Below are 144,179 nucleotides of genomic sequence, written 5' to 3'. Positions count from 1 at the left end.
TGCACTGCAGTGTCCTTCAAACTTGTACCAATCTATATAAACTTATTCCATGACCAATCTAATTCTTCCGTCCTACACAGCCCAAAACCCTCCATTTTTCTTACATCCATGCGCCTATCGAGAAGTATCTTAAATATCCCTTGTATCATCCTCTACCACCGCCCCGGTAGTGCTCCAGGCATCTACCACCCTCTGTGCAAAAATACCACCTCTGACATCTCCCCTAAACTTTCCTCCACTCCCTTAAACAGATGCCCTCTCAAAAAAGGTCGTTAGCTCTCCATGATATCTGTGCCTCTCATAATCTTATACATCTTTATCAAGTTGCCTCTCACCTTCCTTCACTCCAAAGAGAGAAGCCCAAGCTTGCTCAGCTTTTTCTCATAAGACATCTTCTTTAATCCAGTCAGCATCCTGGTAAGACTTCTCTGCAACCTCTAAAACTTCAACATCCGCCCTATAATGAGGTGGCAAGAAGAAAGCACAGTACTCTTAAGTGTGGTCTAATTAGGGTTTTATAGAGCTGCAACATTACCTCATAGCTCTTGAACTCAATCACCTGACTAATGAATTCCAACACACCACATGCTCTCTTAACCACCCTACCAACTTGCACGGCAACTTTGAGGGATCTTTGGACTTGGACCCAAGATCCCTATGTTCCTCACACTATTAAAAATCCTATGATTGACCTTGTAATCTGCCTTCAAGTTTGACCTTCCAAAGTGAATCACTTCACACATTCCACTCCATCAGTCACTTTTCGACCCAGCTCTGCATCCTGTCTATATCCTGCTGCAAATTAGGACAACGTCCTACACTATTAGCAACATACCAACCGTTGCGTCATCTGAAAACTTACTAACACTCTGTTGCACTTTCTCATCCAAGTTATTTATAGAAATCACAAAAAGCAGGGATTAAGATCAGATCCCTGTGGAACACCATTAGTCACTGACCGCCAGGCAAGATATGCTTCAACTCCTACCACCCACTGCCTTTTGTAGGCAAACCAACTCTGAACCCATACAGCCAAGTTTCTATGGATCCTATGCCTCAAGACTTTTTGGATGAACCTATCATGGGAAATGTTGTCAAACAGCTTCCTGAAATCTGTATTCACCACATCCACTGCAGTCCTCGAAAAAGTCATTCAGGTTCATGAGTAAATACCTGCCCCTCACAAAGCCATACTGAAAATCCCTAATAAAACTATGCTTCCCCAAACGCTTGAAAATCCTGTCTCCAAAAGCCTTTCTATTGATTTGCCCACCACTGATGTAAGAGTCACTGGTCTGTAGTTCCCTGGATTGTCCCTACTACCTTTTTTGAACATCTTCTAATCCTCTGGTACCTTTGGCCAGGGAGGATGCAAAGATAGGTGTGGTGAGGAAGGAGGACTCCCAAAGGTTTAGAGGGAGTGACAATAATGTCCTCAGGGACCAGGTATGTATGGGACCCTGCAGGTTTGCAGCTGAACATTCTTGGCAGCAGGTTGCCAGGAAGGTCCCTGTACGGACATGAACGCAAGTCGGGAGTGGCTGCACTTTGCGAAACTCGAAATGCAGATAAATGCTTATGGCTCTTCCGCCTGCCTGTTCCCGTGGGCTGGAGGATAGATAGGTGAAGTGTCTACTTCTCATATTAGACAAAAGTAAACAAACTCAAATAGTTTAATGCAGCTCTCTGGGTTTCAAAGTTAAAGATCTTGGGTATGTCAGTACCAGCTGGAAAAATTGACTTGTGTTTTTGGTGAAATTTAGGTAACTTTCCAATGCAGCTGTGAGATGTGACGGAGACTGGGATAGTCCTGAGGTCAATCTGGCTTCTGTGAGTAATAACATTCATTATTTTTCAGACCAGTGAGGCTGAGATTTTCAGTAGTGCTGAATTTTCCCGAATACCCTACTTTCACGTCGTTTTTTTAAATTTATTTACTCAGATACAGCACAAAAACGGCCCTCCTGGCCCTTGGAGCCTCACTGCCCAGCAACCCCCAACTTAACTCTAGCCTAATCACGGGACAATTTACAGTGACCAATCAACCTGCCAACCAGTATGCCTTTGAAACGGCGGAGCTCATGATAAAATGGCGGAGCAGACTCGATGGGCCGAATGGCCCACTTCTGCTCCTTTGTCTTATGGTCTTATGGAAATGTGGGAGAAAATCAGAACACACTGAGAAAACCCAGGTGGGAACGGGGAGAGCATACAAATTTCTTACAGACAGCGGCAGGAATTGAACCCAGTTCACTGGCACTGTGAAGCGTTCTGCTCACCACAACCCTACCCTTCTGCCCTATCATGTGGGCAAGTTTTACACAAAAGAACAGATCCTGGGCAAACATAAACTTCACCAAAAAATTATGAGTAGGATTTCCCAAAGGGTCCTTTCACCCAGAAAATTAGGCAAAATTGTTTATTCAGTTCTGCCATGCAAATAGATTTCTTGGCCACTGTGTGGTACGTTGTTATGGTATGTTATCTTCTACCTGATAAATCCACCACCAGCTGGCTTTTTCTGTCTGCTGTCACTACGCCAAGGACTGGAATAGCCCAATGATAGGGTTTCAGTTATGGATGTATCAGCAAGTTGTTTAAAATTTCCACCAATATTAACCACATCAGACATAAGCTACTACCATGGTTAAATTAGTGGGCCAGGAGCCAGGATCCTGCACTATTGATTCAGAGTTCAGACAAGTTTAGTTCCCTATGAGTAGTTAGACTATTTAAATTCAAGAATTGAACAAATCTGGAATTTACAATAAAAATCTGAAATTTCAGGATCGTTTCAAAACCCTTCTGGTCCACCAGTTTTCTTCAAGGAAGAAACTATGCCTTCCTCTTATCTGATCTGGCTTAGGTTGCCTCTAGACTGATCAAAGTGATTCACACAAAATGCTGGAGGAAGTCAGCAGGTCAGACAGCATCTATGGAAATTAATAAATAGTTGACGTTTCTGGCCGAGATCCTTTCTCGTGTTTACAACCAAAGTGATTGATCCTTTACTGCCTCCTTAGGGGCTCTGAATGCTGTCACCACGGGCAACAGCCACAAACTATGAATGAATACAGTTCAAGAGGAAATATTATGTTTTCCCCAAGACTCCAAACTTGTGTGGGCAAATGGTTTAAAAAAAGTTGTGAGGACAACTGTGTTAAGAGGAGAGAATTGTAACCTTTATCAAAAACTTAAGTTTCAGCACTTGCTACAGCACATTTTAAACTTATTCCGTGCAGATATAATCTCAAATGCTATGTCTTTAAAACATCAGTTCCTCTCTCCAGTTCGTAACTTGGGACTTCTCATAAACATGAGAAATTCTGCAGATACTGGAAATTCAAAGCCAATATATTCAATGTACTAGAGGAACTCAGCAGGTCAGGCAGCAGCTATGGAAATGAATGAACAGTCGACCTTTTGGGCTAAGTCCTTTCTTCAGGACGGAAAGGAAGGGTGAAGATACCAGAGCAAAAAGGGTGGGGAGAGGGGAAGGAGGATAGTTAGAAGGTGATAGGTGATGCCAGGAGAGTGGAAGAGGTAAAGGACTGGAGAGGAAGGAATCAGAATCTGATATTAAACCTATTTCTGATTCTGAGAGAAGAGTGGACTATAGGAAAAAAGGAAGGAGGAGGGGGTCCAGGGGAAGGTGATAGGCAAGTGGGAAGAGCTAAAAGGCCAGAGTGGGGAATAGAAGAAGAGGGAAAGGAGAGGAAAAGATTTTTTTTTACCAGAAGGGGAAATCATGTTGGAGGCATCCCAGACGGAATATAAGGTGTTGCTCCTCCACCCTGAGGGTGGCTTCATCGTGGGTCAAGAGGAGGCCACGGACCGACATGTCAGCTTCTGCCTTTCTGCCCGGTGTCAGTGTATATCTTAAAGGACACATACCCAGCGCAGATCCAGAAACGGTGATGCATGCCAAAAGATACGATTCAGTAAGCATTAGCCAGTTGCTGGACTTACAATTTATTACTACGTCCTTACAACAGGCAGCTAGAAAAGTTCACAGCTGCTTTGGAATGGCCAATGTAATCAAAAAATCTGCAAGGCAGCAGCTGAAAGCAGTGTGTGTGTTTTGCTTTACACTGCTTTTATTGGAAATTGCTCTGTCCTCAATGTTTCTTTGAGGGAAACGACATCATTCTTGGCTGAACCATCTGAACCTGACTGATCCATCCAAGTTGAGGTTAGCCCTAAATCCTGGCTTTGCTCACTGCATTCGGAGCCAAGGCATGTTGATTTATATGGATATACCGGAATGAACTTCTGCATATCAAGAACAAATTCCTTTACTAAGAAAAACAAATCAGTAAAAACACAGACTTTCTGCAGAGTTATTCTTGCTCTTGCTGTTAGTTTAGGCTCTCCATGACCATAGTTCTTTCACTTTTTAATGGACCAAAGATGAACCGATTAACTCAAATCTTAATGTTGATGAAATCTTTTTTCTATCAACTTTATACTGAAAGGGAAAAAAACCTACCAAGTGCACATTTTAAAATTTTCTGCTGGCAGTTCGGGCATAGTAACATTGCGTTTAAACAGAGACTTGAAAAGATTATGCTTGCCCCTGATGGCTGTTGAAAAGTCTGTGGTAAAGTTTGTCAAGGCTGAGAGGCTTTCCTGCATCCAGTGCTCTTAATGTCAAGAGAAGTGTCTGGTAGCTCTGGGGATCATAGAACTATTCTGAGTCAATCAGCCATTATGAGTGATTGACTGAAAGTAATGCGAACCTTTTAACTTTGTAATTTTTAACACATCTCCAACATACTTGTCATATACAATTGGAGGCCTTTCAGCCCATCTGGTTACACTTACAAAGACAGATGTGTAAAAAGGGCCCGAAGAATCACTGGGGACCCGAGTCACCCCAACCATAAACTGTTCCAGCTGCTACCATCCAGGAAACGGTACCGCAGCATAAAAGCCAGGACCAAAAGGCTCCGGGACAGCTTCTTCCACCAGGCCATCAGACTGATTAATTCACGCTGACACAACTGTATTTCTATGTTGTATTGACTATCCTGTTGTACATAATATTTATTATAAATTACTATAAATTGCACATTGCACATTTGACAGAGATGTAAAGATTTGTACTCCTCTTGTATATGAAGGGTTTAAAGTCAATTCAATTCAATTCAATGCAGAGCAATCCCATCAGTCCCAATCACCCTCATCAAATTTTTCCCCTGGTCACCCTGCAACGTCTTCTGTGCCTCACACCCATTAATTCCCCTTTGGTTATTTTTCCACTTACCTATACTGGGTTAACTTATGTTGGCCCATTAACCTTTGGGACAGGAGAGCAAACCATAGTGCTTGAAGGAAATCCATATGGCCACAGGGAAGGCGTACAAACTCCACAGAGACAGTAGCTAAGGCCTGGCTCAAGTTTGGATCCATGGAATTATAGGCCTCTTGCATCCAGGGAGTGGGGAACCAATCATTACTGAGAACAAGGATATTTTCCTTGTAAATTCTTTTTGTTAGATACCTTGTGATCTACCGCTGCTCTCCACTGGATCTGTAAAAATGGCAGAACTTTAATTTATGTGAGTGTTTAAGGACTGCTTAGCTCTGAATATAGTCAGCATTTTAAAATATATTTCAGAAGCATACTTTACTCATAATAGATACATATAAAATTAAACAGTACATGTTTTTCTCTGGCACAAAACAATCTGCTGGAGGAACTCAGCGATTTGAGGTGTAATCAGTGGGAGGAAAGGAACTGTCGACACTGAGTCAAAATGCTGCATCAAGACTGGGAGAAGAAAGGGAAGATAACAAGTGTAAAGAGGAGGGGGGCAGAAATCACACAGTGTCAGTAGGTGATAGGTGGATCAAGGAGGAGTGAGAGATGATGGTCAGAAGGAGGCAGGTGGAGGAGGGGAGGACTGAGACGACTGAAGCAGGTGGGTGACAGGTAGAAACAGACAAGGGGAAATAGGCTGAGGGGAGGGCAGGATGAAGGCTGGAGATGGGTAACTGAGGATACAAAGGCTACAAATTGTCCCGCCTCCACCTCGCAAAGAGTCAAAGTTCAAAGATTCAGCCTCAAAACAAAGAAAAACATGGAACCTATTCAAAGAAAAACATCAACCCCCCCCCCAACATGCAAAAAGAAACAAATTATACAATTGGCAAAAAGAAAAACACAGAATATAAAAACACAAAATTGAAAGACTCCAGGCATATTCAGGTCAACTCAGTTCAGTTCAGTCTAGCGCTGTGTCATTGGTTATTGCAGGCTGCTCTGATCAAAATTGCCCAAAATAGTGACAAAAAAAGAGTGACCTCAAACTAGAAACATATCATAGCATGTATCCCAGAGTCCAATCCACAAACCACATCGATTAAACCTTGCCCAAAGCCCTGGACGCCAGCACAATCCTCTGGCAGCGTCGATTGTGAGGGAGAGAGAGAGAGATCGATCGAGAGATCGAGAGGGAGAGAGAGAGAGATCGATCGAGAGAGAGAGAGAGAGAGATCGATCGAGAGGGAGAGAGAGAGAGATCGATCGAGAGGGAGAGAGAGACCATTCGAATGCAGGGACCTACTTCCAGGAACAGCGAGCAAAAGGGAGAGAGGGACCTTCTCCCAGGAGCAGAGCAAGAGGGAGAGAGAGTCCATCACGTGCAGACACCTTGTTTCGGCAGTAGGATGTGAGAAGATGGTAGACGATGCTGAACACCTGCTCGACTTCTGCTCTCATTTCAATGATTTCAGACCTCCTTGACCCTTTTACTCAGCGAGATAGGTGAGAAATAAAGTCGATCAAGAGCTTGCGGCCTGTATCCAGGCTTCATGACCTCAAGGCCGCACACCTCACTTGAAACCTCACCGAACCCCCTAGCAGACATCAAAACACAAGGTCACTCAATCGGCCCAAAAACACAGGCTCCAACAGTAGCAGAAAAACGTTTGAAAGAAGAAGAAGACATAAAAGAAGTGAAAGAAACAGCTTCGTGAACCGTCTGAAAGATGTTGCTCTTGGTCGTGTTGTTTGCTGGTGCCATCTTCTTCCTCTTTACACCGGCTATCTTCCCTTTCCACTCTCAACCCTGACTGAGGGTTTCGACCCAAAACACCAATAATTCCTTTCCTCAACAGATGCTGATCAACCCACTAAGGTCCTTTGGCTGTTTCCTTTTTGCCTGAGGCTTCATTATCTGCAGACTCTTGTGTCTCTGCATTTCTCTGTTTCATCAGTTCGGTACATTGACTTACAATGTATTAAAGACACTATGTTTCCTCCTTAACATAAACTTAACATATTCAATTGTAACGCGCTGTAAGGTTTCACTGCCACTGTAATGGCTTCTTTGTCATGTTCACTGCTGAGGTAACGGTTTCCCTGTAGCAGCAATGTTTGGGTTATGGCTGGCGATAACAGGATGCATGTTAGCCAATAAGAGATTGTTGCTGTGTCTTGTAAGTCTGGAAAGATGTTTTCTCGCGGTGTTTCGCCGAGGAGAGATGAGAGGGAAGACGTGTGTGGAGAGAGCTAGTAGACACCGGATGGAGTGGACTGGGATCTGAGAGTCCGAAGGTCGGCGACACTCGGAGGAGATCGATGGTGGGAGAATGATTACTGAGTGAGCTCCAATGTGACTTTGACTTGACTTTGGGCCCTTTTTTTTGTTTATTTTCGTTACTAACCCTATATTCAGATTAAGATCAATCATTTAATTGCATATGGTGTACGGTCTGATATTTGCGTTTTGGGTTTGTAACTGGGGGATACAATGCATAGCATCCACACAGAGGTGATTACCCAGTTTGGCGGGGCCGACAGCTGTTTCCCCTGGACGAACACGAGCTGGGTGTGCCTGAGGGTCACACAATGTTTTCCACTCAGCTTGAAAATGAATCTCTTTAGTAGCTCTGCTTTTGGTTGACACCTAGGCCAAGCCTTGTAAGTCATTCTATTCATCACACAAAACATGAATTACTATTTACTGCCCGTTACGCTGCTGGTGTTCAGGGCAACAATGAAGATCCCCCATCTCTGGCGGTGTTTACGGCTTCCTTCATCGTGTCAGTAGCTTCCTCTCGGTTTTCACTACTGTCAGTCATGCACATCCTGGGTGGAGACTCAGGAATACTGTCGCACTCAGGTGTAGAAGGATTCTTCATTGCTGTTTCCACAACAATTTTGTTCTACCAGTCAGGGTTGTAACCCCTGAGCTGACACCCAAGCCTGGAGGACTGGTGGACCACTCTTAAGGCTGGTTTGTACTTCTGCGTCAACTCAACGCTGTAGGTACGGCATCGCTGCGAACCCTACGCGGATCCCTACGCCATAGCCTCTCCCAAAATGTAACTGCGCGTCGCAGCAACGCAGACCACAACAACTGTGATTGGTCCGCTTGGTAGCATCACATTTCCTCCTACACTGCAATAGCTTCCCATTGGGCGACTGAAGGGCAGGGAAGGAACTCTGGCTGCAATGCTTTCCATAACGCTTTCCAGACCTCCAAAATTATGGAGGACACATCTCGCTTTTATGAAAAAAGACGCTCGCTTTAAACTTCTTAACCCCGAGAAAGACTACCATGACCATGAAACCTTGCGCGGGCAGGTGAGTGCGCATGCATGATGTGCCCGAATTACAGAGCGATGCAGACACACCAACGCACAAGTATAAATGCTCACAACGCACATAGGCCACTTGCACAGGTTACAGCGTCGAGTTGACGCACAAGTATATATCAGCCTTTCGTCTGCCCTCGACCTGTTTAGCATAGTTGACCCGACCAAGAGCCAAAGCATAAAGCCCAGTCTCCAGAGTTCTCCAGGTCATTGAGGTATGCAGGCTTCCAAACCATGGAAAGGTTGTGGGCCTCTTAGAGGAAAACAAGGATGAACCTAAGTACTTCATAGATGCTCAACTTTGAGATCTGGATCTCCCCCAGATCTGCCTCATTTGCTGACCAGATTTCGTTCATTACACTTCGGTTGTTCAGAGTTTCAAGTATTCAATGTGAAGGAATGCTGATCTGACATCCGAGGTGGATGTATGAGCAGTGTTCATCAAAGAGGCAGAAAAAAGTAGAGTGGAGCCTCTGCTTTGGATTGAAGTGCTATATGTGACTCAAATTGACAATGGAAACCGATGCTTTCTGCATGCATTACCTCAAAAACCCGGTCTGGTAAGTTTGGTAATAATTTCTGTCATCGCTTGAAGCCAGCTGAGTGATTACAGGGAATGTGACAGCCAGTCTGAAAGGGACGGGCAATAGGAAAGCAAACTGGTGACTGAGAAGAAAGGGAGAAGGAACATTTTAAGGTTAAGGGGGCCAATGTGAAGAAGACTGGGAATGGTTTCATGCTTTCCTTCACCCGGCCTTCAAAACTCTTCAGATTACAACTCCTTCAAAACACCACTGTCTCCTTTCTCACTCATATCATATCCCACGGTCATATTTGTAGCAGCCATGCATCCGTTCTCTATCTGCATTGTGTTCTGTGTTGTGTGTTTATTAAGCGCATTACGGTAACCAGTCACGTGAGTGGGGGTGCAGTAAGAGTGAAGGGAATAAGTATTCGTGCTTCGTTCTGTGCAGTTTGGAGCAGGGGACCGATGGACATCATATCTTTTGTTGTCTACTTAATTACACCTACTTACAGTTAATTTACACTTAATATGGTTTAATTACATTTGAAATCACTTAACTCTACTTAACTTCGATTAAGCCCGTTTATGTACATTTAATATCACTAGACTTCGTTTCGTAAGTTTCATTTCTTCAAGATTGTTTGTTTTGCTAGTTGCTAATAAAGGATCGAATACAGTTCTTCAACTTTTGGAACATTATTATTGGATTGACCGGATGGCCTGTCATACAAGGATAACAATCCGTGGGGGGTCGAGAGCAGCAGCATTGGTTTGTTAGAGTTGGCCACTGCAATATTAGTACTGGTCTTTCATGGCAGCCCCTGCCCTTGTGAATTAGCTTAAAAATACATTCAATGCCCTGCATGGACTTACCTCTCTATAAAAACAGTCTCCCACTCTGTTTCTCTCTTCCCTTTCTTTCCAGCTCCTTGACCAGCTCCATATCCTTTGCTAGCTCCCTTCTTGTTTCTGAAGATATCCTTCCATTCAATCTTTCTCTGCTTTACCAAGAGTTGCTTCATGATACAGCACAGCGGAGTCCCTTTCAGCCACTCGAGCTACGCTGCTCCAGAAACTCTCAACAAACCAGGCTCATCACAGTCATCATTAAGCCTTGCCGTATGACCTAGTCTATCCAGGACCATGATTGTCCTCAGCAAATTCTATGGAAGAGGCTTGCCATTGCATTCTTCTGGGCCGTGTCTTTACAAGTCGGGTGACCACCAGCCATTATCAATACTCTTCAGAGATGATCTGTCTGGCGTCAGTAGTCGCGTAACCAGGACTTGCAATATGAACCAGTTGCTCGATCAACCATCCACCACCTGCTCCCTTGGTTTCACGTGACCCTGGTCGGGGGGCTAAGCAGGTGCTACATCTTGCCCAAGGGTGATCTGCAGGCTAGGGGAGGGAAAGAGAGCTTTACACCTCCTTTGGTAGAGACCCCACCACCCAAAAGCAGATTAACCCTAATCTAATCACAGGGCAATTTATAATGACCAATTAACCCACCCAGTACACCTTTGGGCTGGGGGAGGAAACCAGAGGACTGGGAGAGAACCTAGACATTTCGGGGGAGGACGCACAGAGACTCCTTAAAGGACAGTGCTGCAATTGAACTCTGAACTCTGGAATGCCACGAGCCGTAAAAGTGTCGCGTTAACCACTAGGTTACCATGGTGCTCAATATTAAAGCAGGAAGTTCCACTCAGCAAGTTAGGCAGTATCTGTAGAAAAGGGATTCCTATCCTAGGGTTCACGGACTCCTCGGTTAACAGTAGGGGTCCATGGTTCAAAGAAGGTTGGGAACCCCTGCTGTGGAAAGAGAAACTGAGTTAACATTTCAGGTGGAAGATACCATTCAGATTTTTTTTTCTCATTTAACTTTTTTCGCCCTCCAAGATTTGAACCAGTGCTTTGTGCAAAAGAGGGTTTGAGGTAACACTCATCAAAAATCCCAAGTTAACACCAAGAGGACTTGACATTTTCAGTGTCAGTATTAAAGTACATTTAATCAATTATTATTAATACTGTCAATCAGACTGTTTGTAACAGGCCAGTGCTTGTTCTGCTATTTTATGTTTCCACAGAGGAACTGCAAGATCAAGTCATCAAAGGATTATATCAAAGTTCAAAATTATTGCCAGAAATCAGTCCATCATCATTTATGAAATGATTACCTCAAGTGATAAGAATCGTGATTTGAATTAAATTCTTGAACTTTGATTTAATTCTGTTTAGTAGCAATGAATGACACAGCCTCTATCTCTTGCACATGAAATTAATTGCTCAGGAAATAAAAGAAACGCTTCACCAAGTAGAACAGCCCTGCTAACCTTTCCTGGCCTGCGAGCTCTTGCTCAGCACTCTCTCATTTTCTGCTCTGTTGTTTGTCTTCATTGTGCTCTTCCTCGTGCATTCATCTTCCCAGTATATCAGGGAAGATGGGATACAAATAACAACCTTAAACTAGGAAAACTCCCAGGGTCTGGTTATTAATAAATTGTCAAATTTAAAATTGTGATTAAGGTTTGCATCGAAAACAAATGAAGTTTAGAAAGGACCAAATTCCTCTCTTTTATTATAAAAGGGAGCTGGAATGGTAATTTAAGAACACTTTGATCAGATGGAAGGTTAAATTTTTTAATAATTTTTTTATTACAGTGCAGAATAGGCCCTTCGAGATGTACTGCCCAGCAAACCTGGGTTTTAATCCTAGCCTAATCACAGGACAATTTACAATGACTAATTAACCTACCAACTGGTACATCTTTAGACTGTGGGAGGAAACTGGAGCATCTGGAGGAAACCCACATGGTCACGAGAAGAACGTACAAACGCCTTCCAGGTAGCTGTGGGAAATGAACCCGGATTGCTGGTACTGTAAAGTGTCGTGCTAACCTCTATGCTACCACACCTCCCAAAAGGTTAAAGAAATTTAAAATACCAACCAAAGTCATTACAACTCTATTCACAATGAAGGGTTCTGACAAAGGGTGTCAAACTTTTTTTCACTTTGCACAGTTATCGCTGAGCCTGTTGAATGTTTTCAGAATGTTCTGTTTCAATGTCAAGTTCATCCATTCTGGATCTAATTGAGATAGGTTGGTTAAGCCTCTCACCCCGACTGGGGCATAGCCAGCTGACAGCAGCTTGCCAAAGTCCTCTATCCTGGACCTGTCTCAAGTTGTCCCCATGTGTAGCCTATCTTCGGAGATCCTTCCTCTCCCAAGGATGAGGTCTTTGGAGATTCTGATGGCGTTTCTGGAGCTCTGAGTTTTTATGGGATGGAGATGCTAGCCCTATGGGAAACCCTCCTCCTTTCATAGACAGGCTTGGTACCATCCCAGGCAAGAGATAGGAAAGGGCGCAAGCACCAATCTGCCTTCAAGAAACAGGTCCTTCATTTAAATATTAGATTAGATTAGATTATGGGGACACTCAATCCTCGTTTATTGTCATTTAGAAAGGCATGCATTAAAAAATGATACAACGTTCCTCCAGAATGATATCACAAGAAAACACAGGACAAACCATGACTAAAACTGACAAAACCACATAATTATAACATATAGTTACAACAGTGCAAAGCAATACCATAATTTGATAAAGAGCAGACCATGGGCACGGTAAAAAAAAGTCTCAAAGTCCCGATAGCCTCATCATCTCACGCAGGCGGCAGAAGGGAGGAACTCTCTCTGCCATGAACCTCCAAGTGCCACAAACTTGCCGATGTAGCACCATTGGAAGCACCCGACCGCAGCGGACTCTGAGTCTGTCCAAAAACTTCGAGCCTCCGACCACCCCTCCGACTCAGCCTCTCCGAGCACCATCCTCTGCCGAGCACTTTGACCCTGCCCCGGCCGCCGAGCAACAAGCAAAGCCGAGGACTCGGGGCCTTCTCCTCCGGAGATTCTGGACCACACAGTAGCAGCAGCAGCGAAGCAGGCATTTCAGAAGTTTCACCAGATGTTCCTCGGTGCTCTCACACCCGTCTCCATCAAATCAGGATTGTGCACGGCACCCTACTTCACAAATAACAGACATCACCACCGGAGTGGCCGCTGTGTTAACAAAAACGCAGGCCGTGCTATCCCTGTTTTGGGTTTCGCGTGGCTAGCTATATGGAAAATCTATTAGACGAAGAGAAGCAAGATCAGGTACGAGGCAGCCTGGAATATAAATCCAGCTTAAATGTACCAAGGAATTACTGGCAGTAAATTCAAACACTTTGACAAGATATATGTTACTGCCTGCATTGCCCAAACATTTGACATTTAACGGTTGATGGAGGCCAATTGGCCCGATTTTGGAGATAAAATGTAATTCTGCATAATGAAGGGTTTCAATGTGGTCCAGCCCATTATGGAATGGCACATTAAAAACAGAAGCCAGAAAAGAAGCACCTAATCAAATGATTCAAAATGATACATAGGCCGGGGTGGAGGGTGAGTTCTCCTTCACAGGGGGCTATACTCAAGCCTTTACTGCTCATATTTATTACACTGATACTGAGGAGGCTTCATTATGGCATAATTTACATATTACTATTTAATTATTTATGGTGCAACTGTAACGAAAACCAATTTCCCCCGGGATCAATAAAGTATGACCATGGCTATGACTATGTACACTGCAGTATTCATTGAAAGCATTCCAAATGACTGAGACCAAATAGATGGTCTGATACACAGAGAGGAAAATGTAAATTTTGGTGAAGGTGACTCATTTTAGTAAAATAAACAGCTACCCAGTCTATGACTCTTAATAATAAGCAAAAGAAAAAGAAAACACTTTGCTTCTTCATCCATCATCGGATAAAAATATGGTTTTTGCTGAACCTGGTTCTAGCAAAACTAATTAAGGTCAGGAATGCGTCATGAGTGCAAATAATTACAAGGGCAGCATATTCATTTTATGAAGTTGCTTTGACAGGCTGTATACATGTTACTGAAAGGTTGTGGAGAACTCTGGATTTAGTGGAGATTTAAAGGACTGTGGTGGGGACTCAGCACTGCGATGACTGTGCAGGGAAGTGCAACTTCTAGACCGACCACGTGCAACACGACCTTGGTGCTTCGCAGCACCAGCTCTGGACTGTTAGTTAACTTGAGTCCGAGGGAGAGCTGGCAGGGTGTGGTGAATTCTTCGGTGGGTCTCAGCACATCTGGACAAGGAAAACCTAGGCAGGCGGCATATCACTGGCAGCTCATTCCGTGTGCACAGCACCCTCTGCATGTAGAAGTTGGCCCAAGTCCAAAGTCAGAGGACTACTGGAGACTGGAAGCCTGGATTCCTGTGTTGGAGTTGGAGGACTGTCTGTGTGTGCGTGGGTGCGTTGAGGGAGGGTTTGATGAGAGGGAGGGAAGGACTTGTTTTGCTTGTTCTCTCCTACCATCTTATTCCAGCTTCCTCCCCCTTCCACTCCAGTCCTGATGAAGGGTCCCAGTCCAAAACGTCAACTCTTAATTCCTCTCCATAAATACTGCCTGAGACTGCTGAGTTCCTCCAGCATTGTGAGTGAGTTGCTGTGGACTTCCAGCGACTGCAGATTTATCCTGTTCTTGCTCTTGTTGTTTTGTTGCTTGCCGTGTTCTGTGCTGTTCTGCTGAGCATTGCGGGTATGCAATGTAGGTACCAGAGTGTGAGGTGATATTTGCAGGCTGCCCCCAACTCATCCATAGGTTAACACAAGTGACACATTTCGCTGTAGTTCCCCCTGTATGTATGATGAATAAATCTGAATCTATTAGGGGCATGAACATCATCAATGAATGCTCAGCCTTTTTTATTCCAGGGAACAACTTCCTCTGGCATCTTACTCCATGTGCACACAGTATCCTCCCTTGAAGAAGTTGCCTCCAAGTTGCTTTTAAATCTTTCCCTACTCACCTTAAAACTATGTCATCTAGTTTTTTTTGATTCTGGAGGAAGTGTTTGAGGCAGGTACAATAACAATATTTAAAAGACATTTGGCCAGCCATATGCACAGGAAATATTTCGAGGGAAATGTGGGGCCAAATGTGGACTATTTTTTGATGGTCATCTCGGTTGGCATGGACACGTTGATCTAAAAGGCCTTCTTCTGTGCTCTGTAACTCTGTGATATTCTTGTTTCTTGATCCATTTGAAAATTGGTCACCAAGGAGACTGGAGGTAGTGTACATCATCAAGGAAGAGTTAATGACTTCCAAAGAAAGAGTGAAAATAATAATTGGCAAACAATTATATGCAGCAGACAAAAATAACTACCCCAATATTATTTCTAACATCCATTGCTCTAGTACAAGTCTCACAGAGACACTTTATCCTACGACTACTATATAGAGCAGCCCTTTCCATATGGAGTGACATCATCAATTTCAATTGCATTAATTTGACCATATATGCACATTTCTTCAATTCAAGTGTTTTTCTACCCATGGGCGTATCTTCTATAATCAAAACACAAGCACAAAATACTTTATGCCAGAGACTAACGGCATGTTCCTTCTAAATACAGCAGTAAAGTTAACAGTATACCATTATCTGAGTCTGACCAAACATTTAAAATTAATTTAATAGTTTTAAAATAGTTATACCACTAGTACTTAGCTATTATTAGCAGGCCAAGCATGAAATTACATAATCTCTGAGTTGAAAGGTTTCAACAAAATGCAGGTATACACTCAGTTGCCACTTTATTAGGTACACCTATACACCTCCTCATTAATGAAATTATCTGATCAGTCAATCATGTGGCAGCAACTCAAGCCATAAAAGCATACAGACATGGTCAAGAGGTTCAGTTGTTGTTCAGACCTAGCATCAGAATGAGGAAGAAATGTGATCTAAGTGACTTTGACCGAGGAATGTTTGTTGGTGTCAGATGGGGTGGATTGAGTACGTCTGGAAATAATTTTGTCTTGCTCAGTGAAATTATATGACAGAACTGTCTCAACAGCCCCGACGAACATGGTACAGCTGGTAGTACTGCTGCCTCAAACTCGCAGCGAACCTCCTTCAATCTTGACTTCTAGTGCTGTCTATGAGGAGTTTGCACGTCCTCCCTATGACTGTATGGCTTTCCACTGGAGGTTGCAATTTCCTCCCACGTTCCAAAGATGTACAGATTGGCAGGCTTATTACCCTTGGCATTTAGGTGATAATAGAACGGGGGGAGGTGAGATATGGGAAATATAATACTGGGATTAGTATAAATAGGTGCTGGAAAGTCAGCACAGACAGGTAAGGCCATGGGATGGGGGGTGGAGGGGGGGCCTCTATTTCCACACTGTACAACTCTTTGACTCCAAAATCACCTTGTATTCGAGAGGACTGGAATATGAAAGCAAGAATGTAATTCTAAGGCTTTATAGAGCCCTGGTGAGGCCTCACATGGAGTATTGTGAGCAGTTTTGGGCCCCTTATTTAAGAAAGGATGTGCTGACATTGGAGAGGGTTCAGTGGATGTTCATGAGAATGATTCCAGGAATGAAAGGCTTATTGTATAAGGAGCGGTTGATGGCTCTGGGCCTTTACGCGCTGGAATTTAGAAGAATGAGGGAAGATCTCACTGAAGCATGTTGAGTGTCGTGGAGAGGATGTTTCCTATGGCTGGGGAGTCTGAGACCAGAGAACACAGCCTCAGAATAGAGGGGAATCCATTTAGAACAGAGGTGAGAAGGAATTTCTTTAGCAAAAGTGTTGTGAGTCTGTGGAATTTATTGCCACAGGTGACTGTGAAGGCCAGGTCATTTGGTATGTTTAAGGCCACAAAACTCAGGGAGCTTCTTGATTAGTCAGGTTGGGAAAGGTTACGGGGGGAAGGCAGGAGAATGGGGCTGAGAGGAAAATTGGATCAGCTATGATGAAACGTCGGAGCAGACTCGATGGGCCAAATGGCCTAATTCTGCTCCTATATCTTATGGTCTTATATCAAGTTGCTGCTTTCTGTAACCTAGGGAAGTACCTGATAATTCAAGTATTCCAGAACTCTCTGCTTTAACTAACTTCTTTCCCACTGAACCTTCGTTGGTATGTTTGTTGTAGTTTACAAGAGTTCCGATCTGCAGTTATCTCTTTTTTTTCTTCCAAGACAATTCCTGAAGTTCAAGTGCCATATCTGCAGACATGTCTTTCCCTGCATTAACCTAACGTTCCCTTTCCTGAGCTGCTTTGTGAGTACTACACACCTTCTCCATGGATTGTCACCTTGTCACGGTGGAGAAGCCTGTGTGGTCCTGTGATCCCGAGAGCGATGCCGTCTGGAGCTATGCTCCTGGTAGGGTCACCCATGGTGGTAAGGTCGAGGGTGAGGTCCCTGACAAAGAACAATCCAACCAAGACCTCAACGGTGGAACAGGCGGACGAAGTTACTTCAAACTCAACAGCTGCGAAGGCGGATTAAGGCTGCAACAAATCCATCAGCTCCAATCGTCGTGGTTTCCGTGCCATTGGAATCAATTGGTTGATTTGTGAAGTATCGTGTGCTTCTTGGAGTGCAACATCAAATACACGTTAAACAAATACACGCACAGGCGTCTTCACTCTGTGGGCTACTTCTTCAGAACGAAGACCATCATCCTCGACCTTGAGGGATAGCCACGACAACTACACATGAAGAAAATCGATCTTCTTGAATTTTTTCCAAGTGTCACTTCGATTTTCTGGGAAAATTATGGAATAAAGCAGGAGTGATAAGCCCATAATCTAACTGCAAAAGTGAGGGATAGTTATGCTTTTGAGACTGGAGTCTTTTAGATATAACGATTCATTAAATATAATTTCCAACTATCATTAATTGAAGAAGAGCCAAGTTCAAAGTGAACTTATCATCAAAGTACATGCTGTATATGTCACTATATATTACCTTGGGATTCATTTGCTTGCAAGCATTCACAATGGAAATACAATGGAATTAATGAAAAACTACACACAAAGTCTGACAAACACCCAATGTGTGAAAGAAGACAAACTGTGCAATAAAAAGAATAAGTAAATAGATAAAAGCGCAGAATCAAATATCGCTATGATGATTGTACCTTCTAGTATCAATAGTTTGGCGACAATAAAGTATAATATTAAGGAGTCCTTGAAAGTGAGCGCATAAGTTGTGGAATCAGTTCAGATTTGAAGTGAGCTGAGTTATCTGCGCTGGTTCAGGAGCCTAATGATTGAAGGGTAATAACTGTTCCTGAACCTGGTTGTGTGGGACCTGGGATTCTTGTCGCCCTTTCCCATTGGCAGCAGTGAGAAGGGAGCATAGCCAGGATGGTGGTGGTCCTTGATGGATGCTAAGGCAGGTTTGACCAACATCTGCCCCTCAGCAACCTGCCAATCAGATCAGTTATTTCACTGATGTCGGCTGGATTTGCTGTGCATAAAATAACTCCAGCATTTCTTACATTACAGCATCGAGTCATGGAGTCGTACAACACAGGATCAGGCTGTTCAACCCATCAAATCTATGCTGACCCAGATCTATCTATGCAGACTCAGATCTATCCAGTTATACTATTGTATGCTGATCCCATTTTGTTCTTCCTATATTTCCATTAGTTCTCCCCTGAAGCTACCACCCACCTTACGGTGACCAATTGTCTGTCTTTGGACAGTGGGAGGAAACCGGAGCACCCGGAAGAAACCCACACGGCCACGGCGTGAGCATGCAAACTCCCTTCAGGCAGCAGCGGGAATTGAACCCAGGAGACCCGTACTGCAAAGCGCTGTGCTGACCACTACGCCACCATCCTGTCCCACTACTACTAGGGGCATCGCAGGTTGTGGGGAGAAGGCTGGAGAACGGAGTTGAGTGGGACAATAAAGCAGCCATGATTAAATGGCAGAGCAGACTCGATGGGCTGAATGGCCTAATTCTGCTCCTATGTCTTATGTCTTAGTTAGACGTAGGGGCACATATCTTCAGGATGTGGAAGGCCACATGGTCACAGGGAGAATGGATGAAGTCCATAGCCGAGGCCAGACTGAATCTATGGTGATCTGTATCAATAAGGAGCCCTACTATAGATCAGTAGCTCTGTTAATATGTGCTTGGAGAAGTTTGAGCAGTTGATTGCCTAACACTGTTCTTCTGCTTCTAACCAAGCCAATATCCTTTTAAACTGAGAGCAACAGCTGCATGTATTTTTTTTGTTTACTTAACTGTTCCAATCCATCAATTTAAGGGTTGCTTACTGCAGATTTCTTTCTCAGGAGTGCAGGCTTGGTTTCCTTCTAACACGACTTCTGCTGCAGGATGGCAACTTAGGTGTCTGAACAAGTCCGAAAGCAGCTGACAGTGCCAGAACAGGTGAAGCAATGGGGCCTTTCCATCATCACATCCAGTATCATATTATAACTTGTAATGAATCATAAAAACTACAGTTTACACTTACTGATGGGATCTGGGACTTCTCATACCGCTGTCAAATGTTAACTTGCCGTCTGACTGAAATGATTGAGTAGCATTTATAAACACCGCTGAACTCCCTGCTGCTCAACTTTGACTGCATTTTGGAAGAGCACATTTGTTTTACTTATCAAGCAGTAGCACCACCATCTTTTGCTTCTGGATTGAAGACTGACTGGAGAGCGGGAGCCAAATCAAAATTCAATACGGAATTGTACAGTTGTCGAGAATGGGCACTTAAGACCAAATCTCCTTCAAATCACATTGTAAGTGGTTTTATTTTACTTTAGCAATCAGTGTGGGGTAGACCTTTCTGGTCCTTTGACCGACGCTGCCCCAGCAACCCCCAACAAACCCCATTAACCCTAACCTAATCACAGGACGGTTTTACAATGACCATTTAACCTATCCAGTACATCTTTTGACTGTGGGAGGAAACCGGAGCTCATGGGGAAACCCCATGCATTTAAGGGGCAGGACTCCTTCACAGAACAGCAGCAGAATTGAACTCCAAACTTCCGAATCCCCTGAGCTGTAATAGCATCGCACTAACCTCTAACCACTTCAAATGGAATATTCTCCCATCCCCACACACCTCTCTTACATCTACTGATCAGAGTGCAATGTACCATGAACATTTTTGATCCATCTGAACCCACCTTCATTTCTGTTTACTTTTGCATGGCTCCGCAGGTCTCCTGTCAATCAACTACCTTTGATAAGTATTTCATCTACACCACTGCCTCAGATCCTCTGTCAGGTGGTGCTGTTGATCTGAGAGCCACTGGGTAATTGCTTCTCTTTTTGCCTTTGGTCCTACGTTCAAAGGAATTTTGGTTGGAGGGGAAGTATCTGCTTTTGACTCATTTAGGGTTCAGTAGCAGTTCACAGTCTGGCTCCTCCATGTTGCACACAGAAGAACTTCTATAACCAACTTATAACCACAAACTCAGGGAAAAACATTACTGCAATGTACTTCTGAGGAATGATTGTCTTTCATGTTATTGATTTCTCTCCATTTTCTCCTCTTTCATTCTCTTCCCTTTTAGAGTGAGTGATTCCACCTCTGCGAACGATTTAAGTGGCCAGTCCTCGCTGATGTGGGATGGACCGCTCAACTTTAATGGGCATTGCATTTGGGTTGAAAATGGCCTCTGTTGTCATCCGTACACAAAACAAATATATTCCATTTGAGACCACCAGCTAGTGGTTATGATGCTCTCTAACCCAGGAAGGTTAAATGGTTTTTTTAAACTATACCATTTAGGATAGAGACTGAGAACTATACCTGTTACGAGATGCTTCCAACCACACCAGCTTTCAAGATTTAAGCACTCTCACTCTCTGGAGTATGGATAGCTGACACAGCCTCTCTCAGGGCTTAGATCGTTCCCGTTAATTGATAATCATGCTTTGGGCACCAAGAATTGAGTACTTGGGGAACACCTAGAAATTAATTCACTGCTCAACTGTAAGCCTACCAGTGATCTCATTTAGGGTTTGTTTTGTGCTCAGTTTCTCGATCCTAGCCTTGGAGACTCCAGCATCTGGGTGCAAGTCATCCTCATCAAGGACTCTCATTGCAATACCTGGAATATTCGGGTAAAATTCCCAAAGGTTTGGTATGGGAAGGAAGGTTGCGGGTATTGCACTGAATACAATGAGAATGATGAGAAGCAAACTAATCGTATTCAACCCTTTCTATTGTTACAATCCATTCTGATGTGTGTCAGCTCTTGGTCATACTCCAACCTCTGAGTCAAGGGGGTTGTGAGTTCAAGTCCCATTCTTGAGACTTGAGCACAAAAAACTCAGTTGAACCTCCAGTGCAAAACCCTCCACGTTACTGTCCTAGAAATCTATCCCCTGTAATTACCAGCAAATATATAGCATCAGTCTGTTGAACTCTGTGAAATTTGCTCTTCTGAAGTAAATTTAGCATAGGAGATAGACTACAATGTTCTCATAAACACAAGATGTTGGAAATCCAGAGTCACACATACAAAATGCCAGATGAACTCAGCAGGCTAAGCAGCATCTATGGAAGGGAATTAACAGTCAATAAACATCAGGACCCGATGAAAGGTCTTGGCCCAAAACATCGATTGCTTATTCCTTTCCATAAATGCTGCCTGTCCTGCTGAATTCCTCTGACATTCTGTATGTTTATAATGCTCTTATGCTCTGCTCAGCATTGCCAAGAGATGATGCTTTATAAGTGATTGCTTTTTGAATTGAGGTGCTTGCAGATTAATGCAATACATCACATAGCACTACTATAAATATATGATGGGAGGAATCCAAAATTCAAAGTACATTTATTTTTGAGGTATGTATACATTACACAACCTTGAGATTCGTCTCCTAACTGGCAGCCACAAAACAAAGAAACCTCCAAAAAAATCTCATATAAAAAGATCACAAACAAGAGAAAATGTGTAGATGCTGGAAATCCGAGCCACACACACAAAATGCTGGAGGAACTCAGCAGGCCAGGCAGCATCTATGGAAAACAGCACAGTCGACGTTTCGGGCCGAAACCCTAAAAAGAGGTCGTCAAACATCCAGAGCAAAAGAAAACAAATCATGCAAACAATAAACACAGGCAAATAGCGTTCTGAACTGAAGTCCACGAAGGGAGTCTGTCTATAGACTCAGAGCAGAGCAGTGAGCTGAACTGGCCCATTCCTCATCTTGGGCCCCTATTCCCTAACCTCCAATCTGGCTAAGTCGTCATCCAAACATCGGGTTCAGTCACTTCGATACATTCTGTGGCCTAGAACCCACCGCCTTGAATTGCCCTGGTATCTTTGCCAACAGTTATCCCTTAATCAGCAATAAAACAGATTAAAGCTTTTGCTAATCAAATTTCATCAGTCCAATGCATCAAGTGATTTAATAGCTGTAAAGTAGTCTGGGACATCCTAAAAGTAAAGTGTTATAGAATAGCAAGAGTTTTTTTTATTTTTCAATTTAAATATTCAGTTATAGGGAAACGTGAAGAAGCTTTTTGGCAGACCTACCCCTGTACTGTTAATAATTTGAGGAAGGACAGCGAAGAGTTCATCCATAGTGTGAACAAAACACTTTGTTACCATAGATGATAAGTGGGTGTAAGAATGCCTGCTTTGACATTTTCAAATAGAGAGCTTGTTTATCGCCGAACAATACACTGTCAAGTCACTGCTGAACCAGCAAGACATTTCTAGTTTATGAGAAAAACAAATCGGCAAGCATCATAAACACTCACATTCCTTCTGTGCTGATGAAGCCCAATTTATTCCCTCAAAGAATGGCCTTATCCACACAATAAGAAATACCAATGAGTGTATTCATGACAACAGCACAACTCCTAAAGTAGTTTCCCTTAAAATCACGGTTGAGAAGATCAGAGTTTAGTGCCTTTAATTTCCACGTTCCTGCTAGAGGACCACAACCTTGTCATGGTTTGGAGGCTCAGTGCCTCAACGACCTGGAGGGCTATGCTGGCTGGAGTCAGGGCTTTATGCTTTGGCTCTTGGTAGGGTCACCCATGCCTAACAGGTCAAAGGGTAGAGATCAGACTAAGAGAGGTCCACCGGTCCTCCAGCTCAGGGCTAACAACTCCGGCTGGTAAAACAAAATTGTCAGGGAAACAGCAGTGAAGAATCCTACTACATCTGAGTGTGATGACGTTTCTGAGTCTCTATCCGGGACTTGTATGACCGACAGTAGTGAAAACTGAGAGGAAGCTACTGAAAGGCTGAAGGAAGCCCTGAACACCACCAGAGACGGAGGACCTTCACTGCTGCCCGAAACACCAGTAGTGTTACAGGCAGTAGCAGTTTCCACATTGTCACCCCAACACCATCATAATAAAATTCTTAAAAACAGTTACTTCCCCCAAGTCATCAGGCTGATTAAAACCTCCACCCATTAACCTATCCCACCACTCCCCACCACCACTATATACACATCATCTAGGTCACTTTATATACAAGTTATCAGTTTATATATATATAACAATACTTCTGTAGGGCATTTTATAGGATTGCTTTTATATTTATATTTCTGTGTTATTTTGATTTTTATTGCGGTCTTTATACTTATGTTTTTTTTTAATGCTGCATTCGATCCAAAGTAACAATCATGTTGTTCTCCTTTACACTCGTACACTGAAGAATGATAACACAGAATCTTGAACTTTTCCTGTCCAATCCCACCCTACCACAACCCACTTTGGTAAAGCAGCTACCGTCTGAATCCATACGAAGCAATGTACATTTTGAAAGCTACAGAACCAACGGGAGCTTGTCCTTCTTGTCCAACGATGACACGAGAGCTGTTGCAAAGTTTTTAAAATGGAAAAGCTGGTGCATTGGAGAAGTTCCACTCTCTCAACCTCAGAAGTGCGGGTCCAGTGATATGAAGAGACATCACAAACTGGAGTCCTCCTTGATTGCAGAGGGTGACCACGATGTCTTCTGTGCTTTATTATCTCCACAGAGTGTGCAGTACTGCCTTCCTAGCCACCGGCTCTCACCGTAGACCTCATCCGCCCTGATCCTCTGTAGCGGACTTCTCATGCTGGGACAGGCACGTCCCTGTCTCACCGGGGTATGAGGCCACCGGCTACGCTCACCTGGTTTAGCCCTCCTGTCGAAGTGGTGTACCAATGATGAGCAACACAACAGCACGTCCCATAACTATTAACATATATTGTTAGGGACAGGAGATAATTCTGATAGATGTAGTTGGTGATCCTTTCAAACCGCTCCTCAAATTAACTAGAAATGCCTTCTCATTAAAATTCATGCCGGTGTAAAAAGTAATTTTTATGTTTGGATGAGTTTGGTAGAAGCAAATTACTCAAATAATCTGCTGGATTTCTTTGACTTTCTACATGGTAATGGATCCTTATAATGTACAATCATTTGAAATTATGCAATTTGTCTAATAATAAAATTTATTATGGCCCTACCTCTTCTGATGTTGAAGTTCTGTGGCTGACACCATACCGTGGTTGGTTTTGTGGTGTTCCCAGATCCAAGGGAGTCACGGTTAGCTCTTGTCCCCAGGCAGATGTGCAGGTGTGAAGTGCTGGTGGTGTGTTGGGGGGTGGGGTGGGGTTATTGTCACAAGATTAAAGAATTGAAGCAGCTGTCAGCTGAAAGTTCAAAGTAAATTTATTATCAAAGTACATACTGTGTATGTCACTATATACAACCATGAGAGTCATTTTCCTCTGGGTGGTGGTTGGCATCCGTCTGTCTCAAAGGATAATGGGTAATGATCATCATCACAAGCCAGCTTGGAAGGTATGGCGGCCCTGAGATTCCCCAGTCGTCAAGATCTCCCTCTCGTCCTCACCAGTGTAGTCCAAAGGAAAGCTTATGAAGCAATACGTTTGGCACCAGCTTGGCTGCAGGAGCTGCTGGAAGGATGTTCAATGATGTCCAGCCACAAGGCAGTGGGGCTATTTACCCATAGCCAGTGTTAGAGTGAGTTTTTTGGGTAGATGATTTGTTTACACTTAAATAACTTTGGCCACCAGACTTCTATTTGGCAAAGTACTGTGGATTGAGTCCACAACCATGTGCTTCCTAAAAAGGTGTGAATACCAGATGCTTCTGGTGCCGTAGTTTGACCAGATGCTGTAGTTTCGAAGACAGTATTATCTATACTTTATGAATATTAATTGTCTTCTATGTTAGCGCGTAAAATGCCAAATAAATGTATTGTGGATTTAACTTGCATTCCAGACATGTTGGCGTTGGAAGGAAAAGGATGAATTCAGAAGGTGTGATTTTTGTATGTAGCTTCAAAAGGAAACATTGTCTATAACTTTTTAAGTAGCGATTGCCTTTGTGTTTAGCATATAAATATCGAGCCCACATTGGACTAGCAGACCTTTCTACCAAAAGCATCTCCGTCTGTAGATACCTGCTGTACCTTGTGTTGTCGAATAAAGAAGCTGCTTTGTATCTACCAGTGACTCTGTCTCTCCAGTGATTTCATCCACGTTACAACAGCCAGGGATTTGGTTCACGAGCATCAGGGTGTGTCCACACACCGGTGGGCCTGCGTGCTATGTGTGCAGGGGCCAGACCTCCTCCCCCACCTCTGTAATTCAGCCTGAGTCTGAAAGGAGATCAGTTTCCGTGTGTCGCCAGCGAGGAGGCACTGCAAGAGGCTTGCTGTTGGGGAATCTATGGACTGGCAGGGAGAGACTTACACATTCGGCTCTCCTTTTCGTGAGACAGCTGACCAGCAGTGGAAGCTGAAAGTGGGAGCAACAGGCACCACCCCCTACTCTGCCACACCAGACACGTCACAGCAACCATTTTGACATCATTTTGTGGGTATTCTCAATAAATACAAAGAAACACAATAGAATCATTGAACAACGGCACATAACAAGACAGACAAACAACCAATGTGCAAAAGACAATAAACTGCGCAAATACAAAAGAAAAAATAAATTAATAATAATAATAAATAAATAAACAATAAGTATTGGGAACATGACATGAAGAGTTGTGGGAACAGTTCAGTGATGGGGCAAGTGAAGTTGAGTGAAGTTATCCCTTTTTGAATCTGGCCCGGTGCCTAAATCGTCATCCAGACACTGGGTTCAGTCACTTCAATACGCTCTGGGACCTGGACCCTGCCGCCTTGATTAGTCCTGGTATCCTTTCCACCAGTTATCCGTTCACCAGCAACGAAACAGGTGTTTTGAGCCTGATGGTTGAGGGGTAATACCCGTTCCTGAACCTAGTGGTGTAAATCCTGAGGCTCCAGGACCTCCTTGCTGATGTCAGTGGTTAGGGGAGAGCACAGCCCAGATGGCAGTGTGGTGCTTGACAATGGATTCAGCTTTCCTGAGACAGCGCCCCATGTAGATGTGCTCAATGGTGGGGAGGGTTTTACCTGTGATGTACCGGGCTGTAGTCAGTAGTTTCTGAAGGCTTTTCTGTTCAAGGGTATTGGTGTTCCTCTATCAGGCCACGATGCAGCCAGAAAGGAGAAACAGACTATAATGCAGTGCTGATGCACACACATCAACCATTCTGGTTAGCCCCCCTCCCCCAGTCACTGCTCTGTAAACAATCTAATCCACATTTGATAATGCTGTTCACATCGTACTTGTAAATAAATGCTGGTATTTATGTATTTATGCACATTTTATTCCATAGAAGAAGTTGTTCTATCTTTAATTTCATGTAGTTCTTTCTTCTTTAAAATTCTTTAATATTTATGTTTCTGATTGCATGTCTCAACAACACACCACACCAAATTCCTAATACAAGTAAACGTCTTCTTTTTCTTGAGCTCTTAGCTCCCCATGGAGCAGATGCCCTCCTGTCTCCATTGTCCAAATTTGATGGTATGACTGGAGTTCATCAATGCTTCTGCAATCTATTAATTGGCCTAAGCAGTTTCCCCAGAGCCCTGTTGACAGGCCTTACCCGTTTTCACCTCTCATGACAGTGATGTAGGGTTGGACTTTGAGAGGCACGTGTAAGCATATATGGTAAATAAAGCTGATCTTCGATCCTTGATAACAGAGCTGAACTCTTGGCATGCCTGAAGAACAAAAGTAGGTGACAAGGGCGGGGCTCTGAATTTGAGGGAAGGTGGAGGTGGATCAGAGGGAAATTGTAATCTGCAGAAAGCTCAGATTCTTCTTTTGGAACTTGGCAAATGTGACGTACTGTATGCCAGGGATCAATCTTTCAGTAGGCAGCCATCGATCCCAGGTGATCATGGATTTGCACCTCTGGTGGACTGTGTCCTCTCTAAGGCATGAGCCTGTGAGGGAAGATTTGAAGATCCGGCCGTTGCCCTTACTGTGGGTTTCCCCTCTCCATGTCACTGATGTAGTCCAAGGGAAGGGCAAACGCCGATACAGCTTGGCACCAGTGTCATCGCAGAGACTGTCAGAGTTATAAACAACATCAAACTGTCTTAGGGACCCGGGTTCCGGATTTCTTCCTCAGGGTTTACTCCTGAAGCCTTTCCCATGGGTGCGTATGGCCTCAAGGCAATGGAGGTTTAAAGTCAGAGTTTGCCTTCTCCGTATTTTGTTCAGTACAATCAGAACAGCAGACTGGTGATGCTACTGAAGTCCTCTGTGGCAGTCTGGAGTGAACAGAAGCAAACATCTTCAGGGTTGCTTGGATAGCCAAAGCCCTTGCAGTTTGGCACGCACTATAAGCCTTGTTATGGATGACATCACCCTATTTTGGCCACCTGGGAGAAGCACAGATCATTTATGCACAGTGCATGTTTCCCTGGCCTGCTGGTCTGAGGTTGGGAACGCTGCAAATGTACCGCCTTCTTTTGGTTTCCTGAAAATTTCTTCCATTCCTCTCTTTCTGTCTCTTCTAATTGCCATCCTCTGAAAAAGTGGAACTAACAGCAGGATGCCCTGGGGAAAAAAATGTCTGCTGTAGGACTCCTGGAAGAGTTGAGAATGCAAGGATTTTCAGAAAAGTTTTTCCAGTGAAAGTTCGCCAACAGAAATTGCCGGCTCTTGCCTTATTAGAGGATTGAGGATTCAAGTCTCAGTTGACAGACTTGAATACATAAAACAGGCTGAGAGCACCCATGTGTGGCATTGACTTCCATGATTAAACAAAACCCTATCTTAAAGTCAATGTAAAAGATTGTACCAAACATATTGTGTTTACCGTACTTATTTCTGAGAAAAGTATTGGCAGTCTGCAGGAGTCTTAGTCAATATTTTCCCTGAACCAACATCTGCAAGGAATGTTCTGTTCACATTCCTTTTGATGTCTCAGCTGCTACATTCAGCTACAACTGGGAATGCATTTCAGTATTAGATTGTCCACTGGGACTTTTGAAGGTCATGCAAACTTGAACCCAATTTTCTACCATCCAAAATGCCAAAGTTCAAAGTATATATCTGGCAAAGTTTGCAGTACATTACATCCTACAAAGCGAAACCCACTAGCATGAATGGCAGTGATGCTTCATTACCAGATGAGCTCAACGCCTTTTATCCTGGCTTTGAAAGGAAGAATATAACTACAGCTGTGAAGATCCTTTGCTTCACCTGGTGACCCTGTGATCTCTGTCTCAGAGGCTGACGTCAGGTTGTCTTTCAGGAGGTTGGACCCTCGTAAGGCGGCAGGACCCGGTGGAGCACCTGGTAAAGCTCTGAAAACTTGTGCCAACCCACTGGCGGGAGTAGTTAAGGACATTTTCAACCTCTCATTGCTACAGTCAGAAGTTCCCACCTGTTTCAAAAGAGCAGCAATGATACCAGTGCTCAAGAAGAGTAGTGTGAGCTGCCTTAATGACTATGGTCCAGTAGCACTCACATCTATGGTGATGAAATGCTTTGAGACGCTGGTTATGCCCAGAATCAACTCTTGCTTCAGCAAGGACTTGGACCCACTGCAATTTGCCTATCGCCGCAATAGGTCTACGGCAGACACAATCTCATTGGCTCTTCACATGGCCTTCAATCACCTGGACAATGCAAACACCTATTTCAAGATGCTGTTCATTGATTATAGCTCAGCGCTTAACACCATCATTCCCACAGTCCTGATTGATAAGCTACAGAACCTGGGCCTCTGAACCTCTCTATGCAATTGGATCTTTGAGTTCCTAACTGGAAGACCACAACTGTGTGGATTGGTGATAATATCTCCTCCTCGCTAACAATCAACACTGGCGCACCTCAGGGGTGTGTGCTTAGCCCACTACTCTACTCTCTCTATACACATGTCTGTGTGGCTAGGTATAGCTCAAATGCCATCTATAAATTTGCTGATGATATAACCATTGTTGCCAGAATCTCAGATGGAGATCAAAGGGCGTACAGGGGCAAGACATAACAGCAAGTGGTGTCACAGCAACAACCTTGCTCTCAACGTCAGTAAGACCAAAAAGCTGATTGTGGACTTCGGAGAGGATAGGACAAGGAGGGATCCTTCACAGAGGGGTCAGGAGTGGAGAGAGTGAGCAATTTCAAGTTCCTGGGTATCAAGATCTCCGAGGATCTAACCTGGTCCCAAAGTTTCAACGTAACTATAAAGAAGGCAAGACATAGAAACATAGAAACATAGAAAATAGCTGCAGGAGTAGGCCATTTGGCCCTTCGAGCCTGCACCGCCATTTAGTATGATCATGGCTGTTCATCCAACTCAGAACTCTGTACCAGCCTTTCCTCCATACCCCCGATCCCTTTAGCCACAAGGGCCATATCTAACTCCCTCTTAAATATAGCTGGTGAACTGGCCTCAACTGTTTCCTGTGGCAGAGAATTCCACAGATTCACCACTCTCTGTGTGAAGAAGTTTTTCCTAATCTTGGTCCTAAAAGGCTTCCCTTTTATCCTCAAACTGTGACCCCTCATTCTGGACTTTCCCAACATCGGGAACAATCTTCCTGCATCTAGCCTGTCCAATCCCTTTAGGATTTTATATGTTTCAATAAGATCCCCCCTCAATCTCCTAATTTCCAATGAGTATAAGCCTAGTTGATCCAGTCTTTCATCATATGAAAGTCCTGCCATCCTAGGAATCAATCTGGTGAACCTTCTTTGTACTCCCTCTATGGGAAGAATGTCTTTCCTCAGATTAGGGGACCAAAACTGCACACAATACTCCAGGTGTGGTCTCACCAAGGCCTTGTACAACTGCAGTAGTACCTCCCTGCTCCTGTACTCGAATCCTCTTGCTATGAATGCCAGCATACCATTCGCCTTTTTCACCGCCTGCTGTACCTGCATGCCCACCTTCAATGACTGGTGTATAATGACACCCAGGTCTCGTTGCACCTCCCCTTTTCCTAATCGGCCACCATTCAGATAATAATCTGTTTTCCTGTTTTTGCCACCAAAGTGGATAACCTCACGATTATCCACATTAAATTGCATCTGCCATGAATTTGCCCACTCACCTAACCTATCCAAGTCACCCTGCATCCTCTTAGCATCCTCCTCATAGCTAAAACTGCCGCCCAGCTTCGTGTCATCCGCAAACTTGGAGATGCTGCATTTAATTCCCTCATCTAAGTCATTAATATATATTGTAAACAACTGGGGTCCCAGCACTGAGCCTTGCGATACCCCACTAGTCACTGCCTGCCATTCTGAAAAGGTCCCGTTTATTCCCACTCTTTGCTTCCTGTCTGCCAACCAATTCTCTATCCACATCAATACCATACCCCCAATACCATGTGCTTTATGTGTGCTTTAAGACAGCAGCTATATTTCATTTGGAGTTTGAGAAGATTTGGTTTGTCACCTAAGATACTCGAAAACTTCTACAGATGTACTGTGGAGAACATTCTGACAGGCTGCATCACTGTTCGGTACTGGGGGTGGGGCTACTGCACAGGATCAAAAGAAGCTACAGAAAGTTGTGAAATTAGTCAGCTCCATCTTGGGTACTAGCCTCCTTAGTATCCAAGACATCTTCAAGGAGCGGTGTCTCAGAAAGGCAACATCCATCAATAAGGACCCCATCACCCAGGACATGCCCTCTTCTCATTGTTACCATCAGGAAGGAGGTACAGAAGCCTGAAGACACATACTCAGTGATTCAGGAACAGCTTTTTCCCCTCTGCCATCCAGTTCCTAAATGGACATTGAACCCATGAACAGTAACTCACTCTTATTATTTCATTTTCTACCACTATTTTTAATTTTACTATTTAATATACATACGTACATATATTTACTATAATTGATTTACTTATTTATTTTTTCTTATATTATCATGGATTGCATTGTACTGCTCCCACAAAATTAACACATTTCATGACACATGCCAGTGAGATTAAACCTGATTCTGACATATATGTCACCAGTACAACCCTGAGATTCATTTTCTTGCAGGCATACTCAATCACTCCACAATAGAATAATAGGCATAGCAAAATCAATGAAAGATCACATCAACTTGGCCATTCAATCAGTGCAAAAGACAACAAACTGTGGAAATATAAAAAGAAAAAAAAATAAGCAATAAATATTGAGAACATGAGATGAAGAGTCCTTGAAATTTATAAGAGAAGAGAGGAATTAAGACTATGAAAGTGGTAAGAAATAAAAACATGTTAGAACTCTTGGTTTGCAAATGTTCATTTGGTCACTTCTCTGGAGGGGTGCAGTTCTTTGTGGATCAAGTGATTTTATGCATTATGGGACCATGACGTCAGTTGTGGTTTTATGCTAAAATAGGATCAATTTTCCTTAATATCAAGCTGGTTTTGTTACTGCAGAATAACATTCTTTCACGACTGTGGTTATATACAATGACATAGAAGTTACCACACAGAAACTGACCACATAGTCCGACCACTGTACATATTGTTTGAAATAAAAAGCAAATGTTCAGTATATTCAGTACATCAGGTCATGTCTACGTGAAAAGAAACAGAGCTAGTGTTTCAGGCTGAAGGTGTGTTTATTCTCTTTCTCTGTCCTCCCTGTTCCCATTTTTCTTTATTTTTTGTTCCTTCAATCTCGTATTCTTAAATACTGACACACACTTGCTTCAGTCACTAAATCCACACACTCTTCAATACTAAATCTTACTGTGCAAAGAAGATACTTTTTTATTCTTTTTAACACTTTTTTTAAAATTAACCCTATATTTATCTCCACTTCTGAGGGAGCTTTCCATTGGAAGCAGTTAATGCCCCGATATGTACTGGAGGGAGGTATGGGGGTGTGGTGTGGAGGGGGTAGTTCTGTGTGCTCTAAAGTACAAGGCCCCCTGAGCACTTTGTAACTCAGAATCTGACATCCAGAAGCTAGCAGCTGGAAAGTCAGCGACAAAAGACCACAAATGTAAATGTTCGGGTTTGGTCGTAGTCAATGACAATGACTGGGGCTCGGTGGCCGGATTCAGAATGTGGCAAAGGAGGTGCAAGGAGAGAGTGTGCCTTTTAATTCATAAATTGTTGATTACAAAGGAACACAGTGGCTCTGAGGACTTCATGGAAGGGGGCTGTGTGTGAACCAGTGGGTTTGATTAAAAGGCTGGTGGAATCAGTTCCCCTCGCCTATAAGCACCACAGAAACAGGTGTTTACCCACTTCATCAGGAGGCCTGAGCACTTCTCTAGTTGCCCGGCCTCCCGAGCATTGGTAATCTCTGCTGCAACTGTTAACTTTTAATTTTGGCAGCTCCTAAGATTTTAGGATGGAGCCTACTTGAAAATTATAATTACAGGATTAAACGCAAGGCAGGCAAACTGAAAATGAAAGTTTTCACTTCGTTTGCAGTACTCATGTTTAGAAATGTAAAGCTCAAATTGAACTTTTCCCACCTCACTGAGGAAGGGTTAGAATTCTCTTTATATTTCAATCCACTGTATCCAGTGACTGGATAATTTTAGGCAACTCCATCAAATCATCTCTTTATCTCCTTTATCTTATTAAAAAAATTTGATTTTTATAAACGAGGAAAAATCTGCTGATGCTGGAAATCCAAGCAACACACACAAAACGCTGGAGGAACTCAGCAGGCCAGGCAGCATCTATGGAAAAGAGTACAGTCGACATTTCGGGCAAAACTATCTGATTTTTGTATACATTTTGGAAGATTCTAGTTAATCTGTACAATCTGGCTCTCGAGTTTAAAATTCCAATCCTGCACTGAAATCTCTCCACGAGAATGACATTACTTACTACAGCAGACTGCAGCAGCTCAGTGACAACCTAGCTGGGGAAGCAGAGTTTATGTCTAGGAGAATTTTGGATGGGTAGTTTAAATTTGGGCTTTAAACAGTTAAACTTATTTTTTTTTTCTGAAAAGCAGCAACATTGGACCTGGAAAACAATCCCTCATGAGTGTACATCAGATACTGGAACACTTCCAGATTCCGTAAATGGTTTTGGCAGATGTCCCATCGTTGATATATCCATTAACCTTTCCCCTGCTCACCAAGGTGTATCTTGTATGCAATTTCAGGTTTTCAACAGACTTAACAAACTTTTTTTAAAATTTTTCCTATAATGAGCTTGGATTATCAAGGAAGGGAGAGTACATATAAAACCTCACGTTAATGATCCCCAGTCTTTCTCTGCATTTCCTACATCCAGAAAATCTCCCATTTCAGCTGCCCACAGCTCACATTCCAATTCTCCATGAAACTATTCTTACTGAGTTTATGCTTCACAGATGGTAATGACTTAATGAGGGAACCAAGTGTGTGGCAACACCATCTGACATTTTTAGCTGTTTTCTTTCATTTGGAGTCAAGGGAGTTAGAATATTAATTTTGAACGTAGCTATTTAAGCATATTTTTGACCTTAGCATAATAATTGTCAAAGTGCTCTCTTATATCAATCACTCAATTCAGTCCAATGTTTGATGTGCGTTTATGAAAGGTTATTGGCTGGGTTTCTTTTCCGGTTCTCTGCTCATTGAAGTGACTGCGCAATAAACCATGAACCTGGAGAAGGTAAAAATGGAAAACTTCAGCCACCCAGTCTGAAGTATGAAACAATTACTATTACAAGTATGTTGGAGCACATTTCTCTAGGTAACACATACATTACTGTCCCGTGCTCTGGTTCCTGTTTCCAGTTTCTGCTGGGTGAAGGCTCTTTGATTTATGGATTCACTGTATTAATTGGGTCTGACTTCCAGAATGAACAGAATGCCCAATTCTACTAGGCTGCATCAATTAAACCAGAAGAAGCCTGCTTGCAACATTGGTCATTTCCATGTTCGCTGACCAAAACAGTGGCAGCAATGTCCAAAACTTCGGAGAGGACAAAATTCTGCCAGCATTCCGTCTCATGGTAGCGTAATGGTTAACGTAATGCTGCTAAAGCACCTGTGGTCGGGTGCTTCCAGGATACTGCATCAGCAAGTTTGCGGCGCTGGAAGCTCGTGGCAGGGAGAGTTTCTCTCTTCTACCGTCTGCGTGAGATGTTGGGGCTATTGGGACTTTGAGACTTTTTTTTACCGTGCCCATGGTCTGCTCTTATCAAATTAACGGTATTGCTTTGCACTGTTGTAACTATATGTTATAATTATGTGGTTTTTGTCAGTTTTAGTCTTGGTCTGTCTTGTGTTTCTGTGATATTATACCGGAGGAACTTTGTATCATTTTTTAATGCATGCATTTCTAAATGACAATAAACGAGGACTGAGTGTCCTCAAAATCTAAATCTAAAAAGGCGGCATCCATCATTCAGGACCCCCATCACCCAGGACGTGCCCTCTTCCCATTGTTACCACCAGGGAGGAGGTACAGAAGCCTGATGGCACACACTCAACAATTCAGGAATAGCCTCTTCCTCTCTACCATCAGATTTCTGAATGCACATTGAACCCATGAACACTACCTCACTACCTTTTATTCTCCTTTTGCAGTACTTACTTAAGATAACTTTAAAAAATATATATATATACTCCTTGCGGTAATTTACAGATTTTATTATTATGTATTGCAATGTGCCACATAACAATAAATTTCACAACATATATCAGGGATATTAAACTTGATTCTTCTGAACCTACAGTACCAACAACCCGGGTGCCATTCCTGCCTCTGACTGGGAAGAGTTCTCCCTGTGACTGTGTGGGTTCTCTCCCATTGGGTGGAAAGGGCCTGTTACTATGCTGCATCTCTCAATAAAAGTTGGCGAACATGGATGTTAGTTGCTACATTGCAATCCACACGACAGCCTGCTGATATTCAGTGAAAAGGCTCACTTAAGAACTGCATGGGGTTTTTGGAGATATTTGAATCCTCTAAATTCTTCCCCTATATGAGCACTCTCGGGAGAGGACAAAGAGGCGGGAGGAGAAGATGGCGGCGCACCGCGCACGCAGCTCTTGGGGTGAAAATGATATCGTATCCGTTAAATAGGGGCCGTGGACAATTCTGATTTGATGGAGAATGGACGTGAAAGCACAGAGGAACATCTGGAGAAATTTCTGAAACGCCCGTTCACTGCTATCGTGACTGTGTGGTCATGAATCTTTCAAAGGGTAGACCTCAAAATCCCCGGCCTTGCCTGCTTTTGGCAACCGAGAAGGAGGTTGAATCGCTCGGACAGAGATGGCGCTCAGTACTCGGTGTCGGAGAGCTGATCGAAGCTCAAAATTTTCAGATGACTCAGAGGCGGACTGTGGTCGGCATGGCAGGGAGAGTTTTTCTTCCTTCTCCCGTCTGCGTGAGATGGGGGACATTTGAGAAACTTTGAACTTCACTGAGCTCACGGACTTCTTCATCAAGTTATGGCATTGTGCACTGTTTGTACCTATATGTTATAATTATGTGGTTTTGGTGGTTTTGGCAGTTTTTTCAGTCTTGGTTTGTACTGTGTTTTGTGATATCACACCATAGGAAATAATATATCATTTCTTAATGCATGCTTTACTAAATTACAATAAAAGAGGACTACGTGTCTTCATTATCATAATATCCAAGGTAAGAAAGAAGGCACTCGTGTTGAATAAATGAAATCTGCTCACTGTGGCAGGAGTGATACCTCTCTCTCCATCGCTAGTGAGAGAGAGAGCCTGTGGGATGTCACGTTGTGGGGATGATAAGTGGCTTTTGATTATGGTCTCTAGAGGCTTTGCTTTTGCTTGTATGGTGGGTGCGGGGGCGGCTGATGCTTTCTGCTGGAACAAGTAGTGGGAAGGAAGGGATCATCAGTAGCTTACACCACAGACGACAGGTTGCTGCAGCTACTCTGCTATACAAAATGCACGCCAGCCACAGCCCTGCAGACCTTCGTGCAATGCTGCCTTCATCTCCTGAGTGACGGCGCACCACGTGATCAGGTTTATCTATGCCTGCTCATGTTGTTTCTATGCCTGATGTGAGAACCTACACACTGGATAGAAGCTTCCTTCGCTGTGCTATCAGAATTTGGAACAGCCTTCCAGATGCTGCAGTTGGAAACATCTGCGACGATGGGGTCCAAGCCTTCAAAAGTCAAGTGCACAAACACCTGTCATCTCTGGGAGGGAAGTCACATGCTTCTTCATAAGTTATCATGAAGGGAACCAGGATGACAATGCTTGATTGTTGGTAGGTAGGGTTAACATCTGACTTTCAAGAGCACTTGTGAGTTATGTTCTGGCTGGACTTAGCCCTTAAACTGCTGAAGAACAGTGCGGAAAGAACAGGTTACTTTTTCCTCCTGGTAGGGATTAGTTTTTAGTTCCAAGTGCTCCTGCCACGTTTTGTCACCCTGCAACCTTATCCTTCAATCTCTTTGAATTATGGAGGACAGCATGTGTATAAATGTCTCTCTCCAGCAGACTTCATCATGATCATCATGACTCCAGTATTTCTACTATTTTTTTGATGTTTCTTAATTGTACATGTGATTTTTTTTGTGTTCTGTCGCTGAGCAGCAGCGAACCATCTGATTGGCCTATCGGAGTTCTCTTTGGGAACTAGTTGACTTGATCAGCATTTCTGATCTGGCTATTGTTCACGATTGCACTTAATAAAAAAAAAGGGATGCTGGTGCTTTGCTGTTGCTTCTGCAGCAGGAGGGAAGAGGGACTTTGGGGTTCTAGCGTTTTTCTGTCATTCATCCTTTGGGGGGGGTTTCTTCTGTTTCATGGATGTTTGTGAAGAGTAAGAATTTCAGGTTGTGTACTATATATACTCCCTGATATCAAATTGACCCATTGAACCATTGAACTTTTGATTCCCCGATAGCTGAATGAACTCTACTCTGCCAAGTTCCAGAAGACTATAAGACATAGGAGCAGAATTAAGTCATTCAGCCGCATTGAGTCTGCCCTGCCATCATGGCTGATTGGTTTTCCCTCTCAAATTTAAGAGACTACTAGACAGGTATATGGAGGAATTTAAGGTGGGGTGTTATATGGGAGGCAGGGTTTGAGGGTCGGCACAACAATGTGGGCCGAAGGGCCTGTACTGTGCTGTACTATTCTATGTTCTATGTTCAACCCCATTCTCTTGCCTTATCACCTTAAACTTTAACGCCACGACTAATCAAGAACCTGTCAACTTCCACTTTAAATATATCCAATGGCTTGGCTTCCACACCCACCTGTGGCAATGAATTCCACAGATTTACCACCCACTGGCTAAATAAATTTCTCCTCATCCCTGTTCTAAAGGGACATCCTTATGTCCATCCTGACACTGTGCCCTCTGGTCTTAGACTCTCCAACTACAGGAAACATACTCTCCAGGCCCACTCTATCCAGGCCTTTCAATATTTGGTGGGTTTCAATGAGACAGTGAAATTTCAATGTGAATTTAACAGGAATTCATCAGTCCTTTAATTTAAGGGCCTCACATCTTCTTTAAGTGCTAACTGTATTCTTTGTTTCATTGTTTCTCACAACAGTCCAATTTTATTAGATCGTCTTCATTATCAACATTGTGTGCTATGTCATATAACGTGGGGCAGGTGATCATGGTCTTTGACCATGATCGTTCTTGGCAAATTTCTCTACAGAAGTGGTTTGCCTTTGCCTTCTTCTGAACAGTGACTTTACAAGACAGGTGACCCCAGCCATTACCAATGCTCTCCAGAGATTGTCTGCCTTGCATCAGCGGTCACATAACCAGGACTTGTGATGTGCACCAGCTGCTCATACAACCATCCGCACCTGCTCCCATGGCTTCACGTGACCCTGATCGGTGGGGGCTAGGCAGGTGCTACACCTTTGCCAAGGGTGACGTGCAGTCTAGCAGAGGGAAGGAGTGCCTTACACTTTCTTTGGTAGAGACCTATCTCCACTCCGCCACCCAATTTTAGATACCACTGCTATAAGCTATTACCTATCCATCAAGAAGTCCTACTACACAGTAAAGTAGGCAAATCCTGTTAAAGCAGCTTGTTCTTGTTCTGAGTTCATTGGACTAAACATCTCCTCCATGGAATAAATGTCCAATGATTCTATAGTATCCTTTCAACTCTGTAAGTTCACTGGCTGTTGTCGCACGATTACAACAAAGGTTTAGGTCACAAACAAGAGAAAATCTGCAGATGCAAAATTGGAGCAACACACACAAAATGCTGGAGGAACTCAGCAGGCAGCATCTACAGAAAAAGGTACAGTTGATATTTTGCTCAGGTGATCTCTTCTGTTGTGGGGCATGACTATAAGCGGACTTTGTAACAACAGAGTGCAATTGCTAGCCATTTCACTTACATCTCTAGCATAGCCCCCTTTTGTATCCTATAGGAAAAAAGTGATATTTCGAGATCTGAACTTTACCTTGGGTGAAAGAGTAACTCGATAATTCCTGCAACACACATCAAAGTTGCTGGTGAACGCAGCAGGCCAAGCAGCATCTATAGGAAGAGGTGCAGAATTCCTGTTGTTTGCGTCAATAATTCCTACCATGATTTCACTTTCCTATCAATGAATGCTTTTGTTTTGTCTCCTTTAGCACTGTATTACTTCTTTTTAATTTTAGAATCTTTTGTCATCAGTGTTTTGATAAGAGTTATGAAGATGTGACATGGGATATATGTCATCAAAGAGACTACCAAACATCAACAAATGTACCATGCACCTATTCACCAGATTGTCTTCAGGGAGACACTACAAGTCTATCCCCACCAGGACCACATGTCATCTCTGAAACTTCTTTCCTGTAGGTTTACAGCTTCCTAACAAACCTCACTCAGGTGTAGTACTCTAATTGCCCCCTGTGCAACATCCATGAAATGGTCTTCCCCACCATCCTTGTTCTGTTGGTATTTATTTAATTACTTCATTATACTTAATTACTTAATTATACTCACATTTATTTCAGTCTGATGATTGGCATGTGACCATTCTGCTAATTGCTGATTGCTCATAGTTGTTTGCACTACAGACTTGTAAATTCTTGCTTGGTATAGTGTTGTCTTGGTTCTGAACCACAACAACTCTGGAATGTTTCAGGTACGGGCAATAAAGTGATACTGATTTTGATTCTGATCCTGATTCTGATTCTGATTCCGTTTCTGGCTGCTTGCATCATCACCTGTTAGGAAGGCTCCAATGCACAGGAGCAAAATAAACCTGTAGAGGGTTTTAGACTTAACCAGCTCATCACGGGCACTAGCCTCCCCACCATCAACATAAAATTTGGCGAGCTCAACATTACTAAGCTACACACTGCAATGTCATAAAACAACTGGAATGGAGGAATTGTTGGAATGTAGATTTCGCTGTTGCTGGGTAGATTTAAGGATGTTCCACTAGCTAATATATTTTACTGAATTATGAACAGCGGTGCCTCCAGGTGGCGTATTGGTCAACTGCAGTGTACCACAATTTGTGGAGCAGTGCTGGACACTGCATGTAGCACCAGCATCTTTGGGGAGAATAGGTCACAGAGAGATTGGCAGCACCAGGGCTCTGAGTCCAAGGTCGAAGCGAGCGGGTGCGAGGTGAAATCGAGGCGAGGTCGAGGCAGGTTCGAGGCGAGCAGAGGCATGGCAAAGTTGGGCGGGGGGAAGCGGAGAAGAGGAAGAATCGAAGTTCGTCCATCTGAACTGAGAGCAAGGTTTGATCGGTCAAAACGCCAGGCTGGTTTGGGAAGGCCAGGTACGGGCCAAAGCGGGGTCCAGGCCCAAAGCATATCGAAGTGACAGAGCCCGGGTCCTAGAGCGATGAACGACCCAGTGTTTGGATGATTTAAATGCTGGGCCAGGTTGAAAAGGCAGGGTCTCAGAACAGAAGTGAGGGTTGTGTGGTTAGACCGATTGAACCTTGCTCTCGGTTTAGGTGGACGAGTCTCACTTCCACATGTGGCCCCAGGGAAAGCATCCAGCATAATCAAAGACCTCACACAACCCGAACATTCTCTCTTCTCCCCTCTCCCACCAGAAGGCAAAAAAGTCCAAAACCACGTACCACCAGGCTCAGGAACAGCTTCTATCTGCTGTGAGACTCTTGACAAGATGGACCCTTGAACTCATAATTCACCTCATTAGTACCTTGTGGTTTATTGTTTGCCTGCTTTGTACTTTCTCTTTAGCTGTGGCACTTTATTCTTATTGTTACTGTTTTATGGTGTTCCTTCTCAATGTAAAGTGTAATGATTTGATCTGTATGAACAGAATGCATGGCAAGCTTTTCACTGTACCTTGATACATACGACAATAATAAACCAATACCAATTCTAATTCCAACGAATTCAAGAGGAACAGATTTCCTGCTCTTCCTCATCATTATTTAAAGATCCTGATGGAAATGGCCTTCTGTAATTGTTAGGTCATAACACAGCTGCGATCCCACTAAAGCCAAATTTCTTTGGAATTGGCATAAGATTCACACAGAGCCACTTGCAAATTTTACTGGAAGCAGGATCAGGAACTCAAGTGACGTGGAAATAAATTTTGCAGAGATATTGCTAATGCATTCAGAACATCCAAAAGTGCTTTCTGCCAATTCTGAAGCACCATCTCGTAAATCACATGGAAGCCAGTTTGTGCACGTCAGTCCCCACAAGCTACTTGCAATGATAATCAGATGAATATGAATTGAGGTGTAACATCCACTCCCCCAGCTCTTCTTCTTTACCCGAGTGTTACGGGTTCTTTAACATCCACCTTTCAGTGTTTCCCAGAACTTGATTTAACTTCTCATTCGCATGACCTGTACCAGCGATGATCTCCTTCTGTATTGCATAAAGTAACTGTAGTCAATACCATTTGAACCCACGATATTTCTGAGCATGAGGGAAAGCGCTACGCACAGTACGCTGAGACTACATGCCAGACAAAAGTGGTCTGCTCTCTTGGCACCAATTCATCGAATCGTAGCACGTCACAGAGCACAGAAATGGGCTCCTTGACCCAAATCGTCATTGCTTACATGATGCCAATATACAGTAATCCCATTTTTCTTGTATCCAGGGGATCCCAACCTTTCTCATGCCATGGATCTCTTACCATTAACCAAGGGGTGTGTGGACCCCAGGTTGGAAAACCATGACCTAATCTTTTCAAATAACTAAACACACCTGGAATTTTTTTTAAAAAATACCGTCTCTGCGGCAATAACCACCAAACTACCAGAACGTCGGAAAACCCAATCCTGTTTATCAGCATCCTTCAGGGAAGAACATCTACTATCCTTACATGGTCATGGTCATGGGGCTCCAACCCAGCGATGTAATTACTCTTAACTCCATCTTCCAACAGAATGGACAATAGGTGCAGGCACAGCCAGTAAAATCCATATCGATTGATGCTGATATGCAATAATATGCAACACACACAAAATACTGGAGGAACTCTGCAGGTCAGGCAGCATCCATGGGAATGAACACACAGTTGACGCTTTGGGCCGAGACCCTTCTTCAGGACTGGAAAGGAAGGGGAAATTGCCAGAATAAAAAGGTGGGAGAGGAAGTAAGCTAGCTGGAAGGTGATAAGTGAAGCCAGGTGAGTGGGAAAAGTCAAGGGCAAGAAAATAGGAATCTGACAGGAGAGGAAAGTAGGCCATAGGAGAAACGGATGGAGGAGGGAACCCAGTGGGAGGTGATAAGAGGTAAAAGGTCAGAGTGGGGAATCAAGAAAGTGGGGGGAAGGTGAGATTGATTTTCATCACATCAGGTTGGAGGCTACCCAGGCAGAATATAAGGATTTGCTCCTCCACCCTGCAGTGCCAAGATGAGACCATGGATCAAAACATCAGAATGGGAATGGAGTGGGAATTAAAATGTTTGGCCACCAGGAAGTCCCACTTGTTGCGGATGGTGCAGAGGTGGCCGATGGAGCAATCTCCCAACTTACACAGGTCTCACCAGTGTAGAGGAGGCTGCATCAAGAGCACTGGACTCAACAGACAATTGGACAATGAACTGTTGCCTCATCTACCTGGGGCCCTGAACGGAGGTGAGAGAGGAGGTGCATGGGCGGGTGCAGCACCTGGGCCACTGGCAAGTATAAGTGCTGGGAGGGAGATGAGGGACGAATGGGCGAAGGAGCTGTGGAGGGAGCGATACCTGCAGAAAGCAGGGGGTGGGGGAGCAGGTGGAAAGAGGTGAAGATACGTTTAGTAGTAGGAGATGGCTGAATAATATGCTTGGAGATAACTGCAGCAAGGTTGGTCTGGTCATGGGGTTTAAAACTTTCATCCTGAAGTACAGGCAATGAAGCAAGGGCTCAAAACAAAAGTTCTAAATGAGCATGTTCCAATTACCAATAGTAGAAACTAACCTTCTGAGACTTCAACACTCGGGTTCCAGTCTGCCAGCAGTAATGCAACAAGTTGGCGAGGATAGCAATTTCAACCTAATTAATATGGTCGCTATCCAATAGAAATTTCTTCCAGACTTATTGCTGAGGACAAGGCAAGGCTGGTGACTAGGCTGTTTGTGCTTTCAGTCAATTGACCAGAAACCTTCAACCCCAATCCAGGAGATTAGGTTTCATTTTGTCTGTCTATTTTACTTATTTTAACATTTATTTTAGTTGTAAACTCCCAGCATATTTGTGGCATCAGTGAGTCTATTTTGGAATCAAACCAAGAATTTTACATTTTACAATACCAGTTTTCATTTAAAGAGCCAGATCTGGCGTCTTTAAGAATTTCATCCCTACAATTTCCAAATTCCTGCTGACGAATGTAAAGAACAAAATCCTTGGCAACACTGTGATTAAGTAAGATTAATAGTTTGAATCTCTTGAACACTTACAATAAAGACAATTTTGAGTAACTCTAACAATGGGTTATTCATATAAGTGATGTAATGACTATCACCTACTTCTCTATCATGGAGTTTCAGAATCCTCCAGCAGATTTTTTCTTCTCTGTCATTGCTGACTAAGGCAGTAGTTACCTCTCTTTTCCTACTCTCATCAAAATACGAAGCTTCTACAATGGCGATTCCTTACTCTGAGATTTCTCTCTCTGGACTCATATGTTTAGAGACTTAAAACAGGATTAGTCTCTCAACTTCTTTCTGTGCAATTCACATGTCCACATCTGGAGCAAACTATTCTAGCTGCACACCACATCTGGAGCAAACTATTCTAGCTGAGCACCATACCTGTAGCAAACTATTCCAGCTGAAGCACCACATCTGGACCAAACTATTCTAGCTGAAGCACCACATCTGGACCAAACTATTCTAGCGAAAGCACCACACCTGGAGCAAACTATTCCAGCTGAAGCACCACATCTGGACCAAACTATTCTAGCTGAAGCACCACATCTGGACCAAACTATTCTAGCGGAAGCACCACACCTGGAGCAAACTATTCTAGCTGAAGCACCACATCTGGCGCAAACTATTCCAGTTGAAGCACCACATCTGGAGCAAACTATTCTAGCTGAGCACACATCTGGAGCAAACTATTCTCGCTGAAGCACCGCATCTGGAGCAAACTATTCTAGCTGAAACACCACATCTGGAGCAAACTATTCTAGCTGAGCACCACATCTGGAGCAAACTATTCTAGCTGAGCTGAGCACCATATGGGGACCCAGCCCCTCTCTCTTCTGGTTTCTGCACAATTTTCTTGTCTTCTATTTTTTTATCTCTTCACGATGTTCTCCATTTCACACTTTGCAGATTCCTGATGGTACACCACACAAGGAGTCATTCTTGGTGTCTCTGTTGTAAAATGAACAAAGTCACTGGGGAGAAATGAAGCTAAAGGACTCATAAGTGTTTTATTCAAGAAAATGGACATCCTTGGAGGAAGAAGTCTCCTGACCCAAAACTACGTAACATTTTAATATGCTAAAGATGACAAGGTGATGTGAGAGATTGATGAGGGTAGGCTAGTGGATGTGGTCTACATAGATCTTAGTAAGGAGTTTGACAAAGTTCCACATGGGGTGATAATCCAGAAGATTAAGATGCATGGGATCTGTGGCAAATTGGCTGCTTGGATTCAGAACTGGCTTGCACATAGAAGACAGAGGGTAGTGGTTGAAAGGACTGGACCTGGAGGTCTGTAATTAATGGAGTTCCACAGGGATCTGTGATGGGACCTCTGCCTTTTGTCATGTATATAAATAACCTGGATGAAAATGTACACGTGTGGGTTAGTAAATTTGTGGATGATACCAAGATTGGAGGAGTTGTTGATAGTGTAGAAGACGGGCAAAGAATACAGCACGATCTGGACTATTTGCAGAAACAGGCTGAGAAAAAGCAGATGAAGTTTAACTCAGGTAAGTGTGAGGTGTAGCACCTCGGTAGGGCAATTGTAAGGTGACTGTACACTGTTAAGGGCAAGATCCTAAACAGAGCTGCTGAGCAGAGAGATCTTGGGATCCAAGTTCATCACTCCTTGAAAGTGGTTACACAGGTCGATAAGGTGGTTAAGGAGGCTTACAGAATGCTTGATTTATTAGTCAAGGCATTGAGTTCAAAAGTCAAGAGGTCATTTTGCAACTTCATAAAACTCTGGTTAAGCCACATCTGGAGTATTGCATACAGTTCTGGTCGGCCCAGTATAGGAAGGATGTTCATGCTTTGGAGAGGGTGCAGAAGAGGTTTACCAGGATGCTGCCTGGTTTAGAGAGCATGTAGTATCACAAGAGGCTGGATAAACTTAGGATGTTTTCTCTAGAGCACTGGAGGTTGAGGGGAGATCTGACAGAGATTTACAAGATTATGAGAGATTTAGACTGGGCAGAGAGTATCTGTTTCCCAGGATTTAAATGTCTAATACCGGAGGGCATGCATTGAAGGTGAAAGGGGGTAGGTTCAAGGGGATATGAGGGGTAAGCTTTTAGACAATAGGTGCAGGAGTAGGCCATTCAACCCTTGGAGCCAGCACTGCGATTCACCGTGATCATGGCTGATCATCCACAATCAGTACCCTTTTCCTGCCTTCTCCCCATATCCCTTCACTCCGCTATCTTTAAGAGCTCTACCTAACTCTTTTTTGAAAGAATCCAGAGAATTGGCCTCCACTGCCTTCTGAGGCAGAGCATTCCACAGAACCACAACTCTCTGTGTGAAAAAGTTTTTCCTCAACTCCGTTCTAAATGGTTTAACCTTTATTCTTAAACTGTGGCCTCTGATTCTGGACTCCCCCAACTTTGGGAACATGCTTCCTGCCTCTAGTGTGTCCAGTCTTTTTACTCAGAAAGTCTTGGATACTTGGGATGCACTGCCTGGTATGGCGGTGGAGGCAAACACATTTGATGCTTTTGAGAGATGTTTGGGTAGGCACATGGATGTGAGGAAGATAGAGGGATATGGACATGGTGTAGGTAGGAGGGATTAGTGTTTGAGTGTTTTTGATTTGCTTTTTAGCTGGTTCGGCACAACATTGTGGGCTGAATGGCCTGCTTCTGTGCTGTATTCTTCTATAATCTATGTTTATCAAAGATAAAAGCAGGACAATTCTATAGTTACAAGGTATCTACATTGCTTCCTTTGAATTACATATAGTTTCACACATCTTTCTTCGCACCCACACACCAGACACCCAAAATGAATGCTAATCAGCATTGTCTAGTTTGACATCAACTATCGCTCAGGGCTGCATTTTAAATTTAATTTTCAATCCACGTTCAAATCTGAAGAATGACGACTGTTGAACTTAATATTTGTTACATACCCTAAGTCCAGAATACACCCTAGGGAGTCAACAAGAAGATATGTGAGTAAGGTTGCAAACAATACTGTACAACAAACCTTAAACATGCACACATGTAGGGATTATCAGAAACAGGAACAGCAGTTGTTTGTCCCTTTGAACCTGATTCACCATTCAGTCTGATCTGATCTGAACTTAGTGTCAATTCCACTCAAAGTGGAATTAAAGGCAAGTTCAAAACAAATCAAATTGATTAGTGAAATTTTATTTCAAAAGTCATTGTTAAATGTATCCAATCCCGTAGCCACTGGTAGAAATTTCCAAACATTCATGAGCATTTGAGAGAAGAAATTCTTCCTGACATCAATCTTATAAGGATGCCCTCTTATTCTGAAGCTATGCCATGTGGTTCTAGATGCTTTGAAATAAAGGGAAGCCTCTCCCCTATCATGTCACCTCAGTAAAAGAAAATTCTTCCAAACTACCAATGAGTATATGCCTAACGTCTTTGACATTCTGGATGGGCCTTTGAAGCCAGAAATTTTCTGCCCTCTCCCTGTAAAACTGGGCTTCCCAACCTGAAGTCCACAGACCACTCAGTTAAATGTAGGGGGGCCCCTACCATTAACCTCTGCTCTAGAATCAGGCCTGGAGACCAATTGTAACACTGTCAAATCCTGTGCTAGAGAACAAGGGACATACTCCTCCATGGTTGATAGGATTTATCTGCTAAATCAACACGGAAGGACTGCACCCTTGGGAGAGAACATAGCTGTTGAACAGCATCTCTTTTCACAAGGGATATGTAGGACGTAAATATAAATTCAGGCTTTTCAGTAATGATACTAATCAAACCAAAAACAAAAAATATATATATTTTTGTACATTCTTCAGCCTTCGCACATTTGTTTGCATCAGTTGTGACATCTGAAATCAATTTTAGGCATTAGACTCCACTGGGAGCTGAATCAAGACTCTTGCCCAGAATCATTTTGAACATGCAATGTGCAAACAACGGAGGAAACTGCTGTGGTAGTCTGATGTTCATTTCCAAGTTCAGTATTTGTAGAGGAGGCAACAGCTCAGCTGGCAACACTCTAGCTTCTGTGGCAAAAGGTTATGGATTCAAGTCATATCTGAGAGACTTAAATACAAAATTCTGGACTCATACCAAAATGCAATATACAGGCAATGCCTGAAGTGATGCCTATCTGTGAAGTGGAATATTATAGACCATAAGACCATAAGATATAGGAGCATAATTAGGCCGTTTGGCCCATCAAGTCTGTTCCATCATTTCATCATGGCTGATCCATTTCTCTCTCAGCCCCAATCTTCTGCTTCTCCCTGCATCTCTTCGTGCTGTGACTAATCAAAAATCTATCAATTTCTGCCTTAAGGGTACCCAATGATTGGCCTGAAGTGTCAGGGATTAAAATGGTACTCGTGTATTGAAGACTGTAGACCTGATGTTCCTAAAACAAATATGCCTACAAATTTGATTCTTGATTAATGCAAATGGATGATGTATTTATGACCCACGCCAGCTCTGCTTTCCTGCCAAAGAATGGATGAAACTGTCCCCAAGAAAAAGAGAAAGAACAACAGGGACCAGGAATGCATCTGTCGGCCAATTCACCTTCAGCTCTGAGGATTGAAACAAACTGAATTATGACACACTTTTCAATAGTTCCATTTAATATCAGAGAATGTGCAATATACAGCCTGAAATTCTTGCTCCTCACGGACATCCATGGAAACAGAAGAGTACCCCAGAGAATGAGTGACAGTAAAAACGTTAGAACCAAAGCCCCCTTCTCCCCCTCCCATGCACAAGCAGCAGCAAAGCATCAACCCTCCTCCTCTTATTTCCTCAAAAAGCACCAGCAGCCACCACCCACCAAGCAATAACAAAGACCCCAAGAGAGACCATGATCTGCAGTGCAAGAAAAGCTAATTGTTCACCCGACAATTCGACCTAGCACAGGCTATCTTCTCTTGTTCTCTAATAAAGGGGTAGAGAGGTGTCACTCAGCAAGCCGACTTGCTGATTGTGGTGTTAAAGTCTGCCACATCACTTTTTTTTCAAGTTCTCTGGCTCGTGAATCAACCGCAAACTCTCCCTCACCAATGAGAGAGAGAGACAGAGACAGAGAGAGAGAGAAGATAAGAAAATTTACTTTGAACATTGAGAGGAAGGGACTGACACACTGGTTATTGTATGCACATCCCTCTTTGAAAGAGAAGAACTGAGATATGCTGGTCAGTTTACGCATATACCCCTGAGAGCACGGACTGAGAGACACTGGTCAGAAGACAGATATCCTCCTGAGAGAGAAGGACAGAGCGATACCAATTCTCACAACACGCTGGAGGAACTCAGCAGGACTGCCTGACCTGCTGAGTTCCTCCAGCGTGTTGTGAGTGTTGCTTTCACCCCAGCATCTGCAGATTTTGTGTGAGCAATACCAATTAATGTGCTAATATTCTCCTGAGAGACACCTGCCAGTGTAGAAATTATCCTCTGTGTGTGTGTGTGTGTGTGTGTGTGTGTGTGTGTGTGTGTGTGTGTGCAAGAGAGAGAGAGAGAGAGAGAGAGAGGGGGAGGGCCAGACCTGTAGAAGTGTGGCATTGAAAGGAAAGTGGACAAGGGATGATTGATAAGTTTGTGGCCTAAGGTAGAAGGAGTCAATTTTAGAAAACCTAGCACATTTATTTTTCGACATAGTCCCCTCCTACCTTTACGCACTTAGTCCAGCGGTCGTGGGGCATACGGATATTGGACCTCCAGAATGTGTCCACAGCAGGGGTGATTGATAAGTTCATGGCCTAAGGTAGAAGGAGATGAGTTATACGGCTCTTGTTACATGCACGTGTAGTTCAATGCTTTGAGTGATTATGCAGAAAGTTTGGCGTTAATAACTCATCAGGGGTGATTGGTAAGTTTGAGGCCTAAGGTAGAAGGAGACGAGTTATTAACTTCAAACTTTCTGCATAATCACTCAAAGCATTGAACTACACGTGCATGTAACAAGAGCCGTATAACTCATCTCCTTCTACCTTAGGCCATGAACTTATCAATCACCCCTGCTGTGGACACACTCTGGAGGTCCAAGATCCGTATGCCCCACGACCGCTGGACTGAGTGTGTAAATGTAGGAAGGGACTGTGTTGAAAAATAAATGTGCTAGGTTTTCTAAAATTCATTCCTTCTACCTTAGGCCACAAACTTATCAATCACCCCTCGTAAAGTTTGGTGCCACTCAGCAGGAAACAGAATTGATAGGAAGCCAGTGCAGAACTTGGGTCAGAGATCAGTTCATCCCTGTACAATTGCCGATGATAGTGGACTGACAAAAATGTTTTTCTGCATCCCTTGGCTGATGTGGAGTAAATTATGGTGGTCTTGATGATACCTTGTGAAGAAGTTACATTCAATATTTTGACCGTAAGACCAGAAGACACAGGAGAAGAATTAGACCATTTGGCCCATCGAGTCTGCTTCACCATTTCATCATGGCTGATCCATTTTTCCACTCTGTCCCAATCTCCTGCCTTCTCCTGATATCCCTTCATGCACTGACCAGTCAAGAATCTGTCAACCTCTGCCTTATACATAAAGACTTGGCCTCCACAACTGCCTGTGGCAACGAATTCCACAGGTTCACCACACCCTGGCTGAAACAATTCCTCCTCATCTTAGTGGTAAAAGGATACCCCTCTACTCTGAGGCTGTGTCCTCTGGTCTTAGACTCTCCTACCATAGGAAACATCCTTTCCACATCCACTCTATCAAGGCTTTTCACCAGTTGATAGGTTTCAATTAGATCACCCTTCATTCTTCTGAATTTTAGTGAATACAGGCCCAGAGTTATCAAACACTCTTCATATGACAAGCTATTCAATCCTAGATATGAACCTCCATTGAACCATTTTCATTTTCAGCACATTCTTTCTGAGATAAGGGGCCCAAACCTGCTCACAATACTCCAAGTGAGGCCTCACCAGTGCTTCATGAAGTCCCAACATTACATCCTTGCTATCCTATTCTACATCCTATTCTAATCCTCTTGAAATGAATGATAACATCCCATTTGCCTTTCTCACCACAGAATCAACCTGCAAATTAACCTTTCGGGAATCCTGCATGTGGACTCCCAAGTCCCTTTGCACCTCTGTTTTTTTTGTATTTTCTCTCCATTTAAAGAACAGTCAACCCTTTTATTACTTCTGCCAAAATGCATGACCATGCACTTCCTGACACTGTATTCCATCTGCCACTTCTTTGTGCATTCTCCTAATCTGTCTAAGTCCTTCTGTAGCCTCTCTACCTCCTCAAGACTACCTGCCCCTCTACTTATCTTCATATCATTTGCAAACTTTGCAACAAAACCATCAATTTCATCATCCAAATCATTGATATATAAACTAAAAAGTATTGGTCCTAACACAGACCCCTGTGGAACACCACGTCACCTGCAGACAACCAGAAAGTGCTCCCTTTATTCACATTCTTTGCCTCCAGCCAATCAGCCACTGCTTTATCCATGCCAGAATCTTTCCTGTAATACTATTGGCTCGTAGCTTGTTAAGCAGCTTCACGTGTGGCGCCTTGACAAAAGCCTTCTGAAAATCCAAGTACACAACATCAACCAATTCTCCTTTGACTATCCTGCTGGTTATTTCTTCAAAGAACTCCAACAGATTTGTCCGGCAAGATTTTCCCTTGAGAAAAACCATGCTGACTACAGCTTATTTTATCATGTGCCTGCAGGTATCCTGAGACCTCATCTTTAACAATCAACTCCAACATCTCATCTTCCCACCCACTGAGGTCACACTAACTGGCCTATAATTTTCCTTTCTTCTGCCTCTCTCTCCCTTCTTAATGAGTGGAGTGACATACGCAATTTTCCAGTCTTCTGAAACCATTCCATAATCTAGTGATTCTAGAAAAATCATTACTAATGCCTCCACAATCTCTTCAGCCACCTCTTTCAGAACCCTGGGGTGTACACCATTTGGTCCAGGTGATTTATCTACCTTCAGACCTTGTAGTTTCCCAAGAACCTTCCCTCTAGTAATGGCAACTTCACACACTTCATTACCTGGGACACCTGGAACAACCACCATACTCTAGTGTCTTCCACAGTGAAGAATGGTGCAAAATACTTATTCAATTCAACCACCATTTCCTTGCCCCCTGTTACTACCTCTTCAGCATTGTTTTCCAGTGGTCTGATATCTACTTTCACCTCTCTTTTAAACTTTATGTATCTGAAGCAACTTTTGGTATTCTCTTTAATATGATTAGGTAGCTTACTTTCATGATCCATCTTTACCTTCCTAGTGAATTTTTTAGTTGCCTTCTTTTGGTTTTTTTAAGAACTGCCCAATCCTCTAACTTCCCACTGATTTCTGCACTGTTCTATGCCCTCTCTATGGCTCTCATGTTGGTTTTGACTTCTTTTGTTAGCCATGGCTCTATCATCTTTCCTTTAGGTTACTACTTCCTCTTTGGGATGAAAATATCCCGTGCCTTCCAAATTGCTTGCCGAAATTCCAGCCATTACTGCTGTGCTGTCCTCCTCCCCGTGGTTTTTTTTCCAATCAGGTCTGACCAACTCATCTCTCCTGCCTCTTTTCTCCACTGTAATGCTCATACATCTGACTTCAGCTTCTCCTTCTCAAGTTTCTGGGTGAATTTGATAATATTATGATCACTTCTCCCCTAAGGGTTCTTTTACCTTAAGCTCTTTAATCAATTCTGGTTCATTGCACAACACCCAACCCAGAATAGCCGATCTCCTAGTGGGCTCAACCGCGAGCTGCTCTAAAAAGCCATCTTCTGGGTATTCTAGAAATCCCCCTCTTGGAATACTGCACCAACTTGATTTTCTCAATCTACCTGCATTTTGAAATCCCCATGACTATTGTAACATTGCCCTTTTGGCATGCATTTTCTATCTCCCATTGTAATTTGTAGACCACATCCTTACTATTGATTGGGGGTCTATATGCAACTCCTATCAGGGTCTTTTTACTCTTGTAGTTCCTTAGCTCTATCTACAATGATTCAATACATTCTGACCCTATGTCACCTCTTTCTAATGATTTGATTTCATTTTTCACCAACAGAGCAATGCCACTCTCTCTGCCTTCCTGCCTGTCCTTTCGATACAATATGTATCATTGGACATAAAGCTCCCAGCTATAATCTTCTTTCAGCCATGATTCAGTGATGTCCACAATATCATACAAGTCAATCTGTAACTGTGCTACAAGATCATCCACCTTATTCCGTATACTGTGTGCATTCAAATATAACACCTTCAGTCATATATACACCCTTTTCAATTTTGTTCACCTTTCACGTTCCAATTCATCCTGTTAACTGCAATTTTGCCCTATCATCAGCCTCTCTTTACCAACTACCTCATCTTCAGCACTGTTGCTCTAGTTCCCACTCCCTGCCAAAATAGTTTAAACTCTGCCAAACAACTCTAGCCAACCTGTCCACAAGGATATTGGACTCCCTCATATTCAGGTGTAACCCATCCCTTTGGTACAGGTCATACCTTCCCCAGACGATATCCTAATGATCCATAAATCTGAACCCCTGCCCCCTGCACCAGTCCCTCTGTCAAGCATTCACCGGCCAAATCACCCTATTCTTACCCTCACTGGTATGTGGCACAGGAAGCAATCCAGAAATTACTACCCTAGGGATCCTGTTACTCAGCCTTCTACCTCACTCCCTAAAATCTCTCTTCAGGACCTCCTCACCTTGTCTACCTATGTAATTAGTACCAATATGTACCAACACTCCTGGCTGCTCACCATCGCCCTTGAGAATGCCGTGGACCTGATCTGAGACATCCCTATCCTAGCTCCTTGGAGGCAACATACAATTTGGCTGTCTCTATCAATCCTACAGGACCATGGCTGATTCATGACTGATTTTGTAACGATATGCACCTGACCGCACCAGTTTCCAGGGTTTAGGCGCTCTGAATCTCTGGAATACGGATAGCTGTCAGAGCTCCTTTAAAGATTCAGACCAGCCCCACTAATTGGTAGTCATGTTTTGTTGCCTGGATTTTAATTCAGTATTTAAAGAGCACCTGAACTGAAGATTGGTGCTCAGTCATCAGCTCAACTTTGAATTTTCATCTAGCATCTAGTTTAGAAACTTGTCGTCATTGTAGTCTTGTACCGTGTCTCAATTCTAGTCTTGGATACTCCAGAACTTGGCCCCTAACCGTACTCACCTAGATTTATTATCCCACTCAACCCCATTCTCTGGCCTTCTCCCCATAACCTTTGACACTCTTATTAATCAAGAACCTATCAAACTCTGCTTTAAATATACGCAATGACTTGGCCCCCACAGCTTTCTGTGGTAATGAATTCCACATCACCCTCTGCCTAAAGAAATTCCTCCACATCTCTGTTCTAAAGGGACATCCCATTATTTTGAAGCTGTGCCCTCTGGTTCTAGCCTCCCTCACAATTGGAAACATTCTCTGCATATCTACTATATCAATATGATAAGATTCGATGAGATCCTCCCTCATTCTTCTAAAGTCCAATGAGTACAGGCCCAGAGCTATCAAATGTTCCTTATACGTTAATCCTTTCATTCCTGGAATCATTCTCATTCACCTCCTCTGGACCCTCTGCAATGCCAGCACATATTTCCTTAGTTAAGGAACCCAAAACTGATCACAATGCTCCAAGTATGGTTTGACTAATGCATTATAAACCTTCAGCATTACATTCTTGCTTTTATATTCTCATCCTCTTGAAATAAATTCTAACATTCATTTTGAGATACTTGACAATGAGAAGCTTCTTGTAGTCAGGGAATATCTTATTGCCATTGCAATCACCACCTTCCTCCTCTTCAAAACTGAAGACACACAATTTCCTCATGCAAACTTCTATAGATGTTTGGTGGAGAGTATATTGACTGACTGCATCACAGCCTGCTATAGAAGCACCTGTGCCCTTGTATGGAAAATCCTACAAAAGTTAGTGGATACAGCCTAGTCCATCACAGGTAAAGCCTTCCCCACCATTGAGCACATCTACACAAAACATTGTCACAGGAAAGCAGCAAACCACCATCATCAGGGACCCTCCGGTGTCAAGATCATGCTCTCTTCTCACTGCAGTCATCAGGAAGAAGGCACGGGAGCCTCCGGACTCTTACCACCAGGTTCCACAACAGTCATTACCCTTCAACCATCAGACTCTTGAAGCAAAGAGGATAACTTCACTCAACTTCACTTGGCCCATCATTGAATTGAAATGTTTCCACAACCTATGGACTCACGCTCAATGACTCTTCATCTCATGTTCTTGATATTCATTGCTTATTTATTTATTATTATTATTATTATTTCTTTCTTTTTGTAGTTGCACAATTTGTTGTCTTTTGCACACCGGTTGAACACCGAAATTACTGTGGTCTTTTATCAATTTTATTATTGTTATTATTCTATTATGGATTTATTGAGTATGCAGAAAATTAACCTCAGGGTTGTATATGGTGATATATGATTATGATTATGAGGACACACAGTCCCCTTTTATTGTCATTTAGTAATGCATGCATTAAGAAATGATAAAAATGTTTTTCCAGAATGATATCACAAAAACACATGACAAACTGACTTAAAAACTAACAAAAACCACATAATTATAACATATAGTTACAACAGTGCAAAGCAATACCGTAATTTGATAAGAACAGACCATGGCACAGTAAAAGTCTCAGAGTCTCTCGAAAGTCCCATCATCTCACACAGACCTCCAGCGCCGCCAACTTGCCGATGCAGCATCCCGGAAGCATCCGACCACAGTCCGACTCCGAGTCCGTCCAAAAACTCCGAGCCTCCGACCACCCATTCGACACTGAGCACCGAGCACCATCTCTGCCAAGTGCTTCGACCCTGGCCCCGGCAACAGGTGATACGCAAAGCTGAGGATTTGGGGCCTTCGTCTCCGGTGATTCTCGATCGCACAGTAGCAGCAGCAGTGAAGCAGGCATTTCAGCAGTTAATCCAGAAGTTAATATATATGTACTTTGATGATGAATTTACTTTGAACTTTGAACTTTGAACCCTCCTGTTGTCTTCCTTGTCATCCTTCTTCCTCATGCTTCTTCAGGTTGTCAGCCTTCTCGGTCCCCTGCTCTTCTATCTCTAACATTTCATATTGTCTCCAGATGGCAGTGTTTAGTATGCTACGTATTGCAGGGTACCCCAAACCTCGACAGCCAATGGAATCTCATTAGTGTTTTCTCAAATGCTCTTTCTGCTTACATAGCAGGTGTATTAGCTGTGCTGTACAGCTGTGACATGAACGCCAGCTGCTGTGAGGAGCCAGGGAAGCAGAGACATACTGCTCGTCTCTCAGTGTCTACTCTTGGGACTGTGTAAGTTCCTGGAAATGCCTGCGCCTTCAGCAATCTACTCCTACATACTCCATGTGTTACTCTGGAAATGGTTTGCACTTCCCTTTCTTAGAGATGGATGCTTCCAGCAAACATGGTATGACCATAAAATAAAGTTCCCCTGGTGATCTGGATTGTTAGCAGGTAAGCTATGGGCACATGAATGTAGTCAAAAGCACTTGTGGGAAGCTGGTAATGTTAGCAAATCCCAGTGCCTGAGATGCTACTTACTTCTCACTATGTATGACTGTCTCGGACAAAAATGTAGGTGGGAAGTTACTAAGTTTGTAGGCAAGACAAAAATTGGCAGAGTTGTAGAATGCAGGGAAGGTGGATTCAACAGGATATACAATAGATCAGTTGGAAATATAGGCAGAGAAACAGCAGATTGAGTTGCAGCAGAACAGTGTGAGATGTCGTTCTTTGGGAGGTCAAATGTAAGGCGAAAGTATATAGTAAATGACAGGACCCTTCGCAGCTTTGATGCACAGAGGGATCTCGACATGCAAGCACATTGCTACTTGTCAGTGATTAAACAAGTAGATAAGGTGAAAAAGAAGCCATTTGGCATATTTACCTCCATCATTTGGGCCACATGTGTGTAACACGCAGGAAATCATGTTGGAGTTATATAAAGTTTTGGTTAGTTTGCATTTGGAGTACTTTGTGCAGTTCTGGTCACCCTATTAAGATTCAAGGTTCGAGGTTCAAGGTACATTTATTATCTAAGTATGTATGCAGTATACAACCCTGAGATTTTTCTTCTCCAGACAGCCACAAAATAAAGAAAAACATCAACCCCGCCCCCCCCACACACAAAAAAAAACAAATCACACCAACAGCAACAAGAACATCAACTCCACTCCCACGTGCAAAAAAAATAAATCACACAAACAGCAGCAAGGAGATCAAACCCACCACACACACAAAAAGCAAATCGTGCAAACAGCAAAAAGAACATCAAATACCCCACGCACAAAACAAAACAATTTGTGCAAATGGCAACGAGAAAGAACAAGAAAAAACACAGAATATATAAATTGAAAGAGTCCAATTGAACTACAGTCCAATCCATAAATTGCAGACCCAGAACTTGGGTATCATCCTCAATCAGCATTGTGGGAGAAAGAGACCTGGAGGTTTCTGCGAGGGTGCAGAAGAGGTTAATGAGATCCATCCTGGTCTGGAGAGTAATAGCCTTCAGGGGAAGTTGGACAAATGTGGACTGTTTCCTTTGGAGCTTTGGAATCTGAGGGACAACATGATAGAAATATATGTTAGGAGACGGATAGATGATGCAAATAATCAGAATCTTTTTCCTAGGATGGAAATGTCAAATTGCGCAGGGCATAGCTTCAGCATGAAAGGACTTACTGTATAGGGCTAATTGCTGTCGTAGCAACGGTCTAGTTATGCATTGCTTGCTGGAATTTAGAAGAATGAGGAGGCTGTCTCATTGAAACCTATTGAATATTGAAAGGCCTAATAAGAGTTAAGAGGATGTTTCTAATGGTGGGGGAGTCTAGGAGCAAATGACACAGCATCAGAATGGAGAGACATCCATTTAGAATGGAGATGAGGAGGAATTTCTTTACTAGAGAGTGGTGAATCTGTGGAATTCGTTGCCACAGGTGGCTGTGGAGGCCAGGTTATCAGGTGTATTTAAGGCAGAGGTTGATATGTTCTTGATTCGTCAGGGCACGGAAGGTTAGAGGGAGAAGGCAGGAGAGTGGGGTTGAGAGGGAAATGGATCAGCAGTGATGAAATGGCGGAGCAGACTCAATGGGCCAAATGGCCTAATTCTGCTCCTATGTCTGTGGTATTATGGATTGGAGCCAATGGTGTCACTACTGAAGCTCTCATAGAACGAGATTCTGGAAAAATCAGTCGGTTAATACACTGAGACAATTTTAGGAGGTGCACCAGCAGCTTTCAGTAAGTTCCAAAGGTGCCAGTCCACAGTCTTGAAATCAGCTCAGTGCCGTGTTAGATCACAAAAAACCAGCAATGGTGGAAGTGAGACTAATTGAGGATTTCATTTCGTTTGCTAAAGCACATTCGGGTGTTGGGAGCTCAGAAGTCACCAATCCAATTTCTCAATGGGTGGGATTTCAACACCAACTACCATCATTGTGTTAAAACAGCAGTTATAAACTGGCTTCTATGTTCATCGTTTCCCTGCTGTGTATGTGGGTTTACTGCATACAAATGGGCTTTCTTTTCATAACCGTGGTGACTACACTTCAAAACTTATTCTCTGGCTGTAAATTATTCAGGGACAGTAAAGGCACCAGAGAACGGGAGATCTCTCTTTCAGTAAATTCTTCTTAGGCTGCCTCTCAAGATCAAGGCTAACTCGCTTCCATTCCGGTTTTGTGGGTTCTGACTGATGAGGCTAATGTGGGAAAGGCTGACTCCACAGAAGGGGAAAAGAGCTGTCTGATATGGGGTTGGTGAGTTAGCGAGAAGTTTGCGAGTTGGTACTCTGTCTGCCACTCAGACTGGGGTTGCGTCCTGAATGCTTCAGACCAGCAGGGGGCGCAGAGAGCAGGAGGTCTCGACCTTTATTTGAGTTTATTACAGTTGTTTAATGACTGCTTTTATCACCAAGCTCTCACTGTGTTTTTCGTGTTGTTCATTATGTGAGTACAGTTCCCTTATGCCTCTCATTCTTAAGTGGTCTTAAACTTTTGGTTTAATATGGCAATGGTGAAGCCCAGTGACTACATATCGGTGGCAAACAAAACAATGATTTGGAGGAGGAGGAGAAGATGGCGGCGCGACAGCAGCGCGTGCGGCCACTTCGGTGATGAATATCTGTTATCTGTCAAGTAGGGGACAGTGCACAATTCTGATTTGATGGAGACGGATGTGAGAGTACGGAGGAACATCTGGAAAACTTCTGAAATGCCCGCTTCGCTGCTGCTGCTACTGTGTGGTAACCGGAATCTCCGGAGCAGAAGGCCCCGAAATCCTCGGCTTTGCGTGTTTCAGTGGCCGGGGAGAGGTCAAAGGCGCTTGGCAGAGGATGGTGCTCAGGAGGCTGTATCGGAGAGGCTGGTCAGAAGTTCGAAGTTTTCGGACAGATGGACTCAGTGTCTACTGTGGTCGGCTGCTTCCAATGCATCGGCAAGTTGACGGTGCCTGGAGGTTTATGGCAGGGAGTTTCTCCCTTTTGCTGCCTGCTATCGGGGACTTGGGAGTCGATCGACTCGGGGACTTTTGAGACTTTATTTACCGTGCCCATGGTTTGTTCTTCATCAAATTACAGTATTGCTTTGTACTGCTGTAACTATATGTTATAATTACGTGGTTCTGTCAGTGTTAGTCTTTGGTTTGTCCTGTTTTCTGTGATATCACTCCGGAGAAATATTGTATCATTTCTTAATGCATACATGCATTTTTAAATGACAATAAAAGAGGACTGAGTATTTTCATAATCTAATTTAAACACCAGGCCAGATTGAGGACCTGAGGTGAGGATCGAGCCAGTTCTGTTCGCTGCTCCATGACGTTTACCCAGCTCTGCGCTGAACTGAGGCTCAGACCGTTGCCTGCTACAGCTGGTCCGGACTTCGTGTCTGTGGACTCGCCTTGATCTGGATGCTATTTGCTTACTTTTATTGTTTGAACAGTTTGTATTTTTATTCTCTCTGCACATTGGGCATTTGGTGGTCTTTTTTTAATGAGTTCTTTTGTACTTTGTTTTGTGGCTGTCTGTAAGGAGATGAATCTCAAGGTTGTATAATGCATACATACTTCGAACATAAATGTGCTTTGAACTTTGAACTTTGATTACTTTATGATTTCATCTGCGTGGTTTCTTGTGTCTTATATTATATTTAAGGCTAGTCTGGACCAGTGCTCATCGCTGAGTCCTGGATTCGAGATCTGTGTAAACCACCATTGAATGTGCTCAAATCCCAAGTAAGTAAGCTCTTAGTCTGATTACTTCCTGTATTATTCTCCAAATAAAGCTTCATCATTCATCTCTTCTATCAAGTCCTGAATTTGCTCAGTTCCTGGGTCCACTCGTCTACGGTTGTGTACGCTCGCTGAGAATGGCTGCAGGTCGTAAGCAGAAGAGGTTCTGCAGATGTCGGAAATCCAGGGTAACACACATAAAATGCTGGAGGAACTCAGCAGGTCAGGCAGGGTGAGAACCTTCATCAGGACTGGAAAGGAAGGGGGAAGAAGACAGAATAAGAAAGGGGGGGTAGGGAAGGAACCATAAGATTGAATGTGCTCCCTCCCCATTGCGAGCGATCATGGACTAATGGTTATAAAGATGAGGCTCGGCGCACATCCTTGCATCTTTCAGACAGCCTGCTTGATAATCTTTTCACATTCACAGAACTCAAGAGTTTTACTCATAATGAGGACAAATCTTCAGCTCAGATTTCATAATTACACTACAGAAGAAAAAAGTCTGGTGCCATCTAGTGATCAGTGAGGCAACAGCAGATTTACTGAAAACCGAAGGCAGAAGATGTTGGCTTGTTCCATAACCAATGAACAGAAAGTGTTGGTAAATTACTGCAAGATTATCTGCGATTAAACCGTTCAACCTGCCGAATGTTTCCACTGCTTTCTAAGACTTATTTTTATAGTAGCCTCCTTCAGGGGCTGTCACCTGTTATGTTTTATAACTCAAAAACTTAAAAATCTAATTGAAAAGAAAACGAGAGCCAGGAATGTGAATCTAACTTTGTTTTTACTTTAAGTGAGGCATGACATATCACATCGAGACATAATGATATATGCCATTTACGTACTTTTACAGGTAGCCCTAATGCATATGTAAACAACAAAGAAAGCTTAATTGACCAATATATTTATAATATTACTCAACTATTACTGAAATATTAAATACACAACACTCCTCCCTGCTTAGCTGTAAGCTCCAACTCAATATAGAATGCATCTCAACTTATATTCAAAGATTGAAAGATTCAAAGTACATTTATTATCAAAGTAATGTCAGTATACAGCCCTGAGATTCATCTTCCCCTCCACATACACTCACACTCACAAACACACACACACACACACACACAATACATAAATATATATGTAATACAGCTATTGTATAGACATCCACAGTATAGTAAAGTTTTAAATTGTCCCAATCAGGCCTAAATATTTAATCACTATGGAGGATTTCTTACTCTTGTGGGATAATGATTTTCCTTTCAAATAAAGGTCACTCTGCTTGGCAGGTGAGACTTGAGGCTGTGAAACAATCTCAGGTTCTGGTGCCTCCTCCATGGTGGTTGTAGGAGTTGACTCTGAGACTGCAGGAAATGGTTCTGGACATCTTGCTTCTCCTTTTAAGACGATAAGGTATAGGAGGAGAATTGGGCCGTACGGCACGGCGAGTCTGCTGAACCATTTCATCATGGCTGATGCATTTTTCTGCTTAACCCCAGTCTCCCACCTTCTCCTCGTATCCCTTCATGCCCTGACTAATCAAGAATCCATCAAGCTCTGCCTTAAATATCCATACAGACTTGGCTTTACTCTCTGAATCTGTCAAACCTTGCTCCTTTCCTGGTCCCGGCTTCTTTCTCTCTCTTTATCCCGTTCTTTTTCTTTCTCACGTTCCCCGTCACTTTCATGCCTTTTGCTTTCACAGTCACAGTCTTTCTCTCTATCTCTTCTTTACAACTTTTATCCTTTTTTCCCTCACATTCTTATTTCTTCTAGTATCTTGTCAGTATTTCTGAATTTGCTAATTTCTTGAGAAATTAGGTCTTGTTTATCCTCTCCCATTTCTGTAGCATCTACAGTATGCTTTATCTACAGTATCCTCCCCTCCCTTTTCCTTTTTCTTCTTTCTAGGACGTGCATCTTGATCTCGGCAAGTTGCATTTAGATCACTGGAGTATTTTCTTATTAATTTTCTATTGTTCCCTTTACAATTTGACCTCTCCTCTTGGTTTCCTTATCCATAACATCATCTGAGAAATCCTCTGTTTCCCTGTCTCCACTGACTCCTTTCTGTTTGGCCGTCCATTTATCCAGCTGGGCGTTGGTCTTTGCATCTCTTTGACCAGCAGCTTCTTGTCTCCCACCTGAAGTTCATGCATTAACCTTAATGCACACAGAGTTGATTTTGGCTCTCAAAAGCCAAATGCTTGCAACTTCCCTGAAGCTCCTTGAACTCTCTTCCAGCTTAAAACCAAGCCACATTTCATAAGTAATAGCTTCATTAACACATCAGAAGCATTCTCAGATATGTTGGCTACAAAAACTGCTGTAGTCAGACCACTTTCACGATTTCTCCAAGCAGGATCATTCTTCGTTGGTCTAATATGCTTTCCAATCTCAGGCACAGAGTTTGGCACCAACACCTGTTTCCCCTCTGTTGGGAAATAGTTCATCATGGTGTACTACATGGAGACAGTTGTGGCATCATGCAGTGCCTTTCTTAATTCACTTTCAGTAGACACTCTTGCAGGGGAAGTGACATGCAAATGGTAGATAGATCTCCAATCAAGTTATAGTTGGCTCAGCCACTTAGATACCCAAAGTGTTGGTCCTCCTTTTTTTTTACTATATACGAGCCCCAATATGACTTGTTGGTTGCTGTATCTCACTGTAACAATCACAATTTGCAAAGGAATTACCTTTTCTTCAATATAAGTTCTTAGTTAGATATCTGCAGGCTTCAGCTCAGTATCTTTGAAATGCCTTTCAAACTCATTTTATGAAATGACTGAAACAGCCAAACTGTTGTCCAACTCAACATTAATTCATGTCCCATTCACCTCCGGTACCATATTGCTTACTTATTGTTAGTTTTCACATTGTAAGTCTGCTGTGTCACTCTCCTCATTATCAGATTTTTTATCAACAGCATGTAGATTAGTACTCTTTTTGAAACGGTAACTTGATTTTTTTAAATCTTTTTCTCTTCCCTATGCAGTCCATTTGTTTTCGTCTGCCTGGCATGCTCTTTGTATGTATCCTACTTTGTTGCATTTGCTGCAAGTTTCACCTTTAAACCTGCATTGATCCGGTGTATGTGAACCCCCATCTGAACGGTTACACAATTTGGTCGGCCAGGCTGGTTTCTGTTTAGACTCTGCAATTTTATTCACACTCACTTTCATTCCAGACTGCATCTCAGTTGGTGTCCCTGTCTGCTGTTTCCATTGATAGAACTATTTTAACTGCTCTTTTACATGTAAGTTGTGCTTCAGTTAGGAGCCATTTTTGATTGCTTTCTTGTAAGATTCCACAAACTAAATAATCTCTCTGTGTATCATTAAGCCCATCTCTGAACGACGATGCTCAGACAGCTTCTTTAATTCAGCCACATACGCTGAAATGGATTCCCCTTCCTTTGGATTCCAATTATGAACCTTATAGGGTTCTGCAATTAACAATGTTTTCAGTTTTAAATGTTCCTGCATTACATTCACAACATCAGCAAAGCTAATTTCTGCTGGTTTGTTTAGGGCAGTTAAATTTCTAAGTAAACAATATGCCATTAAACGCGATGCGCTCAGCAAAATTGCCACATGCTTCTCATTGGCTATTTGATTTACTTCAAAATACTACTCAGTTAGCTCCGTATACAGTAGACAGTTATCTTTTGTGCAATTGAAAGCATCTGTCTTTCCAATGTAGCCAGCCATTTCAGCATTTTAAAAACTATTTATGTTTAATTATTAATTATTTAAAAATTTATTTATTTAAAAATTACTCATTGTTTATGAACCTGTGATTTTGTGCACTTTCTGTACTTTTTTAAACTCAACCTTGTTTGTCCCTTCAAAAGAAATACAAGCTGCGCTTTTTTTAAAAAACTGAAACATCTTGCTGTGCTTCAACAGCTGCCTTGTGTTCATTTAAAACTTCCTCATTGTCAATGTAATGTTTGTAACTCTAAAACAAAAAAAAATTGAAAGGAAAACAAGCCAGCCAGAAATGTGAGTCTAACTTCATCTTTTACTTTAAAAGAGGCACACACGCATCATGTGGTGGCGTAATGACGTATGCCATTTACGTATTTTACGGATAACCCATAATGAATGATGTAAACAATAAAGAATGCTAAATCAACAATATATTTACAATACTACTCAAATATTACTGAAATGTTAAATACACAACATCACCATCTAACACAAAGTAATTCAGCTGAAAATTGACGCCTAGATTTCCTCCTACTGCTTGTTTTCCAGATCAGTAGAGTGTTTCCTAATTCTTCATGGTTCTTATTTTTGGCACCCATATGCCCAGAATGTCACGGCCACAGAAACTAAAATAAGCATTAAGCATAGAATTGCCTTGTTGTAACAGTTGCAAAGCCTGTGAGACAATCAGCATTCACTTGCCATCACGCCATGAAACTGGCAGCAGCATTTGGGGTGTTGATGCATGCGAAGTTTCCTTTGAAACTGCTGGAGCTATTTCCTGTGGTTCAGCCAGCCCAACTCCACCCCCTCCTTAATTTGAATTGTTTAAAGTAAATTTCAAGCTACATTTTATTACCAAAGTATATATATGTCACCATATACAAACCCGAGGTTAATTTTCTTGCAGGCATACTCAACAAATCGACAGAACCATAACAGAATCAACAAAATGCCACACAACTAGGGTGTTCAGCCAGAGGACAGAAGACAACACTATGCAAATACAACAAGAAGAAATAGTAATAATAATAAATCAATAAGCAACAAATATTGAGAACATGAGATGAAGAGCCCTTGAAAATGAGCCCATTCGATGTGTGAACGTTTCAATAATGAGGCAAGTGAAGTTGAGTGAAGCCATCCCCGTTGGTTCAAGAGCCTGATGGTTGAGGGGTAGTGACTGTTCCTGAATGTGGTGGTGTGAGTCCTGAGGCTCTTGTACCTTCTTCCTGATAGCAGCAGCGAGAAGAGAACACGACCCAGATGGTGGGGGTCCCTGACGAAGGATGCTGCTTTGCTGTGACCTTCTCCACCATAATCAATGGAATTTAGTTGAATCGACAAAAAATATCAGAGAGTGGAATAATTTCTCGGTAAAAACACCCTGTAAATATTGTGTTTCATGTGATCTCACTGGGTTTTACTATCAGAGCTCTGCGTATTGTTCTGGTTGCCACACTCTAAGAAGGACATACTTGTATTGAGAAGGTGCAGAGGAGATTTACCTGGATGGAGTATTTCTGTTTTGAAGAAAGACCAGATAAACTGGGTTTGTAATCTCTGAAATGGAGGAACTGGATGAAGGTACACAAAATAATGAAAGATTTAAGTCCATAGGACATAGACACAAAATTAGGTTGTTCAGCCCATTGAGTTTTTGCCGCCATTTCATCATGGCTGATTTATTTTCCCTCTCAACACCATTCTCCTGTCTTCTCCCCATTATCTTTGATGGCCTTACTAATCAAGGGCCTATCAGCCTTTGCTTTAAACATACCTAATGACTTGCCCTCTACTGTCAATTGTGGCAATGAATTCCACAAATTCACCATCCTCTGGCTAAAGAAATGCTTCCTCATCTCTATTCTAAAGGGGCTTTCTTCTATTCTGAGGCTGTGTTTTCTGGTCGTAGACTCTCCCACGATTGGAAACATCCTCTCCAGATTCACTCTGTCCAGTTCTTTTAATATTTGGGAGGTTACAATGAGGTAACCCGTCATTCTTCGAAACTCCAGCGAATAGAAGCCCCGAGCTATCAAATACTGTTAACCCTTTCATTCCCAGGATCATTCTTGTAAACTACCTTTAGATTTTGTTTCCCTTTCTCTGGAAAAACACTCTATATATGCCCATCACCTCTGTAAGATTCCCCCTCAGTCTCCTACGTTCTATGAAATAAGCTCCCAGCCTGCCCAATCTTTCACTGTAACTTGAGTCCTGGCAACATTCTCCTAAATGTTGTTTGCACCCGTCCCAGCTGAATTAAATCTTTCCTATAATAGATTGACAAAATTGTACACAGTTCTCCAGGAGTGGTTTCACCAATACTTTGTACAACTGCAACGTAACATCTCAATTTTTATAATCAACACCCTAACTGATAAGGCCAGTGAGCCAAAAGCCTTCTTCACTGCTTTGTCTACCTGTGACTCCACTTTCAGGGATCCATGTACCTGTGGTCATTGGTCACTCTGTTCTACAACAATTACCAAGGCCCTTCCTTTTGCTATGAAAGCCTTACGCTGGTTTGACTTCTCAAAATGAAATATCTGACACCTATATGAATTGACCACCATTTACCATTCCTGAAAGAGGACTGCCTGAGAGAGTGGAGGAGGCAGGTACTCTCATTGCATTTTAAGAGGCATTCAGACAAGCACTTCCATCACTAGGCCACATAGAAGAGCCCAGGCGAAGTGCTGGTGAATGGGATGAGAACAGAGGGGCACTTCATAGATTTGGAGGCAGGTACATTTACAGCAGTGATACTAGGGGGACATTAAGGGAAATAGAAGTCGTCGGGGACGTACAAGATTCTTGGGGGGGGGCGGTGGTAAGCAGCATTCTAACTATGGCACTATAATTGTGAGACCTTACATGACTAGTCAATTGCATTAACTGGAACGGTATAAAGGTAGCCTGCTCTATCCCGACTGACATTCAGATTCCAATCTGAATTCTTGCAACGTAATTTTCGTTGTTGTGATCATCTTCATCTTCCCCTCGCCATTCCTTTGCGTGCCGCTACCATTGTTCCATCTGCGTCGACTCGCTGCCGTTGTCAACCTCCCATAGGCATTCCCAGTTTGTTCATTTTTAATTTTAATTTAGCCCCGCTAGTAATGGATAAATATGTACGGTGTGATCTCTGTGAGTCTGAAGGTGGTGAAGCCTTGAATCCTAATCCTGCAAAGAAACAGAAAGTGCATCAAAGCCATGTTACATAGCTGGAGTACAGTTTTATTCTGCTCCCATCAGATCAGCGACACCACATGTGTCTTATTTGTAACACTGTACTGTCTAATGATGCCATGAAACCGTCAAGATTGCAGGAACGTTTCCGTAAAAGACACCCTGACATTGTGTAAGCTAGGTTTAAAGACAAATAAAAATTTAAATCAGAATCATTTTCTTCATTTTCTCACTTCTCCCATGCTAGCATTTAGTAGACATGTTTTTACACTAGGGGTGCACCGAAAAGTAGATTGTGCCTAAGAGAGGCATTGGCAAGTATGAAGGTGCTTTAGGGGGTGTTGGCAAGTATGAAAGTGCTTTGGGGGTGCTGGGATAAAAAATGCTGGGGAACACTGATTTACAGCAATTGAAACATATTTGGACAGATACATGGATAGGCAAGGTTTAGAGCAGGGTTAGCCAAACTTTTATTCTGACATGGACTTCTGACATTAACCAAAGTGTTCATGGACCCGGGATGGGAACCACTGGTTCAGAGGGATATGGGTCAAATGCAGTCAAATGGGACAGGCCTTGATGGGAATGATGGTCAGTATGGAATGGTTGGGCTGGAAAGTCAATTGTTGTACTGTCTCACTCTACAATATGGTGAGGTGAAGGACCTGTTTCTCTGCTGTATGATCTCTATGAGGCTTGACACCTACCAATATAGGAAAAGAGAAAATCCTCCAATTAGATTACTTGGCAGTGTTACTCGCCCATTAACCACAGTTTGCTCTTTTTTCATTTTGTGACATGGATGTCTCTGCCATCTCTAATTGCCTGAACTGAGGACTGTAAGACAAAGGAGAAGATTTAGACTATTCATACTGTGACGAGAATACACATAAAATTAAGATGTTTGCTGGCCTAGGTTAGCATCAGTAACATCAGCAAGTGGTCTGCCACCTGCCCTCAGGGGAAGGAGAGATAAGGAACAATGGAGCAGCGTCTGGAGATGTGTAATGAAGGGACGACGGGAGAGAGAGCTGTCTGGAGCGGCTCCCCCCTTTGAACCTTGAACTGTTTGAAGTGATGGACAGGCGATACCCCAGCAGGGGGATAAAAAGGGACCGGTTCGCTAAGGCAGGACACACGCCACCCGAGGTAACGAGACCCTGGAAGCGGTACGCTTCTCACGAGTCGGTGGGAAGTACCAGACAACGGCCAGGGTGGAAAGGTACGATCAGCGGGAACCCGGTGTGTGTCCGCCCTTGCCTGGGTGCCGGGTTCACTGCAGAGGATCGACCGCATCTGGAGGAGGGGTCACAGTCGGTGACCTCAGGTGACATCACCAAGGACCCGCCCAAAAGCTGCTTGTGAGCCATCTCGCCGGTCTGTGAGTGAAGCTGTGTCTGAATGATCAGTTGTTCCTGTTCCCTCCCTCTCTCCCCCCACGTTGTCCATCGCCATGGCAACGATTACTGCGGACTGAACTACTAAACTGGACTGAACTTTGAGTCACTTTGAAATTTGGTCATTTACCCCTAGACAACGATAGAGCTTGATTGATGCTGTTATCTTAATTCTGTGCACATGTGTGTTTATCATCGCTGAACTGTTGCATTTATTATCCTTTCGATTACTGTGTTGCTTGTTTCTTTAATAAAACTTTCTTAGTTCTAGTAATCCAGACTCCAACTGAGTGATCCATTTCTGCTGGTTTGGCAACCCAGTTATGGGGTACGTAACAATACCATTGAGGCCGCTCTACCAATCCATCATGGCTGATTTATTATTCCCCAACGCCATTCTCCTGCCTTCTCCCCACAACCTTTGGCACCCCGACTAACTAAGAACCTAACAACCTCTGCTTTAAATATACCCAGTGACTTGGCCTCAACAACTGTCTGGGGCAATGAATTCTACAGAATCACCACCCTCTGGCTAAAGAAATTCTTCCTCATCTCTTTTCTAAAGGGATGTCCCTCTATTCTGAGGCTGTGCCCTCTGGTCTTAGACTCCCCCACTATGGTAAACATCCTCTCCACATCTACTCTATCTAGGTCTTTCGATGTTCGATATGTATCAATGAGATTCCCCACCAACCCCCCTCCCCACCCCCGGTTCTTCTAAACTCCAGTGAGTAAGGGCCCAGAGGCTCCTTATATATTAACCCTTCCATTCCTAGAATCATTCTCATGAACCTCCTCTGGATCCTTTCCAGTACATCTTTCGTTAGATACAGGGTCCAAAACTGTTCACAATACTCCAAATACCAATGCCTTATAAAGCCCCAGCGTTACATTCTTGCTTTTATATTTTGGTCCTCTTAAAATGAATGCTGACACTCACTTAGAGATACTTGCCAAGGGGAAGCCTCCTGAAATCAGGGAGTACTTAATTGCCATTGTAATCACCACCTTCCTCCTCTTCACTACCGATGACAACAAAGTCCTCACCTCCTGTTGTCTCCCTTGTCACCTCCCTGCTCGTCTTCCTCTAGCATTTTGTACTGTCCCCAGACAGCTGGATTACTAAGTGTTTGGTACACTATGATGGTTAGCATGTCGTGCAGGGTACCCTAAACCTCTGCAGCCAATGGAATCTCATTAGTATTTTTCAAATGTTTAGCTGTGATCTACGGCTGTGGCATAAGTGCCAGCTGCTGTGAAGATCTAGGGAAACAGGGATACTCCTTGTCTCTCAGAGTCTACCTTTGGGACTATGTAAGCTCCTGGAAATGACTCCCTATACATTAACCATTTCCTACCCTGGAATCATTCTTGTGAACCTCCTCGAGATCCCCTCCAATGGTTGCACAGATTTTCTTAAATATGGAACCCAAAGCTGCTCACGATACTCCAAGTACAGTCTGATTAATGCCTGGTAAACCCTCAGCATTATTTCCTTGCTTTCACATTCTAATCCTTCTTAAAATGAATACTAACATAATTTGAGCAACACACATCAAAGTTGCTGGTGAACACAGCAGGCCAGGCAGCATCTCTAGGAAGAGGTACAGTCGACGTTTCGGGCCGAGACACTTCATCAGGACTAACTGAAAGAAGAGCTAGTCAGAGATTTGAAAGTTGGAGGGGGAGGGGGAGATCCAGAATGATAGGAGAAGACAGGAGGGGGAGGGATGGAGCCAAGAGCTAGACAGGTGATTGGCAAAAGGGATATGAGAGGATCATGGGACAGGAGGCCCAGGGAGAAGGAAAAGGGGAAAGGGGGGAAAAACCCAGAGGATGGGCAAGGGGTATAGTCAGAGGGACAGAGGAAGAGAAAGGACAGCAAGAGAAAGAATGTGTGTATATAAATAACGGATGGGGTACGAGGGGGAGGTTGGGCATTAGCGGATTTGGACAGAAATGTGGAGATGACTGATTTGACCTTGATAAGATTCACATCCTTTCCTTGCAAATGAAGATTGATTTAATTAACCTTTGTGAATAATTCTGACAAAATAACAATGTCATTCTGGATATCCTTGAGCTGATTACTGAATGAAGCACTTGATTTTCAAAGAAAGTTGTCACAGTTTCAAAAAACGCATAGAAGTGCCCAGGACGTTTTCCTTTTGAAGGCCATCTGACGTCTATGTGCAACAGCAAATGCTCAAACTGTTCATCATTCTCAATACAAAGCTCCTGGAGTAGTCAAGAATTCAGAGTATGGCGCATGATTTTATTTACCACTGTGATAACAGTAATTAATTATTTGTGCAGAGGATCACTTGGGTTTTTGGCAACAAGATATTCTCTGTGAATTACACTGTGAATTATAATTATGTTAGGTATGGCTTTTTCAAAAAAGTAATAACCCCATTAATAATGGCGTCCTATCATTAATGTTGACTCATCTGTTGCATGAACAAAAATGTTGGTGAGCGATGTTATGTTTTGTAACTCCAAAAACATCGACCCAATTGAAAGAAAAGCATAGGAGACCAGGATAAATTTTACTGAGGTGCCTACTTATGATGTGGTGGTGTAATGACGTATGCCATTCATGCACTTTCACATGTAACCCGTAATAAATTATGCACAGTAAACAACAAAGAATGCACAAACAATATATTTACGATATTTTCACAAATTACTGAAATATTAAATATACAAGTTGAATGTTCTTCTTTTGAAAAATAGCTCAACAACACAAAATATTGACTCCCACTTCATATCGGTTTCTAGTCTCCTTACAAATAACAACTCTTGAACCATGGTTTAATATTTTAGGAAGCGAACGTGTCCAAGGAGCAAAGATTCATTGTCTGGCAAAGTTGGCTCATCCAAATGCAGAGCAAAATTCTGTTGTCCTACGTATGTTCCACAAAGTGTCTTTCACATTCTCAGACTACTTGTCTTTGAACAGAGTTGTCACTGAGTAGAATCACTTTAATTATTTGGTCTGGAGACTTGTACAAAATTATACTCAGAACCTCCTTTACTGCTGGCAGAATCAGTTCTTCACCTATTGTATGGCTTATCCAGATTTAGCAATCAGCATTGAAATGTTGTACGAAGCATGCCAACCATCATTGACTTGTTGTGAAGTTGTGGCAAAGGTATTTTGGAATGTTTTCTATTTCTGGATGTTTTCACAAAGTGATTGAAAATAAGCCAAGTTCTTGTTTGGCCTTCAGAGTGTATTATCTTCCAACGTTGAAGGAGCCTGGATAGTTTCATTGCCTCATTTGAGAGAAAAAAAACTTTTTCACTCTACTGTATGCATTTCTTTTTCAGTTAGCCTCCTTCGGCCATTTTCATTATGGATTAATGACTATGGTTAATCGCTTATTGTTTAAGTCTAACCTTAAGCACTGCGATCAATAAATAGGAAGGTTCTGTCACAAAGGGAGGCAATGATATCTCAATTGGGCTGCGGGTTAGAGAAATGCGGTAAAGACCATTCGAAAGGGCAGGTTCTGAACTTTACCCCAATGAATTACCATACCCTAATTCACAGGAGTTGCATCACTGCATGTTAGAGTATGGGAAACGTACTAGCTAATACTGAACTACAGTAGTGAATAGCAATAATGTGCAGGCTGGGTCTGGAAATAACACCAGTCCAGATTTTTCATGATATGTTAAATACATTGCTTTTCTATGGTTATAACATATTTTGTGCAAAATCTATGAGAAAGATGGGTTAGCAAAAGATGAGGTGATAACATGATCTTTGTAATCAGTTATGGGGCATTGAGGATCAAATGCTTATAATAAGTAATTCATTTCTCAAATTAAGCTGCCCCTTGCTACTGAGTGCCCCCCATCATCCTCTTTATCTTTTTTGCCCCCTTAGAAACTTCCCAATCCCCAGGTGGTGATATCGCTCACTTGGGAACTGCAGGTTTAAACCATCGCCAACAGCTCCAGCAAACCTGCCTGTAAGTATATTGGTCCTCCTCATGTTCAGGTGTAACTCATCCTTTTTGTACAGGTCATACTCTCACCAGAAGCGAAACCCTGCACGAATTTCGGAGCCATGCCAAATCCTCCTATTCTTACCCTCAATGGTGCATATGGCACCCTGGAGGCCCTGCTTTACAGCTTTCTATCGAACTCCCTTTATTCTCTCTTCAGGACCTCCTCCCTTTTACTAATCGTGCCATTGGAACTGATAGGCCGATATCTTCCACAACTTTTGGCTGCTCACCCTTCCTCTTTAGAATGCTGTGGGCCCGAGCTGAGATGTCCTTGAGTCTGGGACCCTGGAGGCAACGTAGCATCTGGGTGTCTCTTTCATGTCTCCAGAATCTCCTGTCTGCTCCTCTAGTGATGGAGTTCTCTATCACGACTGCACTCTTCTTATCACCCCTCCCCTTCTGAGCCACAGGGCCAGACTCAGTGCCAGAGACCTGGTCGCTGTGGCTTCCCCCATTAAGTCCACCCCCCAACAGTATCCAGTGTAGTATACTTATTATTGAGGGGAAGGAGCACAGGTGTACTGTGCACTGACTGCATTCACTTTCCCTCTCCTGACTGTTACCCAGGTATCTGCCTCCTGCAACTTACAGGTGACTACCTCACTGTAGCTCCTACCTATCACCTTCTCTTTCCTCTGTACGAGCCGAGCATCACCAAGCTGCAGTTCCAGTTTCTTGACGTGGTCTCTAAGGAGATGCAGCCCAATGGACTTTGTGCAGATATAGTTGTCAGGGAGACTGGAGTTCTCCCAGAGTTCCCAGATCTCACACAAAAAACAGACCTCTAACCTTGGGCCCATTCTCGTACACTAGGTATGGACTGATAGAAAAAGAAAGAGGAAAAAAAAACCTGTTGAGCCAAAGCCTGACCACTCTAACAATGTCCACACACACAATAGCTGCTTCTACAATGGCCTCTCTGCTTACCCATCGCTTCTTTTTAGATTATGAGGACACATAGTCCTCTTTTATTGTCATTTAGTAATGCATGCATTAAGAAATGATACAATATTTCCTCCGGTGTGATATCACAAAACACAGGACAGACCAAGACTGAAAAAACTAACAAAACCACATAATAATAACATATAGTTACAACAGTACAACAATACCATAACTTGATGAAGAAGTCCATGAGCACAGTAAAGAGTTCAAAGTCTCTCAAAAGTCCCACATCTCACGCAGATGGGAGAAGGAAGAAAAACTCTCCCTGCCATGTCCAACCACAGTCCGACTCTGAGTCATCCGAAAACTTCGAGCCTCCGATCAGCTCTCCAACACCGGGTACTGAGCGCCATCTCTGTCCGAACAATTCGACCTCAATCTTGGTCACCCACAGCAGGAAAAGCCGGGAGTTTTGAGGCCTTCCCTCAGGAAGATTCCCGACTGCACAGTAAAGACAGCAGAGAACGAGCGTTTCAGAAATTTCTCCAGATGTTCCTCTGTGCTTTCACACCCGTCTCCATCAAATCAGAATTGTCCACGGCCCCTATTTAACGGATAAGATATCATTTTTCACCAGAGGGCTGCGCACGCGCGACGCGCTGCTCTCTCTCCTCAGGCCGTTTTTATTGGCCATTACTGAATGCCTAATAGATCATTGTAATTGCCGCCCACCAAAAAATTCTGAAAGGTGCCCAACTCTTTTTAAACCTCGTTCTGCCTCAGCCAGACAAGCAACTGCTCGTGATGATTGCACCATGTCAAGGGGGCATTAATGAATTTAGAAGCTGGGAGGTCATGGTGAAGTTGTACATTATTGTGCTGAGGTCGTTCTTAGAATATTGTCTTCAGTTTTGATCCTACAAAAGTGTCGAAAAGCAAATATGTTAATAAACTAGAAAAGTGTCAAAAAGATTTAGGAACGTGTTGCCAGAACTTGAGAGACTGAGTTATGGAGAGAGGTTGGACAGACTAGGACTGTTTTCTTTTGGATTTAAGAAACTGGGTGGTGATCTTATTCAGGTGTAGAAAATTATGAGGGGCAGAGATAGGGTGAATGCACCTATTCTTTTTTTCCCAAGGCGAGGGAATCAAGAGTGGGAGGGTGTTAGCTTAAGATGAGAGTGAAAGGATTTAATAAGATCTTGAAGAGCAACTTTTTTTACACAGGTCGTTGCATGTATTCAGAATGGGCTGCCAGAGAAAGTGGTTGATAAATTGGATGGGTAGATGGATAGGAAAGGTTAAGAGTGTTATGGGCCAAGCACTGGCAAATGGGATTAGCTATCTTAGTCAGCGTGAACAAGCTAGGCCAAAGGTTCTATTTCTTTGCTATATAACTCTTCTGACTCTGTATCCCATGAGTGGGAAAAATATTAAATTTGACCTGGTGTTTCGGATAATTTCTGAAGATTACCTGGATTCAGCAGACTTGAGGGAATTATGAGCCATTCCAAGGCATACGCCCTGCTCTTTCTCCCCATTCTGTGTTGTACAACCTTTCTACACCTGAGAGTTTCCCCCCTAATTTTCACGAAGAATCAAGAACCAATCCCCTTCTGCCAGCACCTTGCTGTAAGTTTGATCACAGAAATTATAAGAGAGCTGCCTGTTAAACCAACAATCTGCTGGAAGAACTCAATGGTTCAAGGTGCACTTGTGGACGGAATGGAACTGTCAACATTTTGGGTGGAAACACTGCATCAGGACTGCATTGGTTAGTGTGTTAGTGGTGAGATCCAAAAGTATTTAATGCTGAGTAACACACATCAAAGTTGCTGGTGAACGCAGCAGGTTAGGCAGCATCAATAGGAAGAGGTACAGTCGACGTTTCAGGTTGAGACCCTTCGTCAGCGTCTCGGCCCGAAACGTCGACTGTACTTCTTCCTATGGATGCTGCCTAACCTGCTGCGTTCACCAGCAACTTTGATGTGTGTTGCTTGAAATTCCAGCATCTGCAGAATTCCTCGTGAATGGTGAGTCGTTAGTTTGTGTTTATGTCACGAATCCTCCAAGAAGGAAGCCATCCAGAGTTTGTAACTGACTTGTAGCTTAAATAGCCGTCTGTCCTTGTATTATTATTCCATATTTTCACCATGTTGGGAACTATAAAGAACTTTCTCTTCGTGGGAAGCTTCAGCGGAACGGAACTTTCTTACACAACTCGAGCAACCGCGGAAGGTTAAAGCAAGCCCACCTTCTGTCGGGCTGGGTGATGTCACGTTCGCTCAGCTGTCCAATCGGTGAGCGGGTCCGTTGCTGATTGAGGTCCGTTCTCGAAGCTGCGAGTCTGCCTGACGTCGCAATGGAGACCATCCTGGAGCAGCAGCGCCGCTACCATGAGGAGAAGGAACGTCTGATGGATGTAATGGTGAAGGAGATGATGGTGAAGAAATCCACGGTGAGGAATTCAGGGGAGTCCCGCCCCTGGACACTGCCGTCACGGAGCCCGAGGTGGCCCTTTATGGCGGTCCGCTGAATGAACGGAGTGGCATCTCCGGCCCTTGCTCAGGAAGGCGATCAGGGATCTGCTGGTGTTGTGGAGACTAGGGCTGCTGGGGAGGGCTCCCTGCTTCTCTCCTCTCCGGCCCTTGCTTCCTGAACCCCCAATCCCGTGCCGCTTGCACCTCGGCCCTTGCTCCCTGCCCCATCCCACGCCCCCACCCCCCCACCTTACCATCCCAGTTTGTGGCACTTTGCCAACCTCCCCGGGGAGGCTCCGCGCCGACTTGTAGGGTCTCCACTCCTATCCCATCGCTGCAATATCCTGGACAACTGTAGGACAAATGTTCAGGCTATTCCCACCACAGAGCTACAATGACAATGATTCTTGTTACTGCGCTTTTTGTATTCTGTTCTACATTCTCTAGCTTCCTTGTCTTAGTCACATTTGTTATGTTGATATCCCTTCCCATTGCCACGGTCATTTAGTTTATAGTGATCATTATGTTCCTCCGATTCCCCTCGCACTTTCACCCTTCCTTTCTTTCATGGGACCACCACAACTGCTTAGCTGTTACTTTTTCTGACATCTCTAAATTGTTGCACAGGCAAATAAATCAACTTACCTTCCACCATTGTGAAGGCTTGTTCCCTCTTAATATCCTGGTTCAATTCTCAATCACCTGCTGATTTCTCTACGTTCAGATTTCTTTCCAGCAAGTGTTGGAGGTGCAACAGACCCTCTCACACAATTGCCTGCTGTCCAAGGGCTTCAGTACTCTTTCCCAGTGAAATATCAATTCAGTCGACGTTATTGCTCATCATATGGAGATCAAATGCAATAAGCGATTGCAGGAAACCTTCATTCAGTGCTCTAGCCTGAATTTTAATTGTTGCATCCCTTTTTGATGTTTGCAAATGTTGCTCTTTCTGCATCAGTAGCTTTGAGTATTCTAATGCTATAATTTTGAAATTTTCGAGTAGAAATGTTGCTTCTTAGGTATAGGTGCTTGATTTGTACAACAAAGATTAATTAAGTTTTGTTTCGTTGTCATTTAGAAAAATGGAAACATGGAGTGATTTATTTACCAAACAAGAAATCATTCCGCAGTTATTGAGTATCTTAGATAGTAGGGCTAGGATTTCAATTTCAATATTTGCTTGATTTTATTTAAGTAATTATTTTATTTTCTAGCTTCGAGACCAAATCAACTCTGATCATCGGGCCAGAGCAGTGCTTGATGTGAGTACTATCCCTTCTTATTTGCTGGTTGTTTTAAGACTGCTGCTGTTTAGTCCTTACATTGACAATCCATTGTATAGATCTCTAGATTTTTGTAAAACATATTGTTTGGACTCTGATTTGTAAAAGTGCTCTCTTATAAAAGTGTAAAACTTTTTTCTAGTGTAAACCATCTGAGGATTTGGGGTACTCTTTTATAGGACCAAATAGTTCCTCGCCCAATTTCTTTCTCAGTGATGGGCTTTCTCGGGTATTGATAAAGCTCCACTCTCAAATACCACATGACATTTCAGTAGAGATGGAGGCAATGTTTACCTGCAAGGGTCACGTGATAGGCAACAGTAGGGAGCTGAAACTGAAAATCATTCCTTTTCCTTCCTCAATGTGTTTTGCCACTGGATTGAGTCCTGCTGACTCAAGCACACCAAGAATCATCAGTGTAATCCAATGATGTACGTGCTCAATGAACTATTGCAAGGCTTCTCATTTTGAGCAGATGTTGTAGCGTTTCCTGCGTCCTGATTTCCCTCCTTCAGCCTATTCCTGCTGTCTTTATTCCTGTTATTCCAGTATAACCCATTAATATTAAAAATGACAATCAATTAAAATGGCTATCAGTTCAAGTACCATAAAACACTCAATAATTAGTCATTTAATTGGAGTCTATATAGTTATGGAAATGAAAGGAAAGGAAAAGAAAAAAAAGTTATAATAAATAACTTTTGGCCTTTAACGCTTTTAAATTAATGATTATAAGTGTTGCATTCTTGATTGACTTTTTTTCTTTAATTATTCAATTTGTCATGGTTTTTCAATGTTCTCATACATTGATAAAACATACAAGCATTGACAGCTGGGATGGGATTGAGGGAGTGTTGCTAACTTTTAAGAGGTTTTTTGGGGAGTTTCATAAACAATTTACCCAACAAAATGTAGCTGGAATGACAGAGACTGTAAATGGTGAACTAATACACCCTTGACTTCATTTAAGTGAGTGGCCATATTGCTGCTGATACAGGTCTGATATTTTTCAAATTTCTGTTTTACTGCTGACCTCCATGGGATCAGGGTCTCTGTATTTCCACAGGAATCCTGAAATTTGCTAGCAATTATGTCGAGAAATGCTGGCAGTCCTGTGCTGAATTGTGGGTGGAAAAATTTTCCTCAAAATCTAGTCCATTGTGTTTCACTTGTTAATGATAGGCAACTATGGAAGTTTCTAATATTACAGTAACTTAAAAACTACAAATAAAAGCTATCTTTTATTTTTAAGAGTTATGCAAGAATTAAGAATTTTTAAAAAATGTTATTGTAAGAACAAAAACAATTTTTTTTTGCTTCTGCTTTTGAAAGTTGTAACTGTCTGTAATACGGATTACTGTCCTTTTTTGTAAACGATTAAAATGTTATGTTTTGAAATGTATATATTTTCCAGAGATACATGGAAGTGGCTGGAAACTTAAGAGACTTGTATGAAGATAAAGATAGGTATTTGCTATTACTGAAATAAGATCTTCAGATAGAAATCCAGTATTGCAGTGTTTGGTATATGCAGCTCCAGTTTCTTTCCCCAGAATTTTTTGTTTGAAACTGGCAAAATATTACATATTACATCTGTTGCCCAAATAATAGCATAAACAGATTTATTAATGAGCATATTACTTCTCTCCATCGATGGCACTTTAAAAAATGTTTTCACGTTTATTGCCCTGCACTTTTACTCGTGTATGTGACTCTGCCTTTGGTTAGCTGAATCATAATTAAAACATTTAAACTAGTTTCTAAAATACAAATTTATTTTAGATTATTAGGTTATGAGGACATGCAGTCCTCTTTTGTTGTCATTTAGTATTTTCTTTAGTTTGAATGAGTAGCAGATATTTTCAGTGGTGTATTCTGACTAAAATCTTATAGCAGGGTTTCCCGACTTTTTTTTTGTACCATAGTCCAATATCATTAAGCAAAGGGTCCATGAACCCCTGACAGAGACTGTTCAATGTATTGATGACTGGATTTACTGCTTTATCTGTTTTATCTTCACTTTGTGCATGTTACAGTCCATAACTTTGTAATGGTTTTGTTTCTCTGGCAGTATGAGAAAGGATGAGTTAAATGCTATTTCAGGACCCAATGAGTTTGGAGAATTCTACAATCGGCTGAAGATGATCAAAGAATTCCACAGAAAACACCCAAATGAGGTTTGTACTCTCCCGAGTAATGAGCTTATTAGAAAGTTCATTCACAATTGAAGTGGTTGTGTGGCCATCACAGGTGAAGTCAATATTTTTCCCATTCCTAGCTGATCGTTATTTGAGTAGCTTGCTGAACCAGTCAAAGGGGTTGAAGTGTCATTTACTTGGTGGGTCTGATGTTACGTGACTCACTGTGAAGGTCTCTTTTCAACTTACGCTCTCAGTATTTTTTTTGTACAATTTATCTTCTTTTGCACATTGGTTGTTTATCGGTCTTCGTTTATGTATGAATTTTTTTTGTAGAACCTATAGTATTTATTTATTCTTCCTGTGAATGCCTACAAAAAATGAATCTCAAGGCAGTAAATGATAACATGTATGTACTTCGACAACTAAACTCTTCTCAGGCTTCCAGCTGTGTACAGATAAGCCGAAGAAGAGCTGTTCATCATATACACCGGGAAAGCACTAGATCCTACTACATATCTGCACTTTGATAATTAAGTTTACTTTGAATTAATGCTGTAAATGAATTTGAAGGTACGGTGGAATTTGAACTTCAATTTATGAATGACTAATGTCTCTGTAGTAGTTGAAGTTTTATATTTGTTGATAATTGCATATTTCTGATTGAAACTAATCAATATAAATTATATTTGACTTTTTATCTTTGCTACAGATAAGTATTCCAATGTCAGTAGAGTTTGAGGAGTTAATGAAGACACGAGATAATCCAAGTGAAGAAGCACAGAGTAGGTGGATAGTTCTGGGTTTCTGCGTTTTTTGTAATGTAATCATGGGTAATATTGCGTTCATACTGAAACCTATAGGAAAGTCAATTTCAGTATACTTAACTGTCTACAGGTGCTCAATTACCTTAAAATGCATGACTGCTTTTAATGATAATGACATATGAAGTGCTATTAAAACATTATCTTTTTTCCATTTATCCAAGTATAGTGGCTTGTATTCTTTATTATCTAATAACTGTCCTTGTTAAATATTGCCCGCAATTAATTGTTGCTATTAAGACAACAAGTGTATCGCATGGAATTCTTCTGCAAAAATTATTCCATCTATGGTATTTGTATACACATCACATCTTCAGTTTCCAAATGCTACGCAGTTTCTGTGTATCGTGCCTTGTCTTAAATATCTTGCCTTGTCTGAACCCACTTAATACATAGATCATAGAACACTACAGCCTTTTAACCTACTCCAAGATCAATTTAACCCTTCTGTCCCACAGAAACCCTCCATTTATCTTTCATTCATATGCCTATCGAAGAGAACAGTGTGTTCATGCCCACCATTCAGAAGGCTTGACCTGCCCCTCAGAGCTGTGCTGACTATTTCTAATAAGACTATGTTTTTCCAAATGTTTGTAGATCCTGTCAGGGAATCTTCTCCACTAATTTGCCGACCACTGAAGTAAGACTCACTGGTCAACGATCAATAATTCCCAGAATTATCCCTACCCCCATTTTCAAACAAGTAACATTTACTACCATCCAATTTTCAGATAGTGGACAGTGAAGACACAGGGATCATCGCCAACAGCACAGCAATCTCTTCCCTTATTTCCTGTGGTAACCTATGGTATATTCTGTCCAGCATTGAGGATTATGTGTTCTAATGTTTTTCAAAAATTCAAATACCTCTTTCTTAGCCTCAACGTGTTACAGCACACTAGCCTGTTCTACACTGATTTTGCATTTGTCGAAGTCCCTCTCACTGATGAATACTGAAGCTTAATTAAGGACCTCTCCTATCTCGTCTGTCTCCAACTCCATATATTTCCTCTGCTATCCCTAGTCAGTCCTACCCCCACTCTAGTCATCCTCCTGTTCTTTACACACATGTAGAACACCTTGAGTTTTCCCTAATCCTGCACGTGAAGATCTTCTCGTGTCCCTTTCTAGCTCTCCTAAATTTCTTCTTCAGCTCTTTTCTAACTATGAACTCTCAAGAGTCATATCCACTGTTTGCTTCCTGAACCTTAAGTGCGCTTCTTTCTTCAACTTGACTAAATATTCCAGTTCTCTTGTCAACCTAAACAATGTCCATATTTCCATTGTGCATTTCCCAGAGAACATCCAATCCCAAGGTCAAGTAGGTGGTCACCATCTCCAAAATTCTCACCTACTGAGAGATCTGTTACCTGACCAGATTCACTGCCTAATACTAGATCTAGTATGGGTTCACCTCTAGTTGGACTGTCTACATATTGGGCAGACTGCATACTGGACACACGTAACAAGTTCTGGTTCATCTAAACCTCTTGCACTAAGGAGGTGTCAATCAATATTTGGGAAATTGAAGTTATTCATGACAACAACCCTGTTATTTTTGCACCTTTCCCTGTATCCCTGTTGCTTTTGAAGGATATATAGAATACTCCCAATATAGTGATTGTTCCCTTCCTGTTTTCTCTTCCATCCACACTGACTCAGTAGACGGTCCCTCCATGATGTCCATCCTTGCTGCAGCAGTGATACTGTCCTTAATGAGCAATACCACCCCCTCACCTCTTTTATCTCCCTCCCTGTCACTTCTGAAGCATCTATACTCTGGACCATCCAGTAGCCCTTGTGACAGCCAAGTCTCCTAATGGCCTCAACATTGTAGCTCCATTTCCTGACCCATGTGTGCTCTAGGTTCATCACTGTTGTTCCTTCTGGCATTAAAATAGACACACCATCCATCTGACTCCATTTTATGCCCTATCCACTGCCTATCCTCTCATTTCATCTATCCTTACACCAGCTATTTCATCATCTGACCTGTCGCTAAGATTCCAATTCCCCTGCCAGCCTAGTTTAAATCCTTCCTAACGTCTTCAGCAAAGTTGCTCGCAAGGACATTGGTCCTTCTCGAGTTCAGGTGTAACCTGTCCCTTTTGTACAGCTCATACGTTCCCCAGAAGAGATCGCAGTGATTCTCAAATTTGAAACCCTGCCCCAGTTCTTCAGCTACATGCTCACATGCAAGATCATATTCTTACCCTCACTGGCACGTAGCACAGGCAGCAATCCAGAGATTACTGCACTTGAGGTCCTGCTTTTTAGCTTCTAGATTGCATTTGTTTCATTGATACTAATATGTATCATGACTCCTGGCTGCTCCTCCTTCCCTGTAAGGCTTCTATGCATAGATTACGTATTAAGTTATAGGCTGATTACACCATTAAAAATACTGTGTAGTTCACCTATGAACTGTGTGCAACTGTAAGGATGTTGTGAATATCATGGTGACTAGTTATGGCATGTAAAATTATGAAAAATAGTTTTCACATAATATATTTTAACTAATTTTTCCTTCTTCACCTTTTAGTATTGTGAAATTACTTTTAAGAGCCTCTCTGGTATCATAGTATTATAGTTGTATAGCATGGGAATAGGCCCTTTGGCCTAATCCATCCATGCTAATCAAGATGTCTTCCTGAGCAAGGCCCGTTTGCTTGCATGTGGCCATACTCCTTTAAGCCAAGAGTTCCCAACCTTTTTAATGCTGTAGACCCCTACCATTAACTGAGGGGTCCGTGGACCCCAGGTAGAGAACCCCTGCTCTAAACTTTTCCTATTCATGAATTGTCCAAAAGTCGTTCAAAAGTTGTAATCTTGCCTTCCTCTACTACTTCTGTTAGTAGCTGGTTTCATAGCCCAACAATCTCTCTGAAAATATCAGTGACTGTTTTAGCATCATTACTTCATAAAAAATCTTTTCTTGATTGTGATTGAAATGTAAGTAGAAATTAAATCCCAATTTCTTTTTGTAGATCTAGTTGAGTTCACAGATGAGGAAGGATATGGACGCTACCTTGATCTTCATGACTGCTATCTTAAATATATTAACCTGAAAGGCTCAGAGGTAAGTTGCATAAGGATGAGGAAGTTTCGTGGTGCTGTAGTAGTCAAAAACCTCGGTGCTTCTGTTTGTCTCTTGATGGACCTTGTCCAACAGTTCTCCATAAAGGTGATCATTTATATAGACACTGTACTGGAAGTTTCCCCACAAGTGAGAAAATTGAAGGTTATGCTGCCTGGACATTTCATGTTTTCCCCCAATATAACCCTAGCCTAATCATTGGACAATTTACAATGACCAATTAACCTACCAACCAGTACGTCTTTGGACAGTGGGAGGAAACCAGAGCACCCGGAGGAAACCCACGCAGTCACGGGGAGAACATACAAACTCCTTACAGGCAGCAGCGGGAATTGAACCTATATCGCTAGCACTGTGAAGCGTTGTGCTAACCACTACACTACTGTGCTGTCTCATGATGCGTAGTTCATGGGATTAAAGGAATAAAACCAGTAAAACAGAATGTTAGCATAACTGAGCCAATCTGTGGATTGATTTCAATGTTTTAGTTGTGTTTTAAAAGGATAATGTGCAAGGGGACTTGTTTATTGAAAAGTAAGCCCCATTTTCTGGATGTCCTTTAAATAAATGACCTTCATGAAACTTAAATATAAGATTCTATGATTTAATGATTTACACTTTGTCATAATTGGATACTGAATCATTAGTGTCCCTGGAAGGGTTTTGAAAATAATTCAGTATCTCTGTCATGTGTACAAATAAAAAAGTTAAATCACACATAGGAAAGTAGTTGCTATGTGGTCAAAGTACCTCTTGAAATGTTGTTATTGCTCCCCCTGGTGGCAAGTGGTTCCATCTCTATTTCGAGTTTTGATTCACTCTCAGGTGATAGCTATTCAAAGTCGTGAAGTAATACAGCACAGAAACAGGCCCTTTGGCCCAGCTAGTCCATGCCGACCACAGTATCCTTCCTGATAGCACCTGCTGCCCATGTTTGCCCTCTAATCCTCCAAGATCCTCCCCATCCATGTATCTATTCAAATGTTGCAACTGTACCCACCGTAACCACTTCCTCTGGTAGCTCATTCCAGGTACTCACTACCCTCTCTGCAAAGAAGTTAATTCTCAGATCTCTTTTAAATCTCTCATTTATGTTCCTCTAGTTTTGTACTCCCTAACCCTGGGGAAAAAGACTATGACCACCTGCCTTATCAATAGTTCTCATGATTTTATTAACTTCTGTGAGGTCATCCCCCATTCTCCTGCACTCCAGGAAATAACAGATTCAGTTTGGACAACTTCTCCCTCTAACTCAGATCCTCCTAGTCCAGACAGTGTCTTCAAATCTCTCCTGTTATCTCTCCAGCTTGACAAAGTTATTCCTATAACAGGGTGCCTAAAACTGTACATAATATTCCAAGTGTGGCCTCACCAACAACTTGTATAACTCAACATAATTCCTTTCTCCTGAACTTAATGCCCTAATTGTTGAAAGCCAGCATGTTAAACACTTTCTTCACAGCTGTGTGTACTTGTGTGGCCACTGTCAGCGGACAATGCACTTGTACTCCCAGGTCCTTGTGTTCCAAAAATCTCATCAGTGCCCCACCATTCGCTTTGTAAGTCCTACCCTGGTTTGACTATCCAGAATGCATCAACTCACACTCATCTAAGTTGAAATCTACTTGCCATTCCTCAGTCCCTCGCTTTGCAATTCATTGTAACCCGATTCACTATCAACAAGACTTCTTAATTTAGAAAAATCAGCAAACTTGCTAATCATATCGTGTGCATTCATATCCGAGTAATTTATATAAATGATTAATAAGAGGTGCCAGCACTGACCCCTGTGTACCTCCACTAGGCGCAGGTCTCGAAACAGAATCAAGTCTTAACCCAGGTGTTCTCAACCTTTTATATGTCATGGGCCCCTATCATTACCGAGAAGTCCGTGGATCCCAGGTTAGGAACTCCTGTCTTAGGTAAACTAAACAATACATAAACCACATGAGGTAATTTTGGATCTGGGATGTACTCTTTAGAATTCAGTAAAGCATGGCCAGAAGGTCATTGTGTTTTACTAAAGTTGCTTCGCAATCAGCTGATGCTTTCTAATAAAATAGCAGTGTTATCAGCATAAAAGTAACTATTTTGTTATCACATCAAATCAGAAATGACTATAACAAATGTTTATTTTCTAGAAATGTGATTACATTACCTACCTAATTACATTTGATCAACTTTTTGATATTCCAAAAGAAAAGAAAAATGCAGAATATAAACGGTAAGTGGTCAATTTTCGTATAAATGTTTGCCCCTCTGTTCGGACTATAAGTACTCCCCAAGTTAGCTATCACTTTCTTCTGATATAAGATGCAAGCATTTTATTAAATCAAAACTCATCTCCTAGCAGCATATTAATAACTGACCTGAATGACAAGGAGTTCCAAGTCATAGGTGTCGGCATTCTTGTACATTTGTTTAATTTTATATATAGGGCTCCATTCTGACCTCATGGAGTCATGCATTTGTAGTGCTCGAGTTCTTAAGATAGAAATGACATTATTGGAATTATATTAAGTAGCTTGTTTAATGGAAGAGCAAAGTTGCTGTTATTCATCAAAAGTACATATTCTTTTTCCTTTTCTTGAAGTTTCCATTTCAAACAACATCCATCTGCTGCCCTCGCAGTGCAATGTGTACAAAGCAGGGAACGCAGGGAGTTAAAAATAACCCAAGCCGGAAGCTTTCTTCAGGGTTTTTAATCAGAAAACTTTTTGAAAAGGTATTGCTGTTTCAAGGGCAAATAAGAGTGGATGGAGATCGATGATTTTGTACAGTGCATGCTTCAAGTTGAAATACGAATTAGCTCGCGCAGGAAGTGATGTTTTAATAAAATGAACTGCGTACAAAACATGGAAAGAACAATTAGAAGCAGAACAATTACTTTTATTTGTTCTACAGTTTGAGTTAACTTTTTTTATTTATATTACCTCCTGAAAATTAATTGATCGATGATCAATAAACCCTAGAGGATAGTTGTTTTATACTTATTTTCAGATTTGAACCAATGGTGTGGCTTCTAGCTTCACTTTGGTGCGGCACAAAGGACCAGAAGGGCCTATTCACGCTGTATCTGAATAAATAAATCAATCAACAAAGTGATTACTTTCCCTCCAAGACACCCTGGTTCAAATTAACTAATTATGAAGTAAACTATGAGTCAATGGTATGATAGAGCTGAAAATTCTTTCTTCTGTGTCCTGAAATACACTTGATTTTAGTCAGATTCTGGGTTATTTGCTTTTGATTGCAAGCTTCTAGAAAATAATAGAAAGCAGTTTAACTTGTTGCATTATAATTTGGAAATGTTTAGAAAAGTATACTTTCATAGCTGATGAGCAAATTGTGATTATGTTACAGTTTGGAGACCATCTCGAATCTCTGTGATATTTCTGTTATGTTTCATTTTTCACAATTTGAAATGCAAATCACATAACTTGGCAATATGAGTCAGTATGCTTTCTTTACTGCTAATAGCTGATCTAATTTTGGTCAAATTTTGTTTCTTACAAACACCACTCTGTAAATTTATATTTATATATTTTAAAAGAAATGTATTCAGTTCTTTTCCCTCACAGTGCAGAAAATTGGGGAGCATTATGTGTTGATTATATATTTTTTGAGCAGTCCAAGTGTCAGTATCTAGAAGTTTTGTTCTGGCACTTTATAATGGTTAGAGGAGGTTTAAATGAATTGTTTACTTAAAAATTGAAATTGAGATTCATAACTTGTTTCACTTAAAATCATTTAAAGTTGTTTGAATCATCTAAGCGCTACTTAACCAAGTGCCTTGTTTTTTAACTGTCACCCCATGTTTTATTCCATATAAAGTCACTATATGTTAAAAGACATAACACCTAGATAAAAACTCTTAAGGGTAGTTTGTAATTGCTTTAGGTACCTGGAAATGTTGCTGGATTATCTCCAGGATTACGCAGATCGAGTGAAGCCTTTATTGGATCAGAATGAGCTGTTTGGAAAAATACAAAATGACTTTGAGAAGAAATGGGAAAATGGCACTTTCCCTGGCTGGCCAGTATGTGGTATTTTAATAACTCTCAGTATTATTTGCAAAGACACATACCTGTGTGACTTTTTCTGCCAACTTCACTTAACTGCAACAAGGCAAATCTATATCAATTTTGTTTTTGTGTTTGTCATTTACATCTAGCCTACTACAATGTGTTGGATGTCCTGAGCAAGCCGTTAAACATTAGCTAGGTGAAAAATACAGCTCTGACATTCACCATTTGCAATATAATGTTTGTAGTCAAAATGGCAAAATGCCAGAAAAACGAAACAGTTAGTGTACAGTAACTTGTTGCCACACAAACACAGTCTCCAAACAATCCTAATCTGGAGTATCATTTTGCCCTAGTACTGTTAGTCCAGTGGGGTTTGTGGAGGAGTTTACTGATTGTATCCCATTCCAGTTTTATTCCTTTTTTCCCCTCTGGTGCCTATTAAAGATCAGTAAGAACTGATTAGACTCTTCTCCAACTATTTTCTGTCCTATTCACTTTCCACAGTCAGTACCAAGTTAATTAGAAGGAAAACAATAGCATTTCTATAAAGCATTTCGCAGATCTTTTTGAGAAAGAAATTAAGCATCATTTTAAGTCAAAGACTTTTCATTGGAACTTAAAAAGTAAGTCGCTGGTGACGTGAAGGATAAATTGTTTCTCCAAAATGCTGTCTGATTGCTGAGTGCTTTCCTGGCACTTTTGTGTATATTTCAGGTGTGTAGCGTCTGTCGTATTTTATACTTTAAGGCTAATTTGATTTGTATGTGCTCTTCCAGAAATCTTATAAAATTATAAGCTTGATCTAGAAAGTCAATGCAGTAATCATTGAGAGGCAAACAAGTCGTGGTAAAACTTATTGGTTTTATGATGAGTAGGAGGAGGGGATCAAAATTCCATGTCAGTATGAATATTTTTAGTACAGTATTATACAAGCTTGAATGTTTTCACAAAGCTGAGTCGTGGAACAGGATATTTATATTTTTTTTTCATTTTGCAGTCTAAATATTACTTTGATCTGCTCTTTCATTAAATGTGTGCGTTGAACTGTCACACAATTTAAAGATCTGAATAAAGTCATCAAGCATTGCAGCCTATTTATATTGCATTAAGAATTTAGGATCACCTTCTATATTTGCATCATTTAGTTTGATTGAACTTAATTGCTGTTTCTTTTGACAGAAAGAGACTAGCAGTGCCTTGACCCATGCTGGAGCTCACTTAGATTTGTCAGCTTTTTCATCTTGGGAAGTAGGTTCTTTTAATTATTCTTTTTTTGATTAGTCTACTTTAAAGGTTACATAATTTGAAATATATTGAGTTGGAAGGTGTTTGATAATTCAGTATAGCCATAGTTAATGTCTTTAAATGCTTTGATTGTTTAAAACTTCAATTTTCAGCCCATTAATGAAAATATTGAAATGTTTACACAATTACATGTTTCATACCTTAATTATTTATGTAGCTTCCTAAATTATTTCCTTTCTACTTCTTCAGAGGCTATTTGTTTGCATTGGGTCCATATTCCTCTACTTGTTTTCTATCTAACTGCCTTTCCAAATACCTTTAGAAGATTATAACAGGATCCGCCTGTACTACTTCCTCTGTTAGTTCACTGCAAATTTACCACCCCTTGTGTGGAAACACTTATCCCTCAGATCTCCAATGAATTTCTCCCTTTAAATTTCTACCCATTGTAGTGCTAGGTGTGCTGAAACCGTGTTCCCTGCTTCAAGATTCTTCAGCTTGAGAAACAATTTGCTTTTCTCCTCTGACATTTTGCAAGAATGACCCGATGTGACGTTTGGCTTTTGCCAATGTGTTGTACCTGCATGACAAATTTGATTCATCAGTGTGCATAAAATATAATCCCACTGAGCAACATTCATATTCATATAATGTTTTTTAAAAGATCATCAAAATGAAAAATCCCATACTTTTCCACAATACACTCTGCTATCTTCTAAAATGCTCTCCGAACACGCCCTCTGCTGGGACACACACTTTGGAACCATGTTGCAGTCTGAATGCCCCTGAAGTCTGACTTGTTAGCAAGCTTGGCTATATTACCCTTGGTCCTTTCATCTAAGTAATTAATACAGCCAGAGCCCTGGATCCAATCCATACAACCCATTGGCCACAGCCAGACTGAAAATGATCCATTTATTTCAATTGTCTTGTATTTGTGCTATCATATTAATATTAATTATAAGGACACACTTTATGTGGTAACCTTTTGTGTTAGATGGTTTTCATAACTGTTATTATCTTGAAATGTCAGGAATTGGCTTCCCTGGGGCTGGACAGATTGAAATCTGCTTTGATGGCTTTAGGTCTCAAATGTGGAGGGTAAGTGTTCAGATGAAAATTCATGGGGGAGAAAAACCTAATTTTTATTTTATTAAGCGGGAATACTTTGAATTGTGAAATGTATTAAAATGGATCCTTTTTTTCAGAACCTTAGAAGAAAGAGCTCAGCGTTTGTTCAGCACCAAAGGGAAATCTTTGGAGGCACTGGATCCCTCGCTGTTTGCAAAATCTAAATCCAAAGGCACTAAAAAGTTAGTAAAATATCAAAATTGATATTTATGTTGGTGTGTAAAGGCCATGCTGCCAAGTTTCTCTATAGATTTAACATGTATCATCAAAAAATTATTATTTTTATAAACAACAACTTTCTATCTGAATCTTGCTTCCTTCATCACTTCCAGGCAGTTGACTCATTAGCTATGATAACTGTATGACAAACAGCAGTGAAAGATTTTCTTTTACATCACCCACCCATGTGGTGAGCAATTGTAGCATCATTATTGCACATCTAATGGAAACAGATTCTGCACAAACAGGGGATGCCTCGATCTCCATTAATCAATTAAGCCACTTGATCTTAAATACATTTGCATACCTATATGCCATTTATAATTGTAACTCTTGCTTCGGCTAGCGGCCTAATATAGGGGGTGATAACTCCCGGCCTGGCCAAACTTAAGAAATCTCGTTTAGGTGGATGCTGCGCTGTGTATCCCCTGTTACAAATCAGTACCCCGAAATAACGAACAATACACAATTCTGTGATTAAATGATTAAGCTTTATAATTCTTACTTTGACTATATGGTTAGTAAAGAAACGAAAAAAAAGGGCCCAATCTTATTAAACAGTCTGTTGCGCAAAGTTTGAGCTCACTGATAAGTCTACCGTCCGCCATCGACCTCCTCCAATCGTCGCTGCCCTTTGGACCCTCGCTCCAAGTCCATCCCGTCCGGTGGTCTACCAAATCTCTCCATTCGCGTCTTCTCCCCTCACCTCTCCCCGGCAAAAGCCCGCGAAAAATCTTCCAGATTCACAAGGCGGAGCAACAAAATCCTGATTTGCTAACATGCATAACCAAAGTCCTGTTATCTCCAGCCATAACCCAAACATTGCTGCTACAGAGAAACCGTTACCTCAGCAGTGAATGTTACAGAGAAACCATTTCATTAGCCTTAGCAGTGAAACATTACAGAGAAGCCATTATCTTAGCAGTGAATCCTTACAGCGTCTTACATAATGCCAAAAATATAACCTTACAGTTTTGGATATGATATCTGGCCTTTGCTTTGACTTCGTCTATCATTCCATATTTTGCCCTGAGCATTGTAAATGTTGAATGACACACATAAAATGCTGAAAGGAACTTAGTAGGTCAGGCAGCATCTATGGAGGAATAAACAGTTGTCCCAATGAAGGGTCTCTATTTGAAATATCAACTGTTCATTCCTCTCCATAGACACTGCCTGGCCTATTGAGTTCCTCCAGCATCACGTGTTACTGTAGATTTCCAGTGTCGGCAGAATGTCTTGTGTTTGTAAATGCTGTTTCTCACAGCCTTTTTCTATTTACTTTTAAGTCTTCTAATGGAATAGTTCATTGTCACTGAGGTGTAGGTAGTTTTAATATCACCTTCCAGTGTATTTGACAGAATTGGATGGGTACTTGTTTTAATCCTTACCTGATTTTTAGATTCTGTTGACTTCATTGGAAAGTAAAATCAATTGTGTAAGATGGGTACACGGTCTGATCCCATCAGTTTCCCACCAGGCCTACTAGATCTACAGTTATCTTCTACCTCACCAAGAAAGCTTGTTGAACAAAGAGTTCATACACAACCAGAGTAGTTCTGCTGTGTATAGAGAAATGCAGCTGTGATCTTTGTGTTTATGTTCATTTGTCTGCTCGCTATAGTGAAGGTCAGTGAACCAGCAACCATACAATGTCTTGTAAGTTAAACATTAAAAGCACAAAGCTGCTGGTAGGCTGTATCTGTGCAGATAGAAACAGAATTAATGACTCGGATCAATGATACTTGATAATTTTTGGAATATTTTCCCCAGTTTCTATTGAATACTCTTTCTTTTTATTCCCGATGTGATATTGATACAGTGTTGCTGATACTAAATACTGTGAAATAGCTTGCACTAGTAAACCCATTGTTGGCAGACATTTTTTTTTGTTTGGACACTTCACAGCCAAACGATAATCTTGTCACACAAAGAGTGAGCATAGGGCTGATCTGTTGCAGGGTTTTTGGTTCGTAATGTTCCTCTACCACAGAAATGGTGGAGTCAGCTCTATATCGTCATGATAAGCTAAGAATGTAATATTCGGAAGTTTTCTGTATAAGCTTAACTCTTCATATATTTGATATAAGCATGATGTTACTACATTTCAGTTGAAAGTACCAATTGTTATTGAACCTGCTGTTTCAGTGGATCAACAGATGAACGTTTGATATGTTCATATGATATTTGGATGGCATGATACTATTTCTGTGTGTTACAATACATAGATTCAGGTAACACAATAGGTTCAGCATATTTTGCTTTTCAAATCTAGAAAACCCTAAAATGAAGCCATGATGTCAGCCCCTTGAAAATTAGAGCATGCATTGTCACCAAAGCCCTCGCAGTTAATAAGTTGAAAAACGTTTCTGTGATATGGGCGCAACAGTCGCGCTATTACCACTCGGGGTGTTTCAGAGTTCAGATCTGGTCCGGCTTTGTAAGGAGTCTCTGTGTGACCTCCCCGTGGAATGCGTGGTCTTTCTCCAGGTCCTTTGGTTTCCTTCCACAGTCTAAACACGTACTGGCTGTGTTAATTAGCCATTATAAATTGTCCGGTGATTCAGTGAGGGTTAATCGGGTTTCTCGGGGGTTACTGGGGTGGCGTGGTTCCAAGGGCCTCCTCTGCACTGTATCACTAAATAAATATCTATACTGTATCGGACCAGTAGTGTGTTTTGCATGAAATGAAAAAAAAAGTAATTAATTTCCCCATGCCAATAATTGTTATTTTAATTGGAACAAAAGCTAATGAATTGGGACTGCTGTGGAATATTATGTGCATATGGTAGAATTAGAGATAAGGGAGAAAGTCTTACATCATTGCATGCCTTAAAAGAATTCAAAATTCAACCATAGCAGCAATTCAGATGAATATTCTAAATGTTCAACATTTCATTAAAAAAAGTGATCATTCTGTCCTGATTTGATTCACTTTCATCTGCTTCAATAATATGTTTGTGTTCCATTCCTTCTTCCTTTGGCCGCCACCCTCCCACCCCAACTGCAGGGATTCAGAACGCAACAAAGAAATTGCTTTCCTTGAAGCTCAAGTCTATGAATACATCGAGATTCTTGGGGTAAGTTGACCGACTCTGTTGTTTGTCTGACCTTTCTGATGGGGGGAGTTTTATTATGGCCCTCACATCCCCTTCGAACCTACCCCCTCTCACTTTCAATGCATGCCCTCTGGTATTAGACATTTCAATCCTCTCTGTCTAGTCTATCTATACCTTTCATTATCTTGTAACCCTCTATCAGATCTCCCCTCAACTGCTGCTGCTCCAGAGAAAACAACCTGTTTATCCAGCCTCTCATGCTAGCACATGCTCTCTAAACCAAGCAGCATCCTGGTAAACCTCTCCTGCACCCTCTCCAAAGCCTCAACACCCTTCCTATACTGGGGCGACCAGAACTGTTTACAATACTCCAGATGTGGCCTAACCAGAGTTTTATAAAGTTGCAACATAACCTCTTGACTTTTGAACTCACTGTTTTGACTAATAACAGCAAGTGTCCCATAACCCTTCTTAACCATCTTACCGACTCGTGTAGCCACTTTCAAGGAGCTACGAACCTGGCTCCCAAGATCTCCAAGCTCAGCAGCACTGTCAGGACCACTCTTTTAATAACATCTCGATGGATGCTTGCTTTTTCCTGGTAGATCAAAGTTATTCTTTTTAAAATAATTGTATAAGTTACTTGTTGTATAATATAAAAGCTGATCTTGCACTTGCATCAAAAAAAAATGATAGAAGTGTGTTTTTTTTTTAAATGATTGCTGTTGTAGAACAAATGAAATGCAAAATTCTGATCTCTTTTTAATACTGTGAAAGCATTTGCAATTTGTTTGGAAATGGTTGTTAGCCAGATACTGGGTCTCTGCTCTAGGAAGAGGATATGAGACAGGTGCTTGCTAACAATGATCCATGGGCCAGGCATCCTGCCCAAGGAATATGTGATAGTGAGGCAGGTTTGTGGTCTTTGGTCTTTGAGCACATTTTCTGTATTTGAGAAATTAGAATCAGGTTTATAGGCATCAGAATATGTCATGAAATTGGTTGCGGCAGCAGAATAATGTAATACATAATAGAAAAAAAACCGAATTGTAGTAAGTGTGTATGTGTGTAAATAGTTAAATTAAATAAGTAGTAAAAAAATAGAAACAAAAAAAAGAGGTCGTTTTCATGAGATAATGTCCATTCAGAAATCTGATGGCAGAGGGGAAGAAGCTGTTCCTGAATCGTTGAGTGTGTGTCTTCAGGCTTCTGTACCTCCTCCCCTGATGGTAGCGATGAGAGAAAGATATGCCCTTGGTTATAGTGGCAATGGGGGTCCTTGATGGACATTGCTTTTTAGAGGCATCGCTTGTTGAAGGTGCTCTGGATACTACAGAGGCTAATACCCATGATGAGACTGACTAATTTTACAAGTCTCTGCAGCATATTTTGATCCTGTGCAGTAGCCCCCCACCTCAACTACTAGACGGTGATGGAGCTGTTAGAATACTCTCCCCAGTAACTGATAATTGATTTAATAACATTATTTTAAAGTGTAGATATTATCAAAAACATGTTTTGAGCTGTTATATTAAAAAAAAATTTGCTTATGAAGGATACCCCAATAAAAGAAACCTGTTGTCACAGTTCAAATTGCATCAGGTCTTAGGAGACCTAGTTTACCCCTTAGGTTGAAGCTGCTCCAAATATGCAAATATTTCCATGTGACCTCCTCTCTTGCTGGTCCATGAACTCCTCCCTGGTTTCCTTGTAACCCAGCAATGCTTAAAAAGGACATTATATAGATACATTGCCGAAAGATTTCACATAGAATATATAAGCTTATAATACTTAATAATCTGTAGACACTATATTGTTACTTTCCTAATGTTAAATATGATGGTTGAACGTGTACATTCACAAAAAAAAATTAAGTTTGGTAAACTAAACAAATTAGTTTTGTTATTTTAGTACAGCAAAGTATTTGTGGCCTTCTGAGATTTCTTCCATGTACCACAGGAACAGAGACAGCTCACCAGAGAAAATGTACAGCGCAAACAAGCTCGGACAGGAGAGGAGCGGGAGGAAGAAGAAGAGGAACACATCAGTGAAAGTGAAAGTGAAGATGAGGAAAATGAAATCATCTATAATCCCAAGAACCTGCCATTGGGTTGGGATGGCAAGGTGAGCTTTAGACAGGATCATAAACGATTAATTGGACCATTCTAATTTTTGCAATTAGTTGATTACTTATAAAATTATGTTTAACTCGAGAGAATGGCAATTTTTCTGTAAATCTTCATCAACTTTACTCTTCTGTGCTCCTATCAATTCCTTCGTTCATCCACTTGTATGATTTTAAAAATTGAACCATTCTTTGGATAATTTTGATGTATAAATTCCAGAGAAACACACCCAAATCCCATAAAATTTTACATGAATTGACTAAAAATGGCAAACTATAATAAGACCTAATATTTGATCAGTGGTGAGTCTTCTTGAATTAGTATTGTGTCATGGTATAGTGTAATGTAAATAAAGGAGGCTGCCACGTTGAAATAGTGTACCCCAATTTGTTTTGTACCCTTCTCTACACACATCCTATACTGTACTTCTAAATAATTTAAGCTCCTGTTGAAAATTATGTTCATAGAAATATAATGTTGAAATCAAACAACTGGAATCTTTGACAAACATGAGAAATTCTGCAGAAGCTGATAATCCAAAGCAACACACACAAAATGCTGGAGGAACTCAGCAGGTCAGGCAGCATCTATGGAAAAGAGTAAACAGTCGACGTTTTGGGTCGAGACCCTTCATCAAGACTGGAATGGAAGAGGGGAAAAGTCAGATGAAGAAGCTGGGGGAGGGGGAGGAAGAAGTACAAGGTGACAGGTGATAGGTGAAACTGGGAGAGGGGGTGGGATGAAGTAAAGAGCTGGGAAGCTGATTGGTTGAAGAGATGAGGGCTGGACGAGGGGAATTCTGATAGGAGAGGACAGAAGACTGTGGAAGAAAGGGAAGAGAGAGGAGCACCAGAGGGAGGTGATGGGCAGGTAAGAAGAGAAGGTGTGAGAGGGAAGCAGGAATGGGGAATGGTGAAGTAGAGGAGGGGGGCAATTAATAGAAGCTCAAGAAATCAGTGTTCATGACATCAGGTTGGAGGCTACCCAGACAATATAAGGTGTTGCTCCTCCAACCTAGTGTGGTTTTATTGTGGCAGTAGAGGAGGCCATGGACTTATGTCAGAATGGAAATGGGAAGTAGAATTGAAATGGGTGGCCACTGGGCCGTCCTGCTTTTTGAGGCGATGGAGCGACGGTGGTCGGTGAAGCAGTCTCCCAATCTATGTCGGGTCTCACCAATATATAGGAGGCCACACCGGGAGCACCGGATATTTACCCCCAACTGCCTCACAGTGAAATGTTGCCTCACCTGGCAGTACTGTTTGGGGCCCTGAATGGTAGTGAGGGAGGAGGTGTAGGGGCAGGTTTGGCACGTTCCACTTGCAAGGATAAAAACCAGGAGGGAAATCAGTGGGGAGGGGTAAGTGGGCAAAGGAGTCATGTAGCGATCCCTGCAGAAAGTGGGGGAGGGAGGGAGTGATGTGCTTGATGGTGGAACTCTGTTGGAGATGGCAGAAGTTACAGAGAATTATGTGCTCGATACGGAGGTTTGTGGGGTGGTAGGTGAGGACAAGAGGAGCCTTATCCCTGGTGTGGCGGCAGGAGGATGGGGTGAGGGCAGACATGCATGAAATGGAAGCAATGCAGGTGAGCATAGTGTTGATGGTGGCGGAAGGGAATCCCCTTTCTCTGAAGAAGGAAGACTTTTCATTTGTTCTAGAATGAAAAGCCTCATCCTTAGCAGATACGGCGGAGATGGAGAAGCTGAGAAAAGATAATGGCATTTTCACAAGTGCCGGAGTGGGAAGAGGTATAATCAAGGTAGCTGTGAGAGTCAGTGAGTTTGTAAAAGATATCCGTAGATTGATGTCTCCAAAGATGGAGATAGAAGATTGAGAAAGGGGAGGGAGGTGTCAGAAATGGACCAAGTAAATTTGAGGGCAGGGTGGAAATTGGAGGCAAAGTTGATGAAATTAATGAGCTCAATATGGGTGCAGGAAACAGCACCAATGCAGTCGCCACTATAGCGTAGGAAGAGTTGGGAGTGATGCTGGTGTAGGCTTGGAAAATGGAGTGTTCCATGTAGCTGACAAAGAAGCAGGCATAGCTGGGACCCATGCGACTGCCAATGGCTACACCTTGGATTTGAAGGAAATAGGAGGAGCTGAAGGAGAAGTCGTTAAGGGCAGTAGTTAAAGATAAAAAAGATCCAGAGTGGGCAGAAAACTAGGGCAGAGTGCCCAAGCAGAGAAGGAGGATTGAAGATGGGAGAAGGGGTCATTGGTACAGGCTGGAGTCCCGCCCAAAGAAACTTTTTAGCTGATGTATGTGGGGTTTCAATCCTGCAGAAAACAAATGGCTTTAAATGTGCCCCCTTTACAGCAGTCACCTGAATATTAGTAAAGATATTGCACCACCTCCCACGTACATGAGAGAAATCTGTATCTCAACAAAGCTAGATATCGTGTTTGGAGGCCTGCATGCTACAATGACCTGGAGAGTGTGTTGGCTGGAGTCATGACCTTATGCTTTGGCTCTTAGTAGGGTCACCCATGCCAAATAGGTCAAAGGGTAGAGGTCAGACTAGGAGTGATCCACCTATCTTCCAGGTTCAGGGGTTCATCTCAGGACGAACAACCCTGACTGGTAAAACAAATTGTTACGGAAACAGCAATGGTATACCTGAGTCTTCAAGACATGCATTACTGACAGTAGTGAAAACTGAGAGGAAGCTACTGAAATGATGAAGGAAGCCGTGAACACTGCCAGAGATGGAAGACCTTCACTACTGCCAGCAGTGTAACAGGCAAAAGAGAAGAGAGAGCACCTGTAGACAGAAAAGTGTATTTCATGTTTTGGTTCATCAGAACACTAGGATTAATAATCTATCCATTCCCTGATTCAGATGGAGCTAACCTTGAGCCAATAATAAAACAAGAAAATGCTGGAACAGGCTGCAAACTTGCAAACAGAATAAGAGAATGTTTACTGAATTTTCTGTTCTTAGTTCAGATTTGCAGCATCTGTAACTTTTTTGATTTTCCTAAATTTCAGACCACAGGCAGTAACACACTTCGCATGCATTTTTCCTTTGGTCCTGGTTGCTTTAAACCAGGGGTCGGCAACCTTTTTGCCTCTGTGGGCCGGATTGCGTATTAATGAGCAGACGGTGGGCCAGATAAATGCCATAAAAAAACTTGAAATATGGGAATTATCCATTTAAATATATCTAGTTATGTTTTGCCTCAAATTAATGAATAACGCATGCTAGAAAATCATTTGTGCTTAACCAAGGATGCCAATTAGTAATCAAAGAACTCAGTTTAGTTTTTCTGTCCCACCATTGTTGGTGCCCCGTCAGTTGTGATGCCAATTAGCTTCGACACATTAAGTTTCATTTCTGACATAATTTTCAGCAAAGCTTCAAAAATGTCTGCTCCAGTAACCGTGTCCTTCATAGGAATTAATTGAATAAACTCTTCAAAAATTTGAAAAGTTGAGGTCACTCCTCGCACAAACACTGCAAGTTGAGCAGTGTCTATCAAGTCTGTACTCTCATCAAGCACAATTGGAAAAAAGTGCAATTCATTGCAGGCACCCCTTAAACAACTTTTAACATCTGACATTTCTTCAACTCGCCGTGTGATCATTCTTACTGACAGGCTGATAGATGTAAATAAAGATTTCTTTTCAAGACAAATAATATCCACCACTGCCAGTAAACATTCTTTGACAAACTCCATTTGTAAAAGGCTTCATCTTTTCTGCAATACGTTTTGAGACTTCGTAGCTGGCACAGGTATTTCCTTCATTTTCACTGCTTTTACAGCACTCAGCGTCTACCTTCCTGCGTTTTGCATTCATTGCCATTGGAATTTTTTTCTTTGATTTTATTTCAAAAGTTATTCAAGTATCATAGCACATGTAAATATCTGGATATTTAGCGTGGATTTCTTGTTAAAACACAGTGACGCTGTTCCTGTTTACAAATTTGAACGATCCCATCTGAGAACCTACGCATGCACTGAGAGTATCTAATAAATATTCATAGGGTAGTCTGCCTTCCCGTCATTTGTACATATCAGTGTTTGGTTTGGAACAAAACGGAACCTGGGGCCAGTGTAACAAGACACCATGCATGTCCATCAGTGTGGTCGCATGAAACACTCAGAATAAGGAAAAATCGCTCGCGGGCCGGATAAGCAAAGTATCTCAATATTTGCTCGCAGGCTGGTCAAAATACCTTTGCAGGCCACAGGTTGCCTACCCCGCTTTAAACTCTTACTGGTTTTAGGCATCCATTTTTCTTTACTCTGAGATCAATTGGCAGCAGTGCTACATGTCATCAGCAGATGGCAGTGTTAATTAATTTTGTACATCTCAATAGGCACTTCTGTCTTTCTAAAGTATAGTTTTAACTTTCTTATCTATTCTCTCTCTTTTGCAGCCCATTCCATACTGGTTATATAAGCTGCATGGTTTGAATATCAACTATAACTGTGAAATCTGTGGTAATTACACTTACAGAGGACCCAAAGCATTCCAACGCCACTTTGCTGTAAGTGATAATTTTACCTTTGTCTGTAAACTTTTATGTTAAGCTAAAATACATTGTTTTCAAGGTAACCTTACTAATTTTTACTTTATTTCCTTCAGTTGTATTGTGTTAATTCCCCAAAAGGAGTAGTAAGTTGGTTTAAGTATTTTGTGATCAATGAATTCTCCTTTCTGTGGGATTTTTTGAGATCGGTAAGTTAGTCTGGTATTTTATTCTGTTAGAATATGGAATGGCCTCTTTTTATTTTCTGCGATCCCAGCCTTTGCTTTAAGTTGTACAGAGCTACAAAGTTGAAATCAGGAAATCCTCTCCTTGGGGATCACAATAATATATGTGTGTTGTACCATGTGCCACTTTGACCCCGTTGTAAGCTGATGACATGTGACTCGGTGTTAATGACTGTCAGACTGTTAAAAGCTGGTTTACTCATTTTTTAAAAGTATTTCCTTAGGGGGACATCCACTGTGGCCAGTCTGTAAATGTACCTAGTGAAACCTGTCACTTAAATGGAGTTGGTTTTTTCACCCAGTCCAATTAATGGGTATTCTGTCCGTGCAAGCTATTGCTGTAGTGCTTTGCCCAGTGCAAGGTAGTATCTGCAGAGAGGACATTGGCACACACAAGTTTTGGTAGAAAATATTTGGAGAGAAGTGAGGAGATAAAAGCAGGAACATCTACTAATCCACAATGATTGAACATACTGCTTTTTATAGAACTTTGTTGACAACTAAGTTATTATTTAAAAAGAAAATCAGAAGATGGTATAGGTTGAATATTTATTTCTGTTGTTCAATGCATGTTACTTTTTTCACCATTTTTAGGAATGGCGTCATGCTCATGGCATGAGGTGTCTTGGAATCCCCAACACAGCTCATTTTGCAAATGTTACCCAAATTGAGGATGCAGTATCTCGTAAGTGCTCTTTTGTTTTACTTGAGTCAGGTTTGAGTAAAATTACATTGTATATCCCTTCTAACTAAAAATATGTTTTTACCTCTAGCACAGAGGCTCTATACAGTCAGGTCACTTTCAGTCAGAAAGAAATGCTAGAAACAATCAGTGGGTTTATGAAACTTATTCTTTTAAAAAGTACTTCGTTTAAAATACATTATCTTCTTGCTAGGTGATTTTGGGAAATTTGAAATATTTCAATAAATAAAATGCTGAACTGCCTTTGCTCCTAGTGTTCAATATTTAATCAGAAATTTCAACTCCTCTTTGTCATAAATCAAGAAAAGGCACAGTCAAATGATATGACCTTAAAAAGTCAGATTAGGAGCCACAGGAGACCATTAGATCTTCCTGTTTAGTAGAAGTAACACCTTTGCTTAATCTATAATATTTAGACTATATATATATTCTTGGTTGGGGCAACTGTAATGAAAATCAATTCCCCTCAGGATCAATAAAGTATGACTATGACTATATAGAATATTTAGTCTGTTCTAAACTATCTAGAGTAATCTGTTAATCACTTTTATTTAGTCAAAATAATCTTAGTCACATTTTGATAAACAGGTTGGTATTTGGTGTGATTTATCTGGAGAGAAGAATTCATTTTTTAGATACTTTTTAGATAAGACTATTAACAATTTCTTTTTCTCAATTAGTGTGGGCAAAACTCAAGCATTCAAAGGCAGCGGAGAGATGGCAGCCTGACACAGAGGTAATTGCAATAATTAAGCTGCTTGAACTGTGAATGAAGCACATAGTATTTAATGCAGCTTGCTCTTGAAGTACTTGGTTACTTCCAGGTTGGAGCCATATGGTTTTTGGGTCAGCTATTTTAATCAGAGGGATGTTTCTATGACCAAAGTCAAGATGAAAGGAGAATAATTGGAGAAAAACAGTTGCTGCACTGTATGGATCAATGGATTTGTTAATGTAGGTTATAGCACAGAAGGTCAATTAGTCCATCCAGTCTGAGCGGGCTCTTTGCAAGCGCAATCTGACTAGTCACTCTCCCCTAATCTTGGAGACATTTTTATATACTTGTCCAGTTCCCTTTGAGACCTACTGTTGCTCAGGATCGACCATGCTGTCTATGTGATATGCAAGTATGAGAACTGCATTAAAAATTACTTTTCCTTGTGTCACTTATCAGTCACCACGATACCAAGATCCCTCTGTACCTTAATGTTATTAAAGAGCCTACCATTAACTATATACTTTCTCCTTCTATTTGACCTCCCAAAGTTCAACACCTCACACTTCCTTGGATTAAACTCCATCTGCCATTTCTTTGCCCATATCTGTATCCCACTGTGTTATTTGATAGTCCTTCAACTATCCACAACTCCACCAACCTTGGTGTCATCTACAAATGCATTAATCTCTCCATCTGCATTTTCATCCAAATTATTATCACAAACAACAGAGTTCTCTGTACCTACCAATCTCTGCAAAACACCATCAGTCACAGACTTCCAACCAGAAGAAGATAATGGTCTATCAGCCAGTTACAAATCTGAACTTGTAAATTACCCTGGTCCCATGCATCATTATCTGCTGAATCAACTTACTAAGAGGGACCTTGACAAATGCCAACTTACTAAGAGGGACCTTGACAAATGCCTTATTAAACATAAGAAGCAGAGCAAGAGTAGGCTATCTGGCCTGTAGACCTCGCTCTGCCAATCAATAGGATCATGGCTGATTTGGCCATGGGCTCATTTCCACCTACCTGCCTTTTCTCCATAACCCTTAATTCTCCTGTTACGCAAAAACCTGTTTAACTACATCTTAAAATATATTTAACAAGGAAGCCTCTGCTTTTTCCCTGGGCAGAGAATTCCATGCATTCACTACTCTGGGGAAAAGCAATTTCTCCTCATGGCCCTCCTAAATCTGTTCTAGTCTCACCAGAGGAAACAACTTTCATGGCTCTAATCTACTCGTTTCATAATTTTATTTTTCTATAAGATCCACTCTCCTTTTGAAATTCCAGCGAGTATAGTCGAACATGACTCAATTTCTCCTCATAGACTAAAGTCTCATCTTCAGAATTAACTTAATGAATCTTTTCTGCACTGCCTCCAAACCCAGTATATCTTTACTCAAGGAGACCAGAACTGCATGCAGTACTCCAGGTGCAGCCTCACCAGTATCCTATACAGTTGGAGCACTGTAAAGTCCATCCAGATAATATCGACTGTCTTACCCACCTCATGCACTTTTGTCACCTCCTCAAAAAATACTCAAATCAAGTTTGTAAGTCCTGATATGTCCTACACAAAGCCATACTGACTTTCCCTAAATATTCTACTTTTTATACTGACATGAGTTCTTGCTACCATCTTCCTCATTAGCATTCAGGTTAGTCACAATGTTGTGAAATATTTACAGTGCTTTGATTTGAAAGGGTCTTACTGTGAATGATTTGCTGCTCTCACTGCATTCAGTAGCAGTCTCTTCCAACCAGATTTGATAGTTGTTTTACTGAGAAGTCTGTTGCTATCTTTCTCCTGGCTAGTCTTGGTGATTTCTGACTAGTAGCTAGCCTGGGAATTGACCTAGTATTAGAAATCGTCTTCCTAAAATGCCAGTTAGAGCCCTTCATGTGAAGTTTATTGGTGCTATCTAAAGAAAATGTACCATAGTTGATGTGGTTCAATTAACAGCTTATATAGTTTGTAATACATATAACATTTACTTTATTGACATGCTTAACTATGAAGCTTATTCCTACCCTATTTTTAACATTACATTTGTCTTGAGCCTTTCCCTTCAGCCTGAGATATTTGAAATTTGTAAGGTTATAAGACCATAAGGTATAGGAGCAGAATTGACCATCTGGCCCATCGAGTCTGCTGTGCCATTTCATCATGACTGATCCATTTTTCCTTAGCCCCAATCTCCTGCCTTCTCCCCGTATCTCTTCACGCCCTGACTAATCAAAAATCTATCAACCTCTGCCTTAAATATAGTCAATGGCTTGACCTCCATAGCTGCCTGTGGCAACAAATTCCAGACTCCCCACTCTCTGGCCAAAAAAATTACTCCTCATCTCCGTTCTAAAATGATGCCCCTCTATTCGGAGGCTGTGCTCTCTGGTCTTAGACTTCCCATCCATATGAAACATCCTCTCCACATAGCACTGTTTCACAGCCTTTCAACGTTCGATAGGTTTCAATGAGGTCACCCCTCTTTCTTCTGAGTTCCTGTGAGTAGAGGACCAGAGCCATCAAATGCTTCTCACATGACAAGCCTTTCAAACCCGGAATCATTTTCACGAACCTCCTTTGAACCCTCTCCAATGTCAGCATATCCTTTCTTCAATAAGGGGCCCAAAACTGCGCACAATACTCCAAGTGAGGCCTCACCAATGCTTTATAAAGCCTCAACACTACATCCTTGCTTATCTTCTGTTTGTAAGCTAGTTTCTGTGTTTTACTGAGATCCACTTATGTAGTGTTTCGTTGGTTGATTTATTTATATGTATATATCTAAATTAAATGTTCTGCAATTTATATTTAAAACTAGCTTGCCAATCTACCTGATGGACCACACACTCAATTGTCATCTCTTTAATTTTTGCTAACTCTACACAACAGACTATCTTGTATCTAGTGGATATTAATTCCTGCAACCATTTTCATTAATGATATCCTTTAACTTTTAGGAAATGAGATTGTAATACAGCAAGCATTTTGCCAGTTCACTCACTGGTGTATTTTGTAACCATTGTGCTGTTTTGATAATCCTTTGTCTGTGTTGTCAATTTAGAAACTAAAAATTGTTTTCACGTTTGCAGTTATACAGAACCTTCTGTGTCCTTGATATCCAGCCCGACTCTCCTTTCTGAAATTGAATCACGAATGTTTTGTAGATAAACACAGCAACTATTTACTATACAGATGTGAGCAGCCCTGGACTGAATAACCAGTTAAACTGCTAGTGAATGTGATAGATATAAATTGAGGACATGAATGGAATGAAATATTGCTATTGGAATTCCTTGGGAGGTCAGGCAGCATTTTCAGAATCACAAACAAGAAATGATATTTCAAGGCGATAAACTAATCAGATGGACTGTTTACATTGTTGACAGATAAATGTTGGCTGGGCACAAGGAGAATTTCTACTCTTTTTTTTGGCAAGAGTGCTATTAAATCTTTGTTTGGTCTAAAATGTTAGCTGGGGCCTTAGTTTAATGTCTCATCCAGAAGATTTCTCTGACGGCACTTCCTCAGAATTACATTGTTCCCAACTATTGCTTATGTCCTGGAGCAAATGTAAATTTGTGACTTTTAAACTTGGTGAAAATATGCTCACCCTTCGTGATTATAGAAGTAGAACAGCATCTTATTCATATTATTTGATTAACTTAGATTACAAAAAAAACTAAATTAGTAAACAGCCATTTTTCTGATATTCTTTCATTCTATAAAATCTTAGAGCAGACGATCACTGAGTATAGGTATCTAAGTGCAAGTTTATTCGTTCCTACTTAAAGTAGTTTAATTGCCTTATTTTTGAAATTATAATAACATTTTTCTGCAGGACTATAAGAATTGTTTTAATTATGAATTAATATTTTACATTTCAGGAAGAATATGAAGACTCAAGTGGAAATGTAGTTAACAAGAAGACTTATGAAGATTTAAAACGACAAGGCTTACTCTAAACCAATGAAATGCTACTTCTTCAGACTTTTTCACAGTGATAAGGGTGCTTGCTTAATTTAGTTTCTTCTTCCTCTCATTAATTCAAGAACCAGATCCAGTACTCTCCAACGTCTGTACACAAATTCAAAAGAAGTTGAAAGTGAACTGGATGTTTGAAAATTTGTATAATTCAGTTTATGGTAAAATTATTTGTTAGTTCTCCAAAACTCAGTGTAATGTTTTACAAAATTATGTTTTGTATTTTGCGAAATAAGCATGACAGGTAACTTTCTGTCATTTTGAACCAAGAAAGTGGGACCGCTATGAGAGTCTTTTTTTGTTGGTGGATGTAAAACTTTTACAGATAAGCAGTTTGTCAAAGCAGAATATATAGCAGACAATCCCCTTTCATTGAACTTAGTAGTGTGACCTTTGCTTTTGGGAATTTTTTCACCCCAGAATCTGACATTTTCACAGTTTAATAAAGTAAATTGTGATATTCTTTTTTGCATTTTAGTCTTGTTTTAAGTATTTTTATCTGCCTTCTGTTGACTGCCAGCTTGCTGCTTTATTCCTGTTTTGTAGCACTTATCCACCATTTACTTCCGTCATGACTTCCTGAATGCTGTTCCATTTTTTTCTCCCAGTTGCATAGATTTCTCCCTGCCTTTTTCACTAACACCCAGCCCTGATGCTTTGAGATAAATTGATTCATTACTGTAAATCATGCTCCATCTGGCGTACAGTGCCTCTTGTGCCATGTGACAAGAAATCCATGCATACTAAATTACGCCATACATAAAAATACTCATGGAGTTAGCAAGTATTACAACTGGTAAAAAGGTAATGTGAAAGCAAAGAGAGGCGAGCTGAAGATGGAATTTGCTGACAAAGTAACGGAAAGTTTATGTTACTATACGAAGAGTAAGTTGTTTATGGCAAGGAAGATGTGTATCACCCCAATTTGCTGACCTGTTTGCATTGCTCTGCTGATAGCCCCATGAAACTGTCAACTCCCACCAACACTGTTTTTAAAAAAAACTAAATTCATCACAGAAAATTGAGGTTTGTGCTCAACATTAACGGCTTTTCCTGCAGCCCGACATAGATGAGGAATGGTTTAAATGGGCACATGGCCAAGTGGTTAAGGCGTTCGTCTAGTTATCTCAAGGTCACTAGTTCGAGCCTCAGCTGTGGCAGTGTGTTTGTACCCTTGAGCAAGGCACTTAATCACACATTGCTGGCGCCCCACACAGGCTTCCAATCTGCGCCTTGTAAGGCATGAAAATGCCCCACGCAGGCCTCTCATGGTCTGAGTTGACGTTCCCCTCCCCTTAAATGTTGCAACATTTAGTTTGATATCATAATTCATTCTTGAAGGTAATTCTAATATATATTTTAGTTCTTCAGTTTTTAAAAAAATGTAATTCTTTATGTCTCTATATCCTTCCATTTCTACCTTTTACTCTAATTTTCCTCATTTCCTCCTTCATAGTGCTGCAACCTTTAAAGTTTTTTTTAACTAAAAACCATGATTGGTGATTTAAGTCATTCACCAAGATGCAGTCTAGACTTTGCTCTACTATTATCAGCTTGTGCTTCTATTTTTCTTTCCATTTATCTCATAAAATTCTAGGCCCATAATGCCAGTAAGTCAGTAAGTTTCTAATTCTATATTATCTCATATTTCAACCTGCAGGAGTAGTCTGATTTTGTATGACTGTAATTTATCGATCTAGCTAGACAGAAAATTGGAGACCTGAAATGCAAGTGGAAGAAGTGAAGCTGTGTTTAAAAGGAAAAGATTAACAGTTTGAGTTTTGCTCATAAGTCAGTCCAAAAGCTATATTATTAATCTATGGTGTATTATTAGTACTTTATTATCCAAAGCAACAGTTTCTATTTAAAATAGGGAATTCCTGTTTAAGTGACAAACTGATCTTATCAAATATAATTTTTAATTAACATAATTTGCAGCTGGAGAACTTCCTATCATTGGCCTTTTCAGATTGATTTCACCTATAAATGTTTCAGTCACTTCCTTTTTTAGTTTGCACCGAACACAAACAAATGTTTTCATTTCTGAGGGATTTAGGACCAACATGGAAATTATATAATGAGTTCAATTATTTTATAGCTCCGTTAGGATAGGTTTTTGATAAGCCCCAAATTAATTCTTAAACTGCCTCGATCACATAGATTTAGATCATTTATTATTCTGAGATTTACTTTTCCACTTCTTTTCTATGGAGGTCCATTAAAATTGCTGCTGAGACACCACTGATAAAAAGAAGGATCCTAAAACTTGCGCTGAAATAATTAAGTGTGATGTGGAGTCCACATTAAGCATCTGGGGCCTTTGTATAATTGCATGTGTATACTTCTTTGCAACTACCGACCAAAAAAGGAAAGGTGTCAATCATTTGACTCCTGTGTTGTGCCTTCTAGTGGAAGCAGCTGTGAAGGACCATTCCATTACTATTTTAACACCTCCCAAGAGCAATGTCAGTGGAAACATCAACACATCTGCTGCTGCTAAGGAAATGACAATTTCAGTGTCCCTTTCCCCACCCTGAACTCCTTTGAGGACTCTGAATAAACGTGTGCACCAAGGAGACCATTTAACCACAACATTTTGTTTAATTCTTCAAATTCTGTTGGCAATATCACTGATGTTGTTTGCTTGAATGGCATTATGCCATGAACAACAACAACACAATATACTTGTGTTACATATATAGAGCACAATTTTCACTCCAGTAATTCCTTGCACTTTTCTCTGTCCTTTCGGCCTGATAGAAGGGCTCATATTTAGTGCAAGGTTCAATGAATATAGCCACCATCTCTGGAAGACAAGAATGCAGTGATCTCTGCAGCTAGAGTGCCAATGAGTATCTCCATTAATCCCGAAATATTGCAAATGTAAACGGCAGTCTGTTCAGGGTGCTGTCTGCCATGAAATTAGAGAGATTGAGTAGGGAAGTAGAGAACTACTTATGTTATTGGAAGAATGCTTGCGGGCTGAGAGGCTGCCTTAAGATGATAAAGGAACACAAGTGGGAAAAAAAATTAAAGTTCAAAGTCAATTTATTATCAAGGTACATACTGTATATGTCACCTTATTGAATTGACTGTTTCTTACAACCTTCACGAGTAAAAATCTTTATGTTACGTCTCTGTCTAAATGTGCAATGTGTAATCATAGTTGTATGTAATAAATAGAACAGTCAATGTAACATAGAAATACACTCAAATCAGTGTTATGTACCCCGTAACTGGGTTGCCAAACCAGCAGAAATGGATCACTCAGTTGGAGTCTGGATTACTAGAACTAAGAAAGTTTTATTAAAGAAACAAGCAACACAGTACTCTAATCAAAAGGATAATAAATGCAACAGTTCAGCAATGATAAACACACATGTACACAGAATTAAGATAACAGGATCAATCAAGCTCTATCGTCTAGGGGTAAATGACCAGTTTCAAAGTGACACAAAATTCAGTTCAATTTAGTTCAGTTCAGTTCGCAGTAATCGCTGCCATGGGAGATGGACAGTGTGGTGGGAAGGAGAGAGAGAGCAAAATGCATGAATATTCAAACGGCTTCCACACAGACCTTCGCAGTCAGCTTTCGGGCGAGCCCTTTGTGATGTCATCTGAGGTCACCGACCGTGACCCCTCCGTTTCTAGATACGATTGTTTCTCTGCGGTGAACCTAGCACCCAGGCAAGGGTGGACACACACCAGGTTCCCGCCGATCGTGCCTTTCCACCCTGAGCGTCTATGGCTTGATCCCGCGACCAGCCGTCCAAAAACTTCCCACCGACTTGTGGGAGACGCACCGCTTCCAGGGTCTCGTTACCTCGGGGTGTCGCGAGTGTCCTGCCTTAGCGAACCTGTCCCTTTTTATCCCCCTGCTGGGGTATCGCCTGTCCATCACTTCAAACAGTTCAGGGTTCAAAGGGGGAGCCGATCTTGACAGCTCTCCTTCCGTTACTCTCTCCCGTCCCTTCAATAACATCTCCAAATGCTGCTCCATTGTTTTCCTTATCTCTCTTTCTCCTGAAGACAGGTGGCAGACCAACTGCTGATCCCACTGGTGCCAACCCAGGCCAGCTAACATCTTAATTTATGTGTATTCTCGTCACATCAGCGTGAGTTAAACAGTCTGATGGCCTGGTGGAAGAAGCTGTCCCGGAGCCTGTTGCTCCTGGCTTTTATGCTGTGGTACTGTTTCCCGGATGGTAGCAGCTGGAATAGTTTGTGGTTGGGGTGACTCGGGTCCCCAATGATCCTTCGGGCCCTTTCTTCACTCTTGTCTTTGTAAATGATCTGAATCATGGTAAGTTCACAACTACAGATGCGCCGGGCTGTTTGCACCACTCTCTGCAGAATTCTGCAATTAAGGGAGATACAGTTCCCATACCAGTCAGGATGCTCTCAATTGTGCCCCTGTAGAAAGTTGTTAGGATATGGAGGCCCATACCAAACTTCCTTAACCATCTGAGGTGAAAGACGCGCTGTTGTGCCTTTTTCACCACACAGCTGGTGTGTACAGTCCATGTGAGATCCTCAGTGATGTGGATGCCAGATCCATTGATGTCAATAGCCCATCTCCATTCCTCCTGTAATCCACAACCAGCTCCTTTGTTTTTGCAACATTGAGGGAGAGGTTGTTTTCTTGACACCACTGTGTCAGAGAGATGACTTCTTCCCTGTAGGCCAACTCATTATTGTTTGAGAATAGGTCAATCAATGTAGTGTTGTCGGCAAATTTAATTAGCAGATTAGAGCTGTGGGTGGCGACACAGTCATGGTATACAGGGAGTAAAGGAGGGGACTTAGTACACAGCCCTGAAGGGCTCCTGTGTTGAGATCAGAGGGGTGGAGATGAGGAAGCCCACCCTTACCACCTGATGGAGATCTGACAGGAAGTCCAGAATCCAGTGCACAAGGCAAGGTCAAGGCCGAGGTCTCTGAGCTTTCTGTTGAGCCTGGATAGAATTATGGTGTTGAATGCTGAATTGTAGTCCAAGAACAGCATTCTCACATAAGCATCCTTCTTCTCCAGGTGTGTAAGGATGGTGTGTAGAGCAGTGGCTATTGTGTCGTCTGTCGATCAGTTGTACGACCTTGAGATTCATTTTCTTGCAGGCATTCACACTAGAATGGAGAAATACAATAGAATCAATGAAAAGCTACACAGACTGACAACTAATGTATAAAAGAAGACGAACAGCAAATAAATAATACTGAGAACATGAGCTGTAATGCTGAGGTGCATCCTACGATGCATGGGACACATCATCAGTGATGTCATCAGGTGTTTCGGGTCTTTCAACATCAGACACCCCCACTGAGGTGACCCAGCCAGGGTGGATCAGGTCCCAGCTTGTGTCCTGGCAGCTTTGGTCCATGGGTCACAGCTCTTGATCGATAGGCATCTGAAGGCTCGCTCAGCAGCCTCTGTGTCGGTCCTGATGGCTCTTTTCTTTGCAGCCCCGTAATGCCAAGGAGAGAGTAATTTCCGAACAGCAAGCAGCCAGCACAACCTCTACATCTCACCTATACAGGCTCACGTCGTGCCCTCCACCCCTGTTTCTGACACTGTTCTACCAGCTCCTGGTATCTGGCTTTCTTGCATTCAAACTCCTGCTCAAGGCACTGTATGTTCCACCATGACCACCTGCTTCGAGGTTTCTGACAGAATGACCATGTCAGGCCTCAGGGATGATGCAACGATGAAGTCAAGGAACATTACTTGTTTGTCAAGATCGACTTTCAGTGGCCAGTCAGACATCATCGCGAGCAAGCCTGCTGGTGATCTTGGATGAGACTGTGGTTGGTCTCCAGCTTTGACAAAAACTAAGGGCTTTCTGAGTTGGTAGAGGTGCTTACTGTTGTTAGTGGCCAAGGAGATAATTTCTGCCACTGCCTTCAGCACCTGGTCGTGGCGCCCGCAGTAGTGGCCTTCTCCCAGGGCTTTTGGGCAGCTTCGGAGGATGTGGTCCCTGCTCACTCTGCTAGGGCAGAGAGGACATGATGGTGCCTCACTTTTGCCCTAAGCAATAATAATATTAATAAATAAATAGGCAATAAATATCAAGAGCATGGGATGAAGAGTCCTTGAAGGTAAGTCCATAGGTTGAGAAATCAGTTCAGAGTTGTGGTGAGTGAAGTTATCCACACTGGTTCAGAAGCCTTATAGTTGAAGGATAATAACTTCTGAACGTACACTCAGTGGCCACTTTATCAGGTACTTCCTGTACCTAATAAAGTATGCACTGAGTGTCCATGGCAAGTAGAACAAAACATATTTAGTCCTTTTCTAGAACTTTAAAATTGTTAGCATAGAATTAGAACTATATCGTCTTTAGATTAAGCTAACTGAGTCAATACTTAAACTCACTCCACGTACTATTATAATTGAGACAAGGGAATTGAATATGGCAACAAATATGAGCATCAAACAACATTCTGACATGTGCTGCAGAAGACGTGTGCAATGCAGTTCCGTGTTGTCAAATTTAACCAACTTTGGAATTCAAACTTTTTGTCAATATTTCAACCAAGGTGATAAGAGCTTTGGAACTCAATGGTTCTGGTGGAACTGAAACCATGGATTGGTGAGCAAGATATTAGTAAGTGTTTGTTAAGAGCACTTTCACTCTCTACTGCTTCTGTTTGAGCATTTATACTCATATGTTGGAGAACATGTTCACAGAGTTTCTTCTGGAGATGGATGTGTTATAGGACACCTCATACAAGTAGGTCACCAGCGATTTGATGTAATCTATTATTTGGCAGGCATCCCGAGATCCGCTTTGCATATGCTGGCACTAGCATCATTACTTTGCATATTGTCCCATTAGTAAATTTGTTTCTTGGTTCTCCACGGATACTCCTGACATGTGCTTCTCATCTTTAAAACTTTATGATGACAGAGAGGGATGTGTGATGCCCACATTCTTATAGGTTGTGGTGTAATGCTCTTTTAATGATGGCATCCTGAGTTTTAACCAGGTTGCCTGGTTTAGGGATGTTAGACGTCTTTGAAGGCAACACACTCAATTGTAGCAGGAGCATGCTGCCCATTCAGTGGTCATTTGATAGCTTCACAGTCAACTTTCAGGATAGTTATTTTTTGGATTGGATCTCTTAATTACTAGCCCACTATCAAACACCTAATTCTGGTATAGTCTCGAACTCTGAATTTGTCAAATAACATAAGGTACCCTTACATTGCAGTACTGAATTGAAGGAACATGACATTTGCTATGTACCCCTGGGCTGGCATACGATTAGATATTCCTCGTGTAAAACATATCAGTCCACCCAGTGTCATGGCACTTTCCTTCATTCATTCTTTATCTTTTTATTGATTTAAAAGGAACATAAATACAAACAAGAGGAGAATTATCTCAAATATATATATATATATCAACAACAATACAAACAGAGATTGAAATAAACATTATCAAAAAAATCATACATAGTGTTAAGCTATTATATAATATATTATATAAAAAAAAGAAAGCAGCAATTCTCCTCTTAGCAGTTCATGAAGAGATGGCACTCTTTCAAAGGAGAAAAAGTTCTCCCTGAGATCTGGGAAACATTCCTCCGTCAACATTTTGAAGCGAAGCTCCAGACTGTCAGGTGATTTGCTTGTTTAACATTTATTATTCACAGGACAAATTGGTTGTTAGGTTTGCCCATATGTCAACAAAATCAGGAGTGTAATTGGTTGTTAATTGTGAAGCAATTCAGAACCTTCTGAGAAAGTAATAAACAGTTGAATGTATAAAGGACATTCTTGACTGCAAAATACCATATATACTGGAAAAGAACATAGAAGAAATAAAAAACTACCTTCTGAATGACCACTACAATCCAAACACTTAATGTGGTGTATATATATTTTAAATGGTAAAGAATGGCAGACAGCATTTTGAGGTTTAATGATGATAACGTTGCAGATGGGAAACTATGATGCCACCAATACTTTCAGGTCCAGCTTGGAAGTATGTTCTGTAGATACACTCATGGCCATAGTCGGTTTGACATTCACTAGGAATATGTATTTTCCCTTAGATGTGGATCTCTTTATTTAAGGACAAATGTTCTTTGTCGGCAAGAATAATACCTTGAAGCAATTGGTTTGTGCATGAGTTTTAGTAAAGGCATCTGTTAGTCTTGCGAGACCATGGATCTGTGCCTGGGCAAGGTTGTATGGAAGACCGGCAGTTGCCCATGCTGCAAGTCTCCCCTCTTCACGGCACCGATGTTGTCCAAGGGAAGGGCAAGGGCCGATACAGCTTGGCACCAGTGTCGTCACAGAGCAATGTGTGATTAAGTGCCTTGCTCAAGGGCACGGCACGCTGCCTCGGCTGGGGCTCGAACTCACGACCTTTGGATCGCTAGTCGAATGCCTTAACCATTTGGCCACATGCCCACACATGAGCTTTAAAGTCACATCAAAGGCATTCGCACACTATTCCTCGTAGACATAAGAAACTGAGATGTTTCCCAAAGGTACCAGCTCCCAAAGGAAATCAAATAGGAATTCACCTCCAAAGAGTAATAAATCCCTTTAATTTACACTAGCTAGGATCCTTAACAACTCTGAATACATGCTCAGTTGTGAAGGGAGACTGTTCATGGAATGTTCCATTATAAAGTTATCTCTTCTCACTGACTGCATCACCATCTAGTATGGGGGCTGGGGGGTGGGTGCTACTACACAGGATCAAAGTAAACTGCAGAGAGTTGTAAAATTAGCCAGCTCCATCATGGGCACTAGCCTCTGTAGTACTGCTGGGTAATGTAATTAGTGGAAACGTACAGAATTCACAACCACTGACATTGGGTTGGGGTTCACTTTAAGAGGCTGGTCTGATGTGATGAAGTAATTATATAAAGGGCTTTTAGCGTGCTTTGTGTACAGTTTTTTAGTGTTCAATAAATGAGTTCCTTCGTTTTTTTTTCTGAACACAAAATGCCTCCACCATTTTGTTTGTGAAAACCTACAGTATCCAGGACATCTTCAGGGAGAGATGCCTCAAAAAGGTGGAGTTCATCATTAAGGACCCATGTTACCCAGAACATGCCCTTTTCTCATTGTTGCCATCAGGAAGGAGGTACAGAAGCCTGAAGGCACACACTCAGTGATTCAGGAACAGCTTCTTCCCCTCTCCCATCCGATTTCTGAATGAAGATTGAACCCATAAACACTACCTCACTACTTTTTAATTTCTATTTTTTGCACTTAGTTAATGTAACTATTATATTTATATACTTACAGTAATTCAGTTTTTTTCTCTATTATTATGTGTTACATAATACCGTTGCAGCAAAGCTAACAAAGTTCAAGGCCTGTCGTCATCATCATCATCGTCATCATCATGATACCCAGTTCGAGCTTTGACTGCCATGGCCCACACACTCCTGTTTCGGGTCAAGTGGATCAATTCATTGGTATTCATTTCCAGTTCTCTGGCTGCTGTCTCCATCATCATTTGTCTTTGTCTTCCTCTTGCTTTCTTCCCTTCAATCTTTCCCATAATTACCGTGCATTCTAACTCCTCTTTCCTAATCACATGCCCAATGAAGTTACGTTGTCTTTTCATGATCTCATACTTTACCTCTCTTTTTGTGTTTGCTCTGTTCATGACATCCTTGTTAGATAATCGTTTCGTCCATGATATTCTTTGCTTCCTCTTCAAAAACCACATCTCTACTGCTACAATTTGTTTCCTCATGTTACTAGATATTGTCCAACATTCTGAGCCATATAACGTAACTGGATAAACGTAACATTTCAGTACTCTGAGGTGGGTTGTCATGCCTAGTTCAGTATTGATTATGGCCTGTACTGGTGATATTAAACCTAATCCCAATTCTGCTTTTGGACTTTCTGGGCTTCAGTCTTAAATGATAAACATATTATGTGACATTTTATAAAATGTGTTTTGAAAGTCTGCACTTGCTACATCAAACTCATTGACTGTTATTGCCTCAGGGTCATTTTGAACTGTTACTATTGTTCTATGATATCATTGAAAAAGATCTTAAAGTGTTAAAATGTTTATTTATTTACTTATTGAGATACAGTCCTTCGAGTCACGTCACCCAGCAATCCCCCAGTTTAATCCCAACCTAATTACGGGACAATTTACAATTTCCCATTAACCTACCAACAGGTACGTCTTTGGACTGTGGGAGGAAACCAGGAGCACCCGGAGGAAACCCACGCGGTCATGGGGAGAACGTACAAACTCCTCACAGGTAGCGATGGGAATTGAACCCGGGTCGTGGTGCTAATCACTAAGCTACCAAGCTGCCCCCGTGATAAGATGTTTATTCCTCTGTTTTTGTTTTGAGTGGGTAAGAGCGAGACCCAGGATCAAAATTAGAACTTCAACATAAATACCTTGTGACTTATGTAACTAAAGTCCTTATTTTAATTACTTATAATAAGTTCTCACTTTAGGAAATGCCCCACCACACTTCATATTTAGTTAGTGTACAGTTGCATAGGAAAAATAGTACATTTGAAATACTAATTCTGTAATTTTTAAAAATTTGAAACCTTGAATAAAGCATTACTCATCAATAAATTTATATCCATTCTTGCCATTTAAATCCATGACTTTTAAACAAAGATTTCGAAATAGAAAATAAAAATTCATCCGTGGCCCCCATCACATCAGTGGAATGATACCACAGGATTTGGAGGATATTTTTGGCAAAGTTCCTGTGGGGTTTCTGCTCCATTTCCCAGTTAAGCTGTGTGACAGACCAATAATTTAAAATGGATGAAAACATGAGTCATTTCACAAAGGTCTCATGTGCGTTGATGTCAATGGTATAATCATCGCACTACAAACTACACTTAAGCAATACGAAAAGCTTTAGAACCTCAAATGTGTGGATGGTAATTTGGAGCATCAAATGTTCTTACACAGATTTAAGTATGATTAATCACATGTATTTTTCTAAATGATATGTGTTCCACGTTTGTTTAAAGAGAGTAAATTATTTTAAAAGAAAAGAAGAGACCTTGTGATGTTAGACCTTTCCGATGAGAAAAACATTCAATCAATCATGTGATGCCGACACAGGTTGCAAGCCTCCAGGTTGTGGGGGAGGGAAAATCTATGGAGCTGTTGTCTCCGATTCTGTCCCTATGATTAATTGACACGTCTCACTTTGCCATGATGATACGGGCCATACATTTATCACCACAGATAAAAGCAAGACCTCTCATTTACGGCCTTGAATATTAAACATGCCTTTGAGGGAGCATGAAAATGGAAATAACAGCATATACTGTAAATGTGTATAAGTGCAACTTCAAGTGATCAGAATGCTTTCTCCTCTGTTTTCTTTACACTCACGTGCACCCTTTGTTCCCGTGCTTTAGAACACAATCAAACAGGTTCAGTAGCCACTTTTCATATTGCAAATGGATTGCAGGTGTCACTTTAATTGGTGAGTTTTAGTGAGGCCCGCTTGAAGAGGCTGTGCTTTAATTTTGACCAAAGACTTCTTAAACCAAATTAAATAATTTCCTACTTGGGATCAATAAACCAATTATTATTATTATTATTATATTTAGTTTCTACAGTACCATCCTTTTCATATTTTTCTGTGCTATTTTTAATGTTTTTATGTCCTATCCCCTGAGGAGAATTGATACATTCTGGGGTTCTTGAGATGTTGTCAGCTTTTTGGATTTTACTTCGGTTACATTCTGACTGGTTGCATTACTGTCTGGTTTGGGGAGTGGGAGTAGGGGTGCAGGCTACTGCACAGGATCGAAGTAAGCTGCAGAGAGTTGTAAAATTATTCATTTCCACCATGGGCACTAGCCTCCATAGTAGTCAGGCCATCTTCAAGGAGCAGTGCCTCAGAAAGGCGATGTCCTCCATTAAGGACCTCTACCAACCAGGACATGCCCTTTTCTCATTGCTATCATCAGGTAGGAGGTACAGAAGCCTGAAGGCACACACTCAGTGATTCAGAAACAGCTTCTTCCCCTCTGTCATCTGATTTCTGAATGGACATTGAACTCACGACTTTTTTAAAATTTAACTATTATACTGTAGGCTGGTGACATTAAATGTGATTCTGAGTTATGTAACTAACAGTGGCTATGCTTCATTATGGTTATGACAAGATTTGATCTGTCACCAGCGATGCTAGCGAACGTCTACAGATGGAGAGCATTCTGCCTGGTTGCAACACTGTCTGGTATGGAGGCTCCAGTCCAAGGGAGCAAACAAAGCTGTAGAGGATTGGAGACTCATGGCCACCAGTCTTCCTATCATCGAAAATACCCTAAGAACGCAGTGTCTTAAGGAGACAGCATTCATCATTAAAATCTTCACCATCCAGGAGATGTTTTCTTACCACAGCGACCATCAGGGAGGCGTCTGAAGATGAACACTCAGTGTTTTGGGAAAAAGACCATAAGATTTAGGAGCAGAAGTAGGCCATTTGGCCCATTGAGTCTGCTCTGCCATTCAATCATGGACTGATCCAATACGTCCAATCATCCCTGCTCCCCTGCCTTCTCCCAATACCCTTTGATGCCCTGGCTAATTAAGAACCTATCAATCTCTGCCTTAAATGCATCCAATGACTTGGCCTCCACAGCCGCTCGTGGCAACAAATTCCACAGATTTACCACCCTCTGACTAAAGTAGTTAAGTTAAAGGTAAAGTCTGTCCCGAGCCTTATAGGCTCATCAGGACAGTGCTTATGCCAATTTTCGTGGCGTGAAGCAACTGAGAGTACGAGACTCCCCCCCGGATAGGACACCAGTCTATCGCGAGGTTAACCCCCAGTATTTTGCCGGTACCCATTTTCAGCTGGGTGGACTGGAGCAGCGTGTCGTTAAGTGCCTTGCTCAAGGACACAACAAGTTGCCTCAGCTGGGGTTCGACCTCATGACCTTCAGATCGCTAGTCCAATGCCTTAACCACTTGGCCAAGTGCCACACTCTCACTAAAGTAATTTTTCCGCATCTCTGTTCTAAATGGACGTCCTTCAATCCTGAAGTTGTGCCCTCTTGTCCTAGACTCCCCCACTATGGGAAATAACTTTGCCATATCTAATCTGTTCAGGTATTGTAACATTTGGAATGTTTCTATGAAATCCCCCCTCATTCTCCTGAATTCCAGAGAATACAGCCCAAGAGCTGCTAGACGTACCTCATATGGTAACCCTTTCATTCCTGGAATCATTCTCATGAATCTTCTCTGAACCCTCTCCAATACCAGTATGTTCTTTCTAAAATAAGAAGCCCAAAACTGCACAAAAATTTCCAAGTGTGGATCTCACAAGTGCCTTTTAGAGCCTCAACATCACATCCCTGCTCCTATCTTCTATACCTCTAGAAATGAATGCCAACATTACATTCACCTTCTTCACCACCAACTCAACCTGGAGGTTAACCTTTAGGATATCCTACAAAAGGACTCCCAAATCCCTTTGCACCTCTGCATTTTGAATTCTCTCCCTATCTAAATAAAAGTCTGCCCATTTATTTCTTCCACCAAAGTGCATGACCATACACTTTCCAACATTGCATTTCATTTGCCACTTCTTTGCCCATTCCCCTAAACTATCTAAGTCTCTCTGCAGGCTCTCTGTTTCCTCAACACTACCCGCTCCTCCACCTATCTTTGTTATCTTCGGCAAATTTAGCCACAATTCCATTAATCCCATTGTCCAAACATACATCATAAAAACCAGCAGTCTCAACACCGACCCCTGTGGAACTCCACTGATAACCAGCAGCCAGTCAGAGTAGGATCCCTTTATTCCCACTCTCTGTTTTCTGCCCATCAGCCAATGCTCCACCCATGCTAGTAACTTCCCTGTAATTCCATGGGCTCTTATCCTGCTAAGCAGCCTCCTGTGCAGCACCTTGTCAAGTGCCTTCTGAAAATCCAAGTACACCACATCTACTTCATCTCCTTTGTCTATCTGGCTTGTAATTTCCTCAGAAAATTGCAGTAAGTTAGTCAGGCAGGATTTTCCTTCCAGGAAACTATGCTGGCTTTGGCCTATCTTGTCACGTGCCTCCAGGTCATCCCTAACAATTGATTCCAACAACTTCCCAACCACTGATGTCAGGCTAACAGCTCTATAGTTTCCTTTCTGCTGCCTTCCACCCTTCTCAAATAGTGGTGTAACATTTGTAATTTTCCAGTCATCCGGTACAATGCCAGAATCTATTGATTCTTTAAAAATCATTGTTAATGCCTCAGCAATCTCTCCAGCTACTTCCTTCAGAACCCCAGGGTGCATTCCATCAGGTTTAGGAGACTTACCCACCATTAGACCATTAAGCTTGCTGAGCACCTTCTCAGTCATAATTTTCACTGCACAAACTTCACTTCCCTGACATTCTTGAATGTTCGGTATATTACAGATCTCTTCTACAGTGAAGACTGATGCAAAATACGCATTCAGTTCCTCTGCTATCTCTGCGTCTCTCGTTACAATATCTCCAGCGTCATTTTCTATTGGTCCTATATCTACCCTCAACTCTCTTTTATCCTTTACAGTATATACTTAAAAAAACTTTTAGTATCTTCTTTGACTCATAATTCATCTTTCCCTTCCTAATGACCTTCTTAGTTTCCTCTGCAAGTTTTTAAAAGCTTCCCAATCCTCTATCTTCCCATTAGCCCTGGCTTCCTTGTGTGCCCTCTCTTTTGCTTTTACTTTGGCTCTGACTTCACTTGTCAGCCACATTAGTGTCCTTCTTCCATTTGAAAATTTCTTTTTAATTGGAATATATCAGTCTTGCACTTCCCTCATTTTTATGAGAGGAATAGCATCTTCCTCTCCACCATCAGATTCCGGAATGGTCCACAAAGCATGAAGGCTACCTCGCTATCTTGCTCGGTTTTTGCATTATTTATTTTTTGTAGTAAAGTTTTATGCATTGCACAGTACTGCAGCTGCAAAACAACAAATTTCACGACATGCCTCAGTGATAATAAACCTGATTCTGATTCTGAAAGACGTGGATTAATGCTTTTGTTCTGCAGTGAAAGCTTATGAAGCTAATATTCTTACGGCTTGGGTCAAAAGCATTTCAATGAAAACTCACCAATAGGGCTTTGGATAGAAACACATTTCCCCATAGAGATGGGGCATGAGAGTGGTCTTTCCATATACTGGAACACGGAAGCAGCATCTATAACTGTGACACAGTCTGCTTTCTTTCATTTAACGTTCAGAATAAATGGGTGAGAGTTCTGGAAAATCACTCTCTTCACTGAGGAATCTTTTTACTCATTGTGAGCTGTGTAATTATCGGCAAATGCTAGAGAGATATCCCTGGACACTTATTATTCGGTCTTTTCTGGAGGGATATTATTTTAATTTCACTGATAATGCCGAGAGAGAGAAAGAGAGCAGGATAGAGAGTGAAAGATGGGAAACAGAGAGTGGAGAGGTGAAAAGAGGCAGGAGGGGTAAAGGGAGAGGGGAGAGGGAGGGGGAGAAGAGAGAGGGAGGGGAAGAGGAGTGGGGAAGAGAAAGGGGGAGAGGAGAGAGGGAAGGAGGGAGAGAGGAGTGGGGAGAGGGAGAGGGGAGGGAGAGGAGGGGAGGGGAGTTGGGAGATGGAAAGGGAGAGGGAGAAGGAGATCGTGAATATAGTTTTAATATTTTAACGTGAGGAATTTGATACATTATGATACCAGACAGTGTATGTGGCATTGCAGGAATTTTTCAACTAGTGTTGTAGATCAAACATCTTAGAAACATAGAAACACAGAAAAATAAAAAAACCTACAGCACCATACAGGCCTTTCAGCCCACAAAGCTGTGCCGAACATGTTGTTACCTTCAAAATTGCCTAGGGTTACCTATAGTCTCTTAATAGACCCTATCATATCCGCCTCCACCACCGCTGCCGGTAGCCCATTCCAATCACTCACCACGCTCTGCGTAAAAAACTTAACCCTGATATCTCCTCTGTACTTACTTCCAAGCACCTTAAAACTGTGCCGTCTTGTGCTAGCCATTTCAGCCCTGGGAAAAAGCCTCTGACTGTCCACATGATCAATGCCTCTCATCATCTTATACACCTCTTATCAGGTCACCTCTCATCCTCCATCGCTCAAATCTTATGCTGCTTCATTAACGATCTTCACTCCATCAAAAAACCAGGAAAGGGGCTGTTTGCTGATGTATGTAAAATGTTAAGTTCAATTTGTAACTCGTCAGCAAATGAAACAACGCATCCCTGTGACAATGCTCAGGCCTCTGTGGACAAATAGCGGGTAACATTCATCCCACAAAGGCTCCAGGATATGAAGATCTCCAACAAGAATGGGTCTTACCCTTGACATTTAAAGGGATTGCCATCACTGAGTCCCCTACCATCAACATCTGGGCATCGATACTAACCATAAAATTAATTGGACCAGCCTCATCAGTACTGTAGCCACAAGATCAGATCCTGTTGTGGGTGACCCACCACCAGACCTCCACCATATGCAGGGATTGTGATAGAGTACTGTCTACTTGCCTGGACGATGCTCCAACAATACTTCAGAACCTCGACACCATCCAGGACAAAGCAGCATCTGGCATCCCGGCAACCAGGTTAAAGTTTTGTTCCTCTCCTACCACTGCACATCAGCTGCATTATGGACTGTTCACTGCAGTCATCCAACCACCTCTAACAACGCCTGCAGCCTCTCCGGCCGAGCAGGACAAGGAACATCACCAGCTGCGGATTCCCCTCCAAGTAACACACCATCCTGACGGTGACAATGTCACCATTCCTTCAATGCCACACTCAGGGGACTCCTGGCCCCACAGCCCTCTGGGACTACCTTCACCCAAAGCAGTCTAGATAAATTATTGGCCTTACCAGGATACTGAGGTCCTTGAAAACAAATAAAAATGAAAAATATACATTTCATACCTAAAGTGAGAGGCAGAAATCAGACTGATGGCTGGCATTGCAGTTTCTTGTATGAGGTACATGAGAAGTGATCTGAAATGTACAGTATTCTTAAGGGACTTGACAGGATGGATCTTGATTTGATTTTTTTATCCCCTGGGGCTGTCTCTAGAACACTTTCTCAACATAAAGGATCAGGACCAAAATGAAGCAGAAATGTCTTCACCCTGAGTGGAGAGATTTTTGGAATTCTGTTGCCTAACAGATCCAGAAGGCTCATTTAACGAGGGCAGTCAAGGCAATGTATTGATATATTTCTGGATATTATAGGAATGAGTAAAATGAGATTGCTGCCATGAAGAGGTGCTGAGGTAAAAGATCAGCCACGGTCTTATTGAATAGCAGAGCAGACAAGAGGGGTCAAACAGACTTCTATTCCATATAATGACACTTTTGCCTTTCAGCACACAAGACTAAAATCCATTTGATGCATTCAACCCTGGGTGAATGTATGGAAGAGTGTTTTTTTTGGCCTTCCTCTTCTTCGGTGGATGTTATCGCCTTGGCATGTGATCCAAAAATCAAATAGTTTATGCAGTAAGCTAACTTGAATTTAACAAATGAGTATATTTTGCTTGGAACCAATTGGCTCCAAACTAGTCCCCCCCCACCCCCCTACCATCAAGGAAAGAATTCCGTTAATCCCGGTGATTTGCTTACACCTACTTGAATGAGGGGTGATCTAATAGAAATGTCTCACATCCTCTGGGGGAACGAACGCGTAGATATTGAAATATTTTCACTGAACAAGGGGACATATTTACAAGGTTAAAGGGAAATCATTGAAAACCGAGCTAGCTAGGAACTTCTCCTAGATGGGGGTGGGTTGCTGGAATTCTCTGCCCCCGAGCCTTGTGGAGCTACCTCTGGGGTATTTAATGAGGAAAGAGATGCATTTGTGAACAGTCATGGAATGCAGATCTGTGGAGAACTAGAAGAGAAGATGAAGAACAGTTCAGCCATGATAATATTGAATAAGTCAAACTTGAGGTGATACCTTCTACTAAATGCCCTTCTTCTGCTCCGATTTTGTCCTATGTTCCTATTTTAATTTCTATTTACAGATATTTCTTCCCTTTTACCACTGCCAAAGCTGCTATAGTTCAAGTAAATCATAAGAGAGAGATGAGGCTGTCAGAACCTTTGTCTGTCTGCATGCTTAATTTTGGTTGGAATAGTCTCCCTAGATTAGCATTTCTTCACTTTCAAAACCCTGGAATTTATTAACTACCAGAGAATGTAAGAAAGATTCTCAAGAAGTTTGCCTGGACCGGAGGACTGGAGTTATGTGTCGAGATTGGACAGGCTGGGACTAGTTTTTCTGTAGCAAAAGAAGCAGAGGGGTGACCAACAGAGGTCAATAGAATCATGAGGGATATCAATAGCGTAGACAGTCACAGTCATCATGGGTATGGAAGTCTAAAACTAGAAGGCACAGGTTTAATGTGAAAGGAGAAAGATTTAAAGGGGCCTTAGTGGGCAGGGTTCTCCCACAAAGGAAGGTGCATACATGGAAGGAGCTGTTGGGGGAGGTGTTAGAGGCAGGTTCAGTTACAATAGTTAGAAACCATCTGGGCAGGTACATGGAAGAGAAGGGTTTAGAATGGACAAGTGCACTGAGGACCACTTTCTGTGTTTCTATGCATCTATCAATAAATATCGCGGTGGAATTAACAGCAGCTCATGTACCGCAATAGTTCATGAAAATGGCTTCTGGCAACGTTCTTCAGACGAGGCAGGAATGGATATTAAATGTTGGTTTACTGGGTTAGTGAGAATATGAATGAATGGAGGATAACTAACACTGTGGCCCCCTTCTGCCCACTAAACTTTTATCAGTCTGTGATTCAGTAGCCATTTCATTCAATGGCATAACCTCCCTCCTTTGTTTACATGATCCTGCTAAAGCTTGCTTAGCTACACAGAATCAGGTTAAATATCACCGACATATGTATATCATGAAATTTGTTGTTTTGTGGCAGCAGTACATTGCAATGGGGTGTATGGGGTGTCAGGGAGGGGTAGCACCTCTGGTGGGGGAACATGTCGCGTCCTTTTCAAGGTGGTTAGCCCACCTTTGGTCCCCACCTGGCACTCAACTCTCACCTATGACTCCCCATAGCTGTTTGCATGCGACAGCGGCCACACCCCGGGCAACGGCTTCGACAAGCCAACTAAACCAGGTGAGGGTAGCCGACGGGTCTCAAACCCTCGGTGAGATAGGGAGTTGTCCATCCCAGCACGTGAAGACAGACTCTGGCGGATTGAGCGGATGAGACCAATGGAAGGTCCAACGGTCAAGAAGGCGGTCTCTGATAGCATCGTGGAACATGTAGAGCAGGACAAGACACAGAAGATATCCTGGTCATCCACTGCGCCTAGTCCCATCTCCAGCCGTCTCGACTCTGTCTTGCCACTGGATCCAGATGGGAATTGGGAAGAGAGGGTGAGGCTGACGCTGCACAACTCTCCCTCATTTAAATCCAAATCACGCGCTAGTCTCGACACCATCATCATCATAATGGTGTCCAGGTCTTCATCGACGATGACGATGGACGAACAACAACATTGCAATACATAACAATTTTAAAAACTATAAATTATAATAAGAAATATGTTTTAAATATTTAATTTAATAAGTGGTGCAAAAAGAGAGCAAAAAAAAAGAGAAAAAAATGAGGTAGTGAAAATGGGTTCATTGTTCACTCAAAAATCTGCTGGTAGAGGGAAGAAGCTGTTCCTAAAACACCGAGTTGTGTGCATTCAGGATCCTGTACCTCCTCCTTGATGGTACCAATGAGAAGAGGGTATGTCCTGGGTGATGGGTGTCCTTTCAGCGGCATTGCCGTTTGAAGACGTCCTTGGTGCAGGAGAGGCTCCTGCCTATGATGGAGCTGGCTGAGATCGTGCCTTACTGCAGATTTTTCTGATTCTGTGCATTGGACCCTGCATAGCAGACAGTGATGCAACTAGTTAGAATGCTTTGTAGAAATCTGTGAGAACCTTTAGTGTCATACTGTCTCCTCAAACTCCTAATGAAATATAGCTGCTGTTGTGCCTTATTTATAATTGCATCAATATGTTGGGTTCAGGATAGATGCTGACACACAGAAACTTGTAACTGCTCACCCTTTCCACTGCTGATCCCTTGATAAGGGCTGGTGAGTGTTCCTTGTCTGCACCTTTTTGAAGTCCACAATCAATTCTTTGGTCTTACTGACGTTGAGTGCAAGGTTGTTGTTGTGACACCACCCAACCAGCTGATCTATCCTGCTCGTGTACGGAATGTCTGCTCATCACCGTCTGAAACTCTGCCAAGGATAACTGTGCTATCAGTGAATTTATAAGTGGTGCTTGAGCTGTGCCTAGCCACAGACTCATGGGTGTAGAGGGAGTAGAGCAGTGGGCTAAGAACATATCCTTGAGGCGTGCCAGTGTTGATGTCAATGAGGTGGAGATGTTACTACCATTCTGCACTGACTGCGGTCTCCCACTGAGGAGGTCAAGCATCCAGTTGCAGAGGGAGGTACGGAGGCCAAGGTTTTGGAGCTTGTTGATTGAAACTGGGGGTATGATGGTGTTGAATGCTAAGCTGTAATCAGCAAACAGCAGCCTGATGTAGGTGCCCCGATTGCCCAGGTGATCTGAGGCTGAGTGGAGAGCCAGTGAGATTGAATCCGCTGTAGACCTATTGTGGTGATAGGCAAATGCAGGGAGTCCTGGTCCTTGCTTAGGCAGCAGTTGATGCTGGCCATGATCAATCTCTCAAAGCATTTAAAAGCGCAAACTCGAGGAAATCTGCAGATGCTGGAATTTCAAGCAACACACATAAAAGTTGCTGGTGAACGCAGCAGGTCAGGCTGCATCTCTAGGAAGAGGTAGAGTCAACATTTCCTGACGAAGGGTCTCGGCCCGAAACATCGGCTGTACCTCTTCCTAGAGATGCTGCCTGGCCTGCTGTGTTCACCAGCAACTTTGATGTGTGTTTCTCAAAGCATTTCGTCACTGTAGATGTGAGTGCATCAGGGTGATATCTGATGAGGCAGCTCGTCCTGCTCTTCTTAGTGACTGGTGTGATTGTCACCCTTTTGAAGCAGGTAGGAAACTCCAACTGCAGCTGCGAGAGACTGAAGATGTCCTTGAGCACTCCTGCCAGTTGATTGACACAAGTTTCCAGTGCCCTACCAGGTACACCATCAAGGCTGACGCCTTCACCCTCTCAAAAAATTGTTCTGATATCAGCCTCCGAGACAGGGATCACAGGGTCACCAGTCGCTGCAGGGATTCGCACTGGCATAGTTTTATTCTCCCTTTCAAAGTGTGCACAAAAGACACTGAGCTCATCTGGGAGTGCCTGCACAGCCATTCATGATGTTAGGTTTTGCCTTGTGGGAAGTAATCGCCTGCAGACTCTGCCAGAGCCGATATGCATGCGGTTTCATCTCTAATTTCAATCAGAATTGTTTTCACGCTCTTAAAGTAGCCATCCATTGTACGTACCTGGGCTTCTTGTATAGTTCTGGATCATCATTCTTGGAGGCCACAGATAGAGCCTTCAGCAGACAATGAATCTCCTGGCTCATCCACAGCTTTCAGCTTTTAGTTTGGGTATGTCTGGTATGTTCTTAGAGCTATCACACGCATCCACACAAGTCTTGATGAAGTCAGTGACAACTGCGGCCTAACTATGAACTGTAATGAATCCATGAATATTATCCAGTTCACCGATACCAAGCAGTCCTGTAAGTGCCTCTCCGCCTCCCATGACCATATTTTCTTGGTCGTCGCCGCTGGTGCTGTGGTCTTTAGTCTCTGCCTGTACACCAGGAGAAGTACAGCCGGGTGATCGGACTTTCCAAAGTGTGGGCGTGGGATGGCACTGTAAGTGTCCTTGATGGTGGTGTAACAGTGGTCAAGTGCTTTGGCTCCTCTGGTTCCAAAGGTGATACGTTGGTGGTATTTGTTCAGAGACTTCTTCAAGCTGGACTGGTTGAAATCCCCTACAACAATAGGGAAGGCATCAGGGTGCACTGCTTCGTGATTGCTGATCACAGTGCTCATCTCCTTCAGTGCCTGCTTGATGTTGGCCTGAGGTGAAATGTACACTGCTACCAAGATAACGGCGAAGAACTCACTCGGCAGATAAAATAGATGACACTTGATCTCTAAATGTTACAGGTCAGGTGAGCAGGATTGAGAAAGACTGCCACATCTGAGCATCATAATGAGCTAAGCACAAAGCATACTCCTCCTCCTCTACCTTTAAAAGACTTTTCTTTGCAGTGAAAGATGAAACCCTCAGTCTTCAGTGCTGCATCCAAAAAGGCAGGGCACAGCCACGTTTCCATGAAGCAGAGTATACAGCAGTTCTTTATCTCGCTTTGGTACTGCAATCTTGCTCTGAAGTCGTTAATTTTATTTTCAAGAGACTGTACATTCGCCAGCAGGGTAGTCAGGAGAGAGGATAAGGTACCTGTAGCCTAGCACGCCTGCTGTCCTCCCATTTCTTAAAGGGAACCGCACTCGCAACCTGAGCCTGCCGTCCAGGGTCCTTGCTGGAGAAGCCGCAGCAAGATTTCCAATAGTTTTGCTAGAACCGGTGGTCCAACAGGACAGCTTGAAATAAGCCACACTTCCACTGTAAAGAGAAGACAGAGTTGATCCGATAGAAATGTAGAAATGTCTGACAGAGCAAAGGAAGAAAGAGGTTTTGATCTGCAGGAGTAAGAACAACGACCTGTTGATGTAAGCCTTCATTAATAAAGTCAAAGGAGATTTCAGGGGAAAACTGTTTACCCAGGTGGTGATCAGAATGTGGATCATGACACTATAGAAAAAGACTTAAATGAACAGTATTTAATATGAATTAAATATATACAGGTTAGATTAAGATTTAGATAAAGAAGGCATAAACTATCATGGGCTGGTTGGGCCAAATGGCCAGTTCCGTTCTTATAATTATGACACAAATTACCATCCTTCATGTCTGATGGATTGTGATAAGCAACATGCTCCACTGTGAAACTACAAGCTCCATTCTATCTTCAATAAACATTTATTGGAGTTACTGCCAATAGATTAACATTATTCAAAGAATCAAGCTCCACATTTTAAGTACCTTCAGAGCAAATACTTCTTGAGGATGTAATTTCCTAATAACTGAAGAAATACAATTTAAAATGCTTGCAGTAAGTTTTGTATTTCTATTTATACCGTATGCAGAATCTCGTGAGAAGTTGTACTCTGGGATTTCTCTCATGGCCTTTAGGCAATCCCAGCTCTCCCCTGTACCGTGCCTTTGGTGTACCATGCCCTCCAAAGGAACTGAATTGCTTTATTTTTACGGTACACACAACTGGGATTAAAACTATACCTGTAAACGATGTATGCCCTCTGTTTCTGTGTGCGCCATACATAACCTCATGGGACTGAAAGAAAGAATACCCACAACAGTTGCAATAAAATAAAACAGAAACACTCCATTAGGTAAACATCTTGCGCAAGTCCAAATATTATTTATTCTCCATGAGATTCAGATCATTTGTGGTATCTCGGGGCTTTCTTGTCCTGGCTGGAGTTAAAGCTGCGGTCACACAGGTGAAGTTCGGCTGGGATAATTAGCTGCCTGCCCAGACTCGACACAATGAGACACAATGACACAATGTCTAGTGAAGGACCTGCGGATCTCTGTACTGAATCAGCTGCTGGGCTTCTGGCAACTAGGAAGTACAGGACCGTGAAAACGTCGTGGGCACGTATATATATACTGTAGCTAGGATGTCTAAGACTTTTGCACAGTTCTGTAGTAATTTTATGTATTGCACTGTACTACTGCCACAAAGAAAAGGGAATTTCCTGACAGATGGGAGTGATGATAAACCTGATTCTGATATGGGTCTCTATTGCAGACTGAGTGTGGGAAGAGGGCGGGGAGAGGGGAGTCATGGTTGAGAAAAGGGGAAGGGAGAGGGCAGAGAGCAATGTGAAGCAGAGAGATATTCTGTCACTGCCTGTAGAGAGTTTGTACGTTCTCCCCGTGACCAGTTGCTCCGGTTTCCTCCCACAGTCCAAAGACGTACCAGTTAGTAGGTTCATTGGTCATTGTAAATTGCCCCATAATTAGGCTAGGATTAAATTGGGAGTTTGCTGGGCAATGCAGCTCGTAGGGCCTGAAGGGCATACTCCACACTGTAATTCAATACGTAAACAAAATATAAATAAACCAATTGTTTGGAATCAAATGACTTTGCCTGGTGTCTCAGGGCTGAGTGTGTCCTGGTACTCCTTCCCTGCCACCTGTCCCACACCTTCCCCATAGTGCTCCACCCTCACCATTCCCAATATCCTTTGCTCCTGACAGATTTACAAACTTGCTGTCCCCTCCACAGTACTGTGCAAAAGTCTTAGGCACCCTAGCTACAGTATATATATGTGCTAAGACCTTTGCACAGTCTATAACTTGTACCCACTCTGATCCCAAATGAAAGCATAACCCTGAAATTTCATGAGAGGCCTAATTTTTGTCATCTGGGTCTATTGATACGATATTAGAATGATAAACTTGCCAACAAGAGAAAATCTGCAGATGCTGGAAATCCAAGCAACATGCACAAAATGCTGGAGGAACTCAGCAGGCCAGGCAGCATCTATGGGAAAGAGTGCAGTCGACATTTCGGCCTGAGACCCTTCAGCAGGACTGTAGAGAAAAAGATGAGGAGTGCGAGTTAGAGGGTGGGGGTAATACAAGGTGATAGATGAAACCGGGATGGGTGAAGTAGAGTTGAGAAGGTTGATTGGTGAGAGAGATACAGGGCTGGGGAAGGGGGAACCTAATAAGAGAGGACAGAAGGCCATGGAAGAAAGAAAAGGGGGGGGGAGCACCAGGAGGAGGCGATGGGCAGGCAAGAAGAGAAGGTGAGAAAGGGAAAAGGGGATGGGGAATAGAGAAAGTGGGGGGGGGGTTATTAACAGGAGTTTGAGAAATTGATGTTCATGCCTTCAGGTTGGAGGCCACACAAATGAAATATAAGCTGATATTCCTCCAGCCCAAGTGTGGCCTCATCACGGCAGTAGAGGTGGCCATGTTGGAATGGGAATGGGAAGTGAAATTAAAATGGGTGGCTACTGGAAAATCTTGATTTTCTGGTAGACAGAGCGTAGGCGCACGACAAAGCGGTCTCCCCATCTGCGTCGGGTCTCGCCGATACATAAGGGGCCACAACAGGAGCACCAAATACGGTAGGTGACCCCAACAGACTCACAGGTGAAGTGTCGCCTCACCTGGAAAGACTGTTTGGGGCCCTGAATGGTAGTGAGGGAGAAGATGTAGGGGCAGGTGTAGCACGTTTTCTGCTTGCAAGGATAAGTGCCAGGAGGGAGAACAGTGAGGAGAGACGAATGGACAAGCGAGCCGCGTAGGGAACAATCCCTGCAGAAAGTAGAAAGTAGAGGGGATGGAAAGATATGCTTGGTGGTGATGGTGGAGTTACGGAGAATTATGTGCTGGGCATGGAGACTGGTGGGGTGGTAGGTGAGGACAAGAGGAACCTTGCCCCTGGTGGGGTGGAAGAAGGATGGGGTGAGGACAGACATGCGCAAAATTAAACTTGCAGCCTGCTTTACCCACCTTTAAAATGCCCCATTTCTGTCCCCCATTATGACACCAATTCTCCAAACCGTCTTCCTTTTCTGATCACCCCTCCCAGACTACTGAACTTTCATACCTCTCCCAGCCCGTATCCAGACATTCCAGGTCACTTCCTTGGGTCCCGCACGGAGCTGGAGACCCTGACTGGAGCACTCACTCAGTCACAGTCAGAGGCCTCTGGCCTGAGACATCCAGATGCGGTGAGAGAAACTCAGTGGAGTTGTGTCTCTCTGAAATGCGAGTCAAGTGACTGACGAACGTGCTGGGCGATTCAGCTCAGGCAGCAGCTCAGCAATCTAATCTATCAAAGGTGGGAGAATTGAAGGTTAGCTAATCGCCAGTTCCAACTCACTTTCCACCGTATTCACAGAAAGTGTTAGATTTGGTTGGAAAGGCGTTGGTTTCCCACTCAAGGTGATGCAATGTCATCGAGGTTATCCTCCCTACCAAAACCTTGGTCTCAGATCCCTGAACTGAGATCTTAACAATATTAATTGAACCATCGACTCTTAGATTTTGACCCGTTGAGTCTGTATTGACCATCAGGCCGCCAATTACACTTACAATGTGTTAATCCCAATCTGTTTCCCCGCATTCTCATCAACTCCTCCCAAATTGTGCCTCTCATCTAATCATTAAGCACAGTTTTCCAGTGGCTAATTAACCTATCAAACCACACCTTTTTGGGATGTGGGAGGAAGCCCATAGGGAAAATGTGCAAATTCCACACAGATACCACTGGAGATCAGGATGGAAGCAAGGTGGATGAAGCTGTGTGAGACACCTTCTTTATTAGTTGAGCAGATGCAATGGTCAAAATGTATACAATTGACTCAATAATTCTTCATACAGTACTCTACACACATATAGAGCTAGGGTGCCTAAGACTTTCACACGGTACTCTATTGAATTGGCTTTATTTCTTACATCCTACACATACATGAGGAGCAAAAAACCTTCACGTTACGTCTCCATCTAAATGTGCAATGTGCAATCATAGTGATTTATAATAATTTATAATAAATAGAACAGTCAATGTAACATAGAATTACACTCAAATCAGTGTGAGTAAATCAGTCTGATGGCCTGGTGGAAGAAGCTGTCACGGAGTCTGTTGGTCCTGGCTTTTATATTGCGGTACCGTTCCCCGGATGGTAGCAGCTGGAATAGATTTTGGTAAGGGTGACTTGGGTCCCCAATGATCCTTCGGACCCTTTTTTCACACCTGTCTTTGTAAATGTCCTGAATCGTGGGAAGTTCACAACTACAGATGCACTGAGCTGTAATTCTCCGCAGAATTCTGCGATTAAAGGAGGTACAAGTTCCCATACCAGGCAGTGATGCAGCGAGTCGGGATGCTCTCGATTGTGCTCTGTGGAAAGTTCTTGGGATTTGGGAGCCCATACTAAACTTCTCAAACATCTGAGGTGAAAGAGGCACTGTTGTGCGTTTTTCACCACACAGCTGGTGTGTACAGACCACATGAGGTCCTCGGTGATGTGGATGCCGAGGAATTTAAAGCTGTTCACCCTCTCAACCACAGACCCATTGGTGTCAATAGGGGTTAGCCTGTCTCCATTCCTCCTGTAATCCACAATCAGCTCCTTTCTTTCTGTGACATTGAGGGAGAGGTTGTTTACTTGACACCACTGTGTCAGAGAGATGACTTCTTAGGCCCATTGTTTGAGATTAGGCCAAATCAATGTAGTGTTGTCAGCAAATTTAATTAGCAGATTGGAGCTGTGGGTACTGACACAGTCATGGGTATATAGGGAGTCTTAGTACACAGCCCTGATGGGCTCCTGTGTTGAGAGTCAGAGAGGTGGAGGTGAGGGAGCCCACTCTTACCATCTGCCAGCGACCTGACAGGAAGTCCAGGATCCAGCTACCCAAGGCAGGGTGAAGGCCGAGGTCTCTGAGCTTCTCGTCAAGCCTGGATGGAATTACGGTGTTGAATGCTGAACTATAATCCAAGAACAGCATTCTCACATAAGCATCCTTATTCTCCAGATGTGTAAGGACAGTATGTACAGCAATGGCTATTGTGTCATCTGTCAATTAGTTGTGTTGGTAGGCAAAATGTACGGGGTCCAGTGTGGGTGGTAGCAAGCTGCAGATGTAGCCCTTGACCAGCCTCTCAAAACATTTGCTTATTATCGAGGTGAGTGCGACAGGACGCCAGTCGTTCAGACACGTTACTCGGGTCTTTTTTAGGTGGATAACCTGAAGCAGGACGGCACTCTACACAGGGAGAGGGAGAGATTAAAAATGTCAATGTGGAGCGGAGATTGAGTTTGTAAATCTGGCGGGAGCAAAGGATGTTGGGAATGGGGAAGGTGGAGCGCCACGGGAGAGGTGTGGGACAAGTGGCAGGGATGGGTGAGGGAGGGTGTGGCTGCAGATCTGCAGACAAGCCCTGAGACACCCAGCAAGCTCATTTGATTCTAAACAATTGGTTTATTGATCATTACAGAACCGCTGGTGTTTCCTGCTCCCTCCCTCTCCCTTCCCCTTTCCCAAATCATGATTCCCCTCTCCCTGCCCCTTTCCAACCCTCAGTCCACAATAGAGACCCAAATCAGAATTAGGTTTATCATCACTCACATTTGTCATGAAACTTGTGCTTTTTTGGTGGCAGCAGTTTAGTGCAATACATAAAATTGCTAGAGTACTGTGCAAAAATAAGACTTCTGCACATTTCTATATCTGTACAGCAATCTCTATTTCCAGTTCAATTGACAAATTATATTAAACGTTCTTCTGTTTTGAAACATTAATGAGGTGAGACCAATTATTATAAGCTCTATCACTGGACGTACTGGCAATGAATGTCAACATTGTTAACAATTGCTTTCTGTGGAGTCACTACATGCTAACCAACTGATGTAATGTCATATCATCTTACATTTCTATAAATAGCTGAGCAAAGAGCTATTTTAATAAGGAGTTGTGTCTTTTGTGGATAAGAGGAGAAAAAGGAGAGATAACTGGCATGAGAAAAAGGAATAAAATCATTTGAATAAACTAAATATGATACTGATCACATCTTCTGTTTTGTGTTGTTGCTTGATAGACAAATATTGTCTAATCTACCTTTTCTATCCTTTTGTAACACAGTGCTTGAGAATGTAGATAAAGTCGCAGTTTAATTTCCACTCCAGAAGACTATTTGACTACTGTATTAAATTACCAGCTTGCACTCTTATGCTCAAGTCTCAGGCGTGAAACTTGAACCCACAGTCTTGTAGCTCAGAGCAGAGTATGCAGACTGTTTACTTGGAAATTATATGATGATACTTAAAAAAGAAAATCATAAGCTATAGAAACATAGAAACATAGAAAATAGGTGCAGGAGTAGGCCGTTCGGCCCTTCGAGCCTGCACCGCCATTCAGTATGATCATGGCTGATCATCCAACTCAGAACCCTGTACCAGCCTTCCCTCCATACCCCCTGATCCCTTTAGCCACAAGGGCCAAGTCTAACTCCCTCTTAAATATAGCCAATGAACTGGCCTCAACTGTTTCCTGTGGCAGAGAATTCCACTCTCTGTGTGAAGAAGTTTTTCCTCATCTTGGTCCTAAAAGGCTTCCCCTTTACCCTCAAACTGTAACCCCTCGTTCTGGACTTCCCCAACATCGGGAACAATCTTCCTGCATCTAGCCTGTCCAATCCCTTTAGGATTTTATACGTTTCAATAAGATCTCCCCCTCAATCTTCTAAATTCCAACGAGTATAAGCCTAGTCGATCCAGTCTTTCATCATATGAAAGTCCTGCCATCCCAGGAATCAATCTGGTGAAACTTCTTTGTACTCCCTCTATGACAAGAATGGCTTTCCTCAGATTAGGGGACCAAAACTGCACACAATACTCCAGGTGTGGTCTCACCAAGGCCTTGTACAACTGCAGTAGTACCTCCCTGCTCCTGTACTTGAATCATCTTGCTATGAATGCCAGCATACCATTCGCCTTTTTCATCGCCTGCTGTACCTGCATGCCCACTTTCAATGACCGGTGTATAATGACACCCAGGTCTCGTTGCACCTCCCCTTTACCTAATCGGCCACCATTCAGATAATAATCTGTTTTCCTGCTTTTGTCACCAAAGTGGATAACCTCACATTTATCCACGTTAAATTGCATCTGCCATGAATTTGCCCACTCACCCAACCTATCCAAGTCACCCTGCATCCTCTTAGCATCCTCCTCACAGCTAACACTGCCGCCCAGCTTCGTGTCATCCGCAAACTTGGAGATGCTGCATTTAATTCCCTCATCCAAGTCATTAATATATATTGTAAACAACTGGGGTTCCAGCACTGAGCCTTGCGGTACCCCACTAGTCACCGCCTGCCATTCTGAAAAGGTCCCTTTTATTCCCACTCTTTGCTTCCTGTCTGCCAACCAATTCTCTATCCACATCAATACCTTACCCCCAATACCATGTGCTTTAAGTTTTCACACTAATGTCCTGTGTGGGACCTTGTCATACAAGAACGTAGAACAGTATAGCATAGTACAGGCCTTTCAGCCCATGATGTTGTGCCATCCTTTTAACCTATTCTAAGATCTATCTAACCCTTTCCTCCTAGATAGCCCTCCATTTTTCTTTTATCCATGTTCCTAGCTAAGAGCCTTGTACTGTAAATGTCCCTAATGTATCTGCCTTTACCACCACCTCTTGGCAGTGTATTCCACACACACACACAACACTCTGTGTAAAATATCTACCCCAATGTTCTCTATACTTTCCCATTTCAGCTATGCTTCTCCAAACGCTTGTAAGTCCTGTCTCGAACAATCTTCTCCTATAGTATGTTCACCACTAATCTAAGACTCACTGGTCTATAATTTCCAAGTTCATCTCTATTAGCTTTCTTGAACAAATGAATAACATTTGCTATCTTCCAATCTTCTGGTACCACTCCTGTGGCCAGTGAGGGCGCAAAGATCGTTGCCAAAGGCAGAGCAATCTCTCCCCTTGCTTCCCATGGTAACTTGGGTTATACCCCATGCAACCCCTTGTTTTTTTCCACTTCATGGGGCAGACTTTCCTCTGATATCAATTACAAATCTATGGACTCCCACAGCTACTTATATCTCCTCTCACCCAATCATTTGTAAGAATATGATTCTTTTTTCTCAGTTCCTCCATGTCCATGGCATCTGTTCTCAAGATGAGGTCTTCCACTCCAGGACATCTGAGATGTTCTCCGTTTTTTTAGAAAAGAGGGTCTCCCCACTTCTCAACCCCACCATTGTTATTGATAGAACCCGCACCCAGGTCTCCCCTATTTTCCGCACTTCTGCTCTTACTCTACCACTGCACACTGTCGCTCCCCCACTCCACCCTCACCACCACCTTCACCCCCACCCCACAGACAGAACAGGGAGAGATTTCCACTATTCCTTTCCTCTCACCCCACCAACCTACACATCCAGCAAATCTTTCTCCACAGCTTCCAACTGCTACAATATGATCCCACCAGCAGCCACATCCTTGCCCACCCCTCCCCTTGTTGCTTTCTGAAGGGACCACTCTCTCCATGATTCCCTGGTTGGCTGCATGCTCTTACGCCTTAAGTTACGCCTGACTGGCAGACCACAGTACGTGTGCTTGCAACACTGTGTGTCCGACAGAGTGATCAGCAGCACTGGGGCTCCACAGGGGACTGTATTGTCTCCCTTTCTCTTCACCATTTACACCTCGGACTTCAACTACTGCACAGAGTCTTGTCATCTTCAGAAGTTTTGGGATGACTCTGCCATAGTTGGATGCATCAGCAAGGGAGATGAGGCTGAGTACAGGGCTACTGTAGGAAACTTTGTCACACGGGGTGAGCAGAATTATCTGCAGCTTAATGTGAAAAAGGCTAAGGAGCTGGTGGTAGACCTGAGGAGAGCTAAGGTACCGGTGACCCCTGTTTCCATCCAGGGGGTCAGTGTGGATATGGTGGAGGATTGCAAATACCTGGGGATACGAATTGACAATAAACTGGACTGGTCAAAGAACACTGAGGCTGTCTACAAGAAGGGTCAGAGCCGTCTCTATTTCCTTAGGACACTGAGGTCCTTTAACATCTGCCCGATGATGCTGAGGATGTTCTACAAGTCTGTGGTGGCCAGTGCAATCATGTTTGCTGTTGTGTGCTGAGGCAGCAGGCTGAAGGTAGCAGACACCAACAGAATCAACAAACTCATTCGTAAGGCCAGTGATGTTGTGGGGATGGAACCGGACTCTCTGACAGTGGTGTCTGAAAAGAGGATGCTGTCTAAGTTGCATGCCATCTTGGTCAATGTCTCCCATCCACTACATAATGTACTGGGTGGGCACAGGAGTACATTCAGCCAGTGACTCATTCCTCCGAGATGCAGCACAGAGCGTCATAGGAAGTCATTCCTGCCTGTGGCCATCAAACTTTACAACTCCTCCCTTGGAGGGTCAGACACCCTGAGCCAATAGGCTGGTCCTGGACTTATTTCCTGGCATAATTTACATATTACTAGTTAACTATTTATGGTTTTATTACTATTTAATTATTTATGGTGCAACTGTAACGAAAACCAGTTTCCCCCGGGATGAATAAAGTATGACTATGACTATGACTATGTTACCTTCTCCTCAGGCAACTAACACTGTACACATAGGAAGAGTCTTACGTGCCTCTATACCTCCTCCCTCTCCACCATCCACGGCTCTAAACAGCCCTCCTGGTGTGGGAGCCTTAGGTCCCACACCACCAGGTTCAGGAATAGTTATTACCCTTCAGGTATCAGGTTCTGAATCCAGTGTGGATAACTTCACTCAGGTCAACACCAAACAAATTCCACAAGCTATGGATTCACCTTCAAGAACTCTACAACTCTTGTTCTCAATATTATTTATTATTGTGTTTTTTTTGTATTTTGCAGTTTGTCTTCTTTTGCACATTATTTTATTGTGCGTAGGTTTCAATGGAATGTCCGTAAAGAAATGTATTTCAGGGTAGTATATGGTGACATACACTCAGTGGCCACTTTATTAGGTATCTCCTGTAGCTAACAAAATGTCCACCTAGTGTATGTTCATAGTCTGCTCCAGCTGTAGCTCATCCACTTCAAGGTTTGTTGTGCTGTGCATTCACAAATGCTCTTTTGCACACCACTGTAGTAAAGCATGATTACCTCAGTTGCTGCCACCTTCCTGACAGCTTGAACCAGTCTGGCCATTCTCCTCTGACCTCTCTCAACAACAAGGTGTTTTCATTCACAGAACTGCCACTCACTGGATCATTTTAGTTTTTTTGTGCCATTCTCTAAACTTTAGCAACTGCTGTGCGTGAAAACCCCAGGAGATCAGCAGTTTCTGAGATACTCAAACTACACCATCTGGCACCAACAATCATTCCACGGTCAAAGTCAAATTCGATCATGTTTCTTCCCGATTCTGATGTTTGGTCTGGACAGCAACTGAAACTTGTTGATCATGTCTGCATTGTGTTGGTGCCACATGATTGGCTGATTAGATATTTGCATTAACAAGCAGGTGTACAAGTGAGTGTAATAAAGTGGTCACTGAGGGTTTACGTACTTAAATAATAAATTTACTTTGAACTTCAAACTCTGATGAGGCAGATATTTATCACATGCAAATACACCAGCTGTGTTTATCGTAGGAAATGTTCAGAGCAAGTGCACACTCATTGAATGAGAAGGAAGATCTCTCATTTCCATATCTCAATGGGTATTCAGAAGTGTAGAGGACAAATATAAAAGGAAGCTTATGACAGCCACTAACTCGTCAACATCAGAGAAGACCCGCAAGATTGTGAAATTATAAAGAGAAATTAGGATGACCCGAAATGTTGACCATTTATCCCCCTCCATGGATGCTGACTGACCTCCTCCAGAATTTTGTGTGTGTGTTAGGGTAACAGGTACAGCGCCTGAAAATATATTAGCCATTATTATCACGGAAGTCTGAAGATGTCCTCGGATTTGTGAAGGGAAAGAGGATTAGAAGGGAAAGGATTGGACTGGTTAGAGGTGCCTAAAATGACAAACAGTTCTCTGTGAGCACTTTGCATCTTTCAGCACAAAAAACAAGAACGATCTGGATATTGACATTAAGATTCAAAAGATTCAAAAGAGTCAAAAAACTTTATTGTCATTCTAACCATACATCAGCTCTGCAGGGCAGAATGAGACAGTGTTTCTCAGGAGCAGTGCAATCATAACATAACAAACGCAACACTAAATAATAAACATAACAATAAATAGTAAAACACAACAGCCACATGTCAGTTAAATCAGTTATAAGTGTCCAGTGCAAGTTAAAAGTGTCCAAAGCAGAGTCAGGTAGAGCAGCTATTTAACAGTCTGACTGCCTGTGGGAGGAAGCTGTTTAGTAGCCTTGTGGTTTTAGTTTTGATGCTCCTGTAACATTTGCCTGATGGCAGAAGAACAAACAGTTCATGGAGAGGGTGTGAGGGGTCTTTAATGATGTACCGTGTCTTCTGGAGGCATCAACTCTGAAAGAGGTCTTGGACAGAAGGTGGAGGAGTGTGAAGAACTAGGGATGATATAGAGAAGATATATTATGGTGTGGTTTATATAGAGATAGGAGAAGGTGTAGGCCACATGACCCAGCATGCCTACTCTACCATTCAGTAAGATCCTAATCCAGCATCTTTAAAAGATTGTCATACACAGATAAATTGTATTCCAGTCTCATTCAAAGCGAGGAAAGCCAATGAGGATGCTGTGACCTTCCTGCATGGTGACAGAGAATTGGAAAGTTGTGGAGTGGCACTATGCTTAACATGGAAGAAAGTGATAGACCAGGTCTATACAAGCCATTCAATTAAACATTGTAGCAGGCAAATTGTAGGAAATATTTCTCAAGTTCTGCATGACTCAGTGCCAGTCAGGTGCTGAATATAGATTTGGATTTTAATGTAAGGGACATAAATAATATCAGAATGGGGGGGGGGCGGTTATACTAAGCAGAAGAACATGTGACAAAATATTAAGTTCAAGGGACTGGAGTGCATGTCTACAAATTTTATTTTATTTATTTATTGAGATACAGCATGGAATAGGCCCTTCCAACCCTTCGTGCTCAGGTGCCCATCAATCCCCTAATTTTTTTTTAGATTATGAGAACATTCAGTCCTCATTTATTGTCATTCAGAAATGCATGCATGCATTAAGAAATGATACAATGTTCCTCCAGAGTAATATCACAGAAAAACAGGACAAACCAGAGGCTAACACTGACAGAACGACATAATTATAACATATAGTTACAGCAGTGCAAAGCAATACCATAATTTGATGAAGAGCAGACCATGGGCAGGGTAAAAAAAAGTCTCAAAGTCCCGATCGACTCCCGAGTCCCCAATAGCGGGCGGCAAAAGGGAGAAACTCCCTGCCATAAACCTCCAGGCACCGACAACTGCCGATGCATTGGAAGCACCTGACCACAGCCGACACTGAGTCCGTCCGTCTGAAAACTTCGAGCCTCCAACCAGCCCCTCCGATACAGCCTCCCGAACGCCATCCTCTGCCGAGCGCCTTCAACCTCGCCCCGGCCGCTGAAACAAGCAAAGCCGAGGATTTCGGGGCCTTCAGCTCTGGAGATTCCGGTTACTACACAGTAGCAGCGGCAGCGAAGTGGGCATTTCAGAAGTTTCTCCAGATGTTCCTCCGTACTCTCATGCCTGTCTCCATCAAATCAGAATTGTGCACTGTACTCTACTTGACAAATAACAGACATCACCACCGGAGTGGCCGCGCGCGCTGCGTCGCGCTGCCATCTTCTCCTCCTCGTCCTGATTTAATCCTAGCCTAACACGAGACAATTTGCAATGATTTATTAGCCTACCAACCTGTACATCTTTGGACTGTGGGAGGAAGCCGGAGCACCTGGAAAAAAAGCCATGCGGTCACGGGGAGAACGTACAAACTCCTTACAGGCGGGGGCCTGAATTGAACTCTGGTCACCTGTACTGCAGAGTTTTGTGCTAACCACTGTGCTACCGTGCAGCCTTTTTAAAGGTGACAAGGCAGATAAACGAGGTGATCAAGAAGGCTTAAGGAATACCTGCCTTTGCTGGCTGTGGTGTGTGCATAATATTAGAGCAGGGAGATCGGGCTAGAATTGTCTGGTCACAGCTGGAGAACTGAGAACTTGCCACATTACAGGAAGAATGTGATTACAACAGAGAAGTGAAATGAGATTTACAGTGCTTCCACAGGTATACTCCTGTAACTCCTCTTATGTAGCTTCCTAATTTTCATTAATTCTGGCTGCTCGAAGAATTTCAAATTTTCACCATTGGTGGTCATATGAGCACACATGCAAACATATGAATTAGATTTTGAAAGACACTTAGACGAATACATAGATAGGAAAGCTTTAGAAAAGACTAGAAGGGCCAAGGTGGCCTGTTTCCGGGCTGTAATTGTTATATTATGAGCCATCTGCAAGCAACTAGGGCCGCAAGTTTATTGTAATGAAGAAACACTATCCATGATGCGACTGGTTGTTTTTAAACAATGGAGACCAGAGAAGAATTAACTGAGGTGTATAAAATAATGGGAGGTTTTGACAAAAAAAAATAGAATACAAATTTGTGAAAAGGTTTCTTGATTTAATGACAGGGTCTGCAGATATGCATCAATCAGTGGTCTGAAGTCACCAACCATGTGTTTTAGTCAGAACTTCATACTATGATGCCATAGTGGAGAAAGGACAGTGTTTTGAAATAATACAAATAATATTAAAAATTTACTTATGTTAATGATGTCCCCTCCCTCATTTTCCCCTTTATTATTTTGCTCATTCAGTAGTTGTACCTTTCTCAAGTTGCCATTTTTTGAGGAGGAGCCCAGATGGAGACCAATTTTATTTGTTCTTAGAGACATCACAGCTAATAGTCTTTGTGGCTTCACTGATGTCTGTATCCACATACAAGACATCAGAGGTCATTTAACATTGACAAGAAGTTGTTGCAACATGCATATAAAATGCTGGAAGAACTCAGCAAGTCAGGTAGCATATATGGAGGAAAATAAACAGTCGATGCTTTGGGCTGAGACCCTTCAACAGATCTGGAAAGAAGGGGATAAAAGGCCAAGTAACTAATGCCAACTTCAGCAGATGAGCAGAGTTCAAGCCCAGACTACAGAAGGGTAAGATGGCATGCGGAATACAACTTTGTGAAAAAATAGTGCTTTTGAAAAAGCTTTTTGATTTAATGAGTAGGGTCCAGGGTTTCTATGAAGAAGGACTGATGGGCAGGCAAAGTGAGATGTTTGGTGCCGTGGCAGGACCGTTTGAAAGCGTGTCTTGCAAGGCTAGAGGGGAGTGAACTTCCAGCCTTGTACTATGGTTTGCATTGGGGAAGTTTCTCTCTCCACAAAAGCTGTCTGACCAACTGTGTATTTACAGTGTTTTATTTTTTTTTATTTTATGTCTCTTCAGTTTGTTAGTAGCTCTTTCAAATTAGTCATTCTTGCAGCCCAGGGAATTTTTACTTTCAAAGCATTTACTCAATTCTCCTTTGAAAATGAATGCATTTACAACCATGACAGCTCACTGTGTAATTTTGTTTCCTCACATCTATAATTAGTCTAGAGCCAAAGACCTTTGATCTATTGACAGGAAAGTCAGCATTAAAGTCCACTCTGTAAAAGGATGAATGCACGAATAGTTACAGTTTGTTTAACCTCTATCGAAACAGGGTGAAGTGCAAAAAGCTTCAAGGTCACATCAGAATTAACTCATCTGCAATTCATCTCAAGGCACGTTTTATTTTACAGAATGTTCGTGCCTTAAATCCCTGAAGCATTCTGGCAAGAAGCAGCAATCTTCATCATAGCCACAACTAGCATTGGATTACACATTGGCAACAATGGGACATTTCAGCATGTGGTTCATGTTTGAACTCATTGTATTATAAATATATCAAACCTTTTGTTTGAATGCTGTAATATAATACTTGTCTCAAGAATAACATTTCTAATTCACTTGGCAAAGAACAAGAAGTCAAGCACAATTATGCCTATGTGTAATGGATTTAGTTATGATGAGAAACTAGTTATTTCCTGCTGATGAAAAGAGAGATTTTTAAGTTGTGAAGGAAGAAATGACTCTCTTTGCCAATAGAGGAACAACAAAGATCCAAAAAGTCTTAATGACGGCAGTTAAATACAGAGAAATGTTGAGAAAAAAGAAATCTTTTGTGCAATAGATTGTGAGAACCTGGAATGTACTGCCCACAATGCTATTGTTCAAAGGCAAGTAAGATGTTGAAAAATGAGAGAATTGTTTACGTTCAAGGGATTAATAAAGCATAGTGAACATAGGTAAAGGATGAGGAACTAGGTTTAAATGATTGTCATGACTTGCAAAAGCTAGAAGCAGGACCAAAGGGTTCAACTCTATCCTTGATATTCAATAATATTTATTCAGTGTTTATCAGACATAAATTTAATTAATGGTGGTGAAAAATCACACCCATAGCCTGATAGATTAATATGCATTAAATTGAAATGTACTTATCATTTATAATTCTTCAATATTACACTTGTTTTAGGGAAGAGAACTGTGAGAATAGATCATCATTATGTGTCATTTCATATGACGTGGACAATCATGGTCTTGACCATGATTGCTCTTGGTAAATTTTTTTCTACAGAAGTGGTTTACCATTGCCTTCTTCTGGGCAGTGTCTTTACAAGTCTATACAAGTCTTTACAAGTCTTTACAAGCCTAACAGGTTCTATGGTTCTAAGTCAGGTGACTTCCCAGCCATTATCAATACTCTTCAGAGATGATCTGCCTGGCGTCTGTAGTCACATAACCAGAACTTGTGATATGCACCGGTGGCTTGGTCAACCATCCACCGCCTGCTGCCATGGCTTCACATGACCCTAATCGGAGGGCTAAGCAGGTGTTACACCGTACCCAAGGGTGACCTGCAGGCTAGCGGAGGGAAGGAGCACCTCACACCTCCTTTATGAGAGACATTTCTCTGCCTTGCCACCCTGTGAAAATAGAAGCTGATCGAAATGTCCAGAATGGTTTGGTACTATATATTACAGGTTCTCTACTATTAAATGCATCGGGCCAGCTTGTACGGCAATCGCTGCAAATAAGTTGAAGGGAAGGACAATAGAAGCAGTTAGAACTTGATAAATCTGTGTTTTTGTTTGCCCTGATAACAAAAGTGATTTTCTTGGCAACCTAGAGGTTTATGAAATGAGAGCAATAACATGGCAATGGCATATGAATATGTACTGTTAGTCAAGTGTAAAGTTAAGTTGAAGATCACTCTCTCTGAAGTATGGAGTATTTCCTGTGCATACCATGACACCTACATCTTCAGCAAACATCTCTCACAACATGCTGGAGGAACTCAGCAGGTCGGGCAGCATCCGTGGAAACGATCAGTCAAAGTTTCGGGCCGGAACCCTTTGTCAGGACTGAAGAGGGAAGGGGCAGAGGCCCTATAAAGAAGGTGGGGGGAGGGTGGGAAGGAGAAGGCTGGTAGGTTCCAGGTGAAAAACCAGTATGGAGAAAGATAAAGGGGTGGGGGAGGGGAAGCAGGGAGGTGATAGGCGGGAAAGGTGAAGAAGGAATGGGGAAAACATAATGGGTAGTAGAAGGAGGCGGAACCATGAGGGAGGTGATAGGCAGCTGGGGGAGGGGGCAGAGTGAAATAGGGATAGGGGAAGGGAGGGGGAGGGAATTACTGGAAGTTGGAGAATTCTATGTTCATACAAAGGGCCTGGAGACTACCTAGACAGTATATGAGGTGTTGCTCCTCCAACCTGAGTTTAGCCTCATTATGGCAGTAGAGGAGGCCATGTATGGACATGTCTGAATGGGAGTGGGAAGCAGAGTTGAAGTGGGTGGCTACTGGGAGATCCTGTCTGTTGTGGCGGACGGAGCGGAGGTGCTCGACGAAGCAAACATCTAGTGGAAGTGGGACTGAAAACCAGCACATACATGACTAGTTAGTCCACATTTCCCTCACTGTATCGTGGCAGAAAAACCACACCTCTGATAAAGGGAATAAATTCAGTTTTATTGGTTGTGCAAAATGTGTGATGGTGAACTGGTTGCCCAAGACCAATTCCCCGGCCAGTTTTAAACTCCTCTTACTTAATTTTGTGCTATGCCCTGGTACTTTAATCCCAGCCATG

At 42.2% G+C, this 144,179-nt stretch overlaps 1 protein-coding gene across 1 annotated transcript; it reads left to right on the top strand.

Annotated features, from left to right (window-relative positions):
• Nucleotides 1–74,908: 74,908 nt before the first annotated feature.
• On the top strand, nt 74,909–104,834 carry sf3a3 (splicing factor 3a, subunit 3). The gene is made up of 17 exons (XM_063033963.1): nt 74,909–75,068; nt 76,305–76,352; nt 77,788–77,840; nt 78,445–78,550; nt 79,224–79,296; nt 82,323–82,414; nt 84,574–84,656; nt 86,333–86,471; nt 87,640–87,708; nt 88,739–88,806; nt 88,914–89,018; nt 92,066–92,135; nt 94,074–94,238; nt 98,628–98,738; nt 99,560–99,650; nt 100,349–100,404; nt 104,287–104,834. Exons 1-17 carry the CDS (start codon nt 74,973–74,975, stop codon nt 104,362–104,364), a joined length of 1,503 nt encoding a protein of 500 aa, XP_062890033.1. The 5' UTR covers nt 74,909–74,972; the 3' UTR covers nt 104,365–104,834.
• The last annotated feature ends 39,345 nt before the right edge of the window (nt 104,835–144,179 follow it).

This window comes from Mobula hypostoma, chromosome 26, assembly GCF_963921235.1.
Source record: "Mobula hypostoma chromosome 26, sMobHyp1.1, whole genome shotgun sequence".
Taxonomy (NCBI): Eukaryota; Metazoa; Chordata; class Chondrichthyes; order Myliobatiformes; family Myliobatidae; genus Mobula; species Mobula hypostoma.
The sequence above is the reverse complement of the archived record's forward strand: the minus strand, read 5'-3'. Positions and strand labels throughout refer to the sequence as shown.

Coding starts and splice junctions, on each gene's coding strand:
- sf3a3 (XM_063033963.1), top strand. CDS start 74,973: ATGGAGACCATCCTGGAGCAGCAGCGCCGCTACCATGAGGAGAAGGAA. Junction 77,841..78,444: donor TTGTATGAAGATAAAGATAG/GTATTTGCTATT, acceptor TTTCTCTGGCAG/TATGAGAAAGGATGAGTTAA. Junction 79,297..82,322: donor TCCAAGTGAAGAAGCACAGA/GTAGGTGGATAG, acceptor TTCTTTTTGTAG/ATCTAGTTGAGTTCACAGAT.